The sequence below is a fragment of the Zalophus californianus genome, chromosome 6 (genome assembly GCF_009762305.2).
Source record: "Zalophus californianus isolate mZalCal1 chromosome 6, mZalCal1.pri.v2, whole genome shotgun sequence".
NCBI classification, from domain to species: domain Eukaryota; kingdom Metazoa; phylum Chordata; class Mammalia; order Carnivora; family Otariidae; genus Zalophus; species Zalophus californianus.
In genome coordinates this window covers 82,337,123-82,454,549 of record NC_045600.1, presented here as the reverse complement: position 1 = coordinate 82,454,549, position 117,427 = coordinate 82,337,123, and the positions used below count along the sequence as shown (strand labels likewise).

Below are 117,427 nucleotides of genomic sequence, written 5' to 3'. Positions count from 1 at the left end.
GCCTTCCAAAATGCCCTCCTGGTTTCTGAGCCCCTCAGGCTCCTTCCCTAGCTCCTTTCCTCCTGCCAGCGTCCAAGTGTGGGGCCCCCGGTGTTGGGGCCCTGCTCCTCTCTCACCATACTCGCCGAGACCCCATCTTCCCCGTGGCTTTGACCGTCAACCTGGACAGGCTCTCGCAGAACCCGTGTCTGGCTGCCCCGCAGCAGACACCACCCCCGATGAGGCAGCCCCAGCTCCGAGCGCCCACTGTTGCTGACAGCCGGATGGAGGCCACTGTCCTCCTGGGCTCTTCCCAGCCCTAGGCCCTATATCCAAGGTGGCACTGGGCTGCTTGTATTATTTTTGAGAACTCTCATATATCTTCCATAGTGAAGCACTGTGGCATCTGGTTAAAAGCCCAGGTTCTGAGTTTTCCCAGTCCGGAGTCCACATCCCAGCTCTGCTGGTCCTCAGCCGAGTGACCTTTGGCCTGTGATTTAACCAGCTGAACTCAATTTCCTCATCCACAAAATGGGGATAATTTCACCTGCCTCAGTGGGCTGTGGGAATTAAGTGAACAAAGCTCCTGGCACATGGACCGCTCATCCTGAGAGCTCAATAAACATTAATCTTATGATGAGTGTTGCTCATCCTTAGCCACCCACCGAATGGCAGCAGTTTCACCTTCCAAAACCATGACCCCCTCAGTCACCTCCTGAGCTAAGATCTCAAGCTGTACACATAGACACTTTGACTGAACTGCACAATACTGGACCTCATGGCATTAAGCATAAAAATTTCGAAGAGTCAAAGTTCCCCAACTACCAGCCGTGGAAACCTATTCCAGCTCCATCCTGAGCAGGAAAGGAATTTTTTGATGGCTGTCAGGTAACTACATCCTAGCACTGATGAGAAGCCTAGAGAATCAAGTAAGTCCAAGGGAGAAGCCAGTGCTCCAGGCATCAGGATTGACAGCACCTGGCTGGAAGGTGCCCCTACCACGTGCCCCACCAAGGGCACATCTGCATCTACTGCAAGAGCAAGGGAGTGGTCACGTGCAGAGGCTCAGGTCACATGCGGGGTGGGGGGCACCCTGGGCACAGTGCTCCTGTTCCCACACATGAGGTGGGGAAGAAAAGTAGGGTGCTGTTATTGAAGGAGAGGGGAACGGGTGCTGGGGGCCAAAAACCAGCTGATGCTCAAAACAGCATCTTTGCTATTTTTTTAAAAAGATTTTATTTATTTATTTGTCAGAGAGAGAGAGAGAGAGAGAGCATGCGCACGAGTGTGCATAAGAGCAGGGGCAGTGGCAGGCAAAGGGGGAAGCAGACTCCCCGAGAAGCAGGGAGCCCAATGCGGGGCTCGATCCCAGGACCCCGGGATTGTGACCTGAGCCGAAGGCAGACGCTTAACGACTGAGCCACCCAGGTGCCTCTTTGCTCTTTTTTTCTATTCATTTTCAATTCCTGAGCGTGATAATCAGTAATTGCTGATTCTTTTCTTCCTAATTTCCTGAGCTTCTGACAACTGATGGCCTGCCCAAACGGAGACCTACTCCTCTGCTCCATCATGTGGCGTGACTTACTGATTTGGTGAGAATACCTGCCCACCGAGATCCATTTCTTTCAGAGGTTGTACAAAGGGCAGAAGGACCTGCCAGCCATTGGAAGACCCCCTACCAAGCTTGACTGCCTGTGGCAGGGACGGGTGGGCAGATGCCCAGATGTTCCTGGGCCAGTGGCTGCGCCCTGTTGCCCTCCTTTATCCCAGGTGAGTCATGTTTCTGCTAGTTCCAGCAGGCTCTGAGCTCCCCAGGGCAGGAAAGCCAGCATGGGGCTTGGCACATAGTAAACGCTCCTGGAAATGTAGTGGAATGAATGAACATCTGAAGAGGTTCTGTGCTCTGGCCAGCCTTACTTAGAATACGGGTGAATCACGGAGTTGAAAGGGACTCTAGAATCACCCCCCCCGCCCCCCAGTTCTACAGGTGTGAAAACTGCAGCCTCGAGAGATTAAGTGACTCAGCAAAGCTGCAGAGGAAATGAGAGGCAGAGTCATGACTGGAACTCTCTTTCCCTCCTCGCAGGCTCGGATGGTTCCCTTTGCTGCCCACACAGGCCCACTCTGGCCCGGCCCTGAGTGTGTGATGTCTGTCATTCAGTGAAAGGCAGAGGTGGTGGTGTCACACCGGAGGCCTTTCCGCCTTTCAGTCTCGGCTCCCTGGGAGTGCCAGTCATGGCGAATCTGCCAAGACGGTGGCGTTACGATCTCTTCATAGCAGTTTTCCACTTTATTCTTTTGTTCTTGACAATGGAGATGTACTTACAACCTCAAAGGTAACGTGCCTCATTTTGGTTCAGTCAGGTGCAGCTGGGATGACTGCTGACATCAACAGTGTCCCGCTGCATGGTTTAAGGAAACCAGTGGGGACGTGCTCAGAAAGGCCACATAGCAGTGACGTCCGAACATTTGATAAACGAATGCTTCCCAGGTTTTCCCAGAGGATGAAAACTTTCAGAAACAAAATCGAGGTTTCTAGTCCGTGGCAAGAATTCCTTTTACCAGACGATTTTTTCCAGATATTTAGGTTCTTCCCCACACTTGCCCTTGTGCCGTGTGTACCTAGGAAGCCTTACGAAGACCTTCCTAATGGCTGTGTGGGCCTGTCTCCACCTGCCTACACTTGTCAACCACACTACTGCAGGGCCAGGAAGGGAGGGACAGATCCATCCTACCTTCATCCCCTACCGGGAAAGGAAGGGCTTGGATTAATGAGCGTGTGTGTCCTGCACTCCGGGGCAGCCTCACCTCAGAGGCGCCCCTGAACCTTGGGCCTCCAGGAGAACCAGACCAGAGGCAGAGGCCCACCTTCAAGAGATTTTCCCAAATGGCTTTCTTCATGGCAGGTGGGCTGTCTGGGAAGCAGAGGTTTCCAGGATCTCTGCCCGCCCTCCAAGGTGTTGGTAGTAAAGGGGAAGGTGGTCAAGTAAAGGTCAAGTCCTGGGGGAGTCCTCAGTGGGAAGGCAGCTTAAGGGCCCTGTCAGATAGGGATGCGCTCGGTCCCTTTGGTGCCCTCTCTCTGGCCCTGCTCCTCCGTCCATCCTGGGGGTAGGGGCAGGTAGCCCAGGTAGTGAGGTACCCTGGGGGCTGGGCAAGGCACGTGGAAGACAGCTGGTGGCAGGGAATTTTCTCTGCCGGGACTCCATGGGCGTAGGCATGCCTGTGGGCTGCCGATTAAGGGATTTCTCCTCAAAGAACGCAAATTGGAAAAGCCCAGAGGGAGCTACTACTGCTGGCTAGCAGGCTTGCTGCCTGGCCACTGACCCTCTGGCCTTGATCAGAAGGCCCAGTGCTGCCTGAAAGTGAGGAGGGAATGCCAAGGCCTTCCAGGGGCCCAGTCTCGGTCGCAGAACCTGCCTGGATACCAATGGGCACGGGAAGCCGGGAGGAGGTCAAGGGATCATAGTGCAGTTTGAGGGAAGACAGGGATTATTCCTTGAGAAACTGGCTTAGCAGCCCCCCATGCCTCCATCCCCACAGTGCCCCTGCCTCTGGGCCAACCAGGGGGAGCAAGAAGAGAGGGTGACAGGGCATGGCCAGGGGGTAGACAGACCCAGAGAAGAGGCCCGTGGCAGCAGATGGCTGAGAGGGCAGAAGGTGGGCACCATTTTGTATGATCTTCCCTTCTTGCCATTATGCCTTGTCATGATGTTATAGGGGACACGAGGGAGGAGAGGGCAGATCAGAATCTCAAAAGGAGGGGTGCCTGGGTGGCTCAGTCGTTGAGCAGCTGCCTTTGGCTCAGGTCATGGTCCCGGGGGTCCCGGGATCGAGCCCCGCATCGGGCTCCCTGCTCCGCGGGAAGCCTGCTTCTCCCTCTCCCACTCCCCCTGCTGGTGCTCCCTCTCTCACTGTCTCTCTCTCTCCCTCTGTCAAAATAAATAAATAAAATCTTTAAAAAGAAAAAAAAAAAAAAGAATCTCGAAAGGATTAGGAGTGACCCTGGCTAGGGACTCTGCTGTTGCCCTGCAGGAGTTTCCCACCCCCCCGCCCCCCAGGAGAAATAGGATGAGCCTTTCCTGGGAGCAGTCTCTATGGGAGGGGCTGGCCCCCCTCTGTCAGATTGGCTGGGGCCTCGCTTGAGACGGTGCTGGCGAGGTGCGGGCGGAAGCTTTCTGTCCGAATGAAACAGGCACACCTCCACTCTGGATACATGGCCTTAGAAGTGAGTAGAGCTGGTCCCAGTGAGGCGGAGGGGCGGGGGGGGGGGGGGGCGGTGTCAGGGGATTGACCCCGAGGAGTTAACAACAATGTGAAGGCTGGCTCAGAAACTGGTCAGAGCTACAAACTGCAGAGTCTCAAGTATTGGACTCACAAGTGTTATCCTCTTTCCAGCCGAGGATGGGCCTTTGCTGTCCCAGCCCCAGTTCACCAGAAGCAGAGCCTTCTCGACACATCTCAGCTTCTGCATGAGCAACGCTTTCGTGAACAATGTGGCAGCCCAGGTGAAACAAAGCAGCAAGAGGACAAGTGTGGAGGGTTCCCACGCTCTTTATAATGTGACTAAAAGCTCATTTCCTTGGGCACAATGTATAGGCTATGCATTGTGCTAAACCCTTGCCATATATTAACTCAATTAATCCTCACAACAATCTAATTTATGAATCCATTCAACAAATATCTATTGAGTACCTGCTAGGTGCAAAGCTCTGTGCTAGGTGCTGAGGATAACTCAGTGAACAAGACAAGTCGCTGTCCTCATGAAGTTTACAATCTAGGTAGGACCTATTATCCCACTCTAGAGATGAGAAAACTAAGGCCTCTTGAATTTAACTTACTTGCTCAGGTCACTAAGTGACAGGGCAGGGCCTTAAACCCAGGCAATCTGTTTCAGAGTCCAGCATGCTATTTGCTACCAAATGCTTCCTTCTTTTCTTCCCAACACCACACATGTGGCAGACACTATTGGTTACCTCTCTGAATCCGTCTCCCTTCTTACTTGCTGGGACAAACCCAATTTATTTGGATGTACCCTTTCATACCTGTGTGCTTGGGGAAGGGCCCCTTCCCAGCCTCAGCCCCACGAGTGAATGGTGATTAGTTAGAACTAATCTTCGTAATTCCCTTCCTGTTGCCAGGGGTTAGTTTAGGCCCCAGGGATCCCCCATGTGGATGACAAGGGGGGAAGTTTGCTGGGAGGGTTTCTGGGCAAAGTTTTTTTGTGCTGTTCCAAGTTGTGGCTCTGGGAACTGTGGTCACCAGCTGGGTTCCATAAGGTGGCCAGCCTGAGGACTAAAGCCAACATGCTGAAGATGGCAGACTAGAAACTTGGGCCCTCCGCATTTGCTGAGCTGCAGGCTTGTTATAACAGATATTCTTACCCCTTATGAAATTTCGGATTGCTTTTCTGACTTTTGTAGCTGAAAACTTCCTAACACCCACCAGCTCCAATCCCTGCCATGCGATGACACCCCAACCTTGTCTGGCCCTCACTTCCTGAGCGTCTTTAAACACATCCGCTCCACTCCTTTGACCTTCGGTCGCTTACCTTGAGATGTCCTTTGACTTTTTTTCTCGCTACATCTGTTGGTTTTAACCTGTAATATGCTGTTTCTCTAACTAAATCATAAACTCCCTGAAGGGAGTGAGCGTCCTTACGTTTCTGTGTGTCCTTCGTGGTGCCTGTCATTAATGTGGAACCCCAGTAGGGCTTAATAAATATTTCTTGGCTCATCTTCTTTGACATATTCTGAGAGATTATTTGCTGCCCTAGAGGGGTAAATGAACACATTTCAACAAAGAATAAAACAGGCGTCAACAGGTTGCAGCTGGAGGCCTGAGTAAGAACGTCAGGCGTCTCCATCTTGGCTTAGACTCCCCAGTGGGTGACACCAGCTCCGACTGCCTCCTATGCACCCAGCTCTGGGGGCCGCTGGGGAGACAGAGGAACCTGCTGCTTGCTATGAGCCCAGGAACTTTCATGCGGAGCAACCACATCTTATTTTTTAATTCTCACAATGGCCCTTTGGGGTAGGAGCCATGCAGTAGTTTCTAGATGACAGACTGAACTGCCCAGCTCAAGTAGCAGGTAAGGAGCAGACCTAGGGTTCGAGTCCAAGTTTTCTGGTTCCTGAATTGAGTTTATAGGGTTCCCTCTGTTCCCCTTTTTCTTTTTCCCATTAAGCAAGCGGTCATCTTTTACTCATTAGCTCAGGAGAGAGGGACAGCAGAGGGTAAAACAGAAATCGTTTCCAAAAGCCTAAGCTTTAGCAGGAAGAATGTCAGCTTCGAAAAGAGACTAAATGTCCTGGCCTTAAGTGGGGTAAGTAGGCCCTGCTCCCTAAGCCGGACAGTCTTTCCCCTGGTTGGGGAGGGGAGTGAGCCATATCTGTCAGTGGCTAGAGGGAAGGAAATCTGCATCCTGCTGCCCACCACCCGAGGGCAGCAAGACCCTGCCTGATATGTCAGAACAAACTGACCAGAGGCAGCCCTTTAAGGATTCCTGTGTTTTGAACACGGCACAGAAGCAGCAGAGAGCCGTAAGCCAGAGGAGACCCTTCAGACTGAAATGCCCTTGTGGACTGAAGACTGGGGACCAGATGGAGCTTCCTGACAGCTTGGTTACTTAGCTGATCTTGAGACTGTCTTAAGGACAAAGATTTGGTTTCCTGAAGGTCACCTCCAACAGAAACAAATCCTTTCCCCTTATCTTTAGATTACAGAACACCATGCTTCTTTCACCTACCTTTATCATACTGCAGATTTGGCTATACTATAAATGGACTCAAAAGACAGTAAAGGCAGAATCAACTAGCTGGGATCCCAATGTACTTGAGAGGACTCCAGAGAACTTTAGACCGTTCAAGCAACATTAGAACTAAATCAATACAGCTATCTACAAGTTATCTGTACTAAAAACTTTCATTCCCAATTTTCTATAAGGTAGGCACTCATGCTATCCTCATTTCATAGAGGACACTAGCTCAGGAAGGGTAAGTAATTGTTCAGTGCCACACAGCCAGGACTCAAGCATAGGTATTCTGGCTCTCGAGGCATTTCTAACCACCATGCCGGTATTTGATTCGGCACCAGAGGCAGGAGCCAACTCAATACTGAGGACGTTCTAGCAAGCCCTGGGCCTGTGCAATTGACCCCCTATAATATGAGCACTACATACAAGTTATAACTAAGGTATAAAACACCCCACAGATCTCGTCCCCAGGAGCTCATCTGAGTGAGAGAAGTAAGACCTGTAATGCAGCTGGGAAATGGTACAGGTAGGAGCTATGAGGCGGCCCCTAGTGGCCCCTACTGTGGAACCTCAACCACTGGCCTCCACAGGCTAGGACGCTGGACATGCCTGTCTGGGTGAATCCTGAGCAAGGGGAGTGGCTTCCCTAGCTGTTCAATGATGGAGTCCAGTTGACGGGGAAGGTATCTCCCAGCAACACTAGTTAACTTTCATGTACTCTGCCTCCTGGCTCCTATTCCTGCCCGCCTAACCCCCTCGATTTGCTGGGACTCCTTGACTCACTGTACCAGCTCATTTCCTTGAATGAGCCAATCTCATTGAAGGTTCACATGTCACCTTTTCAATATTTTTATCATCTGATTCTAACATTACCAGATTTTTCAATTTTGTTTGAAAAAAATGCAAAAGCAAACAAGTAAATATATATTCATCTTTTTGTTCACAGATTTTAATGGGTATTTGTTTTTATGACATGCCATTCTCACTTGGCTAATTGCAGGAGTGAAGCAATTAACTAGAAACACATCACATGACCAGACCAGTAAGCTTGAAATTGCAGCATACGCGGATTCACATAACTTTCAAATGAATGTGAGGCTGGATTAAACACACGTGGGAAATAAAGTACACATTCCAGTGCAATAAATACACCTGTGGAAATAACATTGAATTTTGAAAGGAGTAAACAGGACAACGAAATGAATCACAATGCAAGGTCAGCAGTCAGTAACAACAGAAAGTTACGGAACATACATAAAGTGACACACTAGAAAAGTGAGAAGGTGCCATGTGCATCTAGAGCCGAGGATAGATTTTCACCCCCCCTCCCCAAGGCTCCAGTGCAACTAGTTTTTGAACTCATAGCCGCTCTTTTCCAACATTTTAATTCACGACTTATTTTTGACGACTATGTGCTAATTTCTGGGAGTATATAAAATTAATAGATGCATAGTCCTTTGTTCACAGGGGGTTTGGAAAACAGCAGTTTGGGCAGCCACTCCATTCCCATGGAGAAGCCAATCTGAACTTATGGGACAATACTGCTCAGCAGCCGAAAATCTGCTACCGGAGCATCTGAGGAGCAGGATTCTTGCAAGTGGTATGCTTTGATAGAAAAAAAAGGTATATGTTTGGGGCGCCTGGGTGGCTCAGTCGTTAAGCATCTGCCTTTGGCTCAGGTCATGATCCCAGAGTCCTGGGATTCCGGGGTCCTGGGATCGAGCCCCGCGTCGGGCTCCCTGCTCCGCAGGAAGTCTGCTTCTCCCTCTCCCACTCCCCCTGCTTGTGTCCCCTCTCTCGCTGTCTCTCTGTCAAATAAAAAAAATCTTAAAAAAAAGAAAAAAGAGAAAAGGTATATATTTAAAGAAGTTTAGCCTAAGTTCATCATGGTCTGTCTGTTCCTTTCTTAATCAATGTCAGTTTGTAGAAACTCGTGTTTCTATATGAAAGCCATAAAATGCATTTTGTTTTGAAAAAAGTCAAGTTTTATGTAATTCACTCCCTTGTTCACAGACATAGGAAATTATAATATAAGGAAGATGGTAATTTTGGAAAGCATGTCTCAAATAGAAAAATGACAAGATATTTGAATATATATGAATTTTTAGCATGCTAAAAATATAAGTTTAGATATATTATCTTCAATTATTTAAAATACTTTCATTTTCTTAAAAGATTTTATTTATTTGAGAGAGAGCAAGAGAGAGCATAAGCAGGCGGGAGGGGCAGAGAGAGAGGGAGAAGCAGACTCCCCACTCATCAGGGAGCCTGATGTGGGGCTCGGTCCTAGGACCCTGAGATCATGACCTGAGCCAAAGGCAGACGCTTAATGACTCAGCCACCCAGGCGCCCCTCAGTCCCTCATTTTAATTCCAAATTAATCTTGCTTTGATATTTGGGTGATAAAGCTTCCCAAATTTCCCATTAAAAACAAAACAAAACTAACAGTTATTAGGCTTTTTATTTCTTAATATAAAGAAAAGATCACAAAACCATGGCCCATCATTTCTTAGACAATAGATGAAAAAAAGAAAAAAAGTAATCCATGGGTATGGTCAGAAAATTCAAAAGGTCCAGAAATGTACAAAATGAAAAGTAAAAGCCTTCATTCCTTTCTCTCCCCACTCCTATGGCTCTCCCCAAAGGTAATCACGTTTCCTCTTCAGCTTCTTTTTTGTTTTTAACCTAAGCTGAAAACGTCTGGAGTTTCTCCCTCCAAGCCTAAGGCAAGTGCTGCCATCTCTATGCCAAATGGGAAGACTGGTTTTCAGCACCAGTGCCAGAGCACCCCTGCGGTCTACACAAATGGTCCAATGTCACCTCTGCACTGTCCAGGGCTCCTGTTTTCCTGGGGTCTGTCATTCTGATCATCCCTTCGGTACTAAGGAGCCTTGCAAGCAGGAAGACAATAGAAATGGTGCTTTTCTTTGAGTGTGCCAATCTGTGCCAATGTTTCTTTAAGATAACTTCTTAGAAAAATTTCTCAGCTGGAGGGAATATTTAAATTTAATAAATATTGCCAAATCACCTTCTGATAATATACAATTTGCACTCCAGCTAATAATACAAATAATATATGGGTACCTGCTTCCCTTTACTGTCACAAATGCAATTTTCAACTATTTCCTATGTGAATGATTAAAATTTCAGGTTTATTTTGCATTTTATTTAGTTAGGAATGAAGGGTGACTATCTCAGGTAAGTGGGCCATTAAAATGTTTTTAATGGATTATGTCCTTTGTCTATTTCTATTGGTTTTCAAAAAATTTTAAGGAGTTCTTTGTACTTTAGGGTTAAATAGTGCTTTGTCAATATTTTATTCATTCAGACACTTGGGTTAAAACAGGAAACAAAGTAATCCCCACCTTTAAGGAAGTTAAATTCTAGTAGTGGGATACAGAAAAAAAATTTACACACACACGAGGTTGTGGTAGGTGCTTTGGAAAAAACAAAGCAGGTAAAGAGGGACAGAAAGTAGCAGCAGTGTGTGTGCAGGGGGATGCTGCTGTGTACAGAATGGCCAGGGAAGACCTCTCTGATAAGGTGGCGACTACTCTCTGAAGGGAGTAATCCATGTGAAGATACAGGCAGAAGAAATGGCAGGCTAAAAGACCATAAAGAGAGAACCTAGGAGGAGGTGGAGAGGCTAGAGAGGAGTGCGTGAGGATAAGAAGAGTCAGGGAAGAAGTCAGGGGACAGTGGGGCAGACTGGTAGGGCCTCACGGGCTGTGATAAGGGTTCTGTTATGACTGGGGGTGGGTAGGGAAGCACAGAGATCAGTTATAAGACCGTGAAATAATGCAAGTGAAAGATGATGCAAATATATGTTGCAAGTTATTTTTCCTAGTTTCAGTTTATGGGTTTTTTTTGTTTTTTTTTTTGAGGGGAGAGATAGGTAGCCATTAGATTTTGGTTTTTATCTACTATAGTAATAAACAGTGATATTCTTCCCTACACCTTGGTTTTACATCACAGCGACAAAAGATTACAAAGTCATCTAGTATTTTATATTTTCTTTTTTTCAAAGATTTATTTTATTTATTTATTTTTCAAAGATTTATTTATTTTAGAGAGAGAGCACGAGCAGGTGGGGCAGAGGGAGAAGGAGAGAGAATCTCAAGCAGACTCTGCACTGAGCATGTGTGTGCGGAGCCCAATGCAGGGCTCAATCTCACGACACTGAGATCACGACCTGAGCCAAAACCAAGAGTCGGATGCTTAACCGACTGTGCCACCCAGTCGCCCCTAATATTTGACATTTTCATTTTCTTCCATTAACGTTTTTGATCTATGATGGTTTTGCAGATTAGCAGTGAAACAGGCAAGCCCACTGCATACGGCTATGCAAACAAGGGCAGCAGGCTGACAGGCTAAGTGGGGGTTGAAATCCAGTAAGGCTACAGTACCCTGGGAGGTACAGAATCCACTAGAGGAAGGGGCCTTTGTCTAATTTGCACAAAAGTATGAACTCGTGGTGGCACTGGTGACAGAGTTCAAACTCTAACCCATTATTTCAACACCAGTTATTGAATACCCTACCTTTTCCCACACTGATTTGAAATGCCACCTTTGTTCTATTAAGTATCCATAGCTTCTTCTGTCTTTGGCGGAACCAAGGACCTCATTAAAGTCAAAGTTTGCTATATTAAAAAAGTTTTTAAAATACATCTTCCTCACTAGGGAAGTCTTAATTTTAGAGACTGGCAGCAAATTTTGGCATGTTAGAAAGAGTTGGTGCAGTTGGAGGAAGAATCCCACATTTTCCAATGTAACAGAAAAGAAGCCTTTCTTTGGTGTCTTTGCTTAAAGACTTTAGCTTAAACACATCAAGGGTCATTTCAAAGAGCCCTGTGCTAACCATCTGGAAGGCTTTCTTACCTACTTTGAGATAATAGCTCAACTAATAGTCTAAAGTCCTACTCCTATAGGAAAACCTTTTTATTTCCAGATTCAGGTTTGGCATCAGTCAGAGCACTATGACTTGGATGGAAGGTTTCTTATTCAAGCGGCACAGGAAGACGAGGACTCTAACAGTGGTACTGGAGATTGATGGGTGCAGACCTCGTGAATGGTGAGGCACTATAATGTTCCATGGTCTCTTTTCAGACAAAAGTAAAAATCCTGTCTTTTCAGCTGTTTCCCCTGCCAGGTCCATTGTTATGCTACTTCTGCCTTAGTGAGACAAGAAATAAGACTCATTTGAAGCTTCTGCCAAAAAACAGAGGCTTCCTTCTTCCAAGACAAACAAGCATAAAATACAAGGGAAATGGAAGCACGCCCACTTTGTGGTTTTATGCCTAGGCAAAGAGGAAACTAAGATGTCACAGGTCCTAACTGTTTTCTTCCCTCTACAGAGAAGGGTCAGGGTTGGAGGAGATGGGGAATGGAGGGAGAGGTGGCAAAACAGTTGCAAGTTCTCTGATAAAGGGACTTCCCCAGATTCTCTTCCCTCTCCTCAGAGCTGACTTTCAGAGACAAAGCTCTGGTTTTTCAGCCTTGCTGCCAAGGTTCTTGAAGAAGTCACTAATTGATAGCTAAGCCTATGTTAAGAAAGAATTTAAATTTACTGTTCATCCTCAGACTAAGGGTTTTATGTGTCGAAACGGTGGACTGAGAAATGAGGAGAGCAGAGGGGTAGAAGGGCTCAATTACAGCAAAGATACAGATATATAATTTTACATAATCAGTTGTACAAGAAGCAAACGTGAAAATGTTTGAAAAGTTGTGTTTTGGTTAAGAACAAAAACTTCTAAGTTGATTATCTTTCAGACTCAAGTCATATTTCAGTGCATCAACTATATATGCTTAAATATTTTTAGTTGAGATATACTTAGAATTTTCTGCTTTCCAGCAATCTTAGAGCAGTAACAGTGACAACTAGAGTAAAGAAAAAAAAAAAATCAGGCACCAGCAATGGAGGGAGGCACAGTTGAGAATTTTGATATTTGGATATGAAATAGATGATTTTCATTGCCTCTTTCTTCCAATTTTCCTCCCTCTGCCCAAAGCCAGGTATAATCCATGCTTCCGTTTGGGGATCTAATACTTCTTCTAGATCTAGTCTCTCCCAAATTATTACATGCTTCCAAGTTATCTTTTTATCCTGGCCTCTCTCTCTTCAAATCTTCCAATCAACAAAACTTCCTTCCATTCCTTTATTAACTCTTGCCCCACCAAGTCATTCTGCAGGTAGTAGAATGGTGATTGTTCTATTTCTGAAAGGTTGCTATACCCCATTCAAAACCTTTTCTCTTCCTTTTTAACAGCCACAGTCCTAATCAAGAGACCCAGTAGCCGCAGCACCACGAGATTATATAAATAGATGAAAGGGTTTGGTGGATAAAAAAATGAAAATATTAAAATAGAATCAGAACAAACAACTTCGCCACTTGAAATTTAAGAAAATTTGGCCTTGTATTAAATCATTTTATCTACTTTTAAATCTAGACCACTTAGTGGAAGGTCAGGAACACCCAAAGGAATGGTCGGCTATTCTGCCTTGTTATGATTCTATCATGGCAGTTCTATGTCTAGGATATATAAATTTCCATGGTACAACAGCTCCTGTCTGTGAAATCAAGCCATTTATTATCTTAGTTGGCAAAAAGTAGATGAGATGTTAGAAGCACAAATTTAACAAATACTATTTTATTACTTAAAAATACATAGTGATCAAAAAAAACACACATAGTGATCCTAAGGGTACATGTCACAGATTACAAAAGAAAAATGTACAGGGAAAAGTAGAGACAAATGTGTTAAATGACAATAAGGTACCCATTCATATGGAGTCCATTAAGAATAAAACACTTCTTTCTTAGTTAGACAAGGCCAAGAATAGATACAGCGCTATGCAGAAAATGCCAGTTAACCTAGAAATATACCTTTACTCAAAAGTAGCAATGTGTTGGTAGTGTATCTAAACATGTCCTAAACTGAATTACAGCATACACAGGTCCAGTGTTCCACAATACAACCACTGGTTTTAGGCAGGAATCTGTGAGAGATTTGGTTGCCTATCCTGCTGAAAGAGCAAAGCCCCGGGACTGATTAACTTCCCTACCTTCCACAAAGCTTTGTTCAGGTGATTTTGGAAAGTGGTGTCAAACACCCCACTCATTGCTGCTCCAAGTTCCCTCAGAACAGACACTGTGGACTCATCACTGGCATTCAGAATCCGTACAAAGAATTTACTCCACAATTCACCATCTTTTAGCCTAAAAATATATAAAACCATTTCCATCAAGATTAGACATATAAAAGAATTCTGTATTTAAATCAGTGGTACATATATGCACTAAATGATTTAAGGTAATAGCTAGAAGTCTAGGGTTAGAACTCATTCAAGTAATCCTTTCAAAGCCCAGGGTGGAGCTGTGAAAAAGAGCAGAGAGCCATAATACAATGCACGTAAAGAGAAAGTCTCTGATCCGAATGCACCATTGCCTCTGTGTGCTAAGATGCAGCACTGCTCTACAAAAGGAAGACAAGTGAATTTTGCTCCTCGCCTCTAACTTCCCTAAAGTCTAAGGTCATTAGACAGACTGCAGTTCTCCTTTTCCCCCTGCCCAGAGTCTTATTATCTTCATAGTCCTCCGAGAATCCTAAGCTTGACTGAAGTAACTACTGCTATGATATTTAACTTCTTTGGTTTTTTAAATAAGAGAAGCTTCTATTATCGTAGAAGGCAGGGTTGTTAGGAAACCCCAGCTGACCCTACCTGTTTCTGTTTGTGTTCAACCCACTTAGGACCACAGCCCACTGGAGATACCTGAATCTATCTACAGGTCTTACATTATATTTAAAGCCTATTTTTAATAAAGTATGTTTCAGAGACAAATAAGACTGGTCAAATTCTGAATTAAATAAAGAAAAAAATACAATTCACTTGTTGGGAGAAGGGGTGTTAAATTCCCAACACTGTTTTTTCTTTTTTTAAGCCAAAGAATATACAAATAAGTTGATAGATGGGGAGCTTATTCTGGGAAGTTATTAGTTATGATAAGCTAAAGTAGAACATGGGATATTTAATAAGTTTTATAAGTAGGCTTGAGGGAATACTACGGTTCTGAGACCAAGCAGCTCTTATTAAGGGAGCATTTACTTCTCCGAGGAGACTCAGTTCTCTGCTTTGGTTCTACCCATTCATTAAATAAATAATAGCCTAAAACTAGTATATAATTTAGAAATTCAATTCTCAAGAGATGCTTGTTAACTTTGATAACAATAGCTATTAAAAAGAGGTATAAGACTAACATCAGTTGATTATAAAATTATTCTCACAAAATGTTTCTATTAACACTTCTAGAATGAGAGGCTTCTGTACCAGTCACAGTCTATAGGATACATCTAGGTCCAGAATGATGTCCTGAAGTCTGAATAGTTTGATTATTTTTAATTTGCAATTCCTTTGTTCTGCACTAGATGCTCCACTGACACTCTAGTGAAAACTGGTTGAAATTAATGGAATCATGGCATTTGGACTAACAAAACTAAGGCTGCCCAAGCAGAGGGCACCCAAGAGTAAGAGAAAATTATCTGGATAGGCAAAGACCCTGAAATTGCCAATACTTACTCAGAAATATTTTGGCTAAGTTTCCAGAGGGACCCATCCCAGAAGACCTGTAGGTGTTCCTTGAACAATAGTAAATGTGCTAAATCTGCTATACCAAACAGATCTACCTGAAATCACAAAAAGCACCATCAGCTAAAATAATTCTCTGCTACTATCATGGCAATCTATTTATGTAGAAAGTTTAAAGTTATTATAGTGTTTAAGTTTATCTTATGACATACATTTTAGTAGACTGTTCCCTACCCTTACCATAAAGGGAGAAGCTCCCCAAAGAAGTGATCAATAGAGCTAACTCTAGGAATTATCCTTAAGAACAAAAGATGAGAACAAAATTATCCTGAAGAACAAAAATATACGGACTGTCAAATTCAAATTTGTAGACCTACTGAATGTGCATGGACTCTAGCTGTGATCTAAACGTGGTCCACATGACAAGTTCAAGTTCATGATACATTTTCAATCAGCAAATGCCAAACGTCCAGAGAGGAGTCAGAAGGGATTTTGTATATAACGCTACCATACAAAGTACTTTACTCTTGTAACGTTCTTTTTATATACATTATTTCATTTAATCCTCACAACAATTCTGATACACACAGAGCAGATTGTTATCCTTATTTTGCAAAGATTACAGAAAATTACTTACAAAAGATCACACAGATGAGTGATAGAAATGGCCCTGACACTTAGGTTACTGAGTTAGTCATGTGTCTGCACGTGTATGTGTACAGTCTTCAATGCTGTGACAGAAAAATGGTATATTTTGCTTGACTTGGTGAAATTTGAAAACTAGGTCATCTATTCCAGGGGAGACAATATCAGTAAACACTAGCTTTCATGGTTTATCTATGGAAGAAAGAGATTAAGAAACCCTCTCCATGTTTGCTCAGTCTTGTTTTACACTTACCTGGTAGGGAGAAGAACAGTTAGCCAGGATCTTTTGTCCTTCCAGGATGTGTACAGTCTGAAAGCCGCTGAGGATAAAAACATCAGGCTGCACCCTGAGGTCAACACTGTAGGAAAAGTCCACTATCTTCAAAGCTTGATCATTCTTATTATAATCATAGGGATCGTGGATTCTAGCCCAGATTTAAGAGAAAGAGATAATAAAAATAGGCCATGAAAGAAGCTGCAGAGCTGCTCTTTAAAAAAAAGAGAAAAAAAAGAAAAAAAAAGGTATTGCAGGTGTGTCTTAGCTATACCAACAGCTCCCTCCAGTGGCTAGCTATGAAAATGCAACTGTAAGAGCCCTGGCAGTGTCCAGCTAAGTGGGGAATGTTGAGATTAGCCTAGTGACACAAGGATATTTAAACCATAATGTACAGCCACCACAGAATATTTATCATATTATATTTATTATATAAAACAAGTATTGGAAGTAGAGTACAAGCCTCTGTCTTATACTAGACACACCAATATGGATAACAGCAATGATTTACACACTGATGAGAATTATGGAAGAAATTAAGCTTTTATAGATGTCATAGCCTTTCTTGTTCACTACTATAGATTAGGCTTTCCAAGTGTCATTCAGATTCCTCCTTCTCAAGAGTTTAACTGAAATAACAATAAGGCTGTTTTTGTGTAAGATGCCACCTATACTATAAACTATCCTGTTTTTATTAAACGAACACCATATTCTTACTCTTATCTGTAATGCAAACCATTATTTACTAACCCCCAAAACAAACAAACAAAAGAAAACCTAATAACACTAACTCACTATTAATTATATTTTCCTTGGATTTATCTATCCCATGCAATAAAGCTACTCTCCAAGGAGACATATAACTATTTATGTGAGAGAAAAGAATGAATGATTTTTATGTTCCTTGTCTCTGCTTTCCTCAGTTCCCTCAAATCCCTGATTAGTATCAGTGATAGATGCTATATTTTTAAATATAGGCTTTGACTAGTCGCATCACATACCTCCACAGCACAGAATGATATATTTTACTTTAAAATTTACAATTGCTCCCATTTTTCCATAGCACAAGATACAACATTTTTTGGCCATCATAAAACTATTTATTTGCTGCTCTGTGTTCACCCCTTGCATTTGATGGCTAAACGGGGTTTAATTTGAACACTAAGCCCTTTTTCTTGGCATAGTTTGCATTTGCACTCTGGTTTAGCCACTTCTCTTGGCAATTACCTCAATTTGGCCTGACTTAAGCTTTGGTTTTGAAACTGAGAAGTGCCTTGGTTTTGCTAGCATCCTCACTCGATCCGCACTGGTCCCACTCAAAGAAAGACTACACAATCTATTTCACAGTCCTCCAAATCTTCATATTTTATATCTCTTCTTGCCAGGAATCATCACAATACTCAGAGTGGTCAATTTTTTTTTCTGAATTAATGTATTTCCTCAATGTATTTTTTTCTTTGAACTCTTTTAAATTATTCCCCTTGATTATTGACTTTTAGATGGCAAATACTTTAACATACTGTGTTCCTCAATATGGCACTTATCGAGAGGCAAAAGGAAATGGAAACTGTCCATATTTTAAGAGAAAGTTGACAGAATTTTAAGAGAATGAAAAGGACCAACCTGTTTCTAAGAATCAGACTCCTCGGACTCAAGTCACCATGGACTATTTCTGCTCTGTGCAATTTCTCCACTATTGTCAAAAGGTTATAAATAACCAACACTATTATTTCATGGGTAATAAGTTCACTGTGTTCAAGAAGATCCTAGAAACAAAGGACAGAAAATTCACTATTTCTTAAGTTGCGGTAACTGTACTTACACCCAGTACCTTGCCACCTGCCGCTTTGTACTCCTTGTTCTCTACTAGGATCTGGCTCTTTCACAGGCTGGGTCTTCGTCCCAGTTCTAACAACACTGCTCTCCTCTAAGACTATAAGGATTTATTGAAATAAGGGATGAAGAGCATCGAGGATTAGCCAGGACCATAATAGGTGCTCTATAAATGGTAGTTTCAAAATACCCTCATTCCAACCTTTTTAGAAAATTCATATTACCATCAAAATATGCAACAACACCTCTTAAGAACATTCCAGAGGGCACCTGGGTGGCTCAGTCAGTTGAGCGGCCAACTCTTGCTTTTGGCTCAGGTCATGATCTCAGGGTTCTGGGATCAAGCCCTGCATTAGACTCCACACTCAGCACAGAGTCTGTCTCCCTCCCTCCCTCTCTGCTCCTCCCCTTCCTTGGCACGCACACGCATGCACACATTCTCTCTCTCTCAGATAAATAAAATCTTAAAAAAAAAAAAAAAAAAGAACATTCCTAAGAATAAAATGATATATTGTGTTTGGGTTCTAAAAATAATCTACTGGGAGATAGCATAGATAAAACAAGAGTAGCAAAAATAGACCATTCCTTATGTAAAGAGTTTGAAAGTTGCCACTCTGTCCTACCTAACAAATAAAAAGCTGAACAGACTGAAAAATCAACTCTTCTAGGATCTATAAGCATGGTGGTGGTGGTGGAGGGGGTTCCTCACACTTCTGTGAGTTTTATGTCTAGGAGCTAGATCAGGTTCTCACAGCAAATGTTGGAGAAAAATGCTCCTTGTGCTTCTAGAGGTGGAGGGAGAGAGGAACCATTTTGAAACAGGGCAGAGCACTCTGTTCTTAAAAAGCTCTGTCGTCAGGAGAAACTAGTTAACTGGAGACTAACCTGCTAGAGTATTATCTGAGCCTACTTGACCTGGGGAAGGAAATACCCAACTCCAGCCCACTCTAGCCATCATGTCCCACCTAAGGGAAGAGAAATACTTGAGGTGCAGTCCAGAGGCATAGGCTCACTATAAAAGAACATAAAGCACAGAATTATGCAATGCTTTCCTTCCCTTCACACCTTATCACCACATTATTAAAGGCCTATTTATAGCAATTCCTTTTACCCAGTACTTCATGTCTGGCTATCAGGAAAAATTAGGGGCGCCTGGGTGGCTCAGTCAGTTAAGTGTTGATTCTTGGTTTTGGCTCAGGTCATGATCTCATGGGTGGTGAGATGGAGCCCCGCCTCAGGCTCTGGGCTCAGCAGGGAGTCTGCTTGAGATTCGCTCCCTCTGCCCCTCCTCCCACTCACACACGTGCATGTGCTCTCTCTCAAATAAATAAATCTTTAAAAAAGACACAATTTGAAGAGACAAAGCAAATATCAAAACCAGACATGGAAAGAATATTGGAATTATCACACCAGGAATTTAACATAAGAGTGGCCATGAGCTGATGATGAACATAGTTAGATGACTGGGTCATTGCACAATTCTGTCTATTTTTGTCCATGTTTGCAAACTGACATAATAGGGGTGCCTGGCTGGCTCAGTCAGTAGAGTGTGTGACTCTTGGCCTCAGGGTCGTGAGTTCGAGCCCCATCTTTCTTGGGTATAGAGATTATGTAAATAAATTTTTTTAAAAAAGAAAAGAAAAAGAAAATTGACATAATAAAAAGTTAAAAAAAAAATACCAAAGAAGTTTTTGGTCAAAACAACTTGGGAAAGGAAAATGATCAATGCTTTTAGTTTATAATTTAATTGGTCTATTTCTAGAAGGTTAGCAGGAATCTTGCACTAAATTCCCTTGCTAAATGGAGCACAAACTCTCTATTTAAGGACTTTAAATGATATGCTTTTATATTATTCAAACCTGAAGGGTGAAGCAGTTTATATACTGGTGCCAAATAATACAACCATCTTGGTACTGGTAACAGCTGCATAAATGATCATACTCCTCATTTAAACGTTCTTTTAACTTGAGGTTGATATAAAAGTCCCATGGGACAGGTTGAGCTGATACCTGTAAGAAATTTTAAAAATAAAAGCTATTAGAATCTCTGGTTATGGCTGGCAGGTTGAAAACATTCCCTCCAGCCTTTATGATACCCCAACAGAAATAATAGTAAAGGAATGTTTTAAAAGTCATAAATCTATAATAAAAAACATAGCAGCAACAAATTCTGGAAGCTGGAAAGAGAACAGTAAGAGGTAACAATCCACTTAGCTCACCAAGGAAAGCTGATTCTAGCAGTAGAGAAAGCTGAGAACAACCAAATTTACAGTACAAGACCATCTCCCCACAGTATAAAACTGATGGCACCAATTACCTAGAGAAGGGTAGAGGTGGGGCTACCACAGGAGTGATTGAACTATATTAAGGAGAAAGTTAAACCCCAGATTCCCCTGCCTCTCCTCCATTCTAGACCAGAAGTTTACCCTTAGAAAGTATAAAGCAGAAGGGCTCTGGGCTAGAGGTCGCCAGGCACTGTTAACCAGGGTTGGGGGGTAGTTTATACATCAAATGTTAAGATGCACCTGTCTGCCCCTCTAGTCTCCAGACTAATTTTCCCACTTAGCTTCCAAGAAGCTAGCAACCAGGATTATATGCTCCAGAAAAGATATTAGAAGTTTTCTCTGAAGAATCTGATCAGCTCAAAAGAAAAGACCTCAAAGATTGAGGCCTTTTATTGAATGGCTAAGCAAGATCTTCTTACAGTGAGGCCCAACAGCTGTCCAGGTCCTGTATACACAGAGCTTTCAATTAGCTTTTAGAGTCCCACACTTAAATATGAATAGAGAGTCAAAGACTTGAAGAAAGCCTCTAATATGAAAGACAGAGCTCAAAACAGACAAAAGGAAACAGATGATGCAGGAAGATAAAAAGTTTAAAGCATCATAAATACACACAGAGAAATAAAGAATATTCCATCTTTGAAATGAAGTGCAGAATGTTATAAAGAAGAAAATTCTGAGAATAAAAAAGAGCTCTGGCAAATCAAATGCACGACAAAAGAAATGAAAAACCCAATAACAAGTCTGAAAATAAAGCTGACAAAACATTGCAGAAAGTAAAGCAAAAAGACAAAGAGATAGAAAAGGAGAAAAAAAGATAAGATTTTTAAAGGATCTCTAAGACACCCCATATCCTAATAAAAGGAATTCTAGAAGGAGAGAACAGAAGACTGAAAAGAAGAAATAATTTATTCTTTGAAGAAAATTTCTCAAAACTGAAGGAGTTCCACGTTGAAATGGCCATCCAGTGTCTAGCATATGGGCAATAATAGATTTTCACCAAAACATGTATTTGTGGAATTTCAGAATACTGGGACAATTCTGGGGATAAACAGAAGAAGATTCTACAAGGATTCAGGGAGAGGGAAAAATAGTCTTACACAAAAAATGGCAAAAGACTTTAAAAAGAAAGGCCACAAGCCAGAAGATAATAAACCTTATCTTCAAAATTCTAAGGAAAGAAAGTTTTGAACCTAGAATTCTAATACCCAGCCAAACTACCAATCAAGTAAAGATGTGGAATAAAAAATTTTCTGACATGAAAGGTTTCAAAAAAATTTATATCCCATGCATCCTTTCTCGGGAGGCTACTAAAATATGAGGGCTTAAACCAAAAAGAAATAAAAATGGGAGCCAATATTACTGGGCGTCTAACATAAGAAAGAGGTAATGTGATTCCCTAGGATAATGGTGAATGGAAATGTCAAAAGGTGTGTGTGTGTGTGTCCCAGAATGTAATCTGTCCAGATTGGAGCAGGCCAGAAAATTTCAAGATATTTCTTCAAAAAGATAGAATTAATAGAATATTTAGTATGTTTGGACATATTAAGAGATTTACACGATTGCCTCTCCTTTTTGATATCTGATCCTGGCACATAATGCTGAGTGATTTTTTGATGTCTCACCGACTTTTCTATCAAGAAGCTTATGGACTATTCAAAGGATTTGATGGTACCATGGGGCCATAGTTACTGCTTCAACCCACATTATTTTTTTAAAAGGTAACTGAAATGACAAAGAATCAGTCCCACCTTTATTATGGTTAACTCTGCAGAGTTTCTTGGTGTCACCCAGAATAATCTGTAATCTTCACATATTAGGTATTCTTGTTTAATGCAATAATCTTCATTACCTGTTGAGAAGGTTTGATTCCATTTAAAAATCACTGTGAATATGTACAGCACCTTAGCTTTTACCTCCTGGTTTAAGGGCTAAAGGTACTTTATATCTGCCAGTGAGCAGTCAGTTAGAATATTTTTCAAAATCATTTGTTAAAAGTTGAAAGAGGGGAAGACAGAATCCATATTGTTACCAGGACATGAACTTATCAATGTATCAACCTCTATAATACTGTTTCTTTTTCATTTGTTTTTTTTACATCAGTTTTTTTGTTTTGTTTTAATTAAGTAAACTCTACCCCCAATGTGGGGCTTGAACTTATGACCCTGAGATCAAGAGTTGCATGCTCTACTGATTGAGCCAGCCAGGTGCCCCTATAATGCTGTTTCTTCTAATCTAAAAATACTTACTGTGCTCAAGCATCAAGCTCAAGTACAAATAATCACTTACTTGTATAGTGTCATACAAAAAAACCCCATGCGTTCAATGATACTTACCCAATTCAATTTCCTTTTCTATTTCCAACTTAGGCATTGGTCTATCTTCTATAAAAAACTCTGCAGAGGCCCTCAGCTCCATTAGAGATTTTAGTAGTTGTCTGCGATACTGTGGACACCAGGGTGACTGAGTAGGGTTGTCTGGGGGAAAAAAAAAAGTCAACAAACCCCATCACCCCCCAAACCTAAAATGGGTGTTATAAACAGAGGAGAGGAAAAAACACAGGACTGCACAATCAACACGGCTAACCTAACAAAACTCATCTACTTCAGGTCTTTATGGTGTTCAGTTAATACCGATTCATTCTAGAAATTGCACAATTTATGGGAACTTTTCTATAGAAAAAAACCACATAGCTCAGTTTGCTGAGATAAATAAGTGTTCAGTAGACATGGAGGTAGAGGTTTGCTTACAAGTGGTATGTATGAAGCTACCTGCAGTCTCATTAGTAAGCTCCAGTTTCTCAGGAATTTGAAGACATCTGATGGAGGAGGAACTTGTAACTGAGGCAGAAGACCCCGAGAGCCCAGAGGAGTGTGTGGCTTCGCGGCTGTCTTCAATAATTGGGCTGAAAGAACCACAAATAAGTCAGTCCTCATAGGGATAACATATATCACTTTATCTTTGTTATTTTATTTGATATTCATTAGTCTAATTTTCAAAGTCCATTATTTTCCTGAAACAGATATAGATTCATAATCAGAATTTATCTACCCTGGTTGACAGGCAATGCTCAGCATTAGGTTTTCTAAATTTATGCTTTATTTACCTAATCTATAGCAAATGCCTAATCTACATCTATTCTAAACTACTGAGAAACATTGACTAAGATACTAACTTTTTTCTTGTTTATCCTTTCTCTAGACATTTTACTCTTTAATAAGAAAAGATCAAGAAAGAAAAAGGGAAACCCAAATCACTCAAGGTGAATACATGCTAAGCAAATGTGATAAAAAGTTTATTGGACAAAAATTTGAAAATGCAATTTTAAAAGCACAAATTGGCAAATCAAAGAATATTCCTAAAACCAACATTCATTTAGCCAACTTTTAAATATATAGATTCTATGTGATTCCTTCATACCATTCTTTATTCATTTCCACCTCTCCGTTAAAAGAGACTTTATTTTTTTTTGAAGATTTTATTTACGGACATCTGGGTGGCTCAGCCATTAAGCGTCTGCCTTCGGCTCAGGTCATGATCCCAGGGTCCTGGTATTGAGCCCTGCATTGGGCTCCCTGCTTGGCAGGAAGCCTGCTTCTCCCTCTCCCACTCCCCTTGCTTGTGTTCCCTTCTCTCATTGTCTCTCTCTCTCTCTCTGTCAAATAAATAAATAAAATCTTTAAAAAATATATTTTATCTATCTATTTATTTATTTTTGAGAGAGAGAGAAAGAGAGAGAGCAGGGGGAGGGACACAGGCAGAGGGAGAATCTCAGGCAGACTCCACGCTAAGCATGGAGACTGACCTGGGGCCTGATCTCATGACCCTGAGATCATAACCTGAGCTGAAATCAAGAGTCGGATACTTAACTGAGTCACCCAGGAGCCGCTAAAACATACTTTAAAAAAGTACACTTCTGGGCGCCTGGGTGGCTCAGTGGGTTAAGTGTCTGCCTTCAGCTCAGGTCATGATCCCAGGGTCGTGGGATCGAGTCCCACATCCGGCTCCCTGCTTAGCAGGGACTCTGCTTCTCCCTCTGCCCGCCACCCCCCCCGCCCCCACCAAGCTCATGATCTCTCTCTCTCTCAAATAAATAAAATCTTAAAAAAAAAAAAGTACACTTCTAGTTGCCTATCTGAAATTAGTATCAAGCTATTTTACCATTATTTAAAATGTAATATTAAAGGAAAAACAAAATGCCTCCTGTCTTCCCATCAGGTATACTTTGCCAAGTTTTCTCAAAGACACCAGAATCCTCCGGGCGCTCTCAGTCTCATAACCATCAAAATTTACTTCTTCTAACCCTCATTCTCAAATCAATTACCAAATCCCACCACCACTTTATCAGGGGGAGTCCTACTGTCATGTAAAGCACTTAGCACAGTACCTGGCAGGTAGTGAGAACCTGATAAATGATCGCTCTGACAAGCACACACAGAGTAAGAGATCACTCAAACAATCTGGTGTGTGCAACCTACAATCACCTGAGCTTCTTGACGCTGAGAGTTGGATTGTAGATGGTGCCACAAGCAGTCTGCTGGTCCGCAGAGATCTTCACAGCTAGATCCTCCTCCTGCAGCAGTCTTTCCGGATCAGAAGGGAGATCCTTTAAGGACACTATCTCATGAAAAGGAGTGGATACAAAACGAGCTGCTCTGGCAAAGTCACAAGTGTCTTCTGGGTTAGGACATATAGTTACATTCCTGAAACCTGTGATAATAGCATCCTCACTCAAGGGCTCAATTCCTGTAAATTCATCCTGAAATAAAAAACACATAAAGTTCAGCTGAAATATTTCAGTGAGAATATGGAGGACCTACCTTTTTTACTCAGAGAGACAGACATTAGATAAGTGATTTTCAATGTAGGGTACAGAAGTAGCATATTAGAATCTCTAGGAAAGATAATTTTAAAAAGCACATCATAATATCTGAGGAAAAAAGTTTTATATCATGAAAATAGCAAACTATGTATTATCAAAAAAATATACTATGAGGATTCTCCACACAAAGGAAAAATACTGGATAATGATTTTTTGCCCAACCAATTTCACCTAAGAACTAGAGGAATAATATTTCTCTTCTGGCTTTGACCTAGAAAATGTTCTGATAATCTGCTATCCTCCTAGCTTTTAAGTTTTCTTCTATACCAAATATTGAATTTGTATTTTATTTCTTAAAGATAATTCACAGTCACAATAGAAAATATGGAATACAAAGTATAAAAAAATGGAAAATTTTTAAAATATTCCTTTGTCTTTCAAAGATTTATTTATTTATTTTAGAGACCGTGTATGTGCAAGCAGGGGGAGGAAGCAAAGAGAGAGAGAGAATCTCAAGCACACTCCCTGGATGAATGCGGAGCCTGACACAGGAGGTTCCACCCCAGGACCCCGAAATCATGACCTCAGCTGAAATCAAGAGTCAGACACTTAACTGAATCAGCCACCCAGGTGCCCCCCCTTTGTCTTTCAAAGTAATACATGTTGGGGTGCCTGGGTGGCTCAGTTGTTAAGCATATGCCTTCGGCTTGGGTCATAATCCCAGGATCCTGGAATCAAGCCCCGCATCGGGCTCCCTGCTCTGCGGAGAGCCTGCTTCTCCCTCTCCCACTCTCCCTGCTTGTGTTCCCTCTCTCGCTGGGTCTCTGTCAAAATAAATAAAATAATAAAATAAAATAAAATATAAAATAAAATAAAATAAAATAAAATCTTTAAAAAAAAACAAAAACAAAGTAATACATGTATATGGTTTAAAAAGTCAACTAGTTGAAAAGGATATATAATGGAAAAGTCTCCCTCTGGCACTTGACCCCTATCTCCCCTCCAATTACTATTCCCCAGAGGCAACGGTTGTTACCATACACATCTGGTAGGTTACATGCATACATTTAAGTGCATGTACTTAAAAAAGTGGTTTTAGGGTCATTTGGCTGGCTCAGTTGGTGGAGCACATGACTCTTGGTCTTGGGGTCATGAGTTCAAGCTCCGTGCTGGGTGTGGAGCATACTTAAAAAAAAATAATAATAAATAAATAAGGGGTTTTATAACAAGTGAAATTATAGCATATATGCTAGTATATTTTGGCTATCATAAATAATGTTGCTATGATCATTCATGTACAGTATTTTTAAAAATGTAAACATGTTTTTAATGGTCTTGGATATATACCTAGGAGAGAACTGCTAGGTCATACATATAGTAACTCTATGTTTAACATTTTGAGAGACTACTAAGCTGTTTTCCAAAGTGGCTGCACCATTTTATAACCCTACCCTGTATGAGCGTTCTAATTTCTCCACATCCTTACCAACACTTGTTATTTTCTTTGATTATAGCCATCACAGTGCATGTGAAGTAGTATCTCACTGTGGTTGTGGATCTACATTCTCTAATGCATAATGACGTTAATCATCTTTTCATGTGCTTAAGTTTTAAGCCAGTGTTTTTATTTTTATTTATTTATTTTTAAGATTTTATTTATTTATTTGACAGAGAAAGTGAGCGCACAAGTAGGCAGAGTGACAGGCAGAGGGAGAAGCAGACTCCCCGCGGAGCAGAGAGGCCAAAGCAGGACTCGATCCCAGGACCCTGGGATCATGACCCGAGGCAAAGGCAGACACTTAACTGACTGAACCACCCAGGCGCCCCAAGCCAGTGATTTTAATTTTAACCCGAACTTTATGAGAATTGAATGAAACAATTCATCAGTCTGCTTATATTAACTTAGGAATACTGTTCCTTACACAAACATCTGGAGACACATCCTCATTTGAGTTGATGCTTTCTGAAGTCTTGAGAATTGCAAAGGGTCTTCGTTGGGCTAAAACCCGTGGGGGATCTGCAGGATGACTGGAAAAAAAAATACCCTACTTATTTTTCTGTTCACATAGATAACAGTAACCCTTATTGCATCCTCATTTATAATAACAGAAGACTTTTAAGGATCAAAACAAAACAAAAAACTTCAAACCTGGTATTTTTTTTTTCTGTAAGAAGAAACTCATCAAAAATGGAGAAAGGTATACTGGGACCTATAGAAAAAGAGAACAGGTTGATGATCTTAAGAGTAAATGCCTATTTTTCAAGACATCTAGGTCAATTAATATTCTGTGCTGTTTGGAAGCAGAAAGGTAATCTGTTCTTTATAATGAACAATTTCAAACATATAAAAGTAGAGATCATTTAATAAGTTATCTAAACATGGATGATTGTGTCTCATACTTTATTCCCCACCACTACCACTACTTTCCAAACCCAACCCAACTCTGAATTATCTTAAAGCAAATCTAAGACATCATATCACTTCATTTGTAAATATTCCAGGATGTAATTCTAAAAGAGAGAGACTCGTTCAAAAAAGCATAATCTTCCCCCGCTCCATGGGGAGCTGGGAAGCCTGCTTCTCCCTCTCCCTCTGCCTGCCACTCCCCCTGCTTGCTCTCTCTCTCTCAGTCAAATAAATAAATAAAATCTTAAAAAAAAAAAGAATAAATCTGAGTATAAATAGCTTTAGTTGTTTTTAAGATTTGATTTTATTTTACTTATTTTATTTGAGAGATAGAGAGAGAGAGGGCACAAGCAGGGGGAGTGGCAGTGGGAGAAGCAGGCTTCCCGCTGAGCAGAGAGCCCAATGCAGGGCTCCATCCCAGGACCCTGGGATCATGACCTGAGCTGAAGGCAGACGCTTAACCATCTGAGCCACCCAGGTGCCCCTATATAGCTTTAGTTTTAGACATTTTTTCTTTCTTCTGAAAAACTACTTTCTTGGCTGCTGGATACTACTGATAGGTTTAGCTCAGTGTACACTGCTAAGGTGGAAGATAGTATTTGGTAGTTAATATAAATTTAAATTTATATTTAAACTAAACATTTCAAAGCACTGAGGAATCTTACAAAAATACTCTTTTAAATGCCTATCCTATCTCAAATCATATGCTTATAACTGAATTCCATGATTCAAAGATATGATAATCTCTTAGTTCCCCTCTGTCTTCTTACAACTCCCTTTACCATAATTAAGAAAAATATTTACCACATATTACATAATGTATTTGTTACTGGTAAGTTTTTCATGACATTGTCAAATACAACTCACCTTTAGAATGAGGTTCTTGCCAAAAGTTTTCTGCAAGTGAAGTCTCCCTGTAAAGAAACTTATTTTAAAACATGTCCTAAGTACCCACAAAAAGAATTATTTAATTCTTATAAGTCCAAGAGGCTTTTCCATTAAATATAATCTTCTTCACTCTAGATAAAAAAAAATTCTAGTCTTGTCAATCCACATTCTTTAAGAAGATCGAACCTTCAGTCATTAAAATTGTTATAGAAGTATATTTGATAATAGATGTTATAACATTAACAGTATAAGCAGATTATAAAATGGCAAACTCTCATTTTTATCAAATAAAACAAAAAACAGAACACATAAGGATATACTTATGTTAATAGCAGTAATCTCTTGGTGGTAAAAAATGGGTGGTTTTATCTTTAAAAAATTATATTTGAGGAGTGACTGGGTGGCTCAGTCGGTTAAGTCTCTGACTCTTGATCTCGGCTCTGGTCTTAATCTCAGGGTCGTGAGTTCAAGCCCCATGTTGGGCTCCATGCTAGGCGTGAAGGCTACTTTAAAAAAATTTGTTTTTAATTTAAAAATTATATTTGATTGATTCTGTAAGAAACATGTATTTTTTTTAACGGAAAAATGTCAGTACCTTGTCTTACCTCATCAGTATCAGAGCTTATGTTGTGACAGAGACTTGCAAACATTAAGTCTTAATATTATAAAAGACTTCAGGTTGGTTCTAAGTGCCCTCCTATAAGCATCATCCCTCCCACCAATGCAGTCCTACCTGGCACAAGAGTTTCCTGGACAAACAGAATTGGATAGAGCCATTCCTGGTATTTCCTGAGCCTCCAAAGCAATTTGCAGTTCAGCTGTCTCCTTTGTAGGCATCTTCTCTTCTTGCTATTTGCATTAAAGAAACAAAATCAATGTGTCTCTCCTATCTAAAAAATCCTACCTATTTTCAAGCTTTAGTTCCAAAATTAGGTTTACTATACTCTTCACCTAGATACCCACTAACCATATAAAATATCTATACTATAAAAGTTCTTTCTAATAATTTACATTCCTAGGATAAACCGTTTCTGTTGTACTCAACTGAGCAGTGCCAAGCATATACCAAATTTCTTTGGGTGACCCCATTTCAATGCAACATGACTAGAATAAAAAGCTAAAGTCCAGAAGTTATAAAACAATGGTTTAGAGTCTAACTAAGATGTCAATAAATTGCATCACTTCTAGTGACACAAGTTCCATTTGAGGTCACTTGTTAAACTACTCTCCTGCTGGACTTTGTTGCCACTAATAGCTATGAAACTACCAGAAACTCTGAATGGGGGTTGGGAGGATTTTTATCTTCTACGCTTTTATATTATTTAACTTTGTTTCAGTAAGTATAGTTTTCTGTGTTAAAAAAAAAGAGAAATGGGGGCATCTGGGTGGCACGGTTAAGTGTGTGACTCTTGGTTTCAGCTCAGGTGATGATCTCAGGGCATGAGATGGAGCCCTGCATGATACCCTCTGCCCTTCTCCCTGCTTGCACACAATCTCTCTCTAAAATAAATAAATAAATCTTTAAAAAAAAAAAAAAAAGAGAGAGAGAGAAATGACCTGATCACCCATTCTTTCTCGCTGAGTAGTTTGAATTTCTTTCAGCTTCTTCTCCATCTCTTCAATCTGTTTCTGCATTTCTGCTCTCTTCTCTGCACTGGTCAGTAGCTCAGCTAGAAACAGTAAGGTTGGCTAATGCATTACTCCTTATAGCAATTTATTCTGTCAAAAACTGTCTTTGGAGTGCATGCCTTCAACATACATGCTAATATTACAGATGAGAATAATATAAATGGAGCAAAGTCCTCTACTTGAGGTCTAGGTCTCTATTCTTTTTTTAATCAATAAGAACCAGAATAGCTATGATGTGCCAAGAACAATTCGGAGCATTTACATGTCAGTGGTGCATAATACAACGTCCTTAGTCATGTGACACTAACATTCAATTTGGGGAAGACACACACACAAATTAATAAGAAAATCAGTGTTAAAAATGAAATAGGTGGGGTGCCTGGGTGGCTCAGTCGATTGAGCATCTGCCTTTGGCTCAGGTCATGATCCCAGGGTCCTGGGATGGAGCCCCGCATTGGGCTCCCTGCTCTGCGGGGAGCCTGCTTCTCCCTCCCACTCTGTCTCCCAGCTCTTGCTCTCACCCTCTATCTCAAATAAATAAATAAAATAAAATGGGTGATGTGAGAATGTGTGACTGAGTAGGAGGATGGAGGTCAGGAGCTACTTAAGACGGCTAAGCAGGGAAGATCATTTTAAGAGAGGGACATTCATAAGGTTGCAACCCAAATGACAAGGAGCCAATCATATAAAGATCTGGGGAAAGATTCTAGGCCAAAGCTGGCACAAAGTCTTTAATGCAGGAACAAGGTCACTGTGCTCAAGAGTGAGTTCCAGAGAAGGCCAGGATGACTGTAGCAAAATAAGAGGGAGAAAAGTAAAAGATGAGGTTGGAGAGGTAGGCAGGAGCCAAGTCATGTGTGGGTAGAGTTCGTACTACGTGGTAAGACAATGAGAAAACACTGAAGAATTTTAAGTAAAGTAATGATAGGACCTGGACTTTTTATAAAGATCATCTGCTATGAGCAAAATGGACTGTAGTAAGGCCAGACTGAAGTTTGCAGAAAGTCTAGCTGCAGTAGTCTACCTAAAAGATGGCAGTTTGGATTAATAATGAGAATGGTGATAAATGAAAGATTTGGAAAATTGTTTGGTGGTACAGTTGATAGGCTTATTCATTAGATGTGGGAGAATGGTACAGAAAGAGGGATCAGAGAAGACTTACGGGGTTTTTTGGCTTGAACCAACTGGGTGCATGGTGTTCCCTTTTACTGAAATGGGGAAGCCTGTGGTATGTACTGGGGTGTGGTTTTTGGCAGAAATCAGTAATTCTGTTCTGGCTATGTTAAGTTTAAAATGTCTGTTGGAATAGCCAACAGATATAGGTAACTAAATAGAGTCTGGAGTTCAGGTGAAATGTCAGGGATAGAGATATAAATCTGAGAGTCCCCAGCTTGTAAAGAGTATTTATCCATTACCTAGTGATAGTTGTGATTGGAATATTCCAGACTCTATCCTGAGCCTCTGGAATAGCAGTGAAGGAAATTGAGAGGGAATACGCACCAAGGAAAAAGCCAAGAGAAGCATTTAATACACAAGCATTTCATCAACTGTGTCAAATGAAGCCAAGAGGTCAAAAAAGATCAAGACTGATAAACGGCCACTGGATTTGGCAAAAAAGAGGTTTCTGGTGACCATGATCAGAGCTGCTTCACTGGAATAGAGGGAATGCTTGAGAAAATAATGGGCAATGACGAAGATTACAATTCCCAAGAAATTTTGCTGTGAACTAGATCAATATATGTACCTTCCCTTTGCTCTTTTAATTTCTTCCGGAAAACTTCAGCCCGGATCTCTTCAAAGGAGAACTCCCCCACTCCGGCATAAATCTTTTCCTTACAATACATCATCTTCTCTTTCTTCTCCTGAGACTCTTGCTGATGGCTTTGAACTCTTCGCAGGGGATCCCCTTCTTCCTTTCCAGGCTTCCTTGTGCTTAGAATGTGGTTTATACTAGGTTCAATTTTACATGGTGTCCTAAAGAAGCAAAATAATTATTATTCACCATATAGGTCAAATGAGTTATTTCTTACATGTTTTGACGGAACACAGGGACAATGTCAGTAGCAAGACTATGTATAATTGATTTCAAAAAATAAAAACAGGGGCGCCTGGGTGGCTCAGTCATTAAGCGTCTGCCTTTGGCTCAGGTCATGATCCCAGGGTCCTGGGATCGAGCCCCACATCGGGCTCCCCGCTCGGCGGGAGGCCTGCTTCTCCCTCTCCCACTCCCAAACACTGCTTGTGTTCCCTCTCTCGCTGTGTCTCTCTCTGTCAAATAAATAAATAAAATCTTTAAAAAAAATAAAATAAAATAAAATAAATAAAAAAGATTGAGAAAAGAGGCTAAAAAATAATTTACATGGATTATCAACAATTATGTTCTGTGTACTACTCTTTTATGATGAGGAATGAAATTAGCCATAAGTTAGGGTCATCAAATAGCTTATATTCCTTATAGGTAAAATAAATCTGAATATCATATCTTAATCAAACCCACTGTATGAAAGAAAATTAACCTATGCAATATAGCCTATTTGCCACGGTTTATCACCAAAAATAATTTGAGTTAGGAATATAACATTTAGGGAATTGACAATGTGACAAGTTCAAGGTTCTCAACTGAGGGGGAAGAATGGAAATGATAATACAGGTTTGAAAAGAATGAAGCATGAAGTACTTCAGTGAAAACAGGGCAGATATTCTCAATCCTGGCTATGGACAAAATTACTTATATACCTTTTATTTTCTTATGTGCCTTTTTACAACTAAAGATATCTGGTCCTGGGGTACGTGCTTGAGTCAGTTAAGCATCCAACTCTTGATTACAGCTCAGGTCATGATCTCAGCGTCCTGAGATGGAGCCTGTTAGGCTCCGCGCTCAGCGCAGAGGCTGCTTGAGATTCTCTCTCTCTCCCCCTCTCCCTTTGCCTCTCTTCCTGCTCATGCTCTCTTTAAATAAACAAATAAATAAAATCTTAAAAAACAAAACAAAACAAAAAAACCAGACATCTGGTCCTTACCCCAGATCACTAAATCAGAACCTTTAATGGTAGGGTCTAAACATCTACATACCTAAAACACTTCCTCAACTTGTTCAACCTGATAAAGGACATCTACAAAAAACTCACACAAACATCATACTTAATGATAAAAGACTGAATGCTTCTCCTCTAAGATCAGGAACAAGATAAGAATGTCCATTCTTGCCACTTCTATTCAAAACTGTCCTGGAATTTCTAGCCAGGGCAATCAGGAAAAAAAAAGAAACAAAGCATAAAAAAAGAAACAAGACATCCAAATGGGAAAAGAAGTAAAATGATCTCTACTTGCAGATGACATGATCTTATATATAGAAAATCCACTACTAGGGCTAATAATGAGTTCACCAAAGAAGTAGGATATAAAATCAATATATGAAAATCAACTGTATTTTATACACTTGCAATGAACGGAACACCAAAAAGAATGAAGTGCTTCAGAATAAATTTTTTAAAAAGAAGTGTGAATAGACAGATACCAAAGAAGATATACAGAAGGCAAATAAACATATAAAATTCAGTATCATGTTATCAAAAAATTACAATTAAAATAATGAGATACCACTACACAACTATTAGAATGGTTTAAATCTAAACTATTGACAACACCAAGTGTTGCCAAGGGTGTGGAGGTATGAATGAATGCAAAATGGTATAGCCACTTTGGAAGAGTTTGGCACTTTCTTACAAAACTGAGTCTTATGATAGAATCCAGCTGTATGAGTTGAAAACTTATGTCCACATAAAACCCTGCACACAAGGGTTTATAGCAACCTTATTCATAATTGCCAAAATTGGAAGCAACCAAGATGTCCTCCCATAAATGGATAAACATCCACACAATGGAATATCATTCAGTACTAAAAATAAATGAACTATTAAGCCACAAAAAAGAAAACTTAAATGCATATTACTGAGAAAAGTCAGTCTGAAAAGCTTACATACTGTTTATTTCCAACTATAGGACTTCTGGAAAAGGCAGAATTGTAAAGACAATATAAAGATCAGTGGTTGCCAGGGATTTGAGGGAAGGATAAATGAACAGGCGGAGTAGAGGAAAGTTTTAAGGCACTGAAACTATTTTATGTGACACTGTAATGATGGACACATGAAAAACCCATAGAACTGTAAAACACATTGGAGTGAAGACTAATGTAAACTATGAACATTGGTTAATAATGTATCAATTGCAACAAATGAACCACACTGATGCAAGACATTAATAGGGAGAACTGTGTATGGGGTTGGAGAGGAGGAAGTATATGGGAACTCTCTGTACTTTCTGTACAATTTTTCTATAAACCTAAAATAGCTCAAAAAATAACATCTACTCATTTTTTTAAAAAGTGCAAAACTTGTATTCTGAAAACTATGAAACACTGTTGTAAGAAATGAAAGAAGATATAAATAAAAGATATTCCATGTCCATGGATCAGAAGATTTAATAGTATTAAGATAGCAATATTCATTAAATTGATCAACAAATTCAGAGCACAATCTGTAACACAATCCCAGCTGGTTATTTTGCAGAAATTACCAAAACAATCCTAAAATTCAGATGGAATTGCAAGGGGACCAGAATGGTCAAAACAATCTTTAAAAAGAACTAAGTTGGGGGGCGCCTGGGTGGCTCAGTTGGTTAAGCGACTGCCTTCGGCTCAGGTCATGATCCTGGAGTCCCGGGATCGAGTCCCGCATTGGGCTCCCCGCTCGGCGGGGAGTCTGCTTCTCCCTCTGACCCTCTTCCCTCTCGTGCTCTCTATCTCTCATTCTCTCTCTCTCAAATAAATAAATAAAATCTTTAAAAAAAAAAAAAACTAAGTTGGGAGATTCAAACTTCTAGATTTCAAAAGTTACAACAAATCCACAGTAACCAAGGCTATGGCATAAGGACACATGTAGATCAATGGAATAGAAAAGTCTCAAAAATAAACCCATACAGGGGCACCTGGGTGGCTCAGTCGTTAAGCGTCTGCCTTCGGCTCAGGTCATGATCCCACTCCCCCTGCTTGTGTTCCTTCTCTCACTGTGTCTCTCTGTCAAATAAATAAGATCTTAAAAAAAAAAATTGTTTAAAAATAAATAAATAAATAAATAAACCCATACATTATGTCAGCTGATTTTCCACAAGAGTACCAAGACCATATGTGGCACCTGGGGGGCTCAGTCACTTAAGCATCCAACTCTTGATTTTGGCTCAGGTCATGATCTCAGGGTTGTGAGACTGAGCCCTGCATCAGGCTCTGCACTGGGTGTGGAGCCTGCTTGAGATTCTCTCGCTCTACCTCTGTCCCTCCCCACCCCCTCTCTGAAAAAAGAAGAAGAAAAAGAAGAAGAAGAAGAAGAAGAAGAGTACCAAGACCATCTAATGATGAGAGAAATTTTTTCAAGCAACAACTGTATATTCACACGCAGAAGAATGAAGTAGGACTCCTTCCTTATATCACACACAAACATTAGCTAAGAATGGATCACAGACCTAAATGTAAGAGCTAGAACTATAGAACTTTCAGAAGAAAACACAGGAGTAAATCTTCATGACCTTGAGTTAGGCAAAGCCTTCTTGGATACAATGCCAAAAATGTAAGAAACAAAAGAAAAAATAAATTACACTTCATTGAAATTTTTACACCTTTTGGGATTCAAAAGATAACATCAAGAAAGTGAAAAGAAAAACAAAGAAAGTGAAAAGACAACTGACAGAATGGGAAAAAATATTTGCAAATCATGTATCTGCTAAGGGACTTGTACTCAGAATATATAAATTCTTACAATTCAAAAAGACAGGGGCACCTGGGTGGCTCAGTGGGTTGGGCGACCAACCAACTCTTGATTTCAGCTCAGGGCATGATCTCAGGATCATGGGATCAAGCCCTGCATCAGGCTCAGACATCAGCATGGAGTCCACTTGGGATTTTCTTCCTCTCCTTCTGCCCCTGCCCCCCACTCACACTCACTCTCTCTCTCTCTCAAATAAAATCGATAAAAAAATAAATAAAAGACAAATAATCCAGTTGAAAAATAGGCAAAGGATTTGAATAGGCACTTCTCCAAAGAAATACAAATGGCAATAAGCCCATGAAAAGATGTTCAACATCATTAATCATTAGAAAAATGCAAATCAAAACCACAATGAGATACCACTTCACACCCAATAGGATGGCAACAACCAAAAAACAAAACCAAAAGAAAGTGAATAATAACAAGTGTTGGTGAGGATGTGGAGGAAATTGGAGCCCTCATTCATTATGGCAATTTGGGAACAGAAAATGGTGCCACCTCTTTGGAAAACAGACAGTTCCTGAAAATGTTAAACATGGAGCTACTATATGACTCAGCAATTCCCTTCCGAGGTATATACCCATAGGAAATGAAAACATATGTCCACAAAAAAACCATTTACACAAATGTTCACAGAAGCATTACTCATAATTAGCCAAAAAGTAACAACAACCCAAACGTCCAAAGGGGTAGCTGCTCTAGACAAGTTCAGGAACTTGCAAACAATCTGGTTTGACTATATGACGGGGAGGAAACAGGAGATGTTAAGGGGCGCCTGGGTGGTTTAGTCAGTTAAGCGTCTGCCTTCATCAGGTCATGATCCTGGGGTCCTGGGATGGAGACCCGCATCGTGCTCCCTGCTCAGTGGGGAGTCTGCTTCTCCCTCTCCCTCTGCCTTTCCCTCTCTGCTCATGCTCTGTCTCTTGCTTTCTCTCTCTCAAATAAAGAAATAAAATCTTAAAAAACAAACAAACAAGGAAACTGGAGATGTTAGCAGAGGCCAAATCAAGAACAGTCTCCTAATTAATCTTAAGGAGTTTTAGTTTCATCCCAAAGGTTATGGGGACCTAGCAAGGGATTCTGATCAGGAAAATGAAACAATCAGATTTGCAATGCAGACCTGCGACAGCATAAAGAATGAATGGGATGAGTAACACTAGAAGTAGAAAGATTAGGTAGCTTGCAGTAATCCCAGCAAAGAATGATGGAGACACAGAAGCCATAAAGAAGACTGTTAAATCTATACAGGAATTAGAAATATATTTGTAGGGGGTGGGGGGATGGGTCAGCCCGGTTATGGGTATTAAAGAGGGCACATTCTGCGTGGAGCACTGGGTGTTATGCACAAACAATGAATCATGGAACACTACATCAAAAACTAATGATGTAATGTACGGTGATTAACATTATAATAAAAAAAGCATTGGAAAAAAAATATATTTGTAATGGTTACTGCTAAACAATATCAAAAACAAGTGATAAATTAGGGGGAAATATTCACAACTCCTATTAAAGATTTTAGCTAATGAGCTTAATCTATAATAACATGTATATACAAAGAGCCCCTGGAACATACCATTAAAAAAAACACAAACTAAAGAAAATGTTGCAGACAGGGCAAATAAGACAGCCATGAAGAGGAGTTGAAATAAAAATCAAGTTCAACATTTTCTATACCATATTTATTTTGCCATAATTCTATCTATAGGTGATTTGAAACATTCGAAAAATTAAATATCCACAAATGTGTGCTATCAATTTCTTCTGGTAATCCTTTGTAAAGGCTCATAGGATTTTTTTCTTTTCTTCCTTTTTTATTTTTTTAAATTCTTTAATTTTTTTTTTAAAGATTTTATTTATTTATTTGAGAGAGAGAATGAGACAGAGAGAGAGCATGAGAGGGGAGAGGGTCAGAGGGAGAAGCAGACTCCCTGCCAAGCAGGGAGCCCGATGCAGGACTCAATCCCGGGACTCCAGGATCATGACCTGAGCCGAAGGCAGTCGCTTAACCAACTGAGCCACCCAGGCGCCCTCTTTTCTTCCTTTTTTAAAAGATTTATTCATCTGCTTGAGAGAGCAAGTGCAGTGGGGAGGAGCAGTGCAGGGGAGAGTCACAAGCAGTCTCCCTCAGATGATCCCATGACCCTGAGATCACAACCTGAGCCAAAACCAAGAGTCAGACACCCAACCAACTGTACCACCCAGGCGCCCCTCATAGAAATTTCTTAAAGAATATCCTCCCTTGGGGCGCCTGGGTGGCTCAGTCGTTGGGCATCTGCTTTCAGCTCGGGTCATATCCCGCGGTCCTGGGATCGAGCCCCGCATTGGGCTCCCTGCTTGGCGGGAAGCCTGCTTCTCCCTCTCCCACTCCCCCTGCTCGTGTTCCCTCTCTCACTGTGTCTCTCTCTGTCAAATAAATAAATAAATAAATCTCGAAAAAAAAAAAAAAAAGTATCCTCCCCCATGTTGAACTCATATCAGGCAGAATTTTTTGCTATAAATCTTATCTATTTTTGCATTCCTATAGTACCTAGCATAGAGTGATGAGGGGTTATAGATTAGTTATGAGAAAACTCTTGCACTGGGACACAGAATCTGACCCTAGCATTATATGCTCTGCAGTGTGTATTAGACTAGATCTCACACTGCCTGATGATCTAAGTATCACCTGTCATTCTTTTTCTTATAACAGAAATACTAAGGGTTAGGAAGAAAAAGAAAAAGACATCCAGAAGGAAAGAGCAGGGTAAAAGGAAAAACTATCATAATTTCTAATCACTGTCAATAACAAAGGTAGAACATCTCACTTAAGTCAAAGTGATTATCTTTGACTACAGCAATGTAAATATAAGCCTATGAAGTTTATTCCTTAATAAGAATATTACCAAATGGTCTTTTAGCCCTAACATACTCTAAAGAATATAGACATTAAAAAAACACAATTTGTCTCGTTACTTTCATCCCCACAAAGAAGGAAATGCCTTTGGGAACCAGAATAGGTGCTCCTGCTCACTCTTAATAATTCCCACCTCAAAATATCAGGAAATCAAACTCACATAACTGGCTGTTGTGCAGTTTCTTCAACGTATGGAGTAAAACTGGGAAGCAGAGAGGGTATAGTGGTCACAGAAGCTGTACCACCATGAGGCTGGCGATGAAGAAGAAGATGACAATTACCACAGTTATACATTCTGACAAAGTATATGCAGGCCACGCCCAATCATTCAGGAGGAATTAAAAGAGATGCTAAAAACACTCCTCTACTCTAAATCTGAAGTTTTTGTTATGTTGGCAAGTACACTGGATCCAAGAGTCCTTACCCTATATTCCAAAGGCCTGCCTGTGTTCCAAGGGCCTGGCTGCAGCTCGTTCTCTTTGGCCCTGGACACAGGAGGTGCTATCCATGGCTGAACTGTAGGCTTAGACAACTCTGCTCTAGAAGCCTCATCAGCATTTTCATCAAAAATAGTAATTCTGGAATTACTTTGCATCTGTTGAGGAACTGGATTTTGGAGTCCTCTGTTCTGGTTTGAAGCTAGGAGAAAAATATTAAAATTTTATGTAAAATATTTAATTATCAACTCAGATGCCAGATAAGGAATACCTAATTCTTCCCAAAATCAAGGAGATTACCCCTGCTACCATAGGAACAAAGAGATTTTTTTAAACAATAATTTTTAAAAAACCTTACATGAATTAACATTTTAATCCATTCTGTTTGTTACTCATACTCTCCCTCCTTTCCCTCACCTCCAGTCTTTTATTTATAGATATGTTAAAAAAAACTTAGGATGCCTGGGTGGTTCAGATGGTTAAGTGTCTGCCTTCGGCTCAGGTCATGATTCCAGGGTCCTGGGTTTGAGTCCCACATCGGGCTCCTTGCTCAGCAGGGAGCCTGCTTTTCTCTTACCTACTTCTCCCTCTTCCTGCCGCTGCCCCTGCTGTGATCACTCTCTCTGACAAATAAATAAAATCTTAAAAAAAAAAATTCTACATCTTCCTTCAATCATCATTCTAACACTATCTAGTTTTCTCAGAGACTATCCTAAACTAAATCTTCATTTATCAATTTAAAATTTTTCTCTCAGTGGAAATCAGCTGAAATGTGCTGAATCTAGAGAAGACAAATTAGCCCATTTATTAGGGGTGTTCTCTGTTGTGGAGCTCCTTATTATAATCAAGCTTCATTATGATCTGGAGGAAATACTCTTTTGTTTTTTTTAAAGATTCTATTTATTTATTTGACAGAGAGAGACACAGCAAAACAGGGAACACAAGCAGGGGGAGTGGGAGAGGGAGAAGCAGGCTTCCCGCTGAGCAGGGAGCTCGATGCGGGGCTCCATCACAGGACTCCGGGATCATGACCTGAGCTGAAGGCAGACGCTTAGACTGAGCCACCCAGGCGCCCCGGGATGAACTATTCTTTAGGTCTATATACTCCCTATACCCTAATTCTAGGATCTACAAGTAATATTTTGAATACTGGTAAGTTGATACCGTAAAAGGAATATGAAATTTTTAAAAATTCTGGTCTATCCATCTAACTGCTATAAATGTAGTTAGTAAAAGCTTATTGCTCTCTCTACTTTCTACTCAATTTTGCTGTGAATCTAAAACTTTCCTAAACATAATTAATTGAAAAAAAAAAAGAGAGAGAACAAGAAAGAAAGCTTATCAGTGATCATCTTTAGGTATACAAAGAGAGTCCAATTTCTGGCCCCAAAAACCTGAAGACCACGTTAATACATTCTCTGGGGCTCTGGTATATGTAAGCTTCGCTTTGACAATACTGGCTATATTACTGCATATCTTCTCTCGACTAACAACTCAAACTCAGAAACTCTTGATGCTTCCTATATATTAGGTTTTTCTTAATTAAGACACAAAATTGCTGACCTGTTTTGCTTTTACTGCATACTGTAATCTCAGCTCTCTGAAGACTTCCTTCTTTTTGCTACCTAGTAGTCAGAAAACGAGGACAGTGTCCACGTATATATTTATACATTATCTCTTTACATAATTTGCCTACTGCCCGAGACTAAGAGCTTCCAATAATAACACTTAACAAACTTACCCTTAAGAGCACCTCCGACACGGCTGATTGGAGCTCTTGCTGTCTTTTTCCCTTTGCTTTTTAGTTCAGCCAGTGTGCTTCGTTGTGGTACAGAAGACCCAAAAACTTCCTCCTCCTCTTCTTTCTCAAGTGCCAACACAGTTTGCCGAGACACCCGAGCTTGGAATTGTCTAAAAGTAAGAGAATGGACAATTAACTTTTGGGGGAGATGACCACTACTCACCAGAATCAAAATTTCTAATTTATTAAACAAGGGAGAAGAAATATAGAGAAACAGCCCAAAGAAAGTGTTTATTCTCTCAGGAATAAAGAAAGCTACCTTGAAATCAGAGAAGGTTTGGAATAGGATGATTTAACTTCCCCTTTAAATGTCACATCCGACCAATTAGCATACTCTGAAGAGCACCATTAGGCTGATCTGAGGATCAGACCAGGGTGACTAAGACTAAAGAATTTATTAAGGTCAGAGTTTCCCATCAACTTTTAAACTTACAAAATAGTTGGAAGAGTAAATGAGCACCCATATACTCTTCACCTAGATTCAGCAACTGTCAACGTCTTGCCACATCTCTTTTATCACTGTCTATGTCTCTTGCTCTCTCTAGGCACATTCCTCAGCCCCATACCATTTTTTCCCAAACCATATGAAATGAAGTTGTATCCCACATGTCATTTTACTTTAGCACAGCTGGCAGAAGTTTGAAGATTTAACTTCCTGTGCTGCTGTCAAAGCTTTACGTATTATCAAAAGGGTAAAAAACCAGAATAAACTGCAAGTGCTGGCCAAGACGGAGTAAGCCCATGATAGCCTCTCTCTCACTGGGTAGAATTAAAAACTCTAAACAAAATACAAAAAAAGCAACTGAGGTCTCTGAAAAGTAAACAAAAGCAAGTGGACTGTAGAGAGGAGTCAAACTTGAAGAAACAAACCACACAGGGTTGTTTCCTGTTTTTTTTTTTCTTCTTCTTCTTCTTCTTCTTCTCTTTTCTCTTGTGGTTTTAAATTGTTGCAACAATGGTGTGGGAAGCTAAAACCTCATCTTTCTGGCCAGAGTACTGGGAAAAGGGGACTCTGAGGGCCAACGAATGTGGGAGAGATACTAGAGAGGACGAGCTGAAGAAGGGGATCTCCTAATTCTCTACACGAATTGGCACAAGCTCTGGACTCACTCCTGAGCTATGCATGCAGAAGGCAGGCCCAAAGTAGCACAAAAAAGGCTTTGAGATCTGAACTATGATATAAACCATTGCCCAAGTCCTAGACTAACCCCTGATCAGCCTACATGTGGAATAGACCCAAATGTCTTGAAAATTGAACTGTCAGTGGAACCACTATCCATCAGAGAAAGAACTTGTGATATCTGAGGGTTGGTTGCCTACTAAGACAAAAATATCAACATTCCCCAGGGAATATCAACCAATAGGACTCAGAGTCTAATAACATAGTAACAGGATAAATGTCCAGGATATAATCCAAAATGACCTGACAGACAAAGAACCAGGAAAATGTGATCAATTCTCAAAGAAAAAGGCAATCAACACATATCAAAATCAAGATGACCTAGGTGTTGGGAATTTCCAGACAGAAATTTAAAGATTTACTTATTTATTTATTTGAGAGAGAGAGAATGAGAGACAGAGAGCACAAGAGGGAAGAGGGTCAGAGGGAGAAGCAGACTCCCCGCTAAGCAGGGAGCCCGATATGGGACTCGATCCCGGGACTCCAGGATCATGATCTGAGCCGAAGGCAGTTGCTTAACCAAATGAGCCACCCAGGCGCCCTCCAGACAGAAATTTAAAAGCAGCTATTATAACGACGCTCTGAGAGATAAAGGTAAAAATATCTGAAATAAATAGAAAGACAGAAGTTCTCAGCAGAGACACAAAAACTATAAAGAAGAATCAAATGAAAAATTTAGACCTGAAAAACACATTATCTGAAATAAAAAATTTACTGGATGAACTCAGTATCAGAATGAAGAGGGCTAAGGAAAGAGCAAATGAACTTGAGGACAAATCAACAAAAATTAGCCATTCTGAAGAACAAAAAGAAAGGTTAAAAAATTAAAAACAGAAACAGGGGTGCCTGGGTGGCTCAGTCAGTTAAGCATCTGCCTTCGGCTCAGGTCATGATCCTAGGCTCCTGGGATCGAGTCCTGCATTGGGCTCCTTGCGCAGCGGGGAGCCTACTTCTCTCTCTGCGTCTGCCTGCCACTCCCCCTCCTCATGCTCTCTCTCTCTCTCTCTCTGACAAATAAATAAATAAAATCTTAAAAATAAATAAATAAATAAATAAAATAAAAACAAAAACGAAACAATAAAAAAGAGCTTCAGGGACCTATGGAACAATATAAAAAAGTCTAATATATGTGTAACTAAAGCCCCAGAAAAAGACATAAAAGTGCAGAAATAAATAATGGCTGAAAACTTCTCAAATTTTGTGAAAGGCATACATTTACAAATTCAAAAAGCTCAGTAAACCCTAAACGGATTCAGTGCAAAGGTAATCACACATAGACACATCATAATCAAACTTCCGAATAACAATGTTAAAGAAAAAAATCTTAGGGGCGCCTGGGTGGCTCAGTTGCTAAGCGTCTACCTTGGGGCGCCTGGGTGGCTCAGTCGTTAAGCGTCTGCCTTCGGCTCAGGTCATGATCCCAGTGTCCTGGGATAGAGCGCCACATCAGGCTCTCTGCTCAGCAGGAAGCCTGCTTCTCCCTCTCCCGCTCCCCCTGCTTGTGTTCCCTCTCTCTCTGTCAAATAAATAAATAAAATCTTAAAAAAAAAAAAAGCATCTACCTTCGGCTCAGGTCATGATCCCAGCATCCTGGGATCAAGTCCCACATCAGGCTCCCTGCTCAGCGGGAAGTCTGCTTCTCCCTCTACACCCCCCACCCCCAGCTTGTGCACATGCTCTTTTTCTCTGTCAAATAAATAACATCCTAAAAAAAGAAAAAGAAAAGAAAAGAAAAGAAAAAAATCTTAAATGCACCCAGAGAAAATCAACATATTACATATAGAGAAGGAACCATTCTCATCAGAAATCATGGAGTCCAGAAGACAGTGCAACAACATCTTTATCGAAGTTAAAGAACTATTGAGGGGCGTCTGGGTGGCTCAGTCGTTAAGTGTCTGCCTTTATCTCAGGTCATGATCCCAGGGTCCTGGGATGGGACCCCGTGTCCAGCTCTCTGCTCAGCGGGGAGTCTGCTCTTCTCCCTTGCCTTCTGCCCCTCCCCACTGCTCATGCTCTCTCTCTCAAATAAATTAAATTTAAAAAGAGAAAAAAGAAAAGAACTGTTGACCCAGAATTCTACATCCAGTGAAAATATCCTTCAGGATTGAGGATGAAATGAAGTCATTCTCAGATGAAAAAAAACTAAGGGAATTTATTAGCCATAGGCTCACTCTAAATGAATGGCTAAACAAACCTCTTCAGGCTAAAGGGAAATTATACTAGAGGACAACTTGGGACTTCAGGAATGAAGGAAGAACAAAAATGATAAATACAAAAGACCATTTTCCTCCAAAGTTCTTTAAATATGTAAGGCTGTTGAAAACAAAAATTATAACATTGTCTGGTGGGGTATTCAGTGTATGTAGATGTAATACATATGACAAGTATACCAAAAAAGTAGGAAAGATCAAGGGACCTATATGGTTATAAAGCTTCTATATTTTTTTACTTGAAGTGATAAAATATCAACCCTAAGTAGACCATGAAAGGTCAGATCTGCTTATAATATACCCCAGACAACCATTAAAAAAAAGTAGTAACAGACAAAAAAAAAGCCAATAAAATAAATTAAAATGAAATATTAAAAAATATTCAGACAATCCAAAAGAAGGCGGGAAAGAGGCAACAGAGGAACAAAAGATAGAGAACCAATTGAGAACAAATAAGAAAATAATAGATTTAAATCCAATACAATTAATAATTAAAGTAAATGTTCTAAATACACCATTTAAAAAGATATTGTGAGAGCTGAGGAAAAAACAAGACCCAACTATTTGCTGTGATAAAAAACCCACTTTAAATATGAAGACATGGAATAAAAATGAAAGAAAATCCATACAAAAGCCTGCATCATGAATGTTTGCAGCAGCATTATTTCACAATAGCCAAAAAATGGAAACAACCTAAATGCTCATTATTTGATGGAATAGATAAGCAAAACGTGGCATAGCCACTGAATGGTTATTACTGAGCAATAGAAAGGAATGAAATACTAACATATGACATAACTATGTTTATCAATGATGAACATACTATGATGAACCTTCAAAACAGTATGCTAAGTGAAAGAAGCCAGTCACAACAGACCACATAACATAGGATTCCATTTATGTGCAAAGCCCAGAATAGGCAAATCTAGAGAAAGAAAGAGATAAGTGGTTGCCTGGAAGTGGGTGAGTGGGAATGGGGAGTGAGTGCTAATGAGTATGGGGTTCATTTTGGGGTGTTACATATGTTCTAAAATTAGATAGTGGTGATGGTCACACAACTCTAAAACTGTTTAAAAAAAAAAAAAAAAGGAAAGGAAAAAGACATAGCATATAAACAAAAGAACGCCAGAGTGGCTATACTAGTATCAGACCAAGGAGACTTCAGAATGTGTATGACCAGGGATAAAGACAGACATTATATAACGATAAAGGGGTCAATTCTAAATGTGTATGCTTCAGAACTTCAAAATATATAAAGCAAAACAAATGGGACTTAGGGAAAAATAGACAAATTCATAATAAAAGGGACTTCAAAATTCCTCTCTCAGTAACTGATAGAACAAGTAGATAGAAAATAAGCAAGGAAACAGAAGACCAGAACAGACTACCTATCAACTTGACCTACGTAACATTTAAAAAACATTCCACCCCTAAACAGCAGAAAACACATATTTTTCAAGTGTCCATGGAATATTCACCTATGACAGACCATATTCTGGGCCATAAAACAAAACTTAATAAATTAAAAAAAACTGAAACCATACAAATTATGTTCTCTGACCATAATGGAATTAAACTAGAAATCAGTAACAGAGAGACATCTGAAAAATCTCTAAACATTTCCCAATGAAATTAATATACTTCTAAATAACCCATGAGTCAAAGGGACAACATATGGGAAATTAAAAAATGTTGTTTTGAATGAAAATGAAAAATACAGTATTATATTAGAATTTGTGGAAGATAGCTAAAGCAGTGTTTAGAAGGAAAGTTTTATATTAGATAAGAAGATCTAGAATTAGTGAAATAGGCTATCATCTTAAACCAGAAAAAGAGCAAGTTAAACTCAAAGCAAGCACAAAGAAGGAAATAATAAAGAGCAGAAATTAATAAAAATAAGAAGAAAAAATCAATTAAGAAAAAGCAATGAAACCAAAAGCTGATTCTCTAAAAAGATCAATAAAATCGATAAACTAGCCAGACTGAGGGAAAAGAGAGAAGACACAAATTACCAATATCAGGAATAAAAGAGGGGAGATCACTATATAACTTACAAACATTAATAGGAAAATAAATACTATAAACAACTCTATGCTCATAACCTCATAGATGAAATGAGTCAATTCCTCAAAAGATAAATACTACTAAAGCTTACTCAAAGAAATCAAAGATCTAAATAACTGGAGAAACATACCAAGTTTATGCACAATACTAATCAAAATTCCGGAAGCTAATTCTAACACTTATACAGAAAGTCAAAGAACCAGAAGGGCTAAAAAGAAGAACGAAATTGGAGGTCTCATATTTACCCGATTTCTAGACTTACTATAAAGGTACAGCAACCTAGATCCTACGGTATACACTAATTAACAGATACACAGATCAAAAGAACAGAATAACAGAAATAAACCTACACAAATACGTTTTTTTTAATGTCAAATACGATTTTTTACAAAGGTGCAAAGTCAATTCAATGAAGAAAATCTTTTCAACAAGTGGTAGAAGAACAAATGGGGGGTCGTATGCAAAAAAAAAAAGAACCTTGATCAATACTTTCTATAAAAATTAACTCAAAATGGATCAGAGATCTAAATATAAAAAATAAAACTATAAAAACTTCAAGAGTGGGGTGCCTGGGTGGTTCAATCTGTTGGGCGTCCAGCTCTCGGTTTCAGGTCATGATCTCATAGGCCATGGGATTAAGCCCCATGTCGGGCTCCGCCCTCAGGGGGGGAGTGAAGATTTCTTTCCCTCTGCCCCTACCTCTACTTATGTGCTCTCTCCCTCTCTAAAATAAATAAATAAATCTTTAAGAAAAAATTAAACATAGAAATACCATATAATACAATAATTCCACTACTGGGTATTTACCCAAAGAAAACAAAAACACTAATTCAAAAAGATATATGCACCCCTATGTTTATTGCAGTATTTACAATAGCCAAGATATAGAAGCAACCTAAGTGTCCATCAACAGTCAAATAGATAAGGAAGATATGTATATATAATGGACTATTAGGGAGCCGTAAGAAAGCATGAGATGGTGCCACTGGTGACAACATGGAGGTACCTACAGCACATTATGCTAAGTGAAATAAGTCAGACTGAGAAAGAAAAATACCATATGATTTCACTCATGTGGAATCTAAAAGAAAAAAAAAGGAATAAACAAACAAAAAGCAGACTAAGACCTATAAATATAGAGAACAAACTGATGGTTGCCAGAGGGGACGGGGGTGCGTGGGCTGGGCAAAATGAGTGAAAAGGAGAGGGAGACACAGGCTTCCAGTTATAGAATGAATAAGTCATGGGAATAAAAGGTACAGCATAAGAAATATAGTCAGTGATATTGTAAGGGCTCTGTACGGTGCAGTGAGTACAGCATAATGTAGCAGCTTCTAGAATCATTGTATTATACACCTGAAGTTAATGCAACCTTGTGTATCAACTATACTCAAAAATTTTTTTTAAAAAATTTCAAGATGAAAACAAAATGTTTGCAATCTTTCGCTAAACAGTTCTCAGATATACCAAGAGCATGATTCACACAAAAAATAAATAAGTTAGACTTCTTCAAAATTAAAAATTTTGTTCTATAAAACACACTGCTAAGAGAACAAATAGACCACAGTTAAACCGGGAGAAGATTTACAAGCCACATACCTGACAAAAGACTTGTATTCAGAATATACATATAAAATCCATCTTTAAGGTAGAACCAATTTAACAACTGAAATGCATTATGCTAAGTGAAAGCAGTCAGACTCAAAAGGCTACATTGTATGATGCCATGTATGTGATATTATGGAAAAGGTGAAACTGCAGGGCTAGAGACTAGATCAGTGGTTGCCAGGGTTTGGGAATGAGAGTAAGTGTTAAACTACTAAGGGAAAGGGAGAGAGCATAAGGAAATTCTATGGATGATGGAACTTGATCATGGTAATGCTTACATGTCTCTATTCATTTGTGAAAACTTACAGAATTGTACACCAAAGAGTAGATTTTACTAAATGTTAAATATAAATTGGTCTTTTTTTTTTTTAAGATTTTATTTATTTATTTGAGAGAGAGAATGAGAGATAGAGAGCACGAGAGGGAAGAGGGTCAGAGGGAGAAGCAGACTCCCTGCTGAGCAGGGAGCCCGATGTGGGACTTGATCCCGGGACTCCAGGATCATGACCTGAGCCGAAGGTAGTCACTCAACCAACTGAGCCACCCAGGCACCCTATAAATTGGTCTTTTAAAAAATTAAATAGTAACTAAGTAAATTTGCCAATCCATGAGAGCATTTTATTCAGATGCAAAACCATTTATATCTATTAGTTTTAAAGAGTGGAGACAAGCTCGAGAAGTTTACCGGTGCTGTGACTGCAGTCGTTCCAGTGGTTTGGCCTTCTGTTGAATCCCTTCCTGAAATATCTTATCTGCTTTCTTAAAGTTTTCTCTAGCTTCATATTCTTCAGCCCATGAGATATAGAACTGAGCAAGTGAAACACCAATCCCTTGGCTATGTAAATAACTGTACGTATCCAAAGGCTCACTGCATAAATGCCCCTGTAAAAAATTAAAAGCATTAACAGTTAACCAATTTCTATTCACTTACTGTCTTTTTTAATGCAGAAACTACATATAGTAGGAGTTACTATATGTAGTTTCTGCATTGAAAAAATATTTATCTATTATAATACAATGTTATAAGGACTATACTGGGAAGAGTTAAAAAGTAGACAAAAGAGATTAATTTGTAAGAAAAAGGGAGCAGAAGGAAAGACTTCAAGAAGGTATGACATTTTTGAGTGTGGCCTTGAGGGAGGAATAGACTTATATCTGGTAGAGAATGGGAAAGGAAGGCATTCTACACAGAGAAAATGGTATAAGCAAAGACAGAAACTGAAAGTTTATAGAGATGCAGATAAGACAGGAGCTTGGAAAGCTTGGAAAAAAGGGTGTGACAGGTCTTAAATGTCAAGACAATTAATTTTAAACCTATGTGATAGTGAATGTATGTGTGTTGGGGTGGGAGAGCTATAAGCAAAGGAATGACATGGTCAAATCTGTATTTTAGAAGGATCTTATAAGACCAGATAAAATGTAGATAATTCTAGTAGTAAGAAGATAGGATAATGGGTCAATAAAAATGCCACATCATTAACAGTTTGATATATATTTTTTCCTTGAGGAAAAAAAGAACATATATCATTTTATACAGCATAAAAGGGTTTTTATCATTTAATAAAGTTTTAATCATAAGAAAATTTGCTTTTATTCTACTTAACCGTCCATCGTTCATTTTTCCATGCTGCTGCTTATTCTTTATTATTTTTAGATAAATAATGTTCCATCCAATAATCTTCCATCATTTAGCCACTCCCCTATTTTTTGGATATACAGCTTCTACTTCGCCCAATTACATATAATTCTATAACAAATATCTTCATGCACACAACCTTTCATGTTTCATATTACTGCCCTATGATAAATTTCCAGAACTAGAACTATGTTAAAAAGTAACAAATTGCTTTTTTTTTAAAGATTTTTATCTATTTATTTATTTAACATAGAGAGAGAGAGAGCATGAGCAGGGGGAGCAGGGGGAGCAGCAGAGGGGGAAGCAGACTCCCCGAGGAGCAGGGAGCCCAATACAGGCTCGATCTCAGGACCCTGGGATCATGACCTGAGCCGAAGGCAGCCGCCTAACCAACTGAGCCACCCAGGCATCCTAAAAAGTAACAACTTGCTTTCTAAGAGGGTTGTACAAATTTAAAATGCTAGTAGTTATTCCCAAATACTAATTTCACAGAAAATACCTATTTTTAAGTTTCTAATTTCATATAAAAATTGCATTTCAGTGTTCTAATTAGGAGTTCTTATACTACTAAGGAGGCTAACATTTTCTATTTACTAGATATATTTTCTCTCATCTCTATCTGTTCCTGATTGTCTAGCCTAGGTTAAGTCCTCCTTGTATGTATTCCCTCCTATACAACTCAGTACTTTCCTGCTTTCTCTTTTGCGACTATTAAATGCTTAACATCTGTCTTTCCCAATAAAGTAAGCTTCACAAAGGCACAAAACATTACTATCCGCTATATCCTAATCCCTAGCCAGGGTCTGGTAGAAAAGTGAATAAATGAAATGCTCCACTTATATCTTTGACAAAACAATCAGTATTTTATAGTTTAATTCTGTAGTAATTCAGTAAATAGAGTTCTTCACTTATCCAAATGAGTGATGTTTTCCCATATGTGATGGCAATTCAAGCAAAGTTCTAATTCTGAATATGTTATCAGTATCAGATCCAGTCCCTGATATCTGTTACTACATAAATAAAGGTTAACATTGACTGTACTTGTTAATGGCTTTCTAAATAGCTCTGGTTCAGCATGAAACAGGCAATAAATATCAGGTTATTCTAGAGTCTGAATGAGATTACTTAAGAAATAACATAAATAAAAGGACCACATGGTTAGATTAATATATCCAAAAGATAAATCTTTTTGGTAACCTCTAACAAGCCAACTAAAACAATTTTACACTTTTAACTAAAAATCCTGGATATTTCCTAAAAACAATTTTTTCCTTAGCTAGACTGTAGTTATCCCTTACAAAAATAACTCTTAGACTGGAGAAATTTTTCTGCAAAGCAAAGAAAGTAGTGTGAGGAGCCCAACTGTTACTCCTCTTGACCATTTCATAAAGAGAAAAACCTCAGCAAAATAGTTCAATATGCACCCTGTTAACCATCTACAAAGTTCAGATTATTGCTGATCATACTAGGGCTGATCATTTGAATCTGAGGGTTGTCTAGACCAGCACTGCTCAGATTGCCTGTGGGAAAGAGGCTAGTTTTGGTGTGTGAGTGTTTCAAGTTTCCACTCCACTGTTGACTGGTACTCTTTTTCCCCATTGTTGACTAATATTTTTAAAAAATACAATAAAAATAGAAGTTGCTAGAAAAATGATGATGTGTTTGGATGCTGTGGCAATGTCAAATTTGTTAACAAAACTTAGCAAAACTTCTAAATGCTTGCTCTGAACTTTTATACTTATCTTGAACAGTCTGCAGACCATTCTTCCGTAGCTCTGGTCTAGACTATGCTTTTTATTTTATGATAATATCATTACTCTTCAGTACCAGCACCAGGTTAGCATTTATGAAGAGAAAAATTACTCCAACTAATTGTTACTTTCAATAGCTCCAACTAAATATAATCATAGAATCCTGGGATAAAGAATTACTTTAGAGGTTTATCTAGTCCACACTTTTAGTAAAGCACATATAAGAACATGATTTAGGATAAGAATGTTATGTAGGATGGAATGAAGAACAAAATCCATTAGTAAGCTACCAGGGACCATAGTCTCCATACCAACAACATGCTTTGGGTACCATCCTTTGTCATAGACTCCTGTCACTAATACTCCACAGATAATCTCTCCAACTTGTTAATAATGATGCCAAGATATGTCAAATGTCCTATGGAAACCAAGATAGCTTATGCCTTCAGGACTCACCTAATTTCCTTTTTTAGTGATATTTGAGGTTTAAGATAAGCTCTCCTCAAGAGATATATTTTAGCCAGAAATTTTATCAATTTCAAATGTCAATATTTTATATTACAATGATTGTTGTAAATATTCTATTAGTTAAGAATTCTATTATATAAATATCTATTTTTATAGTTCATTTTTTATTTTTAATAAAAATAATTTATTTTTATTAAGCATCTAGTTATCCATTATCTAATTATCTATTATCTAACATTCTATTCTAAATATTTATCATTTACTTTTTCTAATCTCTTTTAGGATAAAGGCAATGAAATTAGTATCTAAGAAATTCTGGTCATTATCTTATTTGAAGATGTTTTCATAAAAAAAATCCTCAAGAGTGTTCTAGAAATAAAAGAACTACATGTCAAATGAGACAGTATAAAGTGGTCAGGCAGATATTTTTGGATGTAGCAATATACTGCATAAAAAACATTACCTTTTCATGGTGCTGATTCTCAGAAAGGGGACAAAGGGACACCAGAATCACCTACAAAAACTTTTTCACAATCATACTACTGCCATGTGTTGGCTCCTACCCGGCCTCCCCCAGTACAGTTGCATGGCCCAGTTATATTTGAAATAAATACTCCACTCCCATGAGGAGGTATACAGGCCTTACGATCACTTTTAAAGGGGTTAAAAAAACCCTTTACATTAAAATCCATCTTTAAGTAGAACCAATTTAACAAATATTGAGTATGTATTAAATGTTTAGTACCTACTAAAAGGCTCAGGTTTTGCCATTTTTTTGGTGTCTACCAGAAAGCTCTAGAGAAAATTTCCTGGCTTAATATTTTAAATTCAAACAGCACTTGAGAAAGACTTACCAATTTAAGCCAAAGACTAAGAAATCGGGGATCATTATAGTATCGTTTTTCTCCTTGTAGTGCTTCAACAGCTCTTTCTAATAATGTTGACATATTACTCTCTTTCCCCCCTTGAGGATAGTTCTGCTCTGTCCAATTAATATACCTGAATGCAAAGGAAAAGAATAATTTTATTTATTTATTTACTTACTTACTTATTTATTTTTAAAGATTTTACTTGAGAGAGAGAGGAAGCAAGAGAAGAAGCAGGGGGAGAGGGAGAAGCAGACTTCCCCCTGAGCAGGGAGCCCACTGCGGCACTTGATCCTAGGACTCCGGGATCACGACCTGAGCCGAAGGCAGATGCTTAGCCAACTGAGCCACCCAGGTGCCAGAAAAGAATAACTTTAATGTGTACTTTTATTCTTGCACCAAGACCCATTCTTGACTTTCTTAAGCAGAAATATCTAATTTGAAAGTATGTTTATTTAGAGAGGCCCTCATGTCCTAAACCTATATCCCTCAAACTTTTCCAAATATTGCTAACATGTGCCTCTGGGAAATACTGGGTTTGGGGATAAAAGGGTGTAGTTCTCAGGTGCATGCCACAAATTTGAAATTTCTTCAGTCATGAACACCTCAGAAAGAAACACTGTGATTAATCTGTCTCTCTGTGTCCCCAGGATACCACTTTGTACTCTGACATTGCTCTGTACACCCTAATTTGAGAAACATGGCCATAAGGACTCATCTGTTAAGTTTCTAGTGCCCTTGTTAAATTAAAAAAGACCCACCTATCCCAAACATCCAGAGGGTCATTTCCAGTGTAAAATCGAATTTCAGATTCAAATGCCCTGAAATTTAAACAGAAAATGTTAGCATTAGCAATGGGGATAACAGCCAAATAAACAAGTGTCACCTTCATTTTTATTCATTTTTTAAGTGTTTAATATTGATCCAAATAACTGTACTGGAGTTTGAGGATTTATTAAACAGGAAGAAACATAGAAATAATCAAGCTACTGCCTGATAATATAACAGGAAGGACAAAACATGCGGAAATTAGATAAACAAATTCCAAAATAACATATAGAAAAACAGAATTACACAGCAGTTTAAGGCTCTGGAACAAGACTCCCTAGGTTCAAATTAGCAGCTCTACTAATCACTAGCAGAGTGACATTAGACAAGTGGTTTAAATTCTATTTTCAGTCTTCTCATCTGTAAAATGGGGATAATAATAAAGAAATCCCCCCTTTATCTGCAGGGGGATAGTTTCCAAGACCCCAATGGATGCCTGAAATTGAGGATACTTCTGAAACTTATATATACTATGTTTTATTCCTGTACACACATACCTATGATAAATTTCAACTTATATATTAGTCATAGTAAGGGATTGACAACAATAACAAAATAGAACAACTGTAACAATATAGTATAATAAGAGTTATGTGAATGTGGTCTCTCTCTCTCAAACTATCTTGTACTGTACTCATCTTTCATCTTCTTCTTGTGATGATGTGAGATGACAAAATGCCTACACAATGAGATGAAGTGAGGTGAATGATGCAGGCATTCTAATGTAGTGTTAGACTACTACTGACCTCCTGACAAAATGTCATAAGGAGGATCGATCATCTGCTCCTGGGCCACAGTTGACAGCAGGTAAGTGAAACTGAGGAAAGTGAAATCACAGATCAGGAGGACTACTGTAGCACTTATCTTATTAGGTTGATTACTCTTAGTATAAAGTGTTTAGACATAATAAGCACTCAATAAATAATAGGAAGTACTGAGTAATAAAACACAATTTAGATAAATGTTTCATCAATAAAAACTGTAGAAAGGGTTACATTTGATACAAAGAACTATAAAATAGTTCCTGAGACAAAGGAATTTATACTCTAATAAGACAAAGAACACAAAGGGAAAATTAACTAACAATACAAAGCAGGATAGTGTATTATAATTGCCAAGAATGGATAGTAAAATCTTTGATAAGTCAAAAGGTGGTATCACAGAAGCAGCGTCAGAAGGTGGAACCACAAAATTTGAAAGAAAAATGGAGTTTTCCAAGATTGCCAAGAAATCAGTATTGAATAAAGTTGTAAAAGTGGGAGAGTTTATCCAGAGGAAACTGAGCTATAAGATAGTTAGTATTAGGAACAAATGGAGATAGTTGTAAAAGTGGGAGAGTTTACCCAGAGGAAACTGAGCTGTAAGACACAGTTAGTATTAGGAATAAATGGAGATAGGAACAGTAAGGGATTAACCTTACAATGATGTACATACAAACATACAACCGTGCTCCAGGAGCAGATGATCCTCCTTCTGACATATTGTCAGGAGGTCAGTAGTAGTCTAACACTATGTTAGAATGCCTACTGGAAAAGTAAGAAGGGCACATTTTTTTTTTAAGATTTTATTTATTTATTTGACGGAGAGAGAGAACACAAGCAGGGGGAGCAGCAGTCAGAGGGAGAGGGAGAAACAGACTCCCTGCTGAGCAAGGAGCTTGATGCGGGGCTCAATCCCAGGACCCTGGGATCATGACCTGAGCCAAAGGCAGATGCTTAACTGACTGAGCCACCCAGGCGCACCAAGAAGGCATGTTTTAAATGTAAATTTAAAGACTTTGGGCACCTTGCTGGCTCAGTCTGCGGAGCATGCAGCTCAGGGTTGTGAGTTCAAGCTCCACGATGGCATAAAGATTACTTCAAAAAAATAAAACTAAATTAAAAATAAAGACTTATTTTTAAAATAATATATTTTTAAAATATATTTAAATATATAAATATAAATATAGTATATATAAAATAATATATAAATATATAAAATAATAATATACATAAAGATATATAAAATAAATATAAATATAAATAAATAATAAAAATTTAAAATTATTTTTAAAATAATAATTAAAAAATAAAGCAGGGTTCCACCTGCTCAAGCCACTACTGGTTCTTTAATTGGAGAGTATCTTGAATATGTTAAGTAAAGATTTCAAAAAGATCAATTAATATTTTAAGAATAGAAGAAATTAGAAAAGGAACAATTATGAAGCTAATATGGTGATTTAAGTATGAGATAATGAGGTGATTACCTACAGAAATAGTGAAAAAATAAAATCTAAGACAAAATAAAATCAGCAATCCTCCCAATGTATCTATAGATGCAATGCAATCCAACCAAAATCTCACAAGACTCTTTTCTAGAAACTGACAAGATGATTTTAAAATTTGTTTGGAAAAGCAAAGGACCAAAAATAGCCAAAATAATTCTGAAAAAGAACAACAAAGCTGGAGAACTCACTCTGCCCGAAGTCAAGATTTATTATATAAAGCTAATCAAGACAATGTGTAACTGGTGAAAGGATAAGCAATTAGATCAATGGAAGAGAACAGAGAGGCCAGAAATAATCCACACATATACAATCAAATGATTTATTTTTTCACAAGGGAATTTGCATAGAGCAATTCAGTGGGGAAAAAGAAAATAATCTCTTCCAACAGATGGAGGCAGAACAACTAGAAATCCTTATGGGGGGTGGGGGAAGAACTTTTACCCCTGCCTTACACTATACACAAGGATAAATTTAAGATGAATCATAGACTGAAACATAAAAGCTAAAACAATAAAGCTACTAGAAGAAAACACGAGAGAATATCTTTGCAAATTTGGATCTTTGCAAAGATCTAAAGACAGAAAAAACACTAACCATAAACGAAAAACAGTAATTCATTAAACTTCCTCTAAATGAAAAACTTGTGCTTATCAGAAAACACCACCATGAAAATAGGTAGCCATGAACTGCAAGAAAATGTTTGCAACACATTATTTGATAAAGGTCTTATATACAGACTATATAAAGGTCTCTTGCAACCCAATTTTAAAACTGGGCAAAATGTCTGAACAAATATACCACAAAAGAAGATATATAAAAGGCCAATAACCATGTGAAAAAGTGCTCACATCATTAGTCACCAGGGAAATGACAAATAAAACCATAATGAGATACTATTACATACCCACCAAAATGGCTAAAATGAAAAAAGACTGACACCACCATATACTGAAGTGGATTTGGAGCAAGCGAACTCTCATACATTGCTGACAGAAGTGTAAAATGTTATAATCTCTTTGGAAAACTGCCAGTTTCTTAAAAGTTAAACACACGTTTATTCTTTGACCCATCACTTCTATTCTAAGAGAAATGAAAATGTTCACAAAAATCCTTGTACAAGAATGTCTACAGCAGCTTTATTCATGAAGCACAAAATTGTAAAGCATCTAATGTCCATCAATTGATAAATGGATAAACAAATGGAATACAGCTCAGTAATAAAAAGGAATAATCTACTGATCATGTAACATGAAAGGCCTAACAAAACATGCTGAGTGAAAGAACCTATGACCCCATTCATATAAGCTTCTAGAATAAGCAAAAATAACCTATGATGATAGATATCTGATCACTGGTTGCTTCATGAGGAGGGGAAGAACACTGATTGGGAACGGGCATTGAGAGAACTTTTGGAGGTAATAAAAATGTTCTCTGTCTTGAAATGCATGTCAAAACTAATTAAATGGTAAACTTAAAAATCTGACCATTTCATAGCATGTAAATTATACTTTAAGAAAAAAAATCCCCAGACCTTACTAACTAACTAAATAAAATTAGGATGAGAGGGCAACGAGTAAAATCATTCAAGTGAGTTTTGGTATCATTAACCAAAATGGAAAGGTCATTTATGAGAGAAGAGATTTAGTATTTAATACACTAGTGATTATATATTACAGGTAGATAAAAAGACATTTAGAAGGCAAATAAGAGACGTAAATAGTAGTTAAACAATCCTGAAAAATGTGAATTTGTAAGGACACATAGAGCAATGAACAAAAGACTTAGGTAAAATGCAGTAGGAAGCCAGTAAGAAAAAAGGAAGGTTAGAGAAGTGGAAACACTAGTAAAATGTCACAGAAACCAGGAAGAAGAGTTAAGAATAGAATACCACCATCTCTGAAATAAAACTCAATGCTTTTAAAGATCCAATGAGATGAGTGAGGATATTCATTATATTATAACCCGAAGTTTTGAAATTGCCTATGATGGTGAAATTTTTTTGTCAGAGATTAAAGGTAGAAACTGATGCTTTAGTTCACTTTTTTGAAAAAAGTGTATTTATCAAAACATGTATTAGTCAAAAGAAACCAAGTTCTGTAGCTCCATTTGAATAACGTAGTACAGTTGACTCTTGAACAACATGGGTTTCAACTACACGGGTCTACTTATATGTGGATTTTTTTCAATAGTGTACAGTACCGTAAGCATATTTTCTCTTTATGATTTTCTTAACATTTTCTTTTCTCTAGCTTACTTTATTGTAAGAATACAGTATATGATATATATAACATACAAAATAGGTGTTAACTCTTTATGTTATTGGTAAGGTTTCCAGTCAACAGGCTTTTAATAGTCAAGTTTTGGGAGTCAAAATTTACACGTGGGTTTTCTACTGCACAGGGGGTCAGCACCCCTAATCCCTGTGTTATTCAAGGGCCAACTGTAGTATTTTTCAGCTTTTCCTTTTTCAGACTTCATTAAATCATTCATGAGAAACATTCTAGTATAAATTTAATTTCTCTCAGGTTTATATTTTCTTTGGAGATCACTATTTCTTTTTGGTATACTCTCAAAAATGCTTTCCTAGAAAGTAAAAAATTGAGTATACATACAAGATAGCAGATTCCCCTTTCCCTCACTACTCAGAATCCAAGGAAGCAATTTCTTTAACTGATTACTATTAAAGAGTTAATTCCATTTAGGGATCCAGCATGACATTATACTTTTGATAAATATTGTTTAGTATGGTATTTCCTTTCCTTTGCTTCTCATTGTCCCCTGTATAAGATCTATTTCTATTGATACAAGAGTTTCGCTGCTCCATAATGAAATGAAATCCTATAGCTCTTGTTCTTAATCATACTCAAGGAGATCTTTAGGTAGCTGTTGTGTGATGAAAAAGCAGGTGGGAAACAGATTCTCACACTATCAATTTTTGAAAAGTATTTCTTATGCCAATCTGCATGGATCCATATCTCCATTACCATCCCGCCTTGAGGATGAATGACAGGGTGATCCCCCACCACTCTACACACCGTTTCTGTTGCTGAAGAGTAGCATTAGAGGCAGATTCTTGCTGCGCCAATGCTCCCTGAAGTGTGGACATGATCCGCCCCTGCCTTAACGGTTGGACATTTTCTTTACTCAGCTCCCACTCATCTCCCTCCAAGGACATGGCTTCACTGTAAAGAGAGAAATAAAAGTAGATTTCATACTTATATGTATATATAAACATATATACGTATTATTATATCACTGGATTATTGTAAATGTTTTCAAATAAGTGACTATTCATGATCTTTGGGCTGAATATGGTGGGCTGGCACATTAGTAGTGTTCTTATACGCCTAAGTGTCTGAGCCTTTCTGTGACCTGGATTCCAAGTTTATGGCTGTAGTATTGCCTAACAGAAGAGAGAATCTAACTACGGTACTGTGGACAGTTATGAGAATAAAGTTTAAGGCAGGAAGAAAAGAAGAGGAAAAAATTATAAATTCGGCAAGGTGGACAAAAAGCAGTTCTATGCTTACCACTAAATGCATCATCTCGTATAGTTTAAAATTAGCCAACCGGGGTGCTGGGGTGGCTCAGCTGGTTAAGCATCTGACTCTTGACTGAGGCTCAGGTCATGATCTCAGGGTTTTGGGATTGAGCCCCACGTTGAGCTCTGTGCTCAGCATGGAGTCTGCTTGTCCCTCTCCCTCTGCTCCTCCCCTTGCTTGTGTGCTCTCTCTCTCAAATAAATAAATAAATAAAATCTTTTTAAAAAAAATTAGCAGTTTGCCAGACTAACACCCCATGTTTCAACTGATGACTTAAAACTGAAGTGTATATGTATATACAGGTAGCCCAGAGCAGAAGCAGACAAAAATACAATTTACTGGTCACAACTGCCCCCCCATTCCATCAAGCCTACTGATGGGAAAATTCCCACAAGTTTTTTGGAGGCAATCACCATATGGGGTATGTGCTCTGAACTTCAGAGCTCTGCAACTGACAGATAGAAGCCTACTTCTGTCTGAGAGATACCATCTCCGGGCTTAAAACAGAGAAACAAGTACTAATCTTCAAAACAAAGTGAAAGTTACATGTGACCTCAGTCTAGATGAGAGCTGAAAACTCTCAAGAAGGTAAACTGTATGTGATTAATAATTTAGGTTGTAACTACTCACAGCTTTTTAACCATATTGTGTGAATCTTATAAATGTAAGGGCCTTGTCATTTATTTTCACAACCCCGAGGGTCTGACTCTAGTAAGCACTGAATAAGTGTTTGCTGAGTTCATCTGAATTTCTTCTCTTGATCTTGAAATAGCAATGAAACTACCTCAGCTAATGTCCCAAACTGAGCTGGGACTGCTCCCCTCCTTCCTTGCTCCCCTTGCTTCCTTCCAGACCTGCTCCTCCCACAGTCTTCCTTCATCTCAAATAAATGGCACTTTCATTTTTCCAGTTGCTTACCACTAAATGCATCATCTCATTTAGTTTCCAGTTGCTCAAGCCAAAATCACAGTGCCAACCCTGACACCCCTCTCATTATCCCCCACCTCCAGTTACCTGTCAAATCCTACAAGCTCTACCTTCAAAATAGATTCAGAAATCAACCTCTTATCATCCCCACTGTTTCTAGCCTGGCTCAAGCTAATATCTTCTCTTGCCTGGATTATTTCAATAACCTCATAACTGGTCTCCCTGCTTTCATCCTTTTCTGCTTTAGTCTTTTTGACACCGCAGCCAATGATCCTATTGAAACTCGTATCAGATCCTGTCTTTCCTCTGCTCAAAACCTTCCACTGACTTTTGAACCAGAGTAAAAGCCAAGTCTTGACAATCTCCACATCCTTGCCTTTACCTCACCCTTCATTTCCTTTTACTCTTCTGGTTCACTTGGCTCCAGCTACTTGCCAGGTGCAGCTCCCTCCCCCAACCCTCACCCTCCAAATTTCTGTACTTTCCCCAGATACGTGCTTGATTAGCTCTTAAGTTTCCTTCAAGTCTTTTTTTTTTTTTTTTTAAGATTTTATTTATTTATTTATTTGAGAGAGAGAGAGAGAGCAGAGGCAGGGGGAGCGGCAGAGGGTGAGGGAGAAGCAGACTCCACGCTGAGCAGGGAGCCCAATGCGGGGCAGTTTCCTTCAAGCCTTGACCCAGATGACACTTCTCAGTGAGGCCCCCTGTTCAAAACTATCTAAAATTGCACCAATCCCCCTGCTCCCCACCGTTTTCGTTCTTTTCATACTGACCATCTAGCTTTTAGTTTATTGATCTTGTTTATTGTCTGCTGCCTCCACCCTCATCCCACCCCAGAAATTAAATTGCACAAGGGCAGGGATTTTTGTGTCTTTTGTTTATTTGCCATATTTAGTGCTTAGGAGGTAGTCAATAAATATTTGTTGCACAAGTTAAGAGTTCTCCACATGGTATTTATCTAAGTATTGTGCACCCCATAATGAAAATGCATAGCTCAGGGCGCCTGGGTAGCTCAGCAGGTTAAGCATCTGACTTGGCTCAGGTCATGATCTCAGGGTCCTGGGATGGAGGCCCCCCACCCCAGGGCTCCCCACTCAGCAGGGAGTCTGCTTGTTCCTCTGCCCCTCCCCCTGCTCATGCTCTCTCTCTTTCACATTCTCTCTCAAATAAATAAATAAATAAATAAAATCTTTAAAAAAAATAAAATGCATTCAGAATTCCAACCTAGAAGAACTGATATGTATTTATATAAGGAAAAGCAGCAAGCATGCAGAGAAAGGCTTTTTATATTTCTAAGTATGCCATTGACATGGAAGCACCTACCATTTGTTTGGCACTTATTTGGAAGCAGTTACTTTACACATACTTTGAATTCATCAGCATTTTCCATATTTTTTTTAAAAAGATAACTGTGGTTTTATTTACAAGATTACAGTATGATTTCAATTTAAGTAGCAATTTATTATATCTCTGCTATCCTTTTTTATTTAAATTCAATTTAATTAACATATACTGTATTATTAGTTTTAGAGGTAGAATTCACTGATTCATCAGTTGCATATAACACCCAGTCAGTGCTCATTAAATCCAGTGCTCTTCTTAATGCCCATCACCCAGTTACGCCACCCCCCCCACCAGCATTTTCCATACTAAGACGAGTCCAAGGTCAAAGAGCCAGGAAATGGCTGAGCGGAGATACACAGACCACACTATAAATTCCAAGTTTTTTGTGCCATTGGGGTCGCAGAGACTCCTTTGCTTTGAAGCTGGGTGCAGCAGGGTTCTCACGTGCCCTCACCCCACGGAGGTCGATGCTAACTAACCCTGTCTTCACCTCCAACCCTGGCGCCCAACCCCAGCAGGAGGGAGGCTCCAGCCTGGCCGCTCTTCTCCCAACCGTGTTTCTCTGGACTGCTCTGAGCGGAGCCTCTGTCACCGGCTACACCATCGGGTCTCGCAGGCACAGCTCCCGGCAACCTTTCTCGGGTACCTACCTCGGGGCACCCCCTTCCTTCTTCATCGCCGCCATCCTGCATTCCCGGTTCAGGCCCTCGTCCTGCCGCAGGCCTTTCTTCAGGGTCGCAGACCGCCTGGGCCTCCTTCTGCAACTTGCCCTTCGAGGTAACGAAGCGACCAGAGGGACAAAAGTTTGCACCTGCTTCCTTGGCAAAACAGCCACCTCAAACCCTCCAAGTTTCAAATTTAACGGTCCCGCGCGGCCGACGTGAATACGCCCCTTCGCCCCTTCGTACTCGCGTATCTCTCTCCCAAGGAATTCTGGGGCTTGTAGTTTATACCAGGTTTAGTCCACGCAGTCGCGATGCATAGTGGGAGTTGTAGTTTCCGGGGAGTCTGTGGCCGCTCAGTAGGCGCAGGTTGAGGCGGTGTAAATTCTCTGCAAGTGCTCTAAAGCAAGTCTCTGAGCCCATCGAGGGACACTTCAAGCACCAGAACTTCTTTGATGTTTTGAGCATAGAGAGATACCTTTGAGTGCTTGCCCTTGGCTTGAAACTTCTTGGGTGGCTGGCCAGGCTGAGTTCACCCCTTGCTGTCTGATTCAAGTTCCTCCCACGTCTAGAGTTCTTAGGGCACCCTGACCCTAAGGGTGTTTCCTGCCTAATTTTGAATTCAGAAAAGCTGGACTCTAGTTCTGTGAAAATCGTTTCCTGCCTAATTTTGAATTCAGAAAAGCTGGACTCTAGTTCTGTGAAAATCGTTTCCTGCCTAATTTTGAATTCAGAAAAGCTGGACTCTAGTTCTGTGAAAATCGTAACAAGTGTGCATCCTTAGGCAAAGCCATATAGTCTCTCTGACCTTCAAATTTCTCATCTCTACTGCACAGTCCACAGGCAGAAAATACAGCTATGCCTCATCTCCCAAGGTATGGCGTCTTTTCCTCTTCAGGGCAGCAGCCTCCACTGGCACTGGACTCTTAGTCCCCGTTCCAGTTTCTTGAGGAAGAAAATATGGTGGGCTTAGTTGTGGCCAGGGGAGCAGGGGCTTTTGAACGAACCCAGGTACAAGGGAGTCGTCCTCCTGTGAACCTGAGGGTGGTGAGGGTGGCAGTTCCCAGAGAAGGGAGCTGGGAGTAGGTGTTCACTGCTCCTTGCCTCTTGGTTCTCAGGTTTCTCCACCATTTTTTTTTAAGATTTTATTTTTAAGTAATCTCTACACCCAACATGGGGCTCAAACTTAACAACCCCGATATCAAGAGTTGCACGCTCTACTGACTGAGCCAGCTGGGTGCCTCTCCACCATTTTCTCATACTATATAAGCTTTTCTTTCTTCCACATCATCAGGACTTTTGATTGCAATGGAATGAGAATCCAAATCAAACTGACTTCCTCAGAAAAGGGAGTTTATTGGCTCATATATAAAAGACTTCAGATGACACTTAACCCAGGACTCATGTGGTGTCACCAGGACTGGGACCCTCTCCATTTCTCACCTCTGCTCTTCTTTATGTTAGTTTATTGTCATTCTCCACCGAGTAACAGCTATAGGACTTGGTCTTTCCAGGTTCAAGTTCAGACTCAGAAGTCACTCTCATTTGCCACCCCCCGCCCCACTGTCACTGGAACTAGCAGATTCAGGGCTCTAATTGTTCAAGCCCAGATCATGTGTTTCATCTTGGGAGGAGAGAGGGGAAGGGGTGGTTCCCTACAGGAAATTTTGGTTTCTCTTTGCCTCTAAGTGTTTTACATCCAAGAAGACTTCCTGGATTATGAGAGAGGTGATATATGGGATTCTCTCTTTGGCTCATTTTATCTCTCACCTCACACCAGTACTGACCTAGCCCCTCATTTCCTTTCCCCAGAGTGTCCTGTTCACATCCACAACTCCTTAATTCCGTTTGCTTCCTATAAACCATCTTGGAAGACGTAGCATTTGCTCTTTTGATCTGTCTTGCTCATAACCTAGTCAGAAGCTCCACAAATTGTGGTACAACATGGAACCCTTTCAGGCTAAACTCTGCTTGTTTCACCAGACAAGGGAGACAGGTTTTTTTTTTTAAAAAAAGGTATGACAGAATGTGCTGTATGGTCTTACTGGGAAAGTGAGTTCTTGTTGGGCTGGACTGTGGCTGAGTGGTGATATGAACCTCAGCAGCACTCACTGATCATGAAGAAAGTCAGGATTAAGCTCATACACATTTCTGGTCCAAAGAGGGTAAGACAGAGGCTCAGCCTGAGTCCTTCAATGTGCCGAGCATGGGTGGGGCACAGAAGATGTGAACAGTGAACCGACACAGCTCTTGTCCTCTAGCAACTTCAGGCCAGTGGGAGAGACAGACAAATAAACAGGTAATTTCACTACATTGCTGCCACAACCAGAGGTAAATGAACACAAGAGGCCACGGGGGCACATGGAGGACCTTCCAGCCCAGGCGTGGGGGAGAGGAGGTCAGGGCCAATTTTGTAGAGAAGATGGCCAACCTGAAAGGTAGGAAAGGTTTGGCACAAACTAATGAGCAACACAGGCTGAGTCGCAGCTGAAGTTTCTCTCCACTATGTGTCCACTTCCTCTTCATTCCCCACTCTCTCCACTGACTTCCTGTACTCAGAGCTCACCCCTTTAGACCTCCGTGCCGGCCCACTAAAGCTTGCCCGTCCTGTGTGCTGTTCTCTCTCACCTAGCTATCACATTGAAAACAGGAACTAAGTCACACTGAGATGTTAATAGCAGTTAATGCTTTACTGCAGTATTTTCCACATCATGTTCTAAGATGTTAGCAGATGTTACAGGGGAATAAAAAGTGTGGTTTTCAAATAAGTTTCTGAAATGCTGACTTACATGGGTATCTCTACTTAAAGGTTCCCTCGAGCCTTTAATATGCCAACGTGCACTTTGAATCTCTAAGGGAAGGTACCCCTTCCCTTTTAGTTTTCTACTGCTGCTGCAACAAAATATCATAAACTTAGTAGCTTAAAACAATACAGATTTATAATCTTACAATTTGACAGGTCAGAAGCTTGCCTCCAGCCTCACTGGGTTAAACAAGGTGCCAGTAGGACTGTGTTTCTGGAAGCCCTTTGGGAGAATTTGTTTCTTTTTTTCCAATTTTTAGAGGCATTCACAAGTATTCTGTCACTGGTGGCCCCCTTCCTACATCTTCAAAGCCAGCGACATGCATCTGTCTGATTTGGCTCCTGTATTACCATGTCTCTTTCTCTGACCATAGTCAGGAAAATCTCTCTGCTTTTAAGGGCTCATGTAATTATATTGGACCCATCCAGATAATCCAGGCTAACCTTTCTATCTCAAAGTCCTGAATGTTAATCACATCTGCCAAGTCCTTTTTGCCACAGGTTCCATGGATTAGGACATGGACATCTTTAGGGGCGACGGTGGTGCTAAAACATGTTGGTGTCTCTGAACTCATTTGGCCACGCTTTTTGCACATCTTTCAGAACAGACTTTGGGCTCTTTGTATTTCAACAGTCGGCCCCAGGAGAAGAAAATTCATAAAGGAATAAATCTTAGTGGCGGAATTTCAGGCATAGTGGCGACGGGTAGCAGTTGGGGACTAGCAAGCCCTGCGTTTTTACACATTTGCTTTACATGCAAAGCCACACTTAATCTGCATTAGTGGCTGTTAGAAGGATTTAGTTGTCAGAAAATCTATGACCTCTTGCTTGGTCTTGTGGAGATGTGTGTGTTCTTGATTATCAAAGGTTGATTTCCCCCAATTTTGCCTTCGTGAATTATATGAAATCCTACTTTAGCAGGCTAACCACTGCAAAGATGAAAACCTCTGGGTCTCCCCAGGGAACCCTTGGATGGCCTGATTGTTTACTGTGTAACCACAAGAGGAAGGAGGGACTATCTGGGGGTGGGAGGAAGGTCAAGAGAGACTGAATGAGGGTGTGTATCTTCAGGGCCTGAAGGAGACCACATCTGGGAAAGCAGAATCACCCTGCTGGCCTTTACCCCAGCAACAGATCAGCCAATCAGGGCAGGAGCTGCATCTTGTCTTTACCAGTGATGAGGTGTCTTGAGGTAGAAGAACCAATGAGAAGGAAGCATAATAATCCAAACCATCTTGCGTTTGCAGGAGGAAGGGAGGTGAAGGGTGAAAAGATGCGTTAGCCCAGGGCTGGGGACTACTGGCAGCTACCCAGTTGCATCTCACAGTAGCTGTTGCTGACAGGGTATTAGGGAACGCTCCAAGGAACTGGGCTTCTCTCTCTTCAAGTCCATGGAAACTCTTTTCTGAACTATGTTTCTGCTTTTCTGCAGAACTACCCTACTTTCATGGGTCTTCTCAGACCACTGGAAATTGCCTGACCCAGAATTTCCATACTGATATACAAAAAATGTGCATGCTGAACGAGGCAATACCAGGTATCAACTTTTCTTCATCTGGCAGAAACAACAACAACAACAAAAGGTCGGAATGGACCACAAGCTGAGAACTGGAGCAATCACACGGCAGGGCTGTTGAGAAATGGGGTAAGATGCGGCGCTCAATAAACTATGTAGCTAATAGGAAGTACACATTTGGGCTGTTTTGCCCTGCCATTATCCTGATCAGAGTTTTGTGCTCCAGGAAGGCCTGGGAGAGCACTGGGGGGCTACTCCATGTCTGGACATCAGCACCCTCCCAGCAGAGGTGAAATATCCTCCAGTGGCCTCAGAAGTAGAGCCATGAACCAGGGAACTGAAGCAGGAAAGGAAGAACGTGGCAGATGCTGGGCGGTAACTGCGGGAATGACTCGTTGATGAGCCCAAGAGCTCTGGAAGATACCCAGACCACCTAGGGGAGGCTGTGAAAGGGGGGCTGGATCAGGACCACATACTTAGCTGTACAAATTATGCCATGCCCAAGGGCACCCATCCAGAGGTACAGATGGGACACTTTTTCCTGCTTTGGTCACTCAGAGGAGGCACTTCTAAAAGTTCTGCTCAGAGGGGCCTCCATTTTCTAAGTTACAGAAAGCACGGTGTCTGCTCGCTGTGGCCCTGGGCCTAGCGGATTTTATGGAGGAGCCGGTGGAGTCTTCCTCACTTGTGTTCATGTAGCTCCACAGCAGTGAGGCCTATCTATCCTTATGTGAGGGGTGGTGATCCCATGATAGGTGAACAACAGTTGGGATGGTTCTTGGCAGAGCCACGTGATGTGGGGAAGCTGACAGGGGGATGGCGTGGCTGGGGGTGGGTATGTTGGTGCTCCCAAAGCTTCTCTGACAGTCAGGCTTCCTTGTTCCCTCTCCCAGATGTTGCCTCCCAGGACCTGGTGCAGACTGTAGAAAGTTCGCTTCTGACATTCTGAGAGGCCCAGCCATGGGAGGCATTCCTGGGCTCTGCATGGCTCTTCCAAGGCAAGGCCAGAGGTCAGGGGCCCACAGGCTGGGAGAGGATGGGATGTTGGGAAACAACTTAGTTTGCCTGGATGTGGGAGCCAACGTGGAGCTGTTTGGATTGCACCGTGAGAAATTGACTGTGGCTAGAAATGGGATGATTCAGAGAAGAGTTAAGTGAGGTGAGAAGCTATTTGGCCTCTGTTCCAACTCTACCCTCCTCCCTCCCAGCTTATTTTTTTTCCCTTGTCTGAAGGTGTGGGTCCTCTCCAGGACTGGCCAACATTCTTCCTTTCTTAAAACAATTCTGAGTCTGAGGGCCAATGGGAGATATGAATTTGGGAACTTTCTCGAGCAACATTAGAGGAATTCTTCCCATTTCAGAATCTGAGGCTCACTGCTGGACTTGAACTTGCCAGTGATGCGAACCCCAGTCTCTTGAGCCAGGACAGAACCACACAAGCTTCCCTTCTCCCACAGAGGTCTTCGGGACGCATTGCCTCTAGGAAGTTTGAATGCCTTTCTTCCAACACAGGCTCCCAAACTGAAGCAGGGAGAAGAGAGTCCAGAGACAGGCAAAGTGAGAAAAACATCTTCCCCTAAGAGTCGAAAGACAGAAGTGGATCATCTGATCCTGTTTCTGAGTTTCTCTCCAGGCCCCCTGGGAGGAGTTAGGGAAGGCGGTGGGCATCCTGAGAGCAGGGACAGGGAGCCGGCCTAGCTGCAGCCCCTCTGTTTTCACCAAGGGGAGCTGTGGCATTTTGAGAGTCTGGCTTCTGCCGCTGGGGGTGGGGGGGGGTGATGTTTGCCAGGACCAGACAGGCAGTGAATGGCATTAGCTACGGGGCTGTCGCAGGGCAAACCCCACCACCCAGACAGGTCTGAGAGAGGTTTATCCCTCCAATCTATGGGCTGCATTTTCCTCCGCAACTGCAAAGGAAGAGATTGGATCTGCTGGCTCCTCGCAGCAGCCAAAGGCTCTGCCCCCAACCGCTCTCCTGAGCCCCGCCCCCCGCCCGGAATGGGTAAGAGCCACAGGGGGGGATGTGGCAGCTCTCACTGCGCATCAGATCCTCAGGACCTGGCCTGAGGCAGGTGCTCAATAAGCACCGGTTCACTGAGTGACTGACAGAAATGAAGAAAAGAGAAGAGTGAATGCATGACTTTGTTGCTCCCAAGAGGGGTCTTGGAAAATGCCTAGGAGTTATTCGAAGAAAAGGAAGGGCTTTCTAGCCAGAAGGAACCGCACGTCTAACACAGGTTGGCAAGAGAGTGAGTGTTCTGGGGGTCTGTGGGGCTGCAGGGAATCATAATGGTGGAAGCTTGGGGTCGGTGTGGGGGGTATCTGGCCAGGGAGGCCCCACACTTGCTGTGCCTGGCCAACAGGAAGGTTAGAGGGCAAGCTCAGCTCCTTCTGCTCCCAGTGTAGGGCGGTGTCCAGCTGCAGCCTGGAAGCTGGGTCTCTCCCCCATAGGGTCTCAAGTTTCCCACCTATGCATGGAGCCATCTATCTTCTCGGCTGGGGGAAAGCCTGAGGATTGTCCCAGGTGAGAAGGGGACAGGGCACAGAATGGGCACCTCCCCCATCCCACCTGGATGCATTCCCTTCTACACCTCAGACACACCTCTCAGATGCCAAGCTGTTTTCACTCATTTGCTTTATCCTGATGAGGCCATCCATCAAGGCTGCCAGGACCAGGGGGAGCTGCCCCAGCTGGTCTAACTGGTTGGGCTGCAGGTCACAGCTCCTGTCTTTCCCAGAGGGCTCCCTGCTCCCCTAGCTGTGCCCAGCTCTGACGCATTCCCGTTGGCCCCGGGGGACCAGTGCTCATCCCTTGGCACCATAGCCCTCCCACCCTGAGGATGTGATGAAGGGCACGGGGCTGTTTTCACTTCTGCATCTTTCCTTGCCTCCTGGACGTGTCTGCAGACTGAGGCAGCCCTCCTGTCAGACAAAGTGCTCTCACTGTAAAAAACACTCTTCTGTTCCCCAGCGGGTGTCTGGAGGATGAGGGTATTGCAGATTGTCTTGGGGACTGGGGAGCGAGTGCTGTGGGCACTTAATAGGGATGGGACAGGGATGTCCTGCAAAGCGAAGGACAACCCCACACAACAATAGGATTGTCCCACCCAAAATGGCAGTAACTTCCCCCACTGAGGAACGCTGTGTCTGGGCCCACTTTATTTAGAGAAGCAGAATTTGTGTAATCTCTGCAGCAGAGCTTCTTAAACTTCATGAATCGCCTGGGGATCTTGTTGAAATGCAGATCCCGATTCAGCAGGACCGGGGTGGGGCCTGAGATTCTGCATTTCTGATGAGCTCCCAGGTGTGCAGGTTGCTGCTTCAGGACCACACTGTGTCTCGTGAGGTGTACGGCACAAATATACATGCATGGGTCTTCCTTTAGGGCATTTGAACTGCAGAATTTGTTCAACTGGATATTGCCAAATATTTGCTCAGATTGGTGGCTTTCAAGCAGGAGTGGTTTTTGTCTCCTCCCCAGGAGACATTTTTGACTGTCACAACTGGGGGGGGGGGGCGGCGGGCAGGGACAAGGCTGTTCCTGGCATCTGGTGGGTAGAGGTACACTGTTAGATGTCTTACAGCAGACAGGACAGCCACTCACAACAAAGAAGGATCCAGCCCAAAGTGTCGGTAGTGCCTGGGTTGAGAAACCCTGGCTTAGATAAAATTTGAAAACAGTGTGAAATATATGTGTGTGCCGTGTGACTGCACTGCAAGTGGGTGACCCTGGCCACATTGCCGTGAGCACATGTCATTGCCTGAAGCTCAGGCCTCTCTGAGCATGAACGTATCCAGCCAGTTAGAAATCAGAAGGACTGGGTGTGCTCCCAGAGAATAAACTCTGGTAGTAGTTGTGATACTTTATAAGCCTTGGAGATCAAATTTTAGAAAATCAAGGGTGGGTAGTGGGGAGGCAGGGAGAGGGAAAGGACATAAGAGGAACTCATAGGTAGATATGAGTCTGTCCATATTTTAGTTCTAGCCCTGGGTGTTCATGGGTGCTTTTTATATTGTTTTGAAATAAATAATTAACTAAACACAAATAACCACAAAGGTGGGCCATGCCTGGATCAAGGAAGAGAGAGGGCTATAGACTAAGGACTGTGATTAATCCAATGTACCTGGGGTTAAAAAAAAGAAAGAAAAAGTGAATCACTTAGGGTGAGTGACTAATAATAAAGTAATGCCATTGTACTTAGAGCAAAAATATCTGTGAGGGGGAGAGAACATGACAGGTTATGCAAAAAGACAAAAGTAGGTGCCCTGGGAAGAATGCCACTTGCCGTGGGTCTGACTCTTTGCACAGTCCTAGTGGAGGGGGGATCTGGAAAGCATGGAGGACAGGGTCTTTCCTCTTCTGTTCAGCTTCAGCCTTGCAAGGACCCTGAGGACCATCCCCTGGAGTGTCACAGCAGAAGGCCAATGGCTCTGGGCAGCGTCCTGACAAGCTGCTGCCCAGAGGGGTCTCCCATCAGGCCGCTAGCCAGGATATTGGCCCCATCCCTGCCCCTCTGTCCCTCTGTGATCCACAGCCTGGCTCCTTGTGCTCAGCTATTCTGCTAGACACACAGGGACAACTGATGATTTCTCTGGTGGCTTTCTGTGTCCCCACAATTCCCCACTGTCTCTATTCCAGTTATCCAGGCTCCTTGCCCCCTCGCTATTTCTCACAGAATCTCAACTAGTCCCAGAGTACCTGGACAGTACACTCGGTTTCATACTTTCTTTCCTATCCATGTCAAAACTTACCTCTCCTGTGCGCCCCTTCCCCAGACACTTTTTTCTGAGTGGCTAATCGTAAACACCAGAGAATTTTCCTCAGGAATGCCAATGGGTTTTTTATTATGATAACCTCCACCTGTGGTGTCTGTGCATTTTGATGGGAGATAGAGAGGTCTTGGAGATCTTCCAGTGCAGCTCCTCAGGTGACAGGCCAGGAACCAAGGTTCAGAGAACTTCTTTGCCCGAGGTAACATGGTGTCCCGGGGGAAAGACTGAGAGCACCACCCCACTCCCACTCCTCTATTTTAGTCTGTCACTTCGTCACTCAGCCAACAAAGCTTTATGGAGCGTTTGCTATTGCATGCCAGGCACTAACTGGGCAGTGGGCTCACAAATAAGATGAGATTCTCGGGCACCTGGGTGGCTCAGTTGATTGAGCGACTGCCTTCGGCTCAGGTCATGATCCTGGAGTCCCGGGATCAAGTCCCACATTGGGCTCCCTGCTCGGCAGGGAGTCTGCTTCTCCCTCTGACCCTCTTCCCTCTCGTACTCTCTATCTCTCATTCTCTCTCTCTCTCAAATAAATAAATAAAATCTTAAAAAAAAAAAAAAGATGAGATTCTCATCCCAAGTCATCCCCATCGAGTGGGTGAAGACAGCCAGGTGGGAAAGAAAACTGCAGTGCATACGATGCGGTCGTACTTCCACAGAAGTATCGTGTGCAGCTTGGCCACACGGAGGCGGGGAGAAGCTTTGAGGCAGCTGTGGAGAACTTTCCAAAGCAGTTTTCTGACTGTGTCTAGGGTTCCTCCCCATGACACCGAAGGGGGACATGGGGCTCCAGGCCGTCTTAGGGACAGTGGGTTTTTAACTCCTTTCCATCCCCATCCTCACCTTTACCTGCAGACACTACTGTGGGCCAGCTTGTCTCAGTTACCTGTTCACAGTCACCTTGGGCCCATGGGCATCCCAGGCCAAGTTAACTTCCCGGCAGCCATCCTATTCATGGCTTATCCAACACCAGAGCCTCCTGCTCTCCTTTGCTAACAAGATCATTTCCTGGGATGATGATGTGCCCTGCCCCAAGCAGTGGCTCACAATTTTCTCAACCCAGTCATGACAATTCCTTTCCCCAGTCTCTCACTTCCCTTGCATCTGAGAGTGGCCATTTGATCCAGTTGAGACCCAAACAGAAGTCTAGAGAGGATAGAGGTGGTAGAGACACAGTCGGCCTGGCCCTTCTGCCCTGCTTCCTAACTTGGAGATAGATGTGATGTCTGGATCTAGGCAGCCTCTTGTGACCATGAAGTGAAAACAGGAAGATAAGAGCCAATATGCTAAGGGAAAGCAGAATGGAAAGGCAGGAAGAGCCTGGCCGTATGACAGCATCATACACGGTTTTTCCTGGGCGGGAAATCAGTTCTAAGGAAAAACAGCCATCAAGGGGAAGCTGATGAATATGCCATTCCAAAAAAAAAAAAAAAAAAAAACCCACCATATTATCACATCCACCATATTACCCACCATATTATCACATCTCATGATCATCAACCAGCTCCCCAAAATTCTAACCTTACCATTGTTGCCAGGAAGCTGAAGGTGAATGAAGAGCTGATCGTTGAGTTTCACTAGTTATTTGTTCTCAAGAATGTGAATCACAAACGGATTTGAAATAATGATATTTTTAGAGTGGCTTCGTATAATTTTCGTTGAATACTTTGTATATTGACTCTTCACCCTGTTAACAGCTTGGTTTGACTTAAGAAAAATGTAAAGAACACACTGTTTTGTTTTGGTTTTTTTGCTTGGGAGAGGTTAAATAAAGGAAAATGGATGGTTTCATTAAAAAAGAAAAAAAATATGGTCTCACCAACCTGGAACTGCTACCCCCAGACTTCTCATTATGTGAAAGAAAAATTACCCTGTCTTGTTTAAGCCCCTGTTTGTCAGGCTTTCTGTTACTTGAAGCAAAATTCATTCCCAACAGAGATATCATCTGTTAATCAGCGGGGGTCCTAGCAGGAACCAGTGACACGCTGTAAGTGAAACTTAACGGAGGGATAATTTACAATGGCAGGGACAGGATTAAAGGGGACCAATAAAGGATGGTGAAGTACTCAGGGACTAGCAATAGTGGGAAGCTGTTACCCCTCCTTCTGATGGGGTAAGGGTTGGAGTTGTTCCTGGAACCCATCGAGAATTACAACAATGAGAGAGCCTGACAGGAGATGTGGCTGAAGAGAGGACACAGCCACTGACAAGCATGACACCACTGAAGAATAAATACTCCACCATCTCTCTCTCCCGTCTCATGACCCCCTCACTCGGGCCTCCCAATAGCCAAACCAACTGGCAGGCAGAAGGCAAGAGCACTGGTGGCTACAGTCCCTCTAGCACACTGATGGGAAAAGAGTAGAGAGAGAATGAGATGGGGAAGTGGGCCATATGGGACATGTCATCCAATGCAGGTTTGTTTGGGGTTTTTTCCAATTTTTCCATTTTATTTTATTTTTCAAAGACTTTATTTGAGAAAGAAAGAGCGTATGTGCGAGCAGGGGGAGGGGCAGAGGGAGAGGGAGAGGGAGAGGGATAAGCAGACTCCCTGCTGAGTGCTGAGCCCACTGTGGCTCGATCCCACAACCCTGAGATCACGACCTGAACCGAAACAAGTTGGACGCTTCACCGACTGAGCCACCCAGGTGCCCCAAGATTTTATTTTTAAGCACCCGGCATGGGGCTCAAACTCACAACCTGGAAATCGAGAGTCGAATGCTCTACCAACTGAGACAGCCAGGTGCCCTTCCAGTGCGGGTCTGTGATTTACTCCCTCGTTGTGGGATAATGCTATTGAAAACAAAGAGCTTGCTTTGTAAGCTGCCAGTGGTAACCCTGATAGAGCCTTCTCCTCCTGACCACCCACACTGATAATGAGAAGTGCATTAAGTCACCAGGTAGCCCTTATTTGACTTGGCTGCCGGGAAGTTAGATGTGAAATGTTGCATGCAGCTGCAATAATTTCCTTCAATGCACATTTCCTGGAAAAACTGTCACCCCATTTTTATGATATGCCTCTGATTTCTTTATCCTTGCTTGCATGCTTCTATCATTTATTTGTCATTGACCGTAAGTTGTCTCAAATTATTTTTGTTTTTTTTTTAAGATTTTATTTATTTATTTATTTATTTGACAGAGAGAGACACAGCGAGAGAGGGCGCACAAGCGGGGGAGTGGGAGAGGGAGAAGCAGGCTTCCCGCCGAGCCGGGAGCCCGATGCGGGGCTCGATCCCAGAACCCTGGGATCATGACCTGAGCCGAAGGAAGATGCTTAACAGCTGAGCCACCCAGGTGCCCCTCAAATTATTTTTGGAAAGAAGTGGAGTATGAACAAAAAGTCTTAACATACTTCTATCAGTCGGGATTATGTTTGGTTGTGGGTGACAGATATTCAAAATAAGCACGGTTTGGGGCGCCTGGGTGGCTCAGTCGTTAAGCGTCTGCCTTCGGCTCAGGTCATGATCCCAGGGTCCTGGGATGGAGCCCCGCATCGGGCTCCCTGCTCGGCGAGAAGCCTGTTTCTCCCTCTGCCACTCCCCCTGCTTGTGTTCCCTCTCTCGCTGTGTCTCTCTCTGTCAAATAAATAAATAAAATCTTAAAAAAAAACAAAACAAAACAAAACAAAATAAGCACGGTTTGAACAAGACAGAGGCTCTTGCTCTCTTAAACACCTGCCTGGGGGTAGGCATGGCAGCTCTGAGCCACAGAGTTCTCAGCAGCACAGCCCTCAGGGGGCTTGGCCGCTTAGCCCTCTGGTTAATCATTTGCCAGGAGCAGGGCCCGGGCAAGTGAAGGGACCTTGGGCGGAGCAGAGACATCAGCCCCAGGCCTCAGCCCCTTAGCTAATCCTAACCCTGTCATCTCTGGCTCCACCACAGCTGCTGTAGAGAAGTCCCTACCTGAGGCCCAGGAACCCTCTGGACACCTGGGCTCCAGCAATATTTGGGGCTTGGATGGAGTTTGCCTCCTACTTTGGGGAACAGCATGTGATAGTGGAGAAAGGGAGGAGAAAGTTGAATCAGGGTCCCCATCAGCCGCCATGGAAGGAGAAAAATATGGCTCCTTCAGAGGCAAAGGTCCAGCCCGGGCCCCACGGGAAGGGAAGTCTGGCCTGTCATTCCTTGGAATGTGACATCCTCAAAGGACTATAGCTGAATTGTGCTGGAGCCAGTCCCCACGTGTAAGAAGTCAACCTACAATGATACAAGTAGTCAATGAGTAGTGTGGTTGTAGTTTTAATTATCATTAATGAATTACCTTGCCTTAGTGTAGTGTCCTGGCTTCCTGGTGTCTCCACTATACAGTCCCTGCTGTCACCCTGGCCCACCCAGGAGGGGAAAGTCTAATACCATGCTGCAACTATCCAGGAAAAGTGTGCCCTGTCCCAAGCCCGGCTCCTCCCCAGCAAGCGGCTTTGAGTCTGCTTTGGGACAGGCCTGGCTGGGGCTTGGTGTTGTCTTCCACCTTGGATCAGCCCCAGAGTGCTTCCTGGCCCACTCTCTACCTGGAGCTGCCTGGAGGCCAGGCTGAGCCTCCCAGTCTCCCCAAAGAGTCCCGAGTCCAGACCCCTACGCCTTCTGGTTTTGGGTACTAGAGGTGTGTCCAGAACAATCAGGGTGGTGCAGGGGCAGAGAAGGAAGGCCCCATGGGGCCAAGGCAGGGGCTCAGGAACCCCACCCTTCAGCCTTTGCCATCAGAGACTAGGAGCTATACCAGGTGACCACAGAAATTGGTGTCTAAAACAGTAGTCGCAATGAGTAGTGAAAGGGGTTCTTTTAATAATTTTGCTCACATAGCAGTCTTATATTATGTGGTAGGACTATCCTAGGCAAATCTGGACACAGCCTTCCTAACTTTGGGTGTGGTACCAATCAGAACCACCCCCTCCCAGTGGCCCTCCATCCTGCTGTGTTAACAGTCAAGGTTAACTGCCACTGTTGTCAGCAGCCAAGTGGTGGGCCTTCCCGCTTGTTCTGCCTCTTGGGGCTGAATCACCAAGCATGCAGTCCTGCCAACTGGCCCCTGATGATGGCTCCAAAGCCGACAAACCAGCCCTCCTCCCCCCTGATCCTCCCCTCTGTGCAGAGGACTGGCCTCTTTTCTCTTCATTCCACACACTTTGCTGAGGGGCCCCGGGGGGGGGGGTGGTTCTATGGGAACTGTGGAGCCATCTTCATGGGGGGAATCTCAGCTCCAGGGAAAGGGAAGAACCATGGACTATACCAGAAAGTACCTGGCCTAGTTGTGAGTTTGGTGTTAGAGGGAAGGTATTGGGCCCGAGGAAGGAACTTCCAGCTCTAAAATCCCACGATTCTATCTATGATGGTACCTGCCCTGCACAGATGAGCCTGAGCGATGAAGCCTGACAGTGGACTTAGCCCTGCATCACCACGGCGGGTATTAAACTTAAGGTTGTACCAAAATCTGCACCCCTCGAAACAGGCCCTATGTGAAAGAAGCAAGCAGGGCTCCATGCTTAGAAATGACAAGAATTCAGGATCAACCCACAATGAGCTTTACTCTCTCTGGCTGCCTGTCCTTTCTGCTTGCATCTCCCTTTACAAGAAGGGTCCACTCCTGGGTCCTCATACACCTCCTTCTGATGTACTTCTCACTCCTGTCCTGGAAGGTCCCCACAGCGAATCCTGGGCCCTCTTTACCTATGGGAAAACATCCACACTGGCCATGTCACGATGGTGGTCTCTTCCCCTCCAGCAATTTCCATCAGAGTGGACAGAAGTGGGGACCCCAATAGCATATTCACCTGGGTCATACAGAAGTTGGTTTCATCCATACTCCCCCAAGTTTTTGCGTACCCCCAGCTCTCTCTCTTGCCAAATGCCCTTAGACATTAAATCTGTCTAGTGGCTTGGGGTTTGCTATCTATCATAATCTTGCACTTTTTGATTGAAACCAAGGAAATCATTGCTCTGCTCTCCTTTCTGCTGTGCCCCTGTTATGGCACTTCTCTCCCTCTCTCTCATGCTATATTGTCTGGATTTTATGTAAAGTGAGGGCAGGAGCCTTGTCTTTTTCATCTTTGAATCTTCTGCAGCCTTGCTAATCAGAGTGTGGTTTGCATTGTAATAAGAAGTCCAGGGAATTCAGTAAGGTGTGAGCAGCACTGTCCTAGGCATCCAGCACAGCACTCTTTAAATGTTGGCTTGAGCCGGGAGGTGGGCGTGTATATGTATGGTTGGCTAGGGGCAATGCACTTTTGAAATGACATGTTTTGTGGGTCTGTTTTACCGCCCCAGTTAAACCATAAGCTCTTCAGGGTGGGGACTATGTGGATTCCACACATTTCTCCCAGCTCATATTCAGGTGCCATTGCCCAGGGAGGACAGGGCCTTGCATGTGGCCTTGGGAACCTCTTTGGCTCCAGTCACCTTGTCTTCTGCCTCTAATAGATGGCCAGCAGAGGAGGAGATACAGGTGACACGGGGGGGCCAACAGCCCCCAGAGGTAGGGGACCTCAGTACAGGGAAGAGTGTTTATGATAATAATTTATGGAGATGGTAGCTCCTTCTCTCTTTCCTAGTCTCTGTCCCTCATCCACCTTCTCTTTTACTCTCCAGCTCTCCTGGCTGCATGGTCAAGTCCTCAGTGACACCTGAACCCTTTATTACACATTCCACACTAGTTGTGGTTTTTTAGTAAATAGAAAGGGCCGTGATAAGGCATCTGGCACTTGGTTTTGTTACTGCTCTTGACGAGCTGCAGTGTTTGGGCAAAGGTCTTCCAGGCTCAAGCCAGGGAAGAGTAAGCACAGCCCAGATCTGGCATGCAAGGATAGACAATGGCCTTAAGGCCACGAAAAAGGAAAGTAGGAGTTGCTCTGGAGAGAAGGTACAAAATAAAATAAGATAGTCAGGGAAGGTCCCCTAAGAAAGTGATGTTTCAGTAAAGACATAAAGGTTGTGAGGAAATAAGCCATGTGGATAGCTGTCTCCCATTTTGCTAAGAATTTTTACTGGTCCCATATGTTCATTGTTTATTTGTTCCTCCTTTTATGCTTGCTTCTGGATTGATTACTTGGTAGTATTCCATTTTGTTGCCTCTTTCACTTTGAAGCTAGATGTCTGTTTTATCTTTAATGATTGCTTTATGGATTACGATGTGCATCTTTAACTTCGTACAGTCTACTTTGGATCTACATTATATCACTTCACAAATAATGTGAGAAACTTATACTTCCATTCACCCTTTCCCGTCCTTTGTCTATTACTATCATCTACTTTACTTTGTGCATATTAAAAAAAAAAAACTCCATAATACATGGTCATTACTTAGGTTTAAATACTCAATCGTTGGGGTGCCTGGGCAGCTCAGTCGTTAAGCATCTGCCTTTGGCTCAGGTCATGATCCTAGGGTCCTAGGATTGAGCCCCGCGTCGGGCTCCCTGTTCCACAGGAGGCCTGCTTCTCCCTCTCCCACTCCCCCTGTTTGTGTTCCCTCTCTCACTGTGTCTCTCTCTGTCAAAATAAATAAATAAAATCTTTAAAAAAAAGTCAATTGTCTTCTTAAATAAAGAAAATAATCTTTTCTATTTACCCACATATTTACCATTTCCAGTGCTTGTCATTCCTTCTGGTAGTTCTAAGTTTCCAACTGAGATCATTTCTCTTCAGCCTGAAGAACTTCCTTTAGTTTTTCTCGAAGAACAGGGTAGAAAACAGCAAGGAGGCTGATTTGGCTGGAGCAGAGTGAGAGAGGCAAGTAGGAGGAGATGGAATCTAGAGGTAATCAGGAGTCAGTTAGGCTCACCCTTGTAGGCCACTGCAGATTTTGGCTTTTAATTTGAGTGAGATGGGAAACAATTGGATGGTTCTGAGCAGGGGAATGACACTATCTGGTACGGGCGTTAACAGGATTGCTCTGGCTGCTGGGATGAGAAGAGCCTATAAGGGGCAAGAGAGGCAACGGGGAGGTTGGTTTTTGCAACAATCCAGGCAAGGGATAATGGTGGCTTGGGGGGTAGCAGTGATGTAGGGAGAAGTGCCAAAATCTGGATACATTTGGAAGGCACAGCCAATGGGGTTTATGGACAGATTGGATGTGAAATGTGAGAAAAAGAGGAGTTGAGGATGACCCATAAGTTTTGGCCTGAGAGACCAGAAGGATGGAGTGGCTGGTTGCAATGGGGAAGACTGAGGTGGAGCAGGCTTGTGGGAAGTGTACCCTTTAGTCATCCAAACAGAGATGCTGAGTAGGCCTTTGGTCTGCAGTTCAGGGAAGAGAAATGGGCTGGGCTTATATATATATATATATACTTTTTTTTGGGGGGGTGTAAGTGAATGAGTAAATGTGACACATCTTTGTTTCAACATAATAATAGCTAATGTTTATTGAGTGCTTACTCTGCCAGGTATTGGACATTATTCTTACATTCTTACTCATTCAATCCTCACAACAACCCTACTAGTTAGGTTCTATTATTATCATCCACAAAAGGGGATGTATTAGTCAGTCTGCTAGGGCTGCCTTACAAAAGGGCTTAGACAACGGAAACTTCTTTGCTCACGCTTTTGGAGGTTGGAAGTCCAAGACCGAGGTGTCAGCCAGGGAACTCACTGGCTATAGGTTTGGTTCCTCCTGAGTCCTCTCCCCTTGGCTTGCAGATGGCTTTTTCTTTGTACACATACATCCCCCAGGGTCTTCTGTATGTCCTAATCCCCCTCTTTTTATAGGGACACCAGTCAGGTGGGATTAGAGACCACCCATATGACCTCATCTTAATTTAATTACCTCTTTCTACATACAGTCATATTCTGGGGTGCTGGGAGTTAGGGCCTCGACATAGGAATTTTGGGGTGGAAACAAGTCAATTCATAACAGGAGGTATGGAGAGACTGGGCAATGTTTTCAAGGTCATCCAGCTAGTAAATGTTGGAACTAGGATTTGAATTCAGCAGGTCTGAGTCATAGCCCACTTTCTCAACACAGTCTAAATAGTCTCCTGAGCAAAGCTATTCATACCTTGTTATAGTTTATTCTTCGCTCATTATAGCATACTCTACGCTTTCCCAATCCTTTATCTGAACCCTCAGAGCCAGATACTATGGGTCACATACCATGTATTTAGCTACCACCTTCAGCAGGATCTGGGCCAGCACTCCATAAGTAACTACTGATTTGGCAGAAAAATGTAGTGATAACCACCGAAAATGAGAGAAATCATGAATAGCTTCACATCATTTTAATAGGCTTTGATGCCTACTACATTACACATGTGGCAATTTTTGTTTTTGTTTTGTTTTTTGTTCTTAGGTTTTGTTTTTGTTTTTGTTCTTTAGATTTTGGAGCTTTGGGATTTCAGATAAGAGATTAGGGACACGCACCTAGAATTCCCTCCATTGTGGCTATCACTGTTCTCCTTGGGTTTTATACTCTATTCACCAGTTGTACTTAATCCCTTAGGAGCCACACTCCACTGAAGCAGTCTTTCCCACGATGGCCAACTAAACATGTGCTCTGTGAAGCCCCTTGCAGGAGAGGGGGATGGAGGGCAGTAAAGAAGGAGGTTGGGGCCCATGGCTTTGGTCACAGGAGGAAAAGCCCATTGGTCCTTGGGAAGAGGTTGTGGCTGAATGTTACCCCAGAGAAGCTGGAGCACCTCCTATAGGGGAGGCCACAGCCTCTTTCTCCAATCAATAGCTGATTGTAACAGGGCCTTCTGGTTACCCCAAAAGGATTCCAACCGTGGACCTGCAGGCTTCAGGGCAAACTGTGAGAACCAGAGGGAGAAGGACACTTTCCATAGCATTCCATATTGGCAGCTGCCCTCTTGGCCCAAGTGTGGACAATCCTGTGAAGAGAGAAGGCCCCTACAGCAATGCCATGTGGGTGGCACTGGCCTGAGGATCATGTAGGATCTAGAGACCTTGCCCACAGGGCTCTGCCCTGGGGACACCAGGTAACTCAAAGGTTTAAAGGCACTGAGCTCCTTGAAAGTGAAATTTGGGCCCAGAGTTCAGGGCAATCTAGACTTCCCTGTAACCCAGGGGAAGCACAGGCCCAGCTGTGGATACTGCCCTACGTGCTGTCCCCTCCCACTTCCTCCAGGCACTGCCTGGCTTCTGGGGCAGAGTTCTGAGTGACAGCCTATTAGATGCAGAGAGCCAGTAGAAATGCAGACTTTAGAACAATCTGTCTGGCTTTTTCCAGGAGCCAGACTGGTCAGCAATGGCCAGAGAAGAAAGGGCTCTGCAGGTCTGGGAGGACAGTGTGAAACTTCAACACGTGTGCTGTAAAACAGGCTGGTGTCCTAGATCAGGGCCAGATTCCCCCACACTCCCAAGTCTGCGCCTCTGCCTGCATCCCTGGAGATTTCCTTACAAGGCTCCATGCGGCTGGCATGCTCCTGCATGTCTGCCCCACTGTAGCGGCCCTGAAGATTCTCCTGGGGGGTGAGCACTGCCTAAGGGGTGCCCCCTCTCCCCACACTGGTGAGCTTTCTGCAGCCTGAGGACCCTATGGGGCTCAGGCCTGCCTTAACTCCGTTTCTCAGGAGAGAGTCACTGAGCCACGGCTTTCCCTGGATCTTAAGGGAGAAGAAGGAAGGGCAGTTGGATCTGGATCTGGATCTGGAGGGGAGAAAAGGGGAGAAGGTTGGGAGAGCAGAGATCAAGCAGATATCAAGTACTTACTATGTGTCAGGCACTTTGGTGTGAAAGTTTGGGGAGAAAGTTGGGAGAGCAGAGATCAAGCAAAAAACTAGAACACTAGTTCTCTGTTGCACTGGGATTCTGGTCTTCCCCGGAGCAGAGCCAGCAGCATGGTTGCCCTGTGGTCATGTCACCTGTTTCCCACAGGCCAGTTTTTAATATTGGCGTTGATTGCCATCACCACTGGCACCCTAATTAATTCATTGAGTATGTTTGCTTCTACGTGTATGCAAATAGATCTGTGGGCATTCCAAGAGTCCTGGTGTTATTTTTGTTCAGATTCCCAGGCTGGGAATGTGGGGTTCATGTGGGTATTTGTGTGGGCTGGGGACATTTAAGAGATGGGACCATTTCCTTTTTTAAAGAAAACAGCTCATTTTCCCTCTACTTCCTTTTCTTCTTTCTTTTAGAAATTCAGCCCTAGACTCTGTGAGAGAATGGAGAAATGTGAACCCAAACCCAAAAATGAAAGCCCGGAAGAAAGCCCCAACTCCTCATGGGAATGGGGCCAGCCTGCGAGGCACTATCTCCCTTGTGAAGAAACAGGATCACAAGACTGTCATATTATTTTTTACATTAATAATTCTAGAATTCAAAAAAACTTTGTTCTGTTACTTGAAGTTCTAAGTTATGTACTGGGAATGCAGATTATAATTGAAAGTGGGTTAAACCACAAGTTTAACTGCAGCCCCAGCTGGGGAATTATCTGAGAAATATTTAACATGTAAATCTTACTCTGTTCTTAATTAGTAATAGCTCTGAAAGACACAGACACTGAGTCACAGGGACACTGGTGGTTCTCGGGGGGTCACAGAGGAGACTCGGACAGCTGACCGATTATGCCCCTGCCACCCCTTCCCTTTTCTGGGAAAAGGAAGGGAAACAAACGTTTCCTGAGCATCTATGTGGTTGGCAACATGCTAAGGACTTGCATGTTTGTCATCTTATTTAATCCCCATTTTTTATAAACAGATGAAGAAACTGGAACTCTAACAAGTTAAGTAATTTACGAGGGGCACAGCAGGATTTCTGTGTCTAAGGATTCCAAACCTCACCCTTCTTTCACTACTAGCTACTTCCCTAAAACAGCCTAGAGCTGAGGAATCTTCTGCTTTACCAGCAAGCCCAGCTAAGGAGCCTGGTGGCTATTCTCCCTAATTGCAGGCAAGGTTAGAGGTGAAAATCTGCTGCTTCCGGAGATCTCATTTTGTACAACCACTTATATAGGATGGCGCATAGGCCCTAGATTACACTGGCTTCCATTTTACTTCCATATTTTGTTAAACTGCTGGATGAGGGACCACACTTTGAAAAGCACTATTCTAGAGAGACTCCTAAGGCAAAAGCAACCGTTAATAATAATTACTACCGGGGTGCCTGGGTGGCTCAGTCATTAAGCGTCTGCCTTCGGCTCAGTTCATGGTCCCAGGGTCCTGGGATCAAGCCCCACATCGGGCTCCCTGCTCAGCGGGAAGACTGCTTCTCCCTCTCCCACTCCCCCTGCTTGTGTTCCCTCTCTTGCTGTGTCTCTCTGTCAAATAAATAAATAAAATCTTAAAAAAAAAACTACTACCATTTATCAAGTACTTACTATGTGTCAGGCACTTTGGTGTCAAGCATTTATATACTATAGTTTCATTTATTCCTATAGTAATCTTATTCTGTATGCTAAGATTTTTAGGTAAATTATATGCTATTTTTATAATGCTACAGTTATTTTGTATGTGCTAGGTTTGATTCCCCAACTAGAACATGCACGTTCTGAAAATTTGGCCAATGTTTTTTCGTTCTTTTTTTTAATATATTTTTTTAAAAGATTTTATTTATTTATTTGAGAGAGAAAGAGAGAAAGAGAGAACGGGCAGGAGTCGGTGGGAGGGGCAGAGGGAGAAGCTGACTCCCTGCAGAGCAGGGAGCCCTACTAGGGGTACCATCCAAAGACCCTGGGATCACGACCTGAGCCAAAGGCAGATGCTCAACCAACTGAGCTACCCAGGCACCCCTGTTTTTTTCACTCTTTTTCTGGACCTTCTTTCTTATCCTGTGGTTGTCACACAGTGCTGAACCCATAGTAATAGCTATGATTTGTTGAGCATCTACTATGTATCAAAGCACTCTACTAGGTGATTTTTATAGTTTACCGCAATTTCTACTCCCCAACAACCACATGAAGAGGGTACTATAATTATATCCACCGGACAGGTACTATAACTAAGTTCAGAGAAATTAATTTACTATTCCCAAATCACCAGTAGGTGCCAATGCTGGGATTTGAATCCCCATTTGTCTGAGTCGAAGCCCTGTTCTTATCCTGTTATTCTGGCTTCTTAACTGATTCACAGCATTATGTCTGGCCATCTAATTAAATCCCCAAGAAGTCCTGGCTCCTTTTTCAATGCTCCCTGAGTGTGAATGGAGTTGAGAAGTGTTTGCAGGGGTGGGGGGGAGGTATCTTGATGACTTGGGGATGCTGGCTAGAATGGAGGGAAGGGTGCTGCATATTGTTTTCTTAATTTTATTTTTAAATTGTTCATTGCTTGTATACTGAAATACAATTAAGTTTTGTACATTGATCTTGTATTCTACAGTCTTGCTGCAGCTAAGAAAACAATTTTATTTGCAGTAGCACCAAAAAAAATAAAATAGGAATAGATTTTGACAGATATGCAAGATGTGTACACTGCAAACTATAAGACATTATTGAAAGAAATTAAAGAAGATAATACATGGAAAGGCAGCCCATGTTCATGAACTGGAAGACTTGATATTGTTAAGATGGTAATACTCCCTAATTGATTTATAGATTAAATACAATACTAATTACAGTCTCAGCTGGCTTTTTTTTTTCAGAAATTGGCAAATAGATCCTTAAATTTACATGGAAAAGCAAGGAACCAAGAATATCCAAATGATCCTGAAAAATAAGAAAAACTCCAAAGAGTCATACTTTCCAATTTCAAAAGTTACTATATAGTTACAGTCGTCAAGACAGTGTGGTACTGGCACAAAGGAAAGACATATAGATGAAAGGAACAGAACTGAGAGTCTGGAAATAAACCCTCAAACATAAGGCCAGTTGATTTTCAACAGGTCTGCCAAGACTATTCAATGGGGTAAAGAATGGGGGCGTCTGGGTGGCTCAGATGGTTAAGCATCTTCCTTCGGCTCAGGTCATGATCCCAGGATCCTGGGATCGAGCCCTGCATCAGGCTCCCTGCTCAGTAGAGAGCCTGCTTCTCCCTCTCCCACTCCCCCTGCTTGTGTTCCCTCTCTCGCTGTGTGTCTCTCTCTGTCAAATAAATAAATAAGATCTTAAAAAAAAATGGGGGAAAGAATGGTCTTTTCAACAAATGGCGCTGGGATCACTGGATATTCACACACAAAAGAACAAATTTGAACCCTTTCTTTATACCATACACAAAAACTAGCTTAAAATGGAGCCTAAATATAGGAGATAAAACTATAAAACTCTTAAAAGAAAACATACGACTGAATCTTTGTGACCTTGGGTTAGGTAATGGTTTCTTAGACATGATACTAAAAGCATAAGTGACATAAAAAGAATAGACCAATTTAAATACATAAAAATTTAAAAACTTCTCTGCTGCAAATGACATCATCAAGACAACACGTAAAAAGACAACTAATAGAATAGAAAGTATTTGCAAGTCACATATTTTGATAAAGGACTTGTATCCAAAATACATAAAGAATTCTTACAACTCAACAATAAAAAGACATATAACCTAATAGCAAAGTGGGCAAAGGATTTGAACAGACATTTCTCCAAAGAAGATATATAAATGACCAATAAAGCCATGAAAATATACTTAACAGCATTTGTCATTAGGTAAATACAAATCAAACACACAATGATTCTTTAAAAGGTTAAATATAGGGGCGCCTGGGTGGCTCAGTCATTAAGCGTCTGCCTTTGGCTTGGGTCATGATCCCAGGGTCCTGGGATCGAGCCCCGCATCGGGCTCCCTGCTCTGCGGAGACCCTGCTTCTCCCTCTCCCACTCCCCCTGCTTGTGTTTCCTCTCTTGCTGTCTCTCTCTCTGTCAAATAAATAAAATCTTAAAAAAAAAATAAAAAATAAAAGGTTAAATATAGAGTTACTATTCCATCCAGCAATTCCACTCCTAGGTGTGTTCTCAAAAGCATGGGAAACAAGTGTTTAAACAAAAACTTATACACAAATGTTCATAGCAGCACTACTCACAATAGCCCCCAAATGGAAACAACCCAAATGTCCATTAACTAATGAACAGATAAACAAAAGGTATTATATCCATACAATGGAATATTATCCACCCACAAAAAGGAATGCAGTACTAATACATGTTACTACATGGATGAATCTGGAAAATATTAAATGAAAGGAGTCAGGGGCGCCTGAGTGGCTCAATCAGTTAAGCATCTGCCTTTAGCTCGGGTCATGGTCCCTGGATCCTGGGATCAAGCCCCTCAACAGGCTTCCTGCTCAGCCAGGAGCCTGCTTCTCCCTCTCCTCCCCACTCGTGCTCTTTCTCACTATCTCTGTCTCTCTCTCTCAAATAAATAAAAAAATAAAATCTTAAAAATAAATAAATAAATGAAAGGAGTCAGTTACAAAAGAAAATATAGTATATGATTCATAGCACGTAAATGAAATGTCCAGAATAGGAAATCTATTAGAGATAGAAAGTGGATTGGTGGTACTTGGGCTAGGGAGGGCTTGGAGGGAAATGGAGAGTGACTGCTAAAGGGTATGGGATTTCTTTTTGGGGTGATGAAAATGCTCTAAAATTGTGATGATGGTAGGACACCTGGGTGGCTCAATCATTAAGCGTCTGCCTTCAGCTCAGGTCATGATCCCAGGGTCCTGGGATGGAGCCCCACATCGGGCTCCCTATTCAGCGGGAGGCCTGCTTCTTCCTCTCCCACTCCCCCTGCTTTTGTTCCCTCTCTCACTGTTTTTCTCTCTGTCAAAATAAATAAATAAAATCTTTAAAAAAATAAAAGAAAATAAAATTGTGATGATGGTTACAAAACTCTGGAAATATTTAAAAAACCCTTAGTTTGTACACTTTAAATGGGTGCATTTTATGGTAAGGGAATTACATGGCAGGCAGTGGGAAAGGTAGCTAGGAGATGTGTCTTATACCTCATGGCTTCCTTAATACTCCTATTATGGCTTGGGGCACATAGTATGTGCTCAATAAATAATGAAGTAATCATGATTTCAGTCAAACTTATTGGGGACATGTAGAAATAGGAAGAGACCCCCATTGCCAAAGAACCAAAAGAGATCAAATAAAATGACGTCCCCCAAACATAAGACTAAATTATTTTTCAGAAATCACATTTCAGGGCACCTGGGTGGCTCAGATGGTTAAGTGTCTGCCTTCAGCTCAGGTCATGATCCCAGGGTCTGGGATCGAGTCCCGCATCGGGCTCCCTGCTCCTTGGGAGCCTGCTTCTCCCTCTGCTTCTCTCTCTCCACACCCCCATGAATAAATAAATAAAATCTTTAAAAAAAAAAAAAAGAAATCACATTTCAAAGATAATGGCACACACTCTTTTTTCAGTACCAAAGAAATGGAATACAGAAGTTCTCTGCCTTCAAGGAATTATTTGAGCAATAAACATTTAAGCAAACCTTCCTTCTTGCAGACAAGGAAAGTGGTTAGCTGCTTTTCAGAGAACTACATTCTAAACCCAAAACCACATCAAGATTCTTTTTTTCACCTCCCCTCTGAGAGTTTACCTAGTCCAAAGGCACAGTGAAGGCCATAATCTATGACCCTGTCTCAGAGCTGATATAAGCTGGGGAAATAGTTTCGCCCTGAAGTTAGTAAGAATTTATGCCAGGGGCTTATACAGAGGTCAGTTTCGTAAGAGGGGTTAGGATTGAAAAACTGATTCTACTCTGAAGCATCTGGGAATTTTTGATATTTTCTCCAGCTGTGAAGTCCAGGATTGATCATGACATTTAGTTTCTCCATCAGAAGTTTACATAGCCTCAGATAATGCTTAGGAGTAAATGAAACCTGGAATAGCCTCCATAACCTGGTTTGATTTGGGGGTAGAGCTCAGAGTTGAGGTTGCCCTTCATTTCTTAGAGGTGTATTACATCTAGAACAGGTTTAGTGACCCTCAAGCCTTGGGAGAGAGCCTCACTGGCCCTATCATTACCCAGTTTCATGTTGCAGTTTGACATTTTTTTTTTTAAACAAAGTAAACCAGTATTGGTAATTTCAGGCTGAGCTGGTCCCAAAAGAACAACTTGATATTTATCTAAAGCATTGTTTCAGGAGCCCTCACCCCCGCCAAGGATTAAGTCAGGTTAGTGGTGCAAAGAGCATCTGAGAGCTGGAGAGACCCATATAGCGGTCACTGGTTTAGCACAGTGCTCTCTCTCTCTCTCTCTCTCTCTCTCTCTGGGTGAAGAGACAGTGATAACCCCACTCCCAGAGCCATTTCAAATGTCACTCAGACTCAAACAAACCATTCTCAAATGCGGATGATAACATTAAAGGAAGCAGCCTCTCTACACAGATTGACTTCTACTGAAACGTTGAACGTTTTACGAGTCCCTTTTCTGAGCTGATGGTTGCTGCTTTGGATGAGAGAGGCCAGACAGAGGTGCCAAAGGCAGGAAGAAACCAGGGTAGGAAGAAAGATTAAGGAAATAAAGAAATAGTGCTGCAGGGGGGGAGAGGGAGAAGGAAGTTGGCAGAGAGGGACGGGAAGTCCAGGATGCGCAGGAGCAGAACTACAGGGCTGAGGACCTATCCTCGGTTCCAAAAGATTTCATGGTAAATGTAGGAAGGAAAACAAAGCCAAGTGCAATGTGTCTGCCAATCTAGTGGGCTCGAGACACCACAACAGACATCTTGGCTGTGTTGGCAGGCTCTTCAGCACCTTGGCCCAGACACGCCAGTACTCATCCTTGAAAGGCAGGTGGCAGGGTAATGGCGGCTGCCTGGGACTTGTCTCCTGCATCCAAGAGGACTTCTTCTCTGAGCCCTTGGGATTTCTGATTGGTTGATCTCCTTGGCTGGCAAAGCTCCTGGACCCTGACCTCCATCTGGCAGCGTTCAGAGAAGAGGCTCCCGTTGGTCCCGTACAAACCCCATCCAAGCAACAGACCACAGTCCCTTATCCAGGCATGCACGTTAGCCTAAACCCACAGGGCCAGGGCAGGGGTGGAAGATAAGGCCGTGTGCTAAGGTAGGCAAGGATAGAAGTAGGAACTGAAAATGTGCCCCAGGGCCGATGCCGGGCTGCTGGGCCGCTTCCTGCGGGGTGATGCAATCGCTTCTGCCGCAGGTGGTGGTGGTGGTGGTGGTGGTGGGAGTGGTAGCCACTGAGAGAGGCTGGAATTTACCTCACTAGGCTGCCTCAGGCTTGGCCTTCCTGTTCTGGGGGCTCAGGGGACAGCGTGTTATTGATGGGGGAAGGGGAGTGAATTCCGTCAGTGCGGGGGGGGGGGGGGGGTGGGGGGGTGGGGGTGGGGGGGGGACTGGGTGTGCCTTGAAGGCTGTAGATGTAGGGGATGTGAGCACTGGCTTTCACGTCACACAGATAGGCCTCAAATCGTGGAGGTGTTGCTGGCTGCCTGTCTTTGGAGAAGTGACCTTAGTTTCCGTGACTGTAAAATGGCACTGATGGTGCTAGCTCCCTCTTGGGGTTGTTTAGGATTAAGTGAGCTGCCTTTTGTCTCGTGTCTAGCATTCCGTAGGTGCTCGACAGGTGGGAGTTGTTTGGATTATAACCTAGGGACCTCTGGCAGAATTGGGACAAGAGGCTGGGGTCGTCCCCAGAGTCCTAGCCCAGCCAAGCCAGCAAGGCATGCCGCCTCTGAATCTGCAGGGGCGAGGACATAAGTGTGGTGGACGGCGCCTGTCGACGGCAGAGCTGGGAACTGAACCCAAGTCTCCTCACATCTTTCTACTCCACCTGATGAGGGGTGGGCCTTGGGAACAGGGAAGAAGTGGGGCCTCGGACATTTCCAGGATACCCCTGTGCAAGGGAAGGTAAGACCGCTTCCAGGGAGGCTCAGCCTCCCTGGGAAATCTGTTTACCTTTAGCTTGTCCCGTGGCAGCTCTCCCTGACAGACCTTCCTCCTGTCCCCAGTTTCTCTTTGAGATGTGCATATGGGGGTTCGTGTTTGGGGGAAAAGGGCGTGGATATGCTCAAGGATGCCCCAGGGATATCTGTACCTCCAGCCTTTCACATGGAGCCTAGCACATGGCAGATGCTCAGTAGATGTTTGATGAACTCACACCTGGGTGATGGGTGATGGAGCCCCTCTGTCTTTGCCAGAGAGTGACCCTCTCCCACTCCAGGACAGTAAGGACTAAGGGTTTGGCTGGGAAACAGATGACCCAATTCATCTTCTTGGTCCAGATCCTCTTGAGCACCAGATTCAAAACCTGGGAGGCTCTAGACTCAGGAGGGACTGCTTCTCAGCTCTTCCAGGTGGCAGGTTTCCTCGATAGCAATCAATCATTCTCCAGCCTGAGCCGAACACTTCTGAGGTTTCCCTGACAATCCCAAGGAGAAGTATGTACCGACGTCCTGGTGTATCTTTGCCCAGGAAAATGACTGCGTCCTGGGTGAAGTAGAGTAAAAGGAGAGTATTTTGATTGGATTTCTTCATCCCTTGGCAGGATAAAGCCTACTTCTTTTCCGTGGGCTGGGCATGTTGAGCCCTGGGCTGGGGAGGAGGTGGAGGGGGGAGCTGAGGACACCGCCCTGAAGGCCATGCTTGTAGTTTTCCTGTAAATGTGTCCCCACAGCCAGGAGGAGGGTGGTCTGAGGGTACCAAAGACCTGGCAGCATCACCTTTGTCTTCCAGGAGTTGGCTCTGCTGGTGAGAAGAGACTCGGTTAAGGCCAGCCATCCCAAGTGAAAGACACAATGGAGATAGAACATTTATGGAAATCCTCCACTGCAGGGTTTTTTCCTCACTCCCCAACATGAAACTATTCATATTTTTAAAATCTGGAAATGCATATTTATTCATTCACTGAAAACTGAAACTGAATGTGTGCTAAATGTCATAAGTCATGGGATCCTGGACTTCACCTTATCTTTTAGGTTCCACTGGGCTTTTGCACGGCAGCCTCACTCTGCATCTTCCTTTCCACCCAGGTCTGGGGCTCCAAATGTTTTCTCTTTAGCACCTGCTTTTTCTATTTACATCCCACTGAACCAGTGATTGGCAAGTAGTGAACTCATTGACTGGAAATCAAGTCTCTCCACTTGCTTACCCAATTAGCAGAAACCAATCTGTCTATTCGGGTATATTCTCTCTCTCTCTCTCTCTCTCTTTCTCTCTTACATGTAAACACACACACTGCAACTCAGAAGAGAGTGACTGTTCCTTTGCAGACAGATGGAATGATGCTCCGAAAGATAATTTCATTCTGTTAGAGCAATACCAGCAAGGGAAGGACACTCAAATCTTCCAGGTTCCTGATCTTTCTTATGGACATGATCCCTCCTGGAAGAAGTTAAGAGGCAAGAGGATCAAGCACTATGGACTCCCCCACCAAGAACCCCACCATAAATCAGTTTCCAATCTAACCCCTCCCTGGGGGTTGAGTTACAAACCTCAGCAACCCCGGGGGCAGCCTGCCTGGTAATTCCTATTATTCAGCTGTCAGCTGGTTTTTTAAAAACCTCCCTTCCCAGTGATCCAGTTACCAGAGTTTTAGAGCCTATTCCTTGTCTCAGAGAGAAATCCTATAGCCAGGTGAAACAATGGAGAGGGTCGCTGCCTGCTTTCTATAGGGAGATGGATTTTCTCTTCTGTTGAAAGCAGCCTCCCCTTAACTCTTTGTGTCCCTCTCAGATTGTTGGCGCCTTTCAGAGCAACTATGCCTTTCTCCGGGGACCCTCCTTCTACAGCCAGCATCAGTCAGCAGAGGAGAAAACAAATTGGGGCAAGGGGTGGGAAGAGAAAGAGAGAAAGGATATTCTCCAAAATAGATTGCTGCGTCGGCCACTAGGGTGCTGCTGTCGGTCAGGGATTCAGAGCCCAGGTCTCCAGTCAAGCAGGTCCTGACACTGCTGAGTCTGCCCTGTGCTGGAAGGGGAGGCATGGTACAGAGGGAGGGATCCGCTTTGACAGTGATGAGAGGTGGGGAGTGAGGCTCCTGACCTCCCTGACCCCTTTATCCCTGACAGTCTTTTCTGGTCCCTGCAGCTCAGAAGGCTGGGCCCCTGCTGCTTGATCTTAGAGGCTGAGAGCACAGGAGGCCGAGCCACTGCGTGTCCTTCGGAAACAGCCTGAGAGAGGCTGGGAAGGCCTGGGAGAGAGGTCTTAGAAGAAATGTCACTAGAGGGTGTGACCCTCCTCCCATCTTGCAAACTATCCAGACCCACTAAGATGATCCCTTCTGCTCCCAGCCCCATTCCCCTACACTGGTGATTTTTAACCTTTTATAGGGTCACAGGCCCCTTTGGGAGACTGTTGTAAGAGAGCTATGGAGCCACCCCTCAAAATATTTGTGTGAACCCACATACACAATTTAGCCAGTTTCAGGGGTTCAGAGACCCTAAAACTGAGGAGACCCTGGTGAGTCTGGCAAGTACATGGAGCCCAGGTAACAATTCTGCTCTACCATCTTCCTTACCTTGTGGACCCAATTCTGCCATGATGAAGCAAACAGCAATTGCAGCTTGGAATGGGGGTGGGGGCTGGGAGGTGGGGAGGTGGGAGATGGAGACGTGGGGGTTGGGGGCGGTAAGGAAAATGAACATGACCTCTGCCCCCTAGGGCCTGTGCTGCCTGAGAAGAGAGATTCAGAGCTGCTCTATCCTTAAGTACTTTCTTGATCCTAAGTAATACCCATAGTCATCACTGGTCAGCTTGAGACATTGGCCCAGAAGGAAAGCCATTCAGAAGAGAAGGATGGAAGGAAGGGGGGGAAAGAGGTCTGTGCCTGGTGAATGTGGTGAGGGCTCCCCAGTGCCCTGCATGGAAGCTGGGCTTGGTTTCCTCATTTCCCCACATGTGGCATGAATGTGAGGTCACCCTGACCAGGTGACACTCCCTCTTGGTCAAGCCTCCTAGTAAAATAATATATCTCCTTTTGGCTCCAGTACCTCTTTCTGGACATCCGTCAGCTCCTGGGGGACTGGGCTGCTGGCCAACCTTGACTCTCCCCCTCTTTCCCTTTTCCCTCTTCTCTGGACTTTGGAGATAGTGTTTTCCTGCCCTAGCAACCCCAGCCGTCAGTCAATATGCCTGGTTGGCTCTCTTTCAGATGCACTTTGAGGGAGCTAAGGAAAGAATGGTTAGGGGAAAAGGTGCAGGGAGACTTCAGGCTCCTCTGGGCTAAGAGTCCCAGCTCCACTTAACTTAAATCTGTCTGAATTTACAACCAGAGAGAGCAGCTTGGTGGCCAGAGGACTGTCCGTCCCTACTATCACCGGGGTCAGGCCCATCATTGACCACCTACTCTGTTGCAGGGACTGGCTCACTCTCACTGATTTCTGGCTGCTTTTATCTTTCCTAAAATGCAGGCTTGGTCAAGTCACTTATCTTCTATAAAAATCTTTGCTGGCTCCCTTTTGCCTCCAGTACAGATTCTCCAGCCTGGCATGCAGGGACACCTATGTACTCTGACCTGAATCTACCTGTCCATGCTCACCCTTCCCAAATCCTGGGGTGCACCCAAAGACCCCTCCTCCAGCCTGCCCTGCTCCCAGGACAGATTGTCCAGTTCAGCACTTTATTCTGCTGCCCTAGGCCTGGGTTGCTTTATCTGGTCTTCCTTATTGAAAAATTCCCACATCCTTCAAGGCCCAACTCAAAAGCCATCTCCCTGAAGCTCTCCCCAACGTTTTGTGTTCTCAATTTTTCTGCACCTTCCAGCCGTCATTGTCCCTAAAAATTAACACATTTCATGCGGCATTCCATTATTTTCAAATCTTCCTCCCCGAGCAAACTGTAGGCTCCCTGAGGACAGGCACCAGGTTTTTGGCTCCAGTACCTGGCACAATGTAGGTATTCAATAAATGTTTGTGAAATGGCCTGGAGACTCCCTTACTGATAGTACGCGATCTGCAGGACACATCTCTGGATGATGCCATAAACAGGATGGGTGTCAACTGCTCACGCAGCCCCTGCATTTTTTATCTTTCCTCTCCTCAGCCAGATACTTATTTTCTAAGTGTCCACGCCCACCCAAGGAGAGGACATGAGGGTCCCTTTGGATGTGTTTGATCTGAATGTCTCTCGGTAACAGCGCCAGACGCACGTGTTCTCATGCTTCCTACAGATTTGCACCGGAGTTCATTTCTGACCCGCTAGGCAGGTGGGAGGGTGCTTTGCCACCAGGCCGGGATCCACAAGGACCCACACCTTGCGCTCGGTGGACGCGGCCCGCCCCACCTAAAAGCTTGCGGCCTCCTCCTCCCCTCCCTTTCTGGACGCTCCAGAATTATCAGGCCATTCCGGAGAAAGAGAAGACAAGAGTCACTTTGGCGCCCCCTCTCTCCCTTCTAATAGAGAGGACTCAGGGACTCTCCGGTCCTTCCCGAGCTGGCGTTAGGAACGGAACCTGCGCCGACTATGGCGCTCCAATTGCGTTTCTGACGGGAGCCGGAATTTCGCTCGGCCCCTTGCAATGTTTCCTAGGGAAGGTTCGTACATTCGTGACCGTCCCTGGCAGCCGCCCAGCCCGGGACTTGGGGCTCCACTCGCCATTGGCCAGCCGTGGGCGTGACGCGTCGGAGGCGGGGCCTCATCAGCTGTTTGCGGGATGCCCCGAGCGGGCGTATTTTGGAAACAATACCGCGCGGTGCACAGTGGCCTCCTCCCGCGCCAGCCAGCCAGCTGCCGCCGCCGCCCCTGCCCGCGCCTCCCGCCACCCGCCGCAGCCCGGTGAGCGCGCGGGCGGCCGGGGCCGGACGGAGTTGGATCTCACCTCCTCGGGGAAGTGGGGAGAGGAGTCGTGCTGCGCATGGGGGCCCGGGAAGGGTTGGGCTGCGGGCGTCTGGGGTGACCATGAAGGACTGGAGCGCTTGGGTGCGGGAACGGGGTGCAGAACCCTCATCTAGGTGCGCTGCTCCACGAGGGAACTTGGGGGTAGTAGCATTTCAGACAGCAAGGAGTTGGGTCCAGGTGGGCAGGGGAACCTGCGGTTCACTGCTGAGCAGACCTGGGCTCCCGAGAACGGCCCGGCCTCTGGATCTGAATTTGGGGTAGGACAGGGAGTTCTGGGGCGTCCGGCCTCCCTGCGGAGTCTGAAGGCTCCTCTCCTTAACAGCTGGGCTCTTTCCCTCCTTCCCAATTGAGTCTGGGCGCCAAGCCCCCGAGTGCTCGTCACGCTGGACCCTGGCGCGGAGCCCTGGCATCACGACTCGGAGGCCGAGACTCTCTCCTGGAGTCACCCAGGTCTGCTGTGTGTCGTGTGGGTGCGTGAGTGTGTATGCATGTATGTATGTGTGCGTTCCGAGATTTTAACTCCTCTATCGAGGTTCAGAGTGCCTGGCTAGGCACTTCTCCTAGGAGGAGGAGTCTTAAGTTCAGCATCCCAGTTACAGCCCCTGGGGGCTGGGACGGCTCCAGCGGGCTTTGATTCCCCTTGCTAGGAATAAAGCCTTCCCAGGCTGTGCTCTCAAGAAGTGTGCTCCTCCTACCAGTTTGGACATCACCCCCTCAGCCCAGGCGAAGGGGAGAAGAGGGTCTCCTTACCGTATCCCAGTTTACACTTGACTTTGCCCAGCACCCCTCGGGACGCTCCCGCGTACAGAAGAGCCACCTGCAGTTCCTGTGGAGAATGGGTAGGGTCCCCAGGGCTTGCAGAGAGACACCCTATGGCTGCATTTCCCCCACAGTCCAGGCAAGGGTTGAACTTTGGGGCTTTGCTGGGAGGGGGAGGGGGAGGTGACCGGCTTCAAAGGAAAAACCAAGACAATGACTGCTGCTTGTGATTGGCTTTGGAGGGCCCCTTCTTAGGCTGGGATTGCCAGCTTGGGGAGAGAAGCCTGAAGGGCTGGAGGGGAGGCCCTGCCAGGTGACTGGCAAGACAGCACTTGGTCCTTTCAGCCAGAAACTTTGTTTCCTGGTGCTGATAAGCTGAAGATCTCCTACCCTCCTTTGGGAAACTCTTTCCAAAGAACACCGTGTGCCTGTTTTGCCATCCAAGCAGGGGTCTCCTCATTCACCAGGGAAGAGGGCAGAGATGGGGTCATAGATAGCTCAGGGACTAGTTGGGATGGAGGGAGGGTTGAAGCAAGCACCTCAGAGAGAGCTTGCATTTAGGGAAGCCAAGATTCTGAATTTAAGTGAGATGCCTTTAAGTACTTTACCAACCCACAGACCATTTGGCTTGTTTTTCAAAGGCAAGAGACTGGGAGACAGAATTCCCAGGGGATGTCTAATTGAATCTAGCAGTGACAAACAGTATATCTCTATATCCTTAACCATTCAGGTAGTTGCTCCTTCTGGCTGCCCCAGGGACTCTAACAGGTTCCTGGGGGTGTGTGTGGGGGGGGGGCTGTGTTGGGAGCTCAAAATGCTGGGTGGCTCCAAGCTCAGATTTCCAAGAGCCATCAGGTGGAGCAAGAGGAACTTCTTTATGACCAAGAAACTCGTATCGACAACCTGAGTAGTACAGAGGCGGTGAGTGAGGTCACAGAAAGAGGGCTGAATTTCACTTCCTTCTGTGAGGAAGGTTACGCCAGTCTCAGGTTCAACACTGACAGGAATGCTGGGCTGTGGGGAAGGAAGATTGAAGTCATGGACACTAGTGAGTAGGCTGAGCTGGGGGAGGCTAGCCACATGCTGGATGTTGGACCTACCCTCTCGGCCAACCTGTGGTGGACAGACAGCTCTCCTCTGCTGGGACGGCAATGATTATCTTGGGTCTTTCTGCCCTCTCTCCCAGGACACGCTTACCACACCCCACACCCTGGAGCCTGTTTGTTGTGTTGAGCAAACAGGGGGTGGAGACTACAGTAGATGGGCATCTGGGCGGGGCTTAGCAGGTTTGGAGGGAACCTGGCTGCCCTCTGATTGCTGGCTTTTGTTTTTGCTGCTCAGCTGGGAGCTCAGCTCAGACTGAGAGGAGAGCTGGGTGGTTACTCCTCAGGGCAGTGAGTGAGTGAGAGTGAGTGTGTGTGTGTGTGTGTGTGTGTGTGCAGTGTGTGTACAGCCAGTCACAGCACCCTCTGCCCTCCCTCAGGCACTCACAGGGTCTAGTCTTGTTGACATTTCCCCAGGTGTCCTGCATGCTTGTAGCAGTTGATCATACTCCTGCTATTGCTCAGAGTCAATAGCAGTCAGACTTCATGACCGGAACCAGCCTGGGTCAGAAGAAAAGGCCAAGGTGGGGGGTGGCTCTGGGAAGGCCCAGGGAAGAGGTATGGCGCATCCTTGAACAGTGAGGCGCTCCTCACTGTTTGGGGTGGGTGTCATCCTTGGTAGTACTTTATCACCAGGTTATCTGCCCTCAGTACCTGGCCCCACTGCCCCAGGTGAGAAGGAGAAGCAGGGCAGAAGAAAGGGGAGGGGGATCCTTCAGGTTTGGCCTGGGTAGGAGCGGCACCCCGGAGACCTGCTTTGCGCTCTAACAGGGGAGATGGAGCCGCCTCAGTGTGTGGAGGAGCTAGAGGATGATGTGTTCCAGCCAGACGACGGGGAGCCGGGGACGCAGCCCGGGAGCTTGCTCTCTGCTGACCTGTTTGCCCAGAGCCAGCTGGACTGCCCCCTCAGCCGTCTGCATCTCTTCCCTCTCACCCACTGCTGTGGCCCTGGGCTTCGACCCACCAGCCAGGAAGACAAGGCCACCCAGACCCTCAGTCCGGCCTCCCCGAGTCAGGGTGTCATGCTGCCTTGTGGGGTGACCCAAGAACCCCAGCGACTCTTTTATGGTGAGTGCTCTTAGCCTCAGGACTCCTCCCATAGAGACTGGGGGAAAAGAGGGGACTTTCCCTCCTCAGACCTGCACTTTGTTATTTCCTTCCCCAAATTAAACGGCGGGGGCTAGGGACTCCTCGACTCGTCACTCTTCTTCTCTGCCTGTTACTGCTTTTCACCTGTGCTCCTCGGGCACCAAGAAAGGCAAGTTGCTATGCCATCATTTCTGCCTTTTTGTCCCTTTCTGCAGGGATCCTTGGGTCCATGGTGCCTTTTGGGGTTGGAGAGAGGGTACCTGGGCCTTGGGCTTTACATCCTGTGGCCCATTGAGTGGCCCAGGCTTTTGTGTCCTGGGAGTGGTATGCCTTCCACTAATTGGCCAAAGTGGCCCTGGAGAAGGTTGGGGGATCTGTGACTCGCTGTTGACACTGAAGGGAAAAACCCAGCCCTTTCTGGGAGGGAAGGTTCCTGAAGGCAGAAGGTGTCACTTGGGACTTTCTGTGCTTGGAAGGGGAACTGGAGAAAGAGGTTGGGCCTGCTGGGACTCAGTGCCGGCTGCGGGGCTGTTTCCAAGACTCAATCAGACAAGCCCCCCTGCATGTGTGGGTTTAAATGGTTTGTTTTATGAGTAACATGCCCTCCTCTGGCAAAGGGACAGGGTTAGACACTCAGTCTGCTTTCTTCTTTTAGCACAATAGCTTATGGAGGGGTGGGGGAAAGGTTCGGAGGCTGTCTTGCTAGGTCTGAGGTTGCCTCTTGAGGAGCCGCTGCAGTTATTCCTGGAGGGAGCTGCCTGGTACTTCCTTGGGGAGGCCGAGAAGATGGATAAGGCCGGCCAGCAGGGAAGAGGGAACAGAGGGAGGAGGCAGGCGGGCACCCCTAGCGGCAGCAAGCTTGCCAGCACTTGGGTAGGGTGCAGCGCAGGTCTCGAGGTCCTGCGGTCTGGCCTGGGGCTCCTCCAGAGAGGAACTTGGCTATCCAGTGGGTCTGAGGAGTTTTTTCTCCCTCTTTTTCATACCATTGCCCAGAGCTTCAGGACCTGGGCCCAACCAGGGGAAAAAGTGAAGGCACATTTTGGTTTTCTCTTTCTCCCTCCTTGCTTTGTTCAACTCAGGAACTCTGGAGAGCTGCCTCCAGTGCTTTTCCAGAGAAGAGCTTCAACCTGCTACTGCATGAGAAATAAATAGTGGCCAAGCACAGCTTGGTAAATAAAGACCAAAAGCTGGCAAGTTCCCCCACACATACTACTTTTGCCCCAGCACTGCCTGTGAAGGGACAGGGCTAGGACCATTTGCTCCCTCTGAACATCAGCTTTTAGGTACTTGGGCAGCCGGCAGGTCAGGCTGTCCAAATCTGGCAGCGTGCCCGATAAAGGCCTCAGGCCCCAGGGGTCAGCCAGGAGTATTAGGCATAGGGTGGATGGTGCAGTTGAATGCTGAGATGTGGGCCCTCTGTCTTTGCAGGCAATGCTGGCTACCGGCTCCCTCTCCCGGCCAGTTTCCCTGCAGGCTTGCCCCTTGGGGGGCAGCCCCCTGAAGGGCAGTGGCAGCATCGAGCAGAGGTACAGATTGCCCGAAAGCTTCAGTGCATTGCAGACCAGTTCCATCGGCTTCATATGCAGCAAGTAGGCACGGGGTGGGGGGGGGGGGCTTGCGGGGGGGTGGGAGAGTCTGCTGGGGCTGGGGGGCTCTGACCTGCCTCAGCAACTCTGTCTCTGCCAGGCCACAAGGATATGGTCCCAGGGTTAACTGGATGGGCCCAACTGGCTGAGCACTCTTGCCATCTCTGAGCTCCAAGTTGGTTCTCTGCCCTCTCTCAGCTCAGGCTTCCTAAGAGCGGTTTGTCCAGCAGTTTGTCAGGAAATGCTACCATCTCTCCTGGGGAACGGGGTGGCTTTCTGCAGCCTTGTTTGACACACTGTGTCTGCTCAAGGCCAGGGTGGGAGATTGTCCCTCCCAGACCCAAAGGGAAGGTTTTCAGGGTGCCTCAGTGAAACCGGACAGTCGGGGGTGCCTGATATGAGGTGCAGTGGGAACCGGGTAACCAAGGCCGAGGGATGGGCCTGAGTGGGGGAAAGTGGTGGAACCGGTTGTAACCTGACACTTTCCAGCTGGGGAGGCTGCTCCTCATTGTCTCTGTCTGGGAACCGGGACCTGGGATTCTGGAGAGTGTACCTCAGAGAGTCTCTCCAGACTGGCGGCCGGGCGCTTGGCCGGCAGCCTGGCACCAGCCCCGCCGGGGCGGAGCATCGCGTGTCAGTCGAGCATGTGGCAGAGTCCATCAACAAAGGCAGCGGCGGCTGGCAGGCTCGTGCTGGAGGAGCCCTCCGTGCCATGGGCTGGAGGCTGCCCGGCTCTGCAGCCGCTGTCTGGGCCAGCCCCCATGCACTTAACCCTTCCTCTCTGGGCTGGCTTTTTGGATGGCTGCCAAGGCAGGGAGAGGAGCCCAAGGCTGATTCTGTGCTCCTACAACCACCATGGAAGCAAAGGCATGCCACCTGGAAATGAACACGGTTCCTACCTCGGGGACTGTCCTAGTGGGCTGTGTGTGTGTGTGTGTGTGTGTGTGTGTGTGTGTGTGTGTGTGTGTGTGTGTGTGTGTGTGTGTGTGTGTGTGTGTCTGGAATCAAGAGAATAAATAACTCATCATGGTTGGGCAGGCCCTGAGTTTAGTGTGTGTGTGTGTGTGTGTGTGTGTGTGTGTGTGTGTGTGTGTGTGTGTCTGGAATCAAGAGAATAAATAACTCATCATGGTTGGGCAGGCCCTGAGTTTAGATGGGTAACTTCAGGTGATCAGAGTAGGTTTGACTGAAGGGCCAAACCATTGCCAACACCAGGGGAGAGAGAAGTTGTCTTTTGGTCTCCTGAGGACAGACCATTAGGGGTTACATATGGTTAGTGCCTTCTGCCAAGGAGTTCTGAGGGAAATCTGGGGCTAGACCTGGTCCTGGGTGGCTCTCCTAGTCCCTTAGTGATCTGGAAGAGAGGGGGGCCCTATGCTTAGGTAATAAGGCAGCCTAGCTTCCTCCGTTGGTCCCTCGCTCCAGTCCCTAGTCCCTCCTTTTGATTGTTATCTGGAAACTTGGCTTCGAGTCTCCCCTTCATTCCATGTGTGGACTTGCTCTGATTCTGGATTTCCGTCTCTTGGCCTCCTTCCTGCCCATTCACTCCAGCCTGGTTGTACAGGCCTATGGCTGACACCAGCTCACAGCTTCCAGTCCCGGTGCTGGAGCTTTTGGAGGGCACAGTGGCTGTGGGTCTCCTAGATTCATCTAGAGGACTGTCTGGAACGCAGCTTTCTTCATTCCCAATAGACCTGATCTCTCTCAGCGGTTGTTTCCCAGAATATTCCTCCATCCACTGGTGAGCCCCCGTAGGCTTGGGAGCAGAGTGGGAGGACAGGGCTAGAACACAGCCCAGGGCCCTTTCTTGATGACTCAGTCCTGAACGGGTGGAGACAGCCCTCATCCCAAGGTCTGACCCTGCTCGGTGCCGCGTGGCATCATTTTCCCCAGGCCAGGGCTGCCTTTTTGAGGGTATCTTTCAGCTATCAGCCAGAGCTACCCCAGCCTGGGAGGAGGGACAGAGCAGCAGAGCCAAAGGAGAACCGTAGGAGAATCTCCCCTGCGGTGTTCTGCACCTCACCCCCTCCTGGCTCCTGAGTCCCCTGTGTCCCTCACCCTCCGGCTGCTGTCCACTCCTACCTCACAGTGGCGGGAGGCTGGTCAGCTAAGCCTTTCTATCCCAGAGCTGGTTTTCCCAAACTTTCCATTACAGAGAACCAGGCTTTTCGTCGGTGGAATCCTCTTGCTTTTAACCCTGCCCTCCCCACTAACCCTGCTCACAGCCCGTGTCCAGGAGCTCATCCTGCAGGAAGGGCTAGGATGAGGGCCACGGGCAGAAGGAGCACTGGCATGCAGAGGAGCTTTTAGCAGCTAGCTTTAAGAAGTGAGTCATTTTCTGACTTTATTACATAAGCCGCAGTCTAATATTTCATATCTAGAAAGTACTGTTGTGACTTCTACATTCTTTTCTTTTCTTTCCCTATTCCCTTCCTTGGCAGGCAGGGACCCTGAGGTACTAGGAAGGAAGTGGTTTAGGATTAAGTCTCTAGGCTTTGAGTCCAAAGTCAGAAGGCCCAGGTTTAAATACCAGCTCTGCCACCCACTAGCCATCAGGAAGGCACTGGACCTTGTCAAGTCTAGCTCCTCCTCTGTAAATTAGAGCTAATACCACAGAATATTACCGTGAAGGTTAAGTGAGAAAATACCATTTAAAGTTCTGGGTACACAGTAGGTATTCTTTAATGCATGTTTCCTGTTGTCCATCTAGAAGCCTGATCATCCCTCACATTTGTTCTTGTCAGTTCACCATGCATTTCCCACCCCTCCCATCAGGCTGATCCCGTAGCAGAGTTGCCTCCCCTGAACTCCCCTCCACCTGCCCTGCACAGAGAAATCAGTGTCCAAGCTGTTCACTTGTGGGCCTCGGCCTTGTACATTTCTCCTCAAAGAATGATGATCAATCCCCCATCGATATAGGCCGAGTTTAGGGAGCCAGGAAACACAACCCAAGAAGCAATAAGTTGTTGAGAGGGCTTGGCCATTTCCTTTCTCCTCAGATCTGGGATCTGGGATGGTGTCCCAAGGTCAGACAATGGCCCTTGGTCCCTGAGTCCTGTAGGGAGTGTGAGCATTCACTTTTGGTCCCTAGTTAAGGACCTCAAGTAATTCTTTTTCTGTGTCAGGGGAACACTTCTTCCTAGGAGATGTGGAGCAGAGGCGGTGGGGGGTACTATGATGGGGTAGTGCGTTGTAGGATGGCATTATGGCCAGTTGAGTGCATCAACATGACCCCCAATTCAAAAGGTTGCAAATTGTACTGGATGTTGGATCTGGATTTTTGCCGGCCACATACTTCCTAAGGAGCATGCAGGGTGGGGGTCTAGCCTGGTTACCTGAGTGATTAGTTCAGGGTGGCTCCTCTGGATGGAAAGGCAAGGATTTGAGGGCAGAATATCAGTGTCAGTGAGGTGCTTTTTGTTGGCTCTTTGGGTCGCCAAAGCAGTAAGAGAGTTGGACACTGGGCGTTTGGAGACAAAAGCCTTTCCCAACCTGGTCACACGTCCCACCTTCCTTTGACTGGGTCAGGAGTGGAATGGTCCCCCCCCCTTTTTTTTAGATTTTATTTATTTATTTTAGAGAGAGAAAGAGTGGAGGGGCAGTGGAGGAGGGAGAGGGACAAACAGATTTTGCTCTGGGCACCGAGCCCAATACAGGGCCCAATCTCACGAACTGAGATCCTGACCTGAGCTGAAATCAAGAGTCGGTGATCTGCTGACCAGGGCCTACCTTGGCTCAGGTTCTGTGAAGATACCCTGGTATTTCTGTGTCTCTCCAGCTTCTGCAGTGAAGAGGAGATACACGTTTGCTTCCTCACTGTGTTCATGAGCTGCTGGAGTCAGAAGGTGTGGGTTCTAGTTTCTCTCCATTCCCCCTTCCACAGTCTCCTCCAGTATGGGCTTAAGAATGGACAGTGGCTGCTGTCCCCTCCTCTTAGGAATGTCTCCTATCCCAATGGCGCCATCTTGAAATTTATGGGGGTGTATTTCTGGGCAATGTTAAGAAGCCAAGAATCCTAAAAAAAAAAAAAAAAGCCACTGTAGACCATTGTGTATGTGAGTAAAGCTACAAGCACATTGGAATTCCTTGAGTTGGAAATGGCTTTTTCACTTGGATGGGGAGTGGCTTCATTCAGAATAGTCTGATTTGGAAATTCCCTGAGTAGTAATCAGACTTTCTGGAAAATGAAATCTGAGGAAAATGTTAGCCACTCACTAGAAACTATCTTTTGTTGCAATATCACAGAAAGGATCCTAGACTTAAAGGCAGACCTGGGTTCAAATTTCTACCTCTGTCACTTATGAGTTCTCTGTCCATAGGCATATCGTTTAACTTCCCTGAACCTCGATGTCTCATACTTACCTAGCAGAGCAGATGTGAAAGCCCAGTGGAGATTATAATATATATAACTATTAAGGTGTGGGCAGTTTAACACTTTGAGAAATGTGCCAAAAGATGATTTTAGGATTTTGCTTGGACCTGTTTTTATAGTTCTTAGGGAGCTCACTTGGAAGTTGTACCCAGAGTGGAGTTTACATCTGCCAACAGCCTGGATCCTTTGTTCAGGGGCCCTTGACTGCTTCCTGACCCTTTGGGATGCCCTCCTTGTTGCTGAGTGGTTTTAGGGGCTCAGACTGTGGCTAATGAGGTTGTTCAGACCCTAGATGTGGCAACCCTGGGCAGGAGCCCCAGAGATTCACCTTAGACTGAGAAGGTCCCTGTGGAGCCAGCCTCTGTTCCAGCAGTGGGAGGTCTACCTAGGAGGGTGCCTGGGGAAAAGTGAGGCTGGGGGAGGGGCCGTGGAGGGCCGCTGTGCGTGAGAGCCAGGCCGGGGCTTGGGGGCCCTGTGTTTGCTCTGTGGCTGGCTCTGTTTATATCGCTCACTATATTTAGCTTCTGAGTCATCAGCGTGGCTGACTAGAGGCCGAGTTCCCCACACAACTCTGCACCTGACTACTCTCTCTTCCAGGAGAAGGGCCTTGTAGTTCCGGAGAGTTCATTCCCTCCTCACCAAGCTATAGGCCTTGGGGATGGGAGTTGGCTTTTTTTTTTTCCCCCTTAGGGGAGAAGGGGGCTGATGGGAGGAGGGGTTGGGAGAGGCACAAGAAAGAAAGGATGAAGAAAAATGTCTGGTTTGCCTTTTGATCCTGTCTGACAACCAAGAGGGCATGTTCCATGACCAGAAGGAGAACAGCCAGTATATCTGGTGAGGGGGAGGGTCCAGCCTTCTTCCACGCTTAGCTTGCCTTGTCCTGGCGAGGGGCCTGGCTCCAGGCAGGACAGGAACAGCCAGCCACCAAGGCCCCAGTTTGGGAGTCAGAGCTTTGGGGGCTCCTTTTCCATGATCTCATAGCCCCACAGCAGATCTGCTGCTCCTCAATCCTCTCTCTCCCTCACCTTCCACCAGAGCACACACACCAGCATTCCTTCCTGAGTTCTTAAGAAGTTGTCCAGTAGTTCGATGGAGCAGTTCTCAGGCTGAGGGAGCCAGAGCTGTCCCTGTGGGAAGCTGGGTAAGGGCCCCAGGAGTGGCAGCCTCCAGAGGCTGGGGAGGCGCCGCACGGGGCTCTGGGGATATGGGTGGTGCACACAGCCCCGTCCCCCAGCCCCCAGTGGCTGGAGCCAGTGGCCTGCAGTTGCATTAGAGGAAACTCTCCTGTCTTCGACTGAGACCCAGCTGGCCCCGGGCTACCCTTTCTTCCCAGAAGAAGTGATTGGTGTCGCCATGATGGCAGCCAGTGGCTTCAACATCCTGTTGGCACGGCTGACTGCCCTGAGGAAGCTCTTGGCCAGGGGCTATTTTTTCCTTCTCTGTTTTGCCACGTTGCTCGTTCCTCTAGCATCTGGGTCAGAAGCCTTCTTAGGGCAGTGGGCCACTGGACCCAAGGGGCTGCCCTGTGGGTTTCAGAATCCCTTGCTCAGCTTGGCTGCCTGGAATTCTGAGCCCAGCTGCCTCTAGCTATCTTGGCCCATCTCGGAGTGAAAAGTCAGGGATTTCCCCAGGACTTCTTAAGTCTGTTTAGAAGATAGCAGTCCTGGGGCAGGCACTCTGAGGGAGAGGATGTTGAGGGAAGTGCTCAGCAAGCTTAAGTGGGGCGCAGGTTTCCCTGTCCTCAGCGTGGGGAGTGAGCTGCTTGCTCGGCACAGTCACCAGGCCCATTGTTTACATGGATGTTTCTCATTGGATCACCACAGCAACCTTGTACCTCTGGACCCCGTTAGCCCCATTTTGTAGGACACCGAGGCTCAGAGAAGGGAAACAGCGTGCCCAAGTTACGCTATAAGTGACTGCGCTGGGAGCCACACGGATCTGACTGATCCTAAAACTATGGTCTTCCCACCGTGCATCTCTGCTTCCAGGCACCCCCTGGAAGACAGGAGCGTGAGGGAGCGCCCACTCCCTGCCCTGACCTCCCTCTGCCTCCCATAAAACTTACTTCTGTGCTCTTGTTGTCTTCCGTTCAGGTTGTAAAACAACTGAGGACAGTTGACATCTTGCTCATCTTTGTGTCCTTCACAAAGGACAGTTAGCCCAGTTGGGGGCTTGATAGAAGCTTGCTGAATTGAACAAAAACTTCTTCTCAACTTCTTCCAAGTGGAATTTTCCTGAAGTCTCTCTTATCTCAGTGTTCGTGTTCCGTGTTCTCAGTGGCGAGGCTCTATCCCTCAGCCTCGGCTGGGGTGGGTTTAGACTGTGATGGCTAAGGGGAAGAGATGGGAAAACATCGCTCTGGAGAGAGGGTTTCTCCCTGCAAAACAGGGTATAGGAAATTCTGTGTTTTAAAGAAACCGAGTGTGGTTTCAGAACATGATCTGAAGTTATAATTTCAGAGCAGTTTTAGCTTTATTTCTGTTTGATCTTCAGTTAGCCCTGCCTCTGAAAGGTTTATTTTTTTCTGGTCCACAGCATCCTTACTAAATAGTTAATGATCTGGAAACAATGTCTTTAAACATACGAGGGGAGCAGCTCAGTGGTGATTCTCTTTGAAAAGTTAGTGCTACTTGCCATGATGTGAATGAACACACTGTAATATTTTAGTGGAAAAACATAGCTCTGGAGTCAGAAGTCAGGGGTCTGAATAACCCCCCGCCTCCCCAACTAACGTGCTTGGGGGAATGTTTCCGAGCCTTTACCTCCCCATCTGTAAAATGGGACTGATAATATGTGTCCGTCCTGTGTTCCAGATCTTTGTGAAGAGGAAATGGGAAGATTGGAAGGCACTCTAAGTATGAGATATTATAAATTGCTGTCTGTTTGGTAAATTGGCAGGGTCCTTTTCAAGCCTGGCCACAGTATAGGCTTGCTCTTTGCTCTAGTTCTTTGGGGGTGAATTAGCTTTTGCTGGAGCATCTGGAACACGGGTGACACACAAAAGCCCCCAGAGGGTGTGAATTGGATCCAAAGGGAGAGAGGCAGAGGGAGATTCTTATCCGGAGAGGGGAGGGAACACTCTTTGTCCTGAGGGCAGAGGCCATGTGGGATGAAACAGAGTTTGATTTGTGTAATCCAACCTTGTCAGACACTACAGCCAGCTCTTTAAAAAAAAAAAAAAAGAAGAAGAAAAAAAGTCTTTTACTAGTTGGGCCTCTCCCCAGGCAAGAGGCTGATACTATCACATGGAGTACATCTTTAGACCTGGCCAGACATCAGTTGTTCCTGCCCTCAGACAAGTGGGTTATCTTGCAAGGCTGACTTCTGTAGTTGGTCCACTGTGCACTTGCTGAGTACCCACTGTGTGCACCTCCATACTCCCCATTACACAGAATGCGTGGCTGTGCATTCAGTTGCTATGCCTTATATACAGCGGGGCTGACTCAAACCCTTGTCAGCTGATTGACCACAGCAAGAAAGTGGGATGGAGAGGGGCGCCTCGGTGGCTCAGTCGTTGGGCGTCTGCCTTCGGCTCAGGTCATGATCCCAGGGTCCTGGGATCGAGCCCCGCATCGGGCTCCCTGCTCGGCGGGAAGCCTGCTTCTCTCTCTCCCGCTCCCCCTGCTTGTGTTCCCTCTCTCGCTGTGTGTCTTTCTCTGTCAAATAAATAAATAAAATCTTTAAAAAAAAAAAAAAGAAAGAAAAGAAATGGGTTGGAGAAAGAGGAGCCCTAGGTCTCTAATGCCTGTCTGTGCTCTCTCGACTGAAGAGGATAGTCTTATCCACCATGTAGGATCCCATTCTCTTGGGGCATTCACCTCTGTTTTTCCCCCCATGCCTTGGTCCTACCCTCTACACTCTCAGTTTGAGGCCTTCTGCTGTAAGCTTCAATTCCCAGCGGTTTCCCATCCCCTGTACCTCAGTCCCCTATCCCTAAGGGTACCCTGACTGTGCCTTCTTAGAACCACCACTTTTTGCAGGTTCCCAGACTTAGAAGGGTGCTCCAGCTGAGTCTGGGAGAGCTGGGCCCTGCTCTGGGGATCTGCACTCACTGAGCTCAGGTTCTGTGCTCCGTACTGTGCCAGGTGCCTGAACGTCAGAGGCCAAGCATACTCTTTCCTGCTTCCCCCTTCCTTCTCCCCTGCTTCTCCGCACCTTCTGGTGGAAGGACCCGTGTTCTCTGGCGTTTGGGTGTCTTTGTGTACCTCATCCTGTTCGGTGCATGTTGATTTCCTTCCTCCTTACTGTTTCTCTCACCAGCCTCCCTTCATGTCCTTTTTCTTTCTTTTCTGCTCAGGCCCTTTTGTTTAATTTTTTTTTTTAATATTGTTTTTATTATTGTTCCTCATAGTCAGGGCATTCTTTTTTTTTTTTTTTAAAGATTTTATTTATTTATTCGAGAGAGAGAGAATGAGAGATAGAGAACACGAGAGGGAAGAGGGTCAGAGGGAGAAGCAGACTCCCCGCTGAGCAAGGAGCCCGATGTGGGACTCGATCCCGGGACTCCAGGATCATGACCTGAGCCGAAGGCAGTCGCTTAACCAACTGAGCCACCCAGGCGCCCAGGGCATTCTTTGATAGTTTTGGCGTGAGGCAGCTTGGTTGAAGAAGAAGACCTTTCAGGGGCTGACCTGTGGCAAGAGAAGGCTAAGTGGCATTTGTGTGGCATCTGCTTGTGCCCAGAGCAGGGGCTACCAAGGCTGAGGACTGGTTACCAGGCCCTGCTCTTGCTGGTCTTGCTGGTCTCGCGGCTGCCACGCAGCCAGCTTAACTCTGTACGAGGCAGCCTGGCCTCCAGGCTCACCCAGACCCTCCAATAGGCTGGCTGGATTCAGCTTTTGGAGCTCGGAGTAGTAATCCTGAAGGTAATTGTGGATGACAAACTTCACATCATAAACCTTAGGGTTGGAAAGCTCCTCCGTGGTTTCCAGATGCCTGTCTGTGGCCTGGCTGCCTCAGAACCACCTGGGCAGGATTTACCTCTGGCTTGGCCAAGTCATTATTCTGATGGGAAGAGATTGAAAGAGACTGAAAAAAATACCCAATCATGAAGTGTTTTCTTCCAGGCTATAGGATCACAAGTGATTTTATTTTCTTCTTTCTCATGTCTTGTGTTTTCCAATTTTTCTACGGTTAACATGCATTACTTTCGATGACTAAAATATACAATAAATGTTACCTCTGATTTAAAAAATGTCACCTGGGGCACCTGGCTGCCTCAGTCGGTGGAGCGTTTGGCTCTTGACCTCCGGGTTGTGAGTTCGAGCCCCGTGTTAGGTGTAGAGATTACTTTAAAAAAATAAAATCTTAAAAATAAATAAATAAATAAAATAAATGTCACCCAGAGAGTTTGTTCAATGTGCAAATTCCTGGACCGCTTCCCTGGAGATTCTGACCCAGTTGGTCTAGGTGGAGCCCTGGGACTCTGTATTTATAACAGCACGTCAGCGGATTCTGTGACATGGTCGGGTTTGGGAACCACTGATCTCATACCATGCCTGCATTTCTCTTATAAGGGAAGTGAGGACTCACAGACAGTCTGGTGGGAAGCCGCTGCCGACAGCCAGGTCCTCTGATTCCTGGCCCAGGGAGACTTCGTTGCCGATCCGTGTACCCAGAGGCCTGTCACAGGCAGAGACGTGGGACTTGGGTCCTTTGTGACGGTGGGCCTGTGGGCCCTGCCTCCTGCATCTAGGCCTGCCCGTGTCTCCCAACAAGACCTCAGCCTTCCACTCTGACAGCATTCTCTGGCCCGTAGCTGCTTCTGGGCCCCCCAACCCCTCCAAATGATGGGAGTGAGGGTGCTGCGTTGCCTCATCCCCAGACACCTCAGGGCCCAGGAAGTAACCCAGGCAGCAGGCAACCTCCATGAGGGGCATTTGGGGAAAAACTGAGGCATACAGGAATGGGATTGGCCCAGGCCCCAAATCATAGAATTGTGATCTTTCCTTGGCCATTGAGCTATTTTGATATGATTTAGAGAAGGGGAGGAGAGAGGATCTGCTTTGGCATAAAGATGTATGGTGGCGCTCAGAGAATGATGATAATGGGTAAGGACATCGCTCTAGGGCCAGGTGGTCTGGAGTTCAGCCCAGTCCCTGCCACTTAGTAGCCATGTGGCCAAGTTATCAAACTCTTTCAATGTTCTCATCTGTAAAATGGGGATGATGATATATAGTAATCTCATAGGGTTGTCGAGAAGGGCCAAAGGAGTTTAATGTGTCTCCAAGTCACCTGGGGATCTTGTTAAAAATGCACATTCAGATTCAGTAGATCTGTATTTCTAGTAAGCTCCCAGAGGATGCCGAGGCTGCTGGTCCACGGACCCCACTTTGAGAAGCAAGGATGTAGAACACTCAGAACAGAGCCTGGCACACTCAGTGTTACTATTCTTGTCATGACTGTGGTTGTTATTGTTACTTGGCCTTTTCAAATAGGCACCTGAGGAGACTTGGAATTCCAGCAGACTGGCCTCTCCGGGGACCAGTCTTTTCCTGGATTTTCCTCCCGTTCCGCCACATGACCTTTGCACCTGTCCTGGGCAGCAGCTGGGGGGCGGGAAGCAGGAGGAGGGGTGCCCAGCCCAGCTGCTGCAGGCAGGCCGGAGCCTTCAGGTTTTGCAGCTGAGTCCATTTTCACGCTGCTTTACTCTAACCAGATTTTGTTAAGCCGGCTGTGTTTCCTCTTTTTACTCATCTTTGTTTACAAAACACAAGGAAGCCATCAGTCTCCTGCGCAGTCTGCCAGGACTCCTCTGTGGCACACCCGGATTTCCCCGCCTTGCAGTAGCCGGGACTCCAGCTTTCTGGGAGGTTTTCCAGCCTCCCTTCCGTAGGGGCAAGGGGCACGCTGTTGCCCCAGATTGGGGAGGGGGGGGGCGTTCTGTTCACCTGCCTCGGCAAGGCCCTGAGGTCAGCCTCAGTCCATGGGTCACCTCTCTTTCCTTAGTGGCCCAAGGTGGCGGGGAGGGGAGGCACCACAAAACCTGCACGGTCGCCTCGGGCAAAGTCCGGGAGGCCAGGGCCAGCTGCTCCCACCAAGCTCTGAAGGTGCGGGAGACCTAGGCCCACTTTCCATTTTGCCCCTGACTTAGCCTGTCCCCTTCATCGGAGACCTAGGGGCCGGGGCAGTGGTTAAAGACAGCCCTAGAAGGGCCCCGGCTCTGCTGTCAGTTCACATGGACGCACTCACTGCGGGGCCACTGCAGTGATCCCGGTCCAGCCCATGCTGGCTTCTTCCTGCATGCTGGTTTTTTATTCCCCTATGCACCGAGGACCCCGTGGAGAGGGCCCCAATCCAGTCCTCCTGCCCTGGCAGACAGAGAGAGAACAAAGACCGCCTCTTCCAGCACCCCAGTCCCCTTGGGGGACCTCCGCTGGCCCCTGGGAAAGGGTACCTGTGTGGGCGGGGCCCTAGCCCCAGCCCTGGGAGTCACTGACCCCTGACCTTTGCCCCCAGCTTCCCTGCCTGACAGTAGGACCTGGGATAACCTCCAGAGAGTAGTGTGCATTCTTTGTTTTTGTTTTGTTTTCAAGTATGTTCTTGCTTAACGTTTAATTGGCTCCAGTCAGTAGGAAAGCGCTCCAAGAGGGATTATTTATGGCTTACTGTCAAGAGTAGCTATAAAAAGGGCAGCACTGAGCTGGAGATGCTGGGAAGGGAGAGAGGGCGGGTGCACAAGTTGTGTGTGTGTGCGTGCGTGCGTGTGTGTGTGTGTGTGTGTGCGCGCGCGCGTGTTTGCACTGGATGAAATCAGATTTTTGCTGCCTCAGCAGTGTGGTTTAAATTGAAGATTAACCCTTTGACCTTCACAGTGTCAAATCACTTGCAGATGGAGGCTCCCCCCCTTTCCCCCTTGTTCTCTGTGTTACTTTGGAGTTGGGGGAGCAAGGGGGGCACTTCTTCTCTTTCTTTCTGAAGAAAGTTTGTTGTTCATGCAGCTGAGGTTTGAGGGGCTCAGGAGCCAATCTGATTAAAAGCAGCACTTGGCTAAACTCTGGAAAATCCTGCAAGCAGGGGAAAAAGTTTAATCCTCTTGTGCACAGTGCATAAAGAGCCTGGACTTTTCTTTTTAATGTTAAAACTGCAATTGTTTTTTGGAGAACTCAACTATCTCCCCCTCATCGCCACTCTTCTCATCCCCCCACCCCAAATCCTCCTTCCTCTCCTCAGTTTGCTGTCCTGATGGGATTAAAGTGCTGTCCCCGGATGCTTTGATCTGAACTTTTACTGGGAATGATAAGGAGTCGTTGAGGCTACAGGCTACGTTTAGAAATTACATTGATTTTTCTTTTTTTTTCCTTTCCAGCACCAGCAAAACCAAAATCGAATGTGGTGGCAGATCCTTCTCTTCCTACACAACCTCGCTTTGAATGCTGATGAGAACAGGAATGGGGCAGGTCCCAGGTGAGGCTGGGCTGCCCTCTTTGTACGGGGCACCCACCGCAGGAAGGACATCGGCGAGGACTGACACCGTGTCTTGTGAAGTTTGTTCATTGCTGTTTTGCGTTTGCATTTTCAAAGTTTCTCTCTGTGTACATAAGACATACCCCAAGCGGGGCCTCTTTCCCTGTTCAGGACCTCGACCAGGAATGAGGGCCTTTGTCAAACACTGTTGAAGTTGAGGCTGATGGGTCTGTGATGTGGGACCTCCCAAGGGCTCTGACAAGTCAAGTCTTCAGTGAGCTGTTGTTGAAGATGACCAGGTAGTGATGTTCTCCAGAGAGTGGACTGTAGTTTTCCCACAGGAGCTTGGTTAAGAACTAGGAGACTGGATTAGACTCCTGGTCCCGCCAACACTCTCAGCCTTCCACCGTGGTCGGGCCCGAGATCTGCCAGTCACACTGCTTTCATCCCCCAGGGCCTCGGCCAGGGGCTTTCCAGCTGAGCATGGCAACTTCCACTAAGGCCAGTCAGCCAGCTCCATATCTGGGTTCTCCTTTGGCCCACCCCGTGCCTGCCCCAAGGGCTCAGGGATTCTCGCCCAGCTCCTGTCATCTCCAGCAGACCTCAGGGAGGGTTGGGTTTCTCCAAGGACCCCTCAAAAGTGCCGCAAAATGAACCAAACTTCTGGGTAGGCCTCGAGTCTTACTTGCTCCCACTCAGAGGCGCCAGGATTGGTCCCGAGGTGCAGGACCCCTGTCACCTCTGGGTGCCTGGGACCGGCCTGGGTGTCCACCACAGATGAGCCAAATAGCCAAGGAACGTGCCATCACCAGCAGTTTGTGCCTTCATCAGCTCTTCTTTGAAAAGACCCGGCCAACAGACTGCTTTCCCCCCCCCAATGTCAGCACTCTGGGGCACAACTGGGGCACAACTGGGGCAGCATTACCGGGGGGGCTGGGAAATGTGGTAGCCATCCCACCTGTGAGAGTCAGCCCGAGAGGAACCCAGACCCCTTGGTTTCCTTGGAAACAGCATACCTCCTCCCGCTCATCCCCATTCCTTTTTCACACCTAGTGGGATACAGGAAGAAGCCAGCACCGTGGCTTTGTCAGCTGAACCGTGTCTTTTGGAGTAACAGACAAAGATTAGAGCATGGAACCGTCAAAGCTGGGTACACATTTCCTGGCTTTCTTCAGCTTCCAGCTAGGCCAGAAGGGCGTGCTCTGGAGCTTAGCAGGCTCGCAGCTGCCTCTGAACTTCCCTTCTCTCCCTGCTGTGGCACTAATGGAGAGAATTTAAAGCAGCCAGGCTGGCAGCTCTGATAGCAGATGCGGGGAATCTGAAAAGACACAGGGAATCTGTTAACCAGATACATGGAAATTAAATTATAATTTTTGCCTGTATAAGAAAAGATAACATTGGTGCTAACATGAAGCAGGGCCCAAAGAAAAGGTGGCTTCCCTGGGCAGAGAAGACCTCAGGGCTACCCAAGGAAATTGGAGGAGTCCAAGTAGACTCTCAAATCTAAACAAGTCCAAGCTCCTCCCGTTCTACAGACAGGAGGTCTTCAGGAAGCATTAATCTACTGGATGTAGTTGGGCAGGTTGTTCACTGCACAAGGATACCTGCTGAAGAAGGTAATGGAAGCGAAAATCCAGCTCATGCTATGCCCACTAGGCTATATGCCCTAGTTTGGGGCTACGTCTGCTCAGAGGAAGGGGTGCCTTCCCTAATTTGCACGAAGGTGCCATATGGGCTCAGTGGCCCCAAGGTGAAAGACCTCAAACTGTACATTAGCCTTTGTTTTGTTCTGCTTGGATGTTCTGGAGGTATTACCTCTACTTGGCTAGAATTGTATTCTCAGGGTGTGTACCATGGTTTGTCTGCTAAGAAGATGGGTTCCTGCTTACAAGGAGGAGCCCAGGGAACAGGTGAAGACCGCCTCCGGGACACGCTGACCATTGTGAAATGCAGCCTTCTTTGCGTGTCTCCACACCATTTTAGGACGTGCATTGGACATGTGCCATTTTCCCCTCTTCTGGACCAAGGCGGTGACAGGCAGGCTGCTGGTGTATGCTCGAGTGGCACACAAGAAAACCAGGATTATTTCTGCCAGCCACTTTGAACCCCTCTTAGTGGACTTCTGAGTGAGCTGAGTGAGAGAACAAATAAATGGTCCAGGGCCTCGATGCTGAGGCAAAGCCATCAGCTTCAGAGATCTTGCCAGGCCCAGGCAGGATGTCCTGTGGCCTACCCTGAGGACGGAGCCCAGCGTTTGACAAGCCCACCTGAACACTGAGCCTGGGGCCAGATGGAGGGTGGTCTGACTGCACTGTCTCCATCTTATGGGAAGCCAGGAACTAACTCACTATCCTAAGCAAGCTGGGGCACAGTTTAAAACCCCCTCCTTCTCCCTTTCCCCCAAAACTCCCAGGAGGTAAATAGCTCCTGGAAGAAGAGAGGTTCCTCCTGGCTGGCTGGTTTTAATTGGCCTAGTGATCTAGACTGGCCCCTGCCCCCTCTGCCTGGTGAGTTGGTCTGAACATTCCTCAAGTCCAGCCTCAGGAGACACATCCCTCTCTCTGGGCCCCCATCCCCCATCCCCCACCCCCGGGAGCTTGGCTGTCTCTAGTTAGGGGATGGAGAATCAGATTTGGAGGGAGGGAGACTCTGACCTGGCTCCTGACCTGTAACTAGCCAAAGACTTGTGGAGTTTTTGTGGTTTGCTAAGGGTGAGGGGTGGGAGAGGGGCTGGAAACCTCCCTCTCATTATAGAAAAGCCCCGGAGGGAGGAAGCCTGATATTCAGGGTCAAAAGAGCCCTTCAGTTCAGAACCCTAGAGTTTCTGGAAGCTGGTAGACAGAACTGGGGGGAGAACCCCACTCAGGCCAGACAGCTGACTCCCTCAGTGAGTTGGAGGACCTGGCGTGGCCTCTCTGCCTTTGCCTGCTTCAAAGTTTGGGCCGCTGGAGAGCTGTCCCCGTGGCCTTTTCTTGCTCAGTGCAAGGGAGAGAAAGATCACCTCCCAGTGACCTCCCCAAGCCCTGAGGGGTGTGGGTCCGTGTCTAGAGCTTATGTGTCAGGCATGCTCCAAACACTCAGAGGGGCCCAGCTGACTTGTCTCACTGTTCCCAGTGGCCCAGCCCCATCCATGGGGTGGCTCCAGCCTGGGCATCGAAGGAGGGGTGGGCGGTGTTGTTTGAGATGGTCCAGCCACGGCCTCCAGTGGGGGCTGGGGAGCCACTGCGCCTGCCCCAGTCAGCAAGGAGCCCACTGAGAGATGGCAAGCTTGTGCCATTTGATGGATTTGATGAAGAGGGGGTACGGAGAGTGGAGAGCAGCAAAAACAAAAAGACTTCTGCCTCCAGGGCTCTGCGGGGCTTCTGGGAATCAACGTTCAGCCTGGGCTGCAGGAAGCTGCAGGGCCCTCCGGGTGCAGGCAGATCCTTGGTGGGATGCTGGACCTTGGCTGGACGTGGTCCAGGAAAGGGTTCACTTACCAGCACTCGAAGCCTCCTGGGCACACTGTGGGCAGGGAGCACCTTGGCTGGTGGGGACTTGGAGCTTTGAGGGAAAAGCACAGAAAGCCGAGCTCTTCCAAAGATGCACCAGCCTTGCAGGCCACGGGAGCTGGGAGCTTGCAGCCGGGTCTGCCCTGCCCCCTTCTCTGCACGGGTGGCCGGCACCTCTCCCTGTTCTGTGAGCATTGCCCAGCGGGCCGCCCCATCCCTGGGTCCACAGGGGCTGTCAGGGGGAGACCCAGTGAGAATGTAGCATTTTGTTTAGCCCAGGTTAGCTGTCCTGGGTCCTAGGCACTCTGCCTCTGGGAGAGAGACAGGGAAAGAGAGGGAGGGAAATGGGGACCTGTTGTTTTTTAACCTGTACAGAATACTTGGCTTTCTGTTCTTCACATGCATATGTGTGTGTGTATATTCTCCCCCATCAATTGGTACAATTTTTAATAAAACCATGTAAAGCAAAGCCAGTCTTTCTTTTTCAAGGTGTGATAAAACTCCAAGGGGATCCCTTAGCGAATGAGAGACTCCTGACTTGTTTCTGGCTGCTGCCCTGAGTTAGCCCCAGGCTCCCTGCTTTTATCAGGATTTCCTTTCCCCTCTGGGAGTGGAGAGCAGCCCTGCTGACCACACAGTTAGCAGCAGAGGAGAGGCCCCATGAGGTGGAAAGATCCGGGCTTTGGATCCAGACCTGGATTTGGATCTGGTTCCAGCCTCCACCAGCTGAACGATCTTAGGCAAATTGTGTCCCCTCTCTGAGACTTCCACCCATCCGTGAGTACGTCAGCGACACCTGTCTGCAGAATAGAGGGGAAGGGCGGAGGCCCTCCGTAGGGGCAGCGCCTTGGGACAGGGAGAGAAAATGCCCGGCCGCCCCTCCACCACCCACCCCGACTCCCGTGTCTGGCTGGGCTTTGGCTTGCTTTTATCAAGGTAGCATCTCAAGAGGGAGGTATGCTAGTTGGAGGGGGACTTCTGGTTTGCCTTTCTTTGTGGATTAACAAGGTGTCTGACTCAAAAGGGTAATTTAAAGCCCTTGACGGAATTCTGAAAATCCTCAGAAAAAACCCCTTCTGGTCCTGTGAGCAGTGAGCTGCGGACCAAAGGGCCAACTTGCCTTATCCACCTTATCTGTGCAGGATCCCCATGATTTAGGAGGCCTTCAGCTCTCCGAGGGCCAGCTTTGGGCTCCAGTTCCAACCCTCACAGACAATGGAAGCTTTCATGTCAGTTGTCATGCCTTGCCTCTTCATTTTTCAAAAATATTTTATTGATTTTATTTATTTGAGAGAGAGAGCATGAGCTGGGGCATGGCAGAGGGGGAGGGAGAAGCAGGCTCCCCACGGAGCAGGGAACGATCCCAGGACCCTGCGATCATGACCTGAGCAGAGCGCAGATGCTTAACCGACTGAGCCACGCAGGTGCCCCTTACCTCTTCATTTTATGGATGAGTAAACTGAGGCCCAGAAAGGGGATGTAATTTTCTATATGGGCTTTTTAAATAGC

At 44.4% G+C, this 117,427-nt stretch overlaps 2 protein-coding genes and 1 long non-coding RNA gene across 5 annotated transcripts; 2 read left to right on the top strand and 1 right to left on the bottom strand.

The window, feature by feature from the left end:
- Positions 1–1,614: 1,614 nt before the first annotated feature.
- On the top strand, positions 1,615–5,695 carry LOC113909996. Its single transcript, XR_003515875.1, has 3 exons — positions 1,615–1,749; positions 2,066–2,315; positions 4,375–5,695. It is a non-coding gene; the product is annotated as an uncharacterized LOC113909996 (long non-coding RNA).
- A 1,984-nt stretch (positions 5,696–7,679) lies between these two features.
- Positions 7,680–62,636, bottom strand: BUB1B (BUB1 mitotic checkpoint serine/threonine kinase B). Of its 3 annotated transcripts, none has more exons than XM_027571719.1 (24): positions 62,387–62,636; positions 58,959–59,105; positions 53,591–53,650; positions 52,818–52,962; positions 48,794–48,990; positions 40,987–41,156; positions 39,233–39,447; positions 38,969–39,060; positions 31,838–32,067; positions 30,022–30,134; positions 29,198–29,313; positions 28,444–28,490; positions 27,319–27,379; positions 27,092–27,197; positions 24,832–25,106; positions 23,119–23,252; positions 22,684–22,824; positions 22,099–22,199; positions 19,926–20,075; positions 17,857–17,999; positions 16,213–16,384; positions 15,306–15,412; positions 13,794–13,947; positions 7,680–7,882 (listed from the first exon to the last, which is right to left on the bottom strand). In XM_027571719.1, the coding sequence occupies exons 1-24, from the start codon at positions 62,419–62,421 to the stop codon at positions 7,802–7,804; spliced, it is 3,192 nt and encodes a 1,063-aa protein (XP_027427520.1). In that variant the 5' UTR covers positions 62,422–62,636; the 3' UTR covers positions 7,680–7,801. The 3 variants fall into 3 exon arrangements, with proteins under 3 accessions (XP_027427520.1, XP_027427519.1, XP_027427521.1); XM_027571718.2 differs by having other exon boundaries at positions 7,680–7,828; positions 62,387–62,563; XM_027571720.1 differs by lacking the exon at positions 7,680–7,882 and having other exon boundaries at positions 13,147–13,947.
- Positions 62,637–94,927: 32,291 nt separating this feature from the next.
- On the top strand, positions 94,928–116,387 carry BMF (Bcl2 modifying factor). The gene is given in 7 exon segments (XM_027571978.2): positions 94,928–94,992; positions 94,994–95,049; positions 95,435–95,473; positions 95,476–95,562; positions 97,746–98,042; positions 99,492–99,652; positions 112,330–116,387. Coding segments are annotated over 7 exon segments (807 nt in total). The 3' UTR covers positions 112,432–116,387.
- Positions 116,388–117,427: the final 1,040 nt, after the last annotated feature.

Bases quoted from the DNA above. Each gene is read 5' to 3' on its own strand.
- BUB1B (XM_027571719.1), bottom strand. From the start codon at position 62,421: ATGGCGGCGATGAAGAAGGAAGGGGGTGCCCCGAG. The intron at 30,135-31,837 runs GTACATATATTG...TACTGTTTCTAG, and splicing joins ATTAAAAGAGCAAAGGGAAG to CTGAGCTACTGACCAGTGCA. The intron at 22,200-22,683 runs GTAAGTATCATT...CCTTCTCAACAG, and splicing joins AGAAAAGGAAATTGAATTGG to GTAATGAAGATTATTGCATT.